This window comes from Gossypium hirsutum, chromosome D11 (assembly GCF_007990345.1).
Source record: "Gossypium hirsutum isolate 1008001.06 chromosome D11, Gossypium_hirsutum_v2.1, whole genome shotgun sequence".
Lineage (NCBI taxonomy): Eukaryota > Viridiplantae > Streptophyta > Magnoliopsida > Malvales > Malvaceae > Gossypium > Gossypium hirsutum.
In genome coordinates, this window is record NC_053447.1 from 65,220,217 (window position 1) to 65,321,571 (window position 101,355).

Genomic DNA, 101,355 nt, shown 5'->3' on the forward strand with positions numbered 1-101,355 from the left:
GAAGAAGGCATTGCTCACCAGACTCAAATCTGATACCAAATGCATCTATCAACATCTACAATCAAGACTTCTCGATGGCATACGATGCAAGTCTCATGGATTATATATAGTTGGCTCCAAGACACATCTGATGTGACTAGTGGGAGTATTTCTATCATATCCACTTGAATTGGAGGCCAAAAACAAGGCATATTATAAATATACAATGAAGAGGTTTTAACCATAGTAACGACTAAAGCTTGAAAGTTTATAATTTAAATAATAATAATAATAAAGTACACATGAATTATCATGTTGGTTATTATGTCTAAAAATTTAATATTTTGATTGATATTTTCATTAAGAATAATAATTTAACTCTTTTTAAAAGGTTGGTGATCAAATTTAATACTTTTGAAAGACTGAGTACTGAATTTAGCTTAAAAAATGATGATCAAAATATTAAAAAATATAAATGTTACAGGCTAAATTTATCATTATAAAATTTTAATTATTTAAATATCATACAACATACATATAAGTGTAACACTATGCTAGGTTGATATTTCCAAATAATACTAAAAAATGCTACACTAATTATAACATATTTAATTGTCATAATTTGAATTAAGACTGAAATTTTAAAATTTTAAAAATATATAAATTAAATATTATCAAACTGAAGAACAGGGAGAATGAGTTTTAATACTAGAATTTGATCTAGTACCGTTTGATTAAATTGACTTAAATCTCAAAATTTTAAAAAATACAAAGACTAAAATAGATTGAATTAAAAATATTGAATTTGATATCAGTTTAGAAATTTTGGTGCCCTTCAAAAACCTTAGAATATTTCTTTAAAAAAGGTTTTGTGTCTCTATAGAAAGCTGGGCATCCCTTCAAAGAATTTGGTATGAATATGCAAATTAAAATTTGATTCATACTAACAAATATTGTTATACCAAAATTTATTTTTATTTGAAGTAGTAATTATTTTGATGAAATATAATGTTATTTAATTCCTATCAAAATATATAATTTATTTTAGCATACAAAATTTCTAAAATATGATATATTTGAATAATAGAGTTCAAGTGGAGCAAGTGGTTCACGTGCATAAGGACTTGCAGTACACGAAGAAATGCAAAATATATGCAAGTGGAGCAAGTGGTGCCTCTACAAGTGTGCAAATTGGAAGAGAGTTCCAAGCGTTCCAAGCGGCTCACGTGATGAAGAAATGCAAAATATATACCGTGATTCACTCCAAGTGTTTCAAGTGCCTTGAAGAGAACCCAAAATTCTAAACTAATAGCTATGCCTTCCCATCCCATGGTTACACTTACAAACAAGGGCATAAAAAGGGATTTTCAAACCCACTTTGATCTTCTTCAATATTAGTGTAAAAGTTGTCGTTGCATTACCATAAATATGAAGTTCAATTTTTAAAAAAATGGATTTGGAATAATTTGTTTTTTTTTTTTGAAAGTCCTAACAATTGGAGGATTAAATCCACAAATTTCGCAAAATATATGGACTAGTAGCGCAATATGACCTAAATAAAATTACTCACTCTTCCTCCAACTTGGTTTCCAGTTAGATAAGACTGGCTGTTGCTACTTCTTTCCACACTTCACAATAAAGTCTTTCTTTTTTCTTTTCACGCTCGCTAGAATTGAAATTATAGAAAGATTACATTTTGAGAAATTAATTTTCAGAACAATCTATGGATTTCTCTGCTGTGTCTTATGCTCTCGAAACAATCGACAAGCTAACACAAGAAGTTACATCCTTGTGGGGCGTCGATGAACAAGTTGGGGGCTTAGCAAGTGAGCTGAGATGGATGCAAAGCTTCCTGAAAGTGGCAGACGCAAGAAAAGTTGATCATGAGGTGATACGTACCACCGTTGTTGAGATCAGAGAGTTGGCCTACGATGCTGAAGATGTGATCGAGACGTTTTCCCTCAAAGTTGCTTCCAAAAGGAAAGGTGAATTTTCAAATTGCATCAAGAGATCCGCTTGTTTCCTCAAGGAGGGATGCCTGCTCCACCAGATCAAGTCAGAGATAGAGAAAATCACAGCCAGAATCAAAGTATTGACTCGACAATTGAAGACGTATGATGTATCAAAGTTAGGTGTTGATGGAGAAGGACCAAGTTCTTCAACTGAAAGGCGGGAGGCAAGGCGACCTTATCCTCATGTTATGGATGATAACATTGTTGGATTGGGTAAGGATATTGAGAAACTGGTCTCAGTTCTTGTCGATGAGGAAAGCGAATGCAAGGTCCTCTCCATATGTGGCATGGGTGGTCTGGGGAAGACCACTCTTGCCAAGAAAATATATAGTCAAAGCCAAGTTGTTGGTCATTTCAAGCACTTGGCTTGGGCATACGTTTCTCAAAACTGTCAAAAAAGAAAAATATGGGAAGACATTTTATCTGATTTTAACCTCTTAAGTGAAGCTGACAAGAAGATGAAGGCTGAAAAATTAGCAGAGAAGTTATCTAGTTTCTTGGAGGAAAATAAATGTTTGGTGGTACTCGATGATATTTGGAACACCGAGTCTTGGGATAGCTTAAAACCAGCATTTTCAGCAAGGGAGACGAGAAGCAAGATATTACTCACCTCTCGGAACAAAGAGATAGTTTCACATGCTGACAGTAAAGGTTTCCTATATGAGTTGCAGTATCTAAACTACAAACAAAGCTGGGAATTATTTCAAAAGATTGCCTTTCCCCAACAAATTCTCCAGGTAATATGTTTATTGATTTCATAATTGCAAAATTATTCTTGTCTTAATATATATTGCAATGTTTACTCTACGTTCTATTTTTTTGTTAAAAAAATTCTATAAAGTTAGTTGATTTAATATTATAAATCAATTATAGGGAATTATTAAATTAACTTTCATTAATATCAAAGTCTTGATTCATTAAAGAATGATACGAGGAGCAAGCATAACACTTGTAGTAAAAAAAAAAAAAAGCACCAACTTTTAGATTAAATAAGTATAATTTAATTTAGAATTATTAATTAAAAATTGTACTAATTTTAAAATAAAATTATTATTTGAATAAAACTCGATTTATAAAATATTTTTATAATTTGTGTTTATAATTTGTTTATATAAAAGCTTGGATTATGATTGCTGCTCATAATATTTTTAATTTATCTACTTTCTAATTTCTCCTACTAAAATAAAGCCTTAAAACATAGTACAATAAAACTTTCTAACTATGTGTGTAAAAACATTTTATTTATTTTTAATAACTTTTCAAATTGTTAAATTGGTGATAATATTGTGGTTAATTACTAAAATGTAATGTTGTGGGTAACTTGCATTGCATCCTGCTTCACTAATTATTTGAAATTGTTTAAGATGTCAATATTATGTGGTTAATTACTAAACTGTAGTCTGATTTTGAAGTTGTCACTGATTTTTTTTGAAACTTTGTTTTGGTATTATACAGGCTATAAAATTGATGCGAAAATGAAGGAGTTGGGAGAGGAAATGGTTAAACACTGTGCAGGGCTTCCATTAGCCATCATTATATTGGGAGGAATTTTGGCTACAAAGTATCCTTCATTAATTGAATGGCTGAAGGTATCTGCAAATGTGAAATCATACTTGAACAACGATAAAGGTGAAGTCCTAAGAGATGTGTTGGCATTAAGTTATGATGATTTGCCTCCCTATTTAAGACCATGTTTTCTTTATTTAAGCCACTAGATTGATTCAATTATGGGTTGCCGAAGGTATTGTTTCATCAAAGCAAGAAGAAGGAGAGGAAGGGCAAGTAGCGGAAGATGTGGCTGAAGGTTATTTGCTGGAGCTTGCAGAAAGATGTATGATTCAAGTACGAGAAAGAGACATTGCAACCTTAAAGATAAGAAGTTTTCAGATGCATGATCTAATGAGAGATGTTTGCTTGTCCAAGGCAAAACAACAAAAATTCCTCTATATTGCAGATCAGTCAAATGCGTGCCAGTTATCCACTATTGGGAGGGTTCGCAGAGTTTCTGCTCACAAATTTATTCCCTTACAGTGCATTAAAAGTCCACGTCTTCGATCACTTTTGCTTTTCGATGAGCTTTTACCGGACGAAGAACAGGCAAATATTTTTCCATTGACAATGCAAAGCTACTTCCACAACCACGATTTTGACAATCCACTTTATTGGTTTGTGGCACCTTTAATGCTTAGCGTGGTATTTACTAAATTTAGGGGAATTTGGAAATATATGTTCAATAATTTTAATTTTCTTAGAGTGTTAGATTACGAAGGAGGAGGAGAAGCAGGATGCAAGTTACCCAATGACATTGGTAAACTCATCCATTTAAGATTCTTGAGACTAAGGGATTTGGAATTCTTGAGTTCAAAGTTGCCATCATCTCTAGGCAACTTAAGGTGCTTGCAAACATTGGATTTAAGAATAGAAGGCGGATGCTCAAACTCTATTCATGTACCTAACGTGTTATGGAGGATGCAGCAACTAAGGCATTTATATCTCCCCGAGGAATGTAATCGTAAAACAAAGTTGAAGCTGGGTACATTGAGAAACCTCCAAACACTTGTCAACTTCAACACCAAGAATTGTTATGTAAAGGATCTTATCAACATGACAAATATTAGAGAGTTGGAGATTCGAGGGCCCTTCAATATTGAAGATTGTAACACGGGGGAGTTGGACAAGAATCCACCTATCATCCACAGCAAATATCTTCATTCCCTGTCTATTATTAATGAGGAAGGAATAATCGATCCAAGACATTTGGCACACCTCCTTTTGAGTTGCGAAAACATTTCTAAGTTGAGGTTAGATGTAGAGATAAGAAGGTTACCAGAGTACCACTACTTGTCTTCAAATCTCGCTTACATAAAGTTGAGAAGGTGCAAGCTTGAGGAAGATCCAATGCCAACACTTGCGGAACTGCCTTACCTAAGTATGCTTGAATTACATGAAGAGGCTTTCATAGGAAAGGAAATGTTTTGCTCCGGGCAAGCTTTTGCTAAACTTGAGTCTCTAAGCCTTAAGGGTGTTGAGAATGGACTGCAATGCAACAGAAGGCCATGATGCAGACCAGCAGCTGCAGCAGACCAGCATTCAAGCAGGACCGGAAGCAGCTTGATTATTTTGTTTACTTTTGTTCATTTTGTAATGCCATCCAAGCTAAATGTAACTAGACTTTTAGAGTTGTTAAGATTTGAATTGATGGATGTAATAGCTAAAAATTGTTCAGCTTTCTTTTGTATTACTTTAGTTGGCAACTTGCCAAAACAGGTGGGAGCAGTTACAAGTTTAGGTAACTGACATTCTAACTTTGTAACTCTTATATTTTCAAATGAAATGAAAAGATGTAGTATCCCATTCATTTTCACATTTTTTTTTTTTGCTTTTGAGTTTTCTGTTCTGTTTCTGCTTGCTGTTCGTGAGCTTATGCTCTTAGTGTTTCATTGTTTGGTTGTTGCTGCCAGTGTTCCAACAAATGGTAATCAGAGCCTCCTATCTTTGAGGACCTCTGTTGTTTATGTTTTAGTTTTTTTGTTTTTTCAAAGTCAGTCTTGGCAGCATGAGTTTTGCTCCTCCTCCACCACCAGTTTTTGCTGGAGACAACTACCACATTTGGGTTGTCAAAATGAAGACATATCTTCAAGCACTTGACCTCTGGAGTGCAGTTGAGAGTGATGTCGAGCCAGCACCATTAAGAGCAAATCCTACCATTGCTCAGATCAGGCAACATGGTGAAGAACGAGCCAAGAAACACAAGGCTATGGCCTGTTTGCAGAATGGAATATCAGATGTTATTTTCACTCGTATCATGGCCTGTGACTCTCCCAAGCAGGCATGGGACAGGCTAAAAGAGGAATTTATGGGATCAGACAAGACCAGGCAGCAACAAGTCATCAACCTTAGAAGGGAGTTTGAAAATTTGAAGATGAAGGAGTCAGAAACTATCAAGCAATATTCTGATAGGATTATGGCTACTGTCAACAATATTAGACTCCTTGGAGAAGATTTCAGTGATAGTAGGGTTGTTGAGAAGGTTATTACCACCTTACCTGAAAGGTTTGAGTCAAAAATCTCCTCATTGGAGGACTCGAGAGATCTCACAACCATTTCTTTGTCTGAGTTGGTTAACTCACTCTATGCACTTGAACAGAGAAGAGCAAGCAGGCAGGAGGAGAATCTTGAAGGTGCTTTTCAAGCAAAGGTCAGAGAAGGCTCCAGCTCAAGCCAGAAAGCTAAGAAGCCTTGGTTTGAAAAGAAGGAAAGATCAAAGAAAGATGCCGGTAGAAGGAGGTTTCCACCATGCATTCACTGCAAGAAGACCAATCACCTGGAAAAATTTTGCTGGACCAGACCAGATATACAGTGCAAAAGCTGTATGAAGTATGGTCATCATGAGAAAATTTGTAGAAGTCATGAGAAGGCACAAGCACAACCAGTACAAGCCAAGTCTGCCGAGGATGTCCAAGCTCAGGAGGAGCATGTATTTACAGCTTCATGTTATGCAGCTAAAAGCATGAGCAGTTGGCTTGTGGATAGTGGTTGCTCACACCACATGGCTGCAGATGAGAGCCTTTTCAAGAACCTTGACAGGAGCTATGTCTCGAAGGTCAGGATAGGCAATGGGAACTTGATTGAAGCAAAAGGTAGAGGTGATGTGGTCATTCACACTGGTTCAGGTAACAAAATCATTTCTGATGTGCTCTATGTGCCAGAAATAGACCAAAATTTACTAAGTGTAGGCCAGCTAGTCAAGAAAGGCTTTTCACTAGTTTTCAAGAATGATTCTTGTGTTATAAGTGATGCTCATGGTAGGGAGATTGTCTCAGCACCTATGGGAGACAAATGTTTTATGCTGGAAGTGAGTCAGCTTGAGAAAAGTGCATATACAAGCTCAGTTGACAATACTGATCTTTGGCACAAGAGGTTTGGCCATGTTAGCCTCAAATCACTTGATTTGCTGCACAAAATGAACATGACAGAAGACATGGTGAAGGTTAGTGCAAGTGAAGGCGTTTGTGAAGTGTGTCAGCTTGGCAAACAAGCCAGATTGCCCTTTTCAGCTAACCAAGCATGGAGGGCTCGAAAGAGACTTGAGTTGGTGCACTCAGATGTCTGTGGACCAATGAAGACCCCTTCACTGAATGGCAGTAAGTATTTTATACTGTTTATTGATGATCTGACCAGATTTTGCTGGGTTTATTTCATGAAACAGAAGTCAGAAGTGTTTGAAGTTTTTAGAAAGTTCAAGGCATTGGCAGAAAATCAAACAGGCTGCAGGATTAAGGCCTTGAGGACAGACAATGGTTCTGAATACTTGTCTGAAAGATTTCAGAAGCTATGTGAGCAGGCTGGGATTCATCATCAGCTAACCACAGTGTACACTCCTCAGCAAAATGGAGTGTGTGAGAGGAAGAACAGAACAGTGATGAACATGACCAGGTGCATGTTGTTTCAAAGCAAGCTTCCAAGCATTTTTTGGGCTGAAGGTGTCAACACCTCAGTATACCTGCTCAATAGGCTGCCAACACATGCTGTGAATGATAAAACTCCTTTTGAAGTATGTTATGATCTTAAACCAACTGTTTCCCATTTAAAAGTGTTTGGCAGCAAGTGTTTTGTACTTGTCCCTGTAGAAAGAAGAACCAAGCTCGAGAAGAGGTCAGTTCCAGGTATATTTGTTGGTTACAGTAGCTGCAAGAAGGGCTACAGAATATTTGATCCTTCAACCAAGAAGATTTTGGTAAGCAGGGATGTCAAATTCGATGAAGGAAGGTTTTGGAGTCTAGATGGCTCTAACACAAGTCAGTTTGAAGAAGAGCAGATTGGCAGCAATTTGGAGTTGGCAGAAAACGAAGTCAGTAATGCCAATGTAGACGATGCTCCTGTGAGAGGGACCAGGTCTATTGCTGACATCTACCAAAGATGCAATATGGCCATTGTTGAGCCTTCAAGCTATGAAGAAGCTGCTAGAAGCAAGAGCTGGAAGAAGGCTATGGAGGCTGAAATCGACATGATCCATAAGAATGATACTTGGGATCTGGTAGACAGACCTGATCAGAAGAAGGTCATAGGTGTCAAGTGGGTTTTCAGGACCAAATTCAATGCAGATGGCTCTCTGAACAAGCACAAGGCAAGGCTTGTGGTGAAAGGGTACAATCAACAGTTTGGCATTGATTTTGAGGAGACATTTGCTCCAGTGGCAAGGCTGGATACCATAAAGCTTCTATTTGCTTTCGCTGCACAGAAACAGTGGAAGGTCCATCAGCTTGATGTCAAGTCAGCTTTCCTGAATGGCTTTCTTAAAGAGGAAATTTATGTTGAACAGCCTGATGGATTTAAAGTCCAAGGAAAGGAGGACAAGGTTTACAAGCTAAAAAAGGCACTCTATGGACTAAAACAGGCTCTTCGAGCCTGGTATGACAGGATAGATGCTTACCTGTTTAGGCTCAATTTCGAGAAAAGTTTGAGTGAGCCAACTTTGTTTATAAAGAAGTCTAAAGATGAGACTTTGCTGATTGTCTCAATATATGTGGATGATTTATTAGTGACTGGAAGCAGGGTCGATTTGATTCAGGAGTTCAAAAAGAATATGCAAAACATGTTTGACATGACAGACTTGGGAATCATGACTTACTTCCTTGGTATGGAAGTAGACCAGTCTGATCAAGGCATTTTTATCAGCCAGCATGCATTTGCCTTGAAAATTCTCACTAAGTTCCATATGGAAAACTGCAAGCCAGTGAGTACACCTCTAGTCATGGGACAGAAGTTGAGCAGCTATGGAGATGAAGAAAAGGTGGATGAAAGAGAGTATAGAAGTCTAATTGGATGTTTGCTATACTTGACAGCAACTAGACCTGATCTTATGCATTCGGTCAGTTTGCTATCTCGTTTTATGCATAGCTGCAACACATCACATTTAAAGGCTGCAAAGAGAATCCTCAGGTATGTGAAAGGATCCTTGAAGTTTGGAGTGATGTTCAAGACAGGAGGTCAGCTGAAGTTATCTGGTTACTCAGACAGTGACTGGGGAGGTTCGATTGATGATATGAGGAGTACCTCAGGCTACCTCTTTTCTCTTGGTTCAGGAGCTTTCTGTTGGAGCTCTAAAAAGCAGCAAACAGTTGCTCAATCAACTGCTGAGGCAGAGTACATAGCAGCAGCTGGAGCAGTAAGCCAAGCTATTTGGCTTAGAAAATTGTTGTGTGATTTAAATGAGGAACAATTTGAGCCTACTGAGATTATGGTTGATAATCAATCAGCAATAGCTATCTCCAAGAATGCTGTTTTTCATGGCAAAACAAAGCACTTTAAGCTCAAATTTTATTTTGTTCGAGAGGCAGTACAATCAAAGGATGTGAGTCTTGCATATTGTAGTTCACAAGATCAATTGGCTGACATTTTAACAAAGCCTCTAGGTGCTATGAGGTTTGAAATTCTTAGAGAATTGGTTGGTGTTTGTTGCCTACAGTCCAAGGAGGAGTGTTGAGAATGGACTGCAATGCAACAGAAGGCCATGATGCAGACCAGCAGCTGCAGCAGACCAGCATTCAAGCAGGACCGGAAGCAGCTTGATTATTTTGTTTACTTTTGTTCATTTTGTAATGCCATCCAAGCTAAATGTAACTAGACTTTTAGAGTTGTTAAGATTTGAATTGATGGATGTAATAGCTAAAAATTGTTCAGCTTTCTTTTGTATTACTTTAGTTGGCAACTTGCCAAAACAGGTGGGAGCAGTTACAAGTTTAGGTAACTGACATTCTAACTTTGTAACTCTTATATTTTCAAATGAAATGAAAAGATGTAGTATCCCATTCATTTTCACATTTTTTTTTTTGCTTTTGAGTTTTCTGTTCTGTTTCTGCTTGCTGTTCGTGAGCTTATGCTCTTAGTGTTTCATTGTTTGGTTGTTGCTGCCAGTGTTCCAACAAAGGGGCTGAACTTTCTGGAGGAGTGGAAGGTGAGTGAAGAAGGAGCCATGCCTTGTCTTCGGCGATTGGAGATAGAAAACTGCATACAGCTAAAAAAGCTTCCAGATGGACTGAGGTTCATTGCAACCCTCCAAGAACTGAAGATTGAATCAATGCCAACGACATTCAAGGATAAAGTGGAAGAAGGGGGAGAAGATTTCTGCAAAGTCCGACATGTTCCTTCTGTCATAGTGGAAGCCCGTTTCTCGTCGATATTATGATCAATGCCAGGTAATTCATATCTTTGTTTATATATAAAAATCCACAACTATTTGGCAAGTTTAGATTCTTTGCCAGGCAGATAATTATTTAGAGAAGATCCTAGTTTCGGTTCTTATCCTCTGTTTTTTTTTTTGACAATGTCTCATATTCCCACAAGATTTGTCATTTGAATTAAAAGAGCTAGAAAATATTTTCAATAAGGTGTTAAGGAGGTTCGTGATAATCACAGATGCAATTTTTGAACTTTTATTTCAAGATTCTACAACAGTTTTTTAACTCTTCCTCTTCAGGTGTAGAAGTTATTGCCATAATTTTTATCCTGCTGCTGCTCTTCATGGGACCAAATATATGAAAGAGTTGTAACAGTACTGTGTGGAATTGTGTAGTTGGTGATTGGAAATTGTCTTGTATTTTCTATATATGTTGTGGATTCTTTTGTTGTTTCAGGTAAGATTGTTAAAAAATAAAATGATTTTGATACATCACAAAAGATAGCATGTAAATTTCATAAATAGCCCTAAGTCTTATAATTTATATAGAATGAACTACACACGTAAAAATATTATGAACACATTTTGTTATATAAAATCTAAGATAAAATTGAAACACAATACCAAAACCAAATCATTCCTCTAAATTGTATCAATATGACAATCTTTGGAAAATAATTTAAAAATAAAACAAGCTTTGTAAAATATTGACATCAACTATAATTTAATTTGTAATTATATACATAAACTTTGATTTTGTGTAATTTTATATATATAATTTTGATTTTATCTAATTCTTGTAAATTATTAACACAATTATTGATATAATATCATTTTATGTTTATACATTTCATATATAAATAATTATATTTATCCAATATAAAAATAAATTGATTTATTTATTTCTTTAAATATTTATAACTAAATCAAAATTAAAGTTTCAAGTATACATTTGAACCACAATTATAGTTTTGCATGCATAATTGCACCAATTTAAATTTTATGCATACAATTGCACATTAAATTAAAATTCATGTATAATTTGAGACTTATCTCTTATAAAATATGACCAAATACGAAAAATATCATTAACACCACATGTGTAAAAGAATATAACAAACTATACATAAAATGATTAACTAATGTTAAGAAATTTATATTACTAACATGATGAACACAAAGAGAACATAAAATAATTAAAATACATTATATAAAAAAAAACATGGTTTTGATAAAAATATACAAATGTGTTAAAATCTACTCTATTATTTAAATGTGTGATTGAAGTAGTGTCATAAATCAATTTAATATTAATTCAATTAATAAAATTATTAAAATAACCTTACATATCTTTAAAAAATTAGGGGTAATGCATATTTGATACATGTACTTTCATAAAATGTTTAATATAATACCTAATACTATATATATATATTTTTTGAAACTCTAATTCAATTGGTTTTTTTTTTTAATTCTAGCTATTTGATTCCATTTTCCTGAATATTCTTGTTAGTGTATCTCCTTATCCGATCTTAATAGATAAAACAAAATGGTTAATGATGAAAAAAGAAAAACACTAATAATTTATATTATTAATCTTCAATATTCACTTTAAAAAGTAAACCAACTATTTTTTAAAAATTTTATTTAAACTTTATCTAACATATTTTCTATAATTTCATATAATCAAAATTGATAAATTTAAAATACGTGTTTAGATTTAGTTCAATTATAAATATTGATATAAGCAAAACAATGAACATCCATATAAACTCATTCAGCTTGAGTAGATTCATGGCTATGCTTATACCAAATTCATTGGTCAAAGTTTATTTTTTTTTCTTATATCAGTAGCCACCGTCGTCAGCGACTCCCCTTTCATCATCGCTCAGAAGAAGGCATTGTTCACCAGACTCAAATCTGATACCAAATACATCTATCAACATCTACAATCAAGGCTTCTCGATGGCATATGATGCAAGTCTCGTGGACTATAGTTGGCTCCAAGATGCATCTGATGTGACTAGTGGGAGTATTTCTATCATATCCATTTGAATTAGAGGCCAAAAAACAAGGCATATTATAAATATACAACGAAGAGGTTTTAACCACGACCAAAGCTTGAAAGTTTATAGTTTAAATAATAATAATAATAATAATAATAATAATGAATTACACATGAATTATCATGTAAGTTATTATGTCTAAAATTTAATATTTTAATTGATATTTTCATTAAAAATAATAATGCAACTCTTTTTGAAAGGTTGGTAATCAAATTTGATACTTTTTGAAAGATTGAGTACTAAATTTAACTTCAAAAAAGAATGATGACCAAAATGTCAAAAAATATAAACGTTAAAGGTTAAATTTATCATTATATATTTTTTATTGTTTAAATATCATACAACATACGTATAAGTGTAACACTATGTTAGGTTGATATTTCCAAATAATACTAAAAAAAGCTACAAAAGCAAAAACCAAGTCAGAAAAAAGAAGGAGAAACATGGGTTTAGATAAAAACAAAAAGACCAACCTGATAGTCTGAGATGGGGATGACCCAGCATGGGAGAGAATTGAGTGAGAGATAGAGATGGAAGAGAAGGGCGGGAAGGTGAGAAGAAAGAGTGAAAAGCAGAAAAAGAGGAGAGGTTATGAAGAGGATAAGAAGGGAAGGAAGGGACGGAGAGGATGGGAATGAAACATTTCCTAAGGACAAGGAGAGTAGGAGATGCAATGGGAGGGACATGCGTCGCTCTTAACATCGTCTCTCTTCTCACTCAGATCGCTTCACTCACTGGGGTGATTTACTAGGTGTCCAAAAGGAACATAAAAAAAGGGGGGTTTTGGTTTTGGGGGACAACAGCAAAAATGGGAGTTTGGATATTCCATGGGCTAACTCAGATATGGATTTCACCGAAACATCGTCTGTTTCATATTGGACTTTGATGGATCTCATGCCCACCACCTAAACACAAGACCGGGCTGGCGCTGGCCGTCTAATACGTTTAGGTTTTGGATAAAAAGCATTTAGAAAAGAGTTGGATTTTAACTCAATTATTTAAATTATACTATATTTAATTAATTAACAATTGAGTTAGGGTCCCTTTGGATGGACGGTACATTTATCTATGATTATTGTAAAAACAACGATTGCGGTAAGATTAGATATTATAGCGTGAGAAAAAAAATTAAACACACTGCACTAAAATGAATGGGGAGTATGAGATTTAATAGCAAAAGTTGATCTAACATATTTATCCAGTACCATTTGATTAAATTGACCTAAATCTCAAATTTTGAAAAATATAAAGACTAAAACAGAACAAATTAAAAAAAATTAATTTTATAGATTATATAAAATACATCAACTAATAGTAAAATAAAAAAAATAAAAAAATCAAATCCCACAATTTCTAATGAAAATCAAAATCTCTAACAAGATACTCTTACAAATTTGGGTATCTATTAATAATTTTGATAACAAATGGTCTTATAAATTTTGATATCAATTAAAAATATTGTTATTGTATTAGAAATTTTGATATTATTAAAAAAATATTGATATTGCGGTAGAAATATTGGTACTGCATTAAATTTTTTTATATCTATTAGAAATATTAATTTTGATATCAGTTTAGAAACTTTGGTGCCCTTCAAAAAACTTGAATATTATTGGCTCCCCTTTTATTCTTTGCTCAATTTTTTAGCAAGGGATGATTAAAGAAAAAAAGGATTTGATTACATCAATTTATTCTTTATTCAGAATCAGTCCCCTAAGCATTGGGTTAAGAATCCAATTTTCATTGCAAAGTACTTTGTTACATCATCAGACTCACTTCAACCTATTGTACAAGCAAGAATCTATAGTTCAAACATTGCACAATGTTATCTTTTGCCAATATATATCGTTTTTTGGTGCTTTACATAAATATGCCGCAAGGATTTGATAAACATAAACATAAAAATAAAAAAGATTGGTTTCGATAAATTTAGTTGTTCTTGTTTTAGCTTCCATTAATTATGATTCCTTGCTAAAGCAATTGGATAAGAATCTAATTTCCCTTGTGCGGTATTCTTATCCTTCCATAGGAATCACCTGAATCCGTGTCCACAAGCAAGAATTGTATGGTTTAATTTAACTTTTAACCATATAATCAATTGTACCTGAAACCAAAACTTTCAAGACATCAACTCTCTTTGCTCACAAAAAAAAAAAATTGCTCTCTCATGGATTTCTCTGCTGTTTCTTCTGCCCTCAAAGCAATCGGCGAGCTAACTCAAGAAGTCACATCCTTGTGGGGCGTCGATGAACAAGTTGAGGGCCTAGCAAGTGAGCTGAGATGGATGCAAAGCTTCTTGAAAGTGGCAGACGCAAGAAAAGTTGATCATGAGGTGATACGTACCACCGTTGTTGAGATCATAGAGTTGGCCTACGATGCTGAAGATGTGATCGAGGTGTTTGCCCTCAAAGTTGCTTCCAAAAGGAAAGGTGGATTTTCAAATTGCATCAAACGATCCGCTTGTTTCCTCAAGGAGGGATGCCTCCTCCACCAGATCAAGTCAGAGATAGAGAAAATCACAACCAGAATCGAAGTATTGACTCGACAATTGAAGACGTATGATGTATCAAAGTTAGCTGTTGATGGAGAAGGACTAAGTTCTTCAACTGAAAGGCTGGAGGCAAGGCGGCCTTATCCTCATGTTATGGATGATAATATTGTTGGATTGGATGATGGCATCAAGGACTTAGTCACAGTTCTTCTCGATGAGCAAAGTGAACGTAGGGTTGTCTCCATATGCGGAATGGGTGGTCTGGGCAAGACCACTCTTGCCAAGAAAATATATCACCACAGCCAAGTTGTTGGTCATTTCAAGCACTTGGTTTGGGTATATGTTTCTCAACACTGTCAAAAAAGAAAAGTTTGGGAAGATATTCTATCTGATCTTCTCATCTTAAGTGAAGAAGACAGGAAGGTGAATGTTGAAAAATTAGCAAAAAAGTTATCTAGTTTCTTTGAGGAAAACAAATGTTTGGTGATACTCGATGATGTTTGGAGCATCGAGGCTTGGGATAGCTTAAAACAAGCATTTTCAGCAAGAGAGACGAAAAGCAAGATCTTACTCACCTCTCGGAACAAGGATATAGTTTCACACGCCGACAGAAATGGTTACTTATATGAGTTGCAGGAACTAAACTACAATCAGAGCTGGGAACTATTTCAAAAGATTGCCTTCCCCCAAACAAATTCTCCAGGTAATATGTTTATTGATTTCATAATCGCAAAATTATTCTACCTTAATATATATTGTAACATTTGCTCTACATTCTATTTTTTTTTGTTTGGCTAAAAGAATTTTATATTTTAAAGTGGCATAATAATTTATTTGGCTCACCAATTTTATAAAAAAATTCATTTTAGTCATCGATTTTTTTTTTTACTTTTTTAGCCATCCATTTTACACATACATATGACAGTCCACATATTTCAGCAATTAATTAATTATTTTAAATTAAAAAATATTTTTATAATATTTTTATGAATTTTAAAAATAATTAATTTTAAAAAAAGTAATTTTTATAATTTATTTAAATTTTTTAAATTTTTAAAATTAATTAATTGATTACATGACACCCACGTGTGTCTCTTCAATAAAGTTAATATATGTTTAGTCATCATTCTTCTCAATTTGTTTCCGAGTTTATGTCTTGCCCCTGAAAAGCTTTCCAGAGTTTGTTAATTGATTTATTGTATGAATTTTATAATTTTTTATGATAAATTTGATCATACTTGTAGTTTATTTTGGTAAACTTATATAAAGTAGTATCTAAATATTAAATTTACGAAAAATAAATTTAAATAATAGTAGTATCTAATACAAAATGAGCAATTAATTTATTTTGATCATATTACTAAATTCACATCTAAAAAATTTGAAGTAAACTAGAAGTTAAGATAATTTATTTTACTTTAATAGGGTTATTACTTGAATGTAATTCTAAGCATAAAATATAGAAAAAAAAAGTTGTGATACTTGTAATTATTATTAGTTAAAAAATTGATGTAAAAAAGAAGTTAAGTTAATTTTATTAATAAAAAAATAGAGTTATTGCTTGATAAAATTTTAAGCATCTTAACAATCACTTAATTAATATTAGAGTTAATTATATTCATTAATTTTTATTTTGAATAATGTATCTTTGCATTAATTACATAAAATAAAACTATATTATATGTTGAATATGTTAAGAATATTTTAATTATGATTCAAAAATTTTATATTATAATATTTGAGTTAATAAGATTATATATTTTAATTATATTCAATAATTCATACAAGAAATATTATTTTATGTTAATTACCGCAACTAAAAATAAAATATTTTAAAATTTTGATTAAATAGTAAACATATAAAATCACATGCAACACATATAATAATAGAAGTTAATATAATAAAATTTGTAAACTTTTAGCATAATTATTGCATTTTCATGAAGTTGGTTAATTTTTTATTTTTTTTGTACAAATAAAAATACTATAAAACCAGGTGTTTCAATGACATAAATCAATTTTAGGGATTCACTAAATTAAATTAACTTTCATTCGTATGATTCATTAGAGAAATAAGGAGAAATCATAACACCATAACACATTTGTAGGGCTAATTTAATTTAAAATTATTAATTACAACATTATGCTAATTTTAAAATAAAATAATTACTTGAATCCGTAATTTATGCTCTTAATATTTCAGTTCATCTACTGTCTAATTTCTCACTTCACTAAAACCATTAGGCTCAAGAGATGTTGTATTAAGAATTTACATTTCATATACTAAGTGTATAAGTGAATCACATGAAAGAAATCACTTGTCAAAAACCATTTTATTTATTTTTAATAACTTCTAAAATTGTTAAATAGGTGGTAATATTGTGGTTAATTATTAAACTGTTATCACTGATTTTTTTGAAATTTTGTTCTGGTATTCTACAGGCTACAAAATTGATGCGAAACTGAAGGAGTTAGGAGAGGAAATGGTTAAACACTGTGCAGGGCTTCCATTAGCCATCATTATATTGGGAGGAATTTTGGCTACAAAGTATCCTTCATTAGCTGAATGGCTGAAGGTATCAGCAAATGTGAAACCATACTTGAACAACGATAAAGGTGAAGTACTGAGAGATGTGTTGGCATTAAGTTATGATGATTTGCCTCCCTATTTAAGACCATGTTTTCTTTATTTAAGCCACTTTCCGGAAGATTATGAGATACCTGCGAATAGATTGATTCAGTTATGGGTTGCCGAAGGTATTGTTTCATCAAAGCAAGAAGAAGGAGATGAAGGGCAAATAGCGGAAGATGTGGCTGAAGGTTATTTGCTGGAGCTTGCAGAAAGATGTACGATTCAAGTACGGGAAAGAGACATTGCAACCTTAAAGATAAGAAGTTTTCAGATGCACGATCTAATGAGAGATGTTTGCTTGTCCAAGGCAAAACAACAAAAATTCCTCTATATTGCAGATCAGTCAAATGCGTGCCAGTTATCCAGTATTGGGAGGGTTCGCAGAGTTTCTGCACACAAGTTATTTTGGATACAGTGCATTAAAAGTCCACACCTTCGACCACTTTTGTTCTTTGATACGTTTTTACCGGGCGAGGAAATGGAAAAGGAAAAGGTTTTGACAATGGCAAGGCACGATGAAAGTTTCAATCCACTGGTTTGGTTTATCGCAATTGGTGTGTTAGGTACTAAATTGAGGGGAATTTGGAAATATATGTTCAATAATTTTAATTTTCTTAGAGTGTTAGATTACGAAAGAGGAGGAGCAGCAGGATGCAAGTTACCCTATGACATTGGTAAACTCATCCATTTAAGATTCTTGAGTCTAAGGGATTTGACCTTCGGGAGTTCAAAGTTGCCATCATCTCTAGGCAACTTAAGGTGCTTGCAATCCTTAGATTTAAGAATCAAAAACACTCGTTTTAAATCTGCTCATGTACCCAACGTGTTATGGAGGATGCAGCAACTAAGGCATCTATATCTCCCCGAGGAATGTAATCGTAAAACAAAGTTGAAGCTGGGTACATTGAGAAACCTCCAAACACTTGTCAACTTCAACACCAAGAATTGTTATGTAAAGGATCTTATCAACATGACAAATATTAGAGAGTTGGAGATTCGAGGGCCCTTCAATATTGAAGATTTTAACACGAAGGAGTTGGACAAGAATCCACCTATCATCCAAAGCAAATATCTTCATTCCCTGTCTATTATAAATGAGGAAGGAAGAATAGATCCAAGACATTTGGCACACCTCCTTTTGAGTTGCGAAAACATTTCTAAGTTGAGCTTAGATGTGAAGATAAGAAGGTTACCAGAGTACCACTACTTGTCTTCAAATCTCGCTTACATAAAGTTGAGAAGGTGCGAGCTTGAGGAAGATCCAATGCCAACACTTGCGGAACTGCCTAACTTAAGGATTCTTAAATTCCATAACAATGCTTTTGAAGGAAAGGAAATGTTTTGTTCTGCACAAGGTTTTCCCAAACTCGAGTCTCTAAGCCTTGTGTTTCTTAATAGTTTGGAGGAGTGGAAGGTGAGTGAAGGAGCCATGGCTTCTCTTCAACGATTGGAGATACAAAAATGCATACGGCTAAAAGAGCTTCCAGATGGACTGAGGTTCATTGCAACCCTCCAAGAACTGAAGATTAAGTCAATGCCAGAGACATTCAAGGATAAAGTGGAAGAAGGGGGAGAAGATTTCTGCAAAGTCCGACATGTTCCTTCCATCATATTGCAAGAGTGATTATGATTAATGCCAGGTAATTCATAATCTTTGTTTTAGGGAATACTTAACCCATTGTTAAAAATGGCCAACCATGCTGCTATTATGTTTTTGTTAAAATGCATGGTACTATGATGATTCTGTAATTTAGTTTGGTTGAGAATGAACTTTGATGTTGATGTTTTGATGGGTTGGTTGAGCTTATAAGTCAGCTTATCCATGTGTACAAGCAATGTTTTTAAAGTTACTAGGCTACTTAGTGGTATTAGGTAGTAATAACTGATGTAGTTGGCTATAAATGTATTGTTTTTCTTATTGAAAAATTAAGCATATCAGTTGTAAGGCAGATTGCTTCCTTGCTGCACGTTTGTGAGCAAGTAAATTGTTTTTGTTTCTTCCTCATTTGTTCTCTGTTTTGTTCTTTTTCCAAGAGCTGCTGCCATTGTTCTTTCTTTTTCTTTTTTCTTCCTGTTAACCGAGAGCTTATGCTCTTGATGCTTTGTGTTTCTGCTTGCTGTTTGAAGAGCTTATGCTCTTAGTGTTTCATTGTTTGGTTGTTGCTGCCAGTGTTCCAACACCCATTTGTTTATATATAAAAATCCACAACTATTTTCGGTTCTTATCCTCTGTTTTTTTTTTTTTTTTTGACAATGTCTCATATTCCCACTAGATTTGTCATTTGAATTAAAAGAGCTAGAAAATATTTTCAGTAAGGTGTTAAGGACGTTCGTGATAATCAGCAGATGCAATTTTTGAACGTTTATTTCAAGATTCTTCAACTACTTCATATGAAATTGACATTTTTTTAACCCTTCCTCTGCAGGTGTAGAAGTTATTGCCATAATTTTTATCCTGCTGCTGCTCTTCATGGGACCAAATATAAAAGAGTTGTAACAGTACTGTGTGGAATTGTGTAGTTGGTGTAAAATTGGAGTTTTGAAATTGTCTTGTATTTTCTATGTATGTTATTGTGGATTCTATTGTTGTTCAGGTAAGATTGTTAAAAAATAAAATGATTTGAGACATCAGAAAAGATAGCATTCAAATGACATAAATAGCCCCAAGTGTTATAATTTATATAAAATGAAGTACACACGTAAAAACTATTACAAACACATTTTGTTATATAAAATCTAAGATAAAATTGAAATCCAAATCCAAAACCAAATCATTCCTCTAAATTGTATCAATGTGACAATCTTTGGAAAATAATTTAAAAATAAAACAAGCTACATCAACTATAATTTAATGTGTAATTATATACATGAACTTTGATTATGTGTAATTTTATATATAAAATTTTGATTTGATCTAATTCCTGTAAATTATTAACACAATTATTAATATAACATCATTTTATGTTTATACATTTCATATATAAATAATTATATTTATCCGATATAAAAATAAATTGATTGATTTATTGCTTTAAATATGTACGATTAAATCAAAATTAAAGTTTCAAGTATACATTTGAACCACAATTATAGTTTTGCATGCATAATTGCACCAATTTAAAGCTCATGTATAATATTGAGACTTATCCCTTATAAAATATGACCAAATACGAAAAATATCATTAATACAACATGTGTAAAAAAATATAACAAACTATACATAAAATGATTAACTAATGTTAAGAAATTTATATTACTAACATGATGAACACGAAGAGAACATAAAATAATTAAAATTCATTACATGAAAAAAAAACATGGTTTTGATAAAAATATACAAATGTGTTAAAATCTACTCTATTATTTAAATGTGTGATTGAATTAATGTCATAAATTAATTTGATATTAATTCAATGAATGAAATTATTAAAATAATTTTACATATCTTTAAAAAATTAGAGATAATCCATATTTGATACTTGTACTTTCATAAAATGTTCAATATAATATATATATATATATTTTTTGAATCTCTAATTCGATTGATTTTTTTTTAAATTCTAGCTATTTGATTTCATTTTCCTGAATATTCTTGTTTGTGGATCTCCTTATCCGATCATCTTCATTCACTGTAAAAGTAAACCAACTTTTTTTAAAATTTTATCTAACATATTTTCTATAATTTCATATAATCAAAATTGATAAATTTAAAATACGTATTAACGTGCAGGCTGATTTAGATTTAGTTCAATTATAAATATTGATACAAACAATACAATGAACACCCATATAAACTCATTCAGCTTAAGTAGATTCATGGCTATGCTTATGCCAAATTCATTGGTCACAATTCATTATTATTTTTCTTATATCAGTAGCCACTGTCGTCAGCAACTCACCTTTCATCATCGCTCAGAAGAAGGCATTGCTCACCAGACTCAAATCTGATACCAAATGCATCTATCAACATCTACAATCAAGACTTCTTGATGGCATATGATGCAAGTCTCATGGATTATATATAGTTGGCTCCAAGACACATCTGATGTGACTAGTGGGAGTATTTCTATCATATCCACTTGAATTGGAGGCCAAAAACAAGGCATATTATAAATATACAATGAAGAGGTTTTAACCATAGTAACGACTAAAGCTTGAAAGTTTATAATTTAAATAATAATAATAATAAAGTACACATGAATTATCATGTTGGTTATTATGTCTAAAAATTTAATATTTTGATTGATATTTTCATTAAGAATAATAATTTAACTCTTTTTAAAAGGTTGGTGATCAAATTTAATACTTTTGAAAGACTGAGTACTGAATTTAGCTTAAAAAATGATGATCAAAATATTAAAAAATATAAATGTTACAGGCTAAATTTATCATTATAAAATTTTAATTATTTAAATATCATACAACATACATATAAGTGTAACACTATGCTAGGTTGATATTTCCAAATAATACTAAAAAATGCTACACTAATTATAACATATTTAATTGTCATAATTTGAATTAAGACTGAAATTTTAAAATTTTAAAAATATATAAATTAAATATTATCAAACTGAAAAACAGGGAGAATGAGTTTTAATACTAGAATTTGATCTAGTACCGTTTGATTAAATTGACTTAAATCTCAAAATTTTAAAAAATACAAAGACTAAAATAGATTGAATTAAAAATATTGAATTTGATATCAGTTTAGAAATTTTGGTGCCCTTCAAAAACCTTAGAATATTTCTTTAAAAAAGGTTTTGTGTCTCTATAGAAAGCTGGGCATCCCTTCAAAGAATTTGGTATGAATATGCAAATTAAAATTTGATTCATACTAACAAATATTGTTATACCAAAATTTATTTTTATTTGAAGTAGTAATTATTTTGATGAAATATAATGTTATTTAATTCCTATCAAAATATATAATTTATTTTAGCATACAAAATTTCTAAAATATGATATATTTGAATAATAGAGTTCAAGTGGAGCAAGTGGTTCACGTGCATAAGGACTTGCAGTACACGAAGAAATGCAAAATATATGCAAGTGGAGCAAGTGGTGCCTCTACAAGTGTGCAAATTGGAAGAGAGTTCCAAGCGTTCCAAGCGGCTCACGTGATGAAGAAATGCAAAATATATACCGTGATTCACTCCAAGTGTTTCAAGTGCCTTGAAGAGAACCCAAAATTCTAAACTAATAGCTATGCCTTCCCATCCCATGGTTACACTTACAAACAAGGGCATAAAAAGGGATTTTCAAACCCACTTTGATCTTCTTCAATATTAGTGTAAAAGTTGTCGTTGCATTACCATAAATATGAAGTTCAATTTTTAAAAAAATGGATTTGGAATAATTTGTTTTTTTTTTTTGAAAGTCCTAACAATTGGAGGATTAAATCCACAAATTTCGCAAAATATATGGACTAGTAGCGCAATATGACCTAAATAAAATTACTCACTCTTCCTCCAACTTGGTTTCCAGTTAGATAAGACTGGCTGTTGCTACTTCTTTCCACACTTCACAATAAAGTCTTTCTTTTTTCTTTTCACGCTCGCTAGAATTGAAATTATAGAAAGATTACATTTTGAGAAATTAATTTTCAGAACAATCTATGGATTTCTCTGCTGTGTCTTATGCTCTCGAAACAATCGACAAGCTAACACAAGAAGTTACATCCTTGTGGGGCGTCGATGAACAAGTTGGGGGCTTAGCAAGTGAGCTGAGATGGATGCAAAGCTTCTTGAAAGTGGCAGACGCAAGAAAAGTTGATCATGAGGTGATACGTACCACCGTTGTTGAGATCAGAGAGTTGGCCTACGATGCTGAAGATGTGATCGAGACGTTTTCCCTCAAAGTTGCTTCCAAAAGGAAAGGTGAATTTTCAAATTGCATCAAGAGATCCGCTTGTTTCCTCAAGGAGGGATGCCTGCTCCACCAGATCAAGTCAGAGATAGAGAAAATCACAGCCAGAATCAAAGTATTGACTCGACAATTGAAGACGTATGATGTATCAAAGTTAGGTGTTGATGGAGAAGGACCAAGTTCTTCAACTGAAAGGCGGGAGGCAAGGCGACCTTATCCTCATGTTATGGATGATAACATTGTTGGATTGGGTAAGGATATTGAGAAACTGGTCTCAGTTCTTGTCGATGAGGAAAGCGAATGCAAGGTCCTCTCCATATGTGGCATGGGTGGTCTGGGGAAGACCACTCTTGCCAAGAAAATATATAGTCAAAGCCAAGTTGTTGGTCATTTCAAGCACTTGGCTTGGGCATACGTTTCTCAAAACTGTCAAAAAAGAAAAATATGGGAAGACATTTTATCTGATTTTAACCTCTTAAGTGAAGCTGACAAGAAGATGAAGGCTGAAAAATTAGCAGAGAAGTTATCTAGTTTCTTGGAGGAAAATAAATGTTTGGTGGTACTCGATGATATTTGGAACACCGAGTCTTGGGATAGCTTAAAACCAGCATTTTCAGCAAGGGAGACGAGAAGCAAGATATTACTCACCTCTCGGAACAAAGAGATAGTTTCACATGCTGACAGTAAAGGTTTCCTATATGAGTTGCAGTATCTAAACTACAAACAAAGCTGGGAATTATTTCAAAAGATTGCCTTTCCCCCAACAAATTCTCCAGGTAATATGTTTATTGATTTCATAATTGCAAAATTATTCTTGTCTTAATATATATTGCAATGTTTACTCTACGTTCTATTTTTTTGTTAAAAAAATTCTATAAAGTTAGTTGATTTAATATTATAAATCAATTATAGGGAATTATTAAATTAACTTTCATTAATATCAAAATCTTGATTCATTAAAGAATGATACGAGGAGCAAGCATAACACTTGTAGTAAAAAAAAAAAAAAGCACCAACTTTTAGATTAAATAAGTATAATTTAATTTAGAATTATTAATTAAAAAATTGTGCTAATTTTAAAATAAAATTATTATTTGAATAAAACTCTATTTATAAAATATTTTTATAATTTGTGTTTATAATTTGTTTATATAAAAGCTTGGATTATGATTGCTGCTCATAATATTTTTAATTTATCTACTTTCTAATTTCTCCTACTAAAATAAAGCCTTAAAACATAGTACAATAAAACTTTCTAACTATGTGTGTAAAAACATTTTATTTATTTTTAATAACTTTTCAAATTGTTAAATTGGTGATAATATTGTGGTTAATTACTAAAATGTAATGTTGTGGGTAACTTGCATTGCATCCTGCTTCACTAATTATTTGAAATTGTTTAAGATGTCAATATTATGTGGTTAATTACTAAACTGTAGTCTGATTTTGAAGTTATCACTGATTTTTTTTGAAACTTTGTTTTGGTATTATACAGGCTATAAAATTGATGCGAAAATGAAGGAGTTGGGAGAGGAAATGGTTAAACACTGTGCAGGGCTTCCATTAGCCATCATTATATTGGGAGGAATTTTGGCTACAAAGTATCCTTCATTAATTGAATGGCTGAAGGTATCTGCAAATGTGAAATCATACTTGAACAACGATAAAGGTGAAGTCCTAAGAGATGTGTTGGCATTAAGTTATGATGATTTGCCTCCCTATTTAAGACCATGTTTTCTTTATTTAAGCCACTTTCCGGAAGATTATGAGATAGCTGCGGATAGATTGATTCAATTATGGGTTGCCGAAGGTATTGTTTCATCAAAGCAAGAAGAAGGAGAGGAAGGGCAAGTAGCGGAAGATGTGGCTGAAGGTTATTTGCTGGAGCTTGCAGAAAGATGTATGATTCAAGTACGAGAAAGAGACATTGCAACCTTAAAGATAAGAAGTTTTCAGATGCATGATCTAATGAGAGATGTTTGCTTGTCCAAGGCAAAACAACAAAAATTCCTCTATATTGCAGATCAGTCAAATGCATGCCAGTTATCCACTATTGGGAGGGTTCGCAGAGTTTCTGCTCACAAATTTATTCCCTTACAGTGCATTAAAAGTCCACGTCTTCGATCACTTTTGCTTTTCGATGAGCTTTTACCGGACGAAGAACAGGCAAATATTTTTCCATTGACAATGCAAAGCTACTTCGAGAACCACGATTTTGCAATCCACTTTATTGGTTTGTGGCACCTTTAATGCTTAGCGTGGTATTTACTAAATTTAGGGGAATTTGGAAATATATGTTCAATAATTTTAATTTTCTTAGAGTGTTAGATTACGAAGGAGGAGGAGAAGCAGGATGCAAGTTACCCAATGACATTGGTAAACTCATCCATTTAAGATTCTTGAGACTAAGGGATTTGGAATTCTTGAGTTCAAAGTTGCCATCATCTCTAGGCAACTTAAGGTGCTTGCAAACATTGGATTTAAGAATAGAAGGCGGATGCTCAAACTCTATTCATGTACCTAACGTGTTATGGAGGATGCAGCAACTAAGGCATTTATATCTCCCCGAGGAATGTAATCGTAAAACAAAGTTGAAGCTGGGTACATTGAGAAACCTCCAAACACTTGTCAACTTCAACACCAAGAATTGTTATGTAAAGGATCTTATCAACATGACAAATATTAGAGAGTTGGAGATTCGAGGGCCCTTCAATATTGAAGATTGTAACACGGGGGAGTTGGACAAGAATCCACCTATCATCCACAGCAAATATCTTCATTCCCTGTCTATTATTAATGAGGAAGGAATAATCGATCCAAGACATTTGGCACACCTCCTTTTGAGTTGCGAAAACATTTCTAAGTTGAGGTTAGATGTAGAGATAAGAAGGTTACCAGAGTACCACTACTTGTCTTCAAATCTCGCTTACATAAAGTTGAGAAGGTGCAAGCTTGAGGAAGATCCAATGCCAACACTTGCGGAACTGCCTTACCTAAGTATGCTTGAATTACATGAAGAGGCTTTCATAGGAAAGGAAATGTTTTGCTCCGGGCAAGCTTTTGCTAAACTTGAGTCTCTAAGCCTTAAGGGGCTGAACTTTCTGGAGGAGTGGAAGGTGAGTGAAGAAGGAGCCATGCCTTGTCTTCGGCGATTGGAGATAGAAAACTGCATACAGCTAAAAAAGCTTCCAGATGGACTGAGGTTCATTGCAACCCTCCAAGAACTGAAGATTGAATCAATGCCAACGACATTCAAGGATAAAGTGGAAGAAGGGGGAGAAGATTTCTGCAAAGTCCGACATGTTCCTTCTATCATAGTGGATGCCCGTTTCTCGTCGATATTATGATCAATGCCAGGTAATTCATATCTTTGTTTATATATAAAAATCCACAACTATTTGGCAAGTTTAGATTCTTTGCCAGGCAGATAATTATTTAGAGAAGATCCTAGTTTCGGTTCTTATCCTCTGTTTTTTTTTTTTTTGACAATGTCTCATATTCCCAGAAGATTTGTCATTTGAATTAAAAGAGCTAGAAAATATTTTCAATAAGGTGTTAAGGAGGTTCGTGATAATCACAGATGCAATTTTTGAACTTTTATTTCAAGATTCTACAACAGTTTTTTAACTATTCCTCTTCAGGTGTAGAAGTTATTGCCATAATTTTTATCCTGCTGCTGCTCTTCATGGGACCAAATATATGAAAGAGTTGTAACAGTACTGTGTGGAATTGTGTAGTTGGTGATTGGAAATTGTCTTGTATTTTCTATATATGTTGTGGATTCTTTTGTTGTTTCAGGTAAGATTGTTAAAAAATAAAATGATTTTGATACATCACAAAAGATAGCATGTAAATTTCATAAATAGCCCTAAGTCTTATAATTTATATAGAATGAACTACACACGTAAAAATATTATGAACACATTTTGTTATATAAAATCTAAGATAAAATTGAAACACAATACCAAAACCAAATCATTCCTCTAAATTGTATCAATATGACAATCTTTGGAAAATAATTTAAAAATAAAACAAGCTTTGTAAAATATTGACATCAACTATAATTTAATTTGTAATTATATACATAAACTTTGATTTTGTGTAATTTATATATATAATTTTGATTTTATCTAATTCTTGTAAATTATTAACACAATTATTGATATAATATCATTTTATGTTTATACATTTCATATATAAATAATTATATTTATCCAATATAAAATAAATTGATTTATTTATTTCTTTAAATATTTATAACTAAATCAAAATTAAAGTTTCAAGTATACATTTGAACCACAATTATAGTTTTACATGCATAATTGCACCAATTTAAATTTTATGCATACAATTGCACATTAAATTAAAATTCATGTATAATTTTGAGACTTATCCCTTATAAAATATGACCAAATACGAAAAATATCATTAACACCACATGTGTAAAAGAATATAACAAACTATACATAAAATGATTAACTAATGTTAAGAAATTTATATTACTAACATGATGAACACAAAGAGAACATAAAATAATTAAAATACATTATATAAAAAAAACATGGTTTTGATAAAAATATACAAATGTGTTAAAATCTACTCTATTATTTAAATGTGTGATTGAAGTAGTGTCATAAATCAATTTAATATTAATTCAATTAATAAAATTATTAAAATAACCTTACATATCTTTAAAAAATTAGGGGTAATGCATATTTGATACATGTACTTTCATAAAATGTTTAATATAATACCTAATACTATACATATATATTTTTTGAAACTCTAATTCAATTGGTTTTTTTTTTAATTCTAGCTATTTGATTCCATTTTCCTGAATATTCTTGTTAGTGTATCTCCTTATCCGATCTTAATAGATAAAACAAAATGGTTAATGATGAAAAAAGAAAAACACTAATAATTTATATTATTAATCTTCAATATTCACTTTAAAAAGTAAACCAACTATTTTTAAAAATTTTATTTAAACTTTATCTAACATATTTTCTGTAATTTCATATAATCAAAATTGATAAATTTAAAATACGTGTTTAGATTTAGTTCAATTATAAATATTGATATAAGCAAAACAATGAACATCCATATAAACTCATTCAGCTTGAGTAGATTCATGGCTATGCTTATACCAAATTCATTGGTCAAAGTTTATTTTTTTTTCTTATATCAGTAGCCACCGTCGTCAGCGACTCCCCTTTCATCATCGCTCAGAAGAAGGCATTGTTCACCAGACTCAAATTTGATACCAAATACATCTATCAACATCTACAATCAAGGCTTCTCGATGGCATATGATGCAAGTCTCGTGGACTATAGTTGGCTCCAAGATGCATCTGATGTGACTAGTGGGAGTATTTCTATCATATCCATTTGAATTAGAGGCCAAAAAACAAGGCATATTATAAATATACAACGAAGAGGTTTTAACCACGACCAAAGCTTGAAAGTTTATAGTTTAAATAATAATAATAATAATAATAATGATGAATTACACATGAATTATCATGTAAGTTATTATGTCTAAAATTTAATATTTTAATTGATATTTTCATTAAAAATAATAATGCAACTCTTTTTGAAAGGTTGGTAATCAAATTTGATACTTTTTGAAAGATTGAGTACTAAATTTAACTTCAAAAAAAAATGATGACCAAAATGTCAAAAAATATAAACGTTAAAAGTTAAATTTATCATTATATATTTTTTATTGTTTAAATATCATACAACATACGTATAAGTGTAACACTATGTTAGGTTGATATTTCCAAATAATACTAAAAAAAGCTACAAAAGCAAAAACCAAGTCAGAAAAAAGAAGGAGAAACATGGGTTTAGATAAAAACAAAAAGACCAACCTGATAGTCTGAGATGGGGATGACCCAGCATGGGAGAGAATTGAGTGAGAGATAGAGATGGAAGAGAAGGGCGGGAAGGTGAGAAGAAAGAGTGAAAAGCAGAAAAAGAGGAGAGGTTATGAAGAGGATAAGAAGGGAAGGAAGGGACGGAGAGGATGGGAATGAAACATTTCCTAAGGACAAGGAGAGTAGGAGATGCAATGGGAGGGACATGCGTCGCTCTTAACATCGTCTCTCTTCTCACTCAGATCGCTTCACTCACTGGGGTGATTTACTAGGTGTCCAAAAGGAACATAAAAAAAGGGGGGTTTTGGTTTTGGGGGACAACAGCAAAAATGGGAGTTTGGATATTCCATGGGCTAACTCAGATATGGATTTCACCGAAACATCGTCTGTTTCATATTGGACTTTGATGGATCTCATGCCCACCACCTAAACACAAGACCGGGCTGGCGCTGGCCGTCTAATACGTTTAGGTTTTGGATAAAAAGCATTTAGAAAAGAGTTGGATTTTAACTCAATTATTTAAATTATACTATATTTAATTAATTAACAATTGAGTTAGGGTCCCTTTGGATGGACGGTACATTTATCTATGATTATTGTAAAAACAACGATTGCGGTAAAATTAGATATTATAGCGTGAGAAAAAAAATTAAACACACTGCACTAAAATGAATGGGGAGTATGAGATTTAATAGCAAAAGTTGATCTAACATATTTATCCAGTACCATTTGATTAAATTGACCTAAATCTCAAATTTTGAAAAATATAAAGACTAAAACAGAACAAATTAAAAAAAATTAATTTTATAGATTATATAAAATACATCAACTAATAGTAAAATAAAAAAAATAAAAAAATCAAATCCCACAATTTCTAATGAAAATCAAAATCTCTAACAAGATACTCTTACAAATTTGGGTATCTATTAATAATTTTGATAACAAATGGTCTTATAAATTTTGATATCAATTAAAAATATTGTTATTGTATTAGAAATTTTGATATTATTAAAAAAATATTGATATTGCGGTAGAAATATTGGTACTGCATTAAATTTTTTTATATCTATTAGAAATATTAATTTTGATATCAGTTTAGAAACTTTGGTGCCCTTCAAAAAACTTGAATATTATTGGCTCCCCTTTTATTCTTTGCTCAATTTTTTAGCAAGGGATGATTAAAGAAAAAAAGGATTTGATTACATCAATTTATTCTTTATTCAGAATCAGTCCCCTAAGCATTGGGTTAAGAATCCAATTTTCATTGCAAAGTACTTTGTTACATCATCAGACTCACTTCAACCTATTGTACAAGCAAGAATCTATAGTTCAAACATTGCACAATGTTATCTTTTGCCAATATATATCGTTTTTTGGTGCTTTACATAAATATGCCGCAAGGATTTGATAAACATAAACATAAAAATAAAAAAGATTGGTTTCGATAAATTTAGTTGTTCTTGTTTTAGCTTCCATTAATTATGATTCCTTGCTAAAGCAATTGGATAAGAATCTAATTTCCCTTGTGCGGTATTCTTATCCTTCCATAGGAATCACCTGAATCCGTGTCCACAAGCAAGAATTGTATGGTTTAATTTAACTTTTAACCATATAATCAATTGTACCTGAAACCAAAACTTTCAAGACATCAACTCTCTTTGCTCACAAAAAAAAAAAATTGCTCTCTCATGGATTTCTCTGCTGTTTCTTCTGCCCTCAAAGCAATCGGCGAGCTAACTCAAGAAGTCACATCCTTGTGGGGCGTCGATGAACAAGTTGAGGGCCTAGCAAGTGAGCTGAGATGGATGCAAAGCTTCTTGAAAGTGGCAGACGCAAGAAAAGTTGATCATGAGGTGATACGTACCACCGTTGTTGAGATCATAGAGTTGGCCTACGATGCTGAAGATGTGATCGAGGTGTTTGCCCTCAAAGTTGCTTCCAAAAGGAAAGGTGGATTTTCAAATTGCATCAAACGATCCGCTTGTTTCCTCAAGGAGGGATGCCTCCTCCACCAGATCAAGTCAGAGATAGAGAAAATCACAACCAGAATCGAAGTATTGACTCGACAATTGAAGACGTATGATGTATCAAAGTTAGCTGTTGATGGAGAAGGACTAAGTTCTTCAACTGAAAGGCTGGAGGCAAGGCGGCCTTATCCTCATGTTATGGATGATAATATTGTTGGATTGGATGATGGCATCAAGGACTTAGTCACAGTTCTTCTCGATGAGCAAAGTGAACGTAGGGTTGTCTCCATATGCGGAATGGGTGGTCTGGGCAAGACCACTCTTGCCAAGAAAATATATCACCACAGCCAAGTTGTTGGTCATTTCAAGCACTTGGTTTGGGTATATGTTTCTCAACACTGTCAAAAAAGAAAAGTTTGGGAAGATATTCTATCTGATCTTCTCATCTTAAGTGAAGAAGACAGGAAGGTGAATGTTGAAAAATTAGCAAAAAAGTTATCTAGTTTCTTTGAGGAAAACAAATGTTTGGTGATACTCGATGATGTTTGGAGCATCGAGGCTTGGGATAGCTTAAAACAAGCATTTTCAGCAAGAGAGACGAAAAGCAAGATCTTACTCACCTCTCGGAACAAGGATATAGTTTCACACGCCGACAGAAATGGTTACTTATATGAGTTGCAGGAACTAAACTACAATCAGAGCTGGGAACTATTTCAAAAGATTGCCTTCCCCCAAACAAATTCTCCAGGTAATATGTTTATTGATTTCATAATCGCAAAATTATTCTACCTTAATATATATTGTAACATTTGCTCTACATTCTATTTTTTTTTGTTTGGCTAAAAGAATTTTATATTTTAAAGTGGCATAATAATTTATTTGGCTCACCAATTTTATAAAAAAATTCATTTTAGTCATCGATTTTTTTTTTTACTTTTTTTAGCCATCCATTTTACACATACATATGACAGTCCACATATTTCAGCAATTAATTAATTATTTTAAATTAAAAAATATTTTTATAATATTTTTATGAATTTTAAAAATAATTAATTTTAAAAAAAGTAATTTTTATAATTTATTTAAATTTTTTAAATTTTTAAAATTAATTAATTGATTACATGACACCCACGTGTGTCTCTTCAATAAAGTTAATATATGTTTAGTCATCATTCTTCTCAATTTGTTTCCGAGTTTATGTCTTGCCCCTGAAAAGCTTTCCAGAGTTTGTTAATTGATTTATTGTATGAATTTTATAATTTTTTATGATAAATTTGATCATACTTGTAGTTTATTTTGGTAAACTTATATAAAGTAGTATCTAAATATTAAATTTACGAAAAATAAATTTAAATAATAGTAGTATCTAATACAAAATGAGCAATTAATTTATTTTGATCATATTACTAAATTCACATCTAAAAAATTTGAAGTAAACTAGAAGTTAAGATAATTTATTTTACTTTAATAGGGTTATTACTTGAATGTAATTCTAAGCATAAAATATAGAAAAAAAAAGTTGTGATACTTGTAATTATTATTAGTTAAAAAATTGATGTAAAAAAGAAGTTAAGTTAATTTTATTAATAAAAAAATAGAGTTATTGCTTGATAAAATTTTAAGCATCTTAACAATCACTTAATTAATATTAGAGTTAATTATATTCATTAATTTTTATTTTGAATAATGTATCTTTGCATTAATTACATAAAATAAAACTATATTATATGTTGAATATGTTAAGAATATTTTAATTATGATTCAAAAATTTTATATTATAATATTTGAGTTAATAAGATTATATATTTTAATTATATTCAATAATTCATACAAGAAATATTATTTTATGTTAATTACCGCAACTAAAAATAAAATATTTTAAAATTTTGATTAAATAGTAAACATATAAAATCACATGCAACACATATAATAATAGAAGTTAATATAATAAAATTTGTAAACTTTTAGCATAATTATTGCATTTTCATGAAGTTGGTTAATTTTTTATTTTTTTTGTACAAATAAAAATACTATAAAACCAGGTGTTTCAATGACATAAATCAATTTTAGGGATTCACTAAATTAAATTAACTTTCATTCGTATGATTCATTAGAGAAATAAGGAGAAATCATAACACCATAACACATTTGTAGGGCTAATTTAATTTAAAATTATTAATTACAACATTATGCTAATTTTAAAATAAAATAATTACTTGAATCCGTAATTTATGCTCTTAATATTTCAGTTCATCTACTGTCTAATTTCTCACTTCACTAAAACCATTAGGCTCAAGAGATGTTGTATTAAGAATTTACATTTCATATACTAAGTGTATAAGTGAATCACATGAAAGAAATCACTTGTCAAAAACCATTTTATTTATTTTTAATAACTTCTAAAATTGTTAAATAGGTGGTAATATTGTGGTTAATTATTAAACTGTTATCACTGATTTTTTTGAAATTTTGTTCTGGTATTCTACAGGCTACAAAATTGATGCGAAACTGAAGGAGTTAGGAGAGGAAATGGTTAAACACTGTGCAGGGCTTCCATTAGCCATCATTATATTGGGAGGAATTTTGGCTACAAAGTATCCTTCATTAGCTGAATGGCTGAAGGTATCAGCAAATGTGAAACCATACTTGAACAACGATAAAGGTGAAGTACTGAGAGATGTGTTGGCATTAAGTTATGATGATTTGCCTCCCTATTTAAGACCATGTTTTCTTTATTTAAGCCACTTTCCGGAAGATTATGAGATACCTGCGAATAGATTGATTCAGTTATGGGTTGCCGAAGGTATTGTTTCATCAAAGCAAGAAGAAGGAGATGAAGGGCAAATAGCGGAAGATGTGGCTGAAGGTTATTTGCTGGAGCTTGCAGAAAGATGTACGATTCAAGTACGGGAAAGAGACATTGCAACCTTAAAGATAAGAAGTTTTCAGATGCACGATCTAATGAGAGATGTTTGCTTGTCCAAGGCAAAACAACAAAAATTCCTCTATATTGCAGATCAGTCAAATGCGTGCCAGTTATCCAGTATTGGGAGGGTTCGCAGAGTTTCTGCACACAAGTTATTTTGGATACAGTGCATTAAAAGTCCACACCTTCGACCACTTTTGTTCTTTGATACGTTTTTACCGGGCGAGGAAATGGAAAAGGAAAAGGTTTTGACAATGGCAAGGCACGATGAAAGTTTCAATCCACTGGTTTGGTTTATCGCAATTGGTGTGTTAGGTACTAAATTGAGGGGAATTTGGAAATATATGTTCAATAATTTTAATTTTCTTAGAGTGTTAGATTACGAAAGAGGAGGAGCAGCAGGATGCAAGTTACCCAATGACATTGGTAAACTCATCCATTTAAGATTCTTGAGTCTAAGGGATTTGACCTTCGGGAGTTCAAAGTTGCCATCATCTCTAGGCAACTTAAGGTGCTTGCAATCCTTAGATTTAAGAATCAAAAACACTCGTTTTAAATCTGCTCATGTACCTAACGTGTTATGGAGGATGCAGCAACTAAGGCATCTATATCTCCCCGTGGAATGTAATCGTAAAACAAAGTTGAAGCTGGGTACATTGAGAAACCTCCAAACACTTGTCAACTTCAACACCAAGAATTGTTATGTAAAGGATCTTATCTACATGACAAATATTAGAGAGTTGAAGATTCGAGGGCCCTTCAATATTGAAGATTTTAACACGGAGTTGGGCAAGAATCCACCCATCGTCCAAAGTAAATATCTTCATTCCTTGTCTATCATCAATTATGAAGGAAGACTAGATCCAAGACATTTGACTCACCTCCTTTCAAGTTGTGATAGCATTTCTACGTTGAGATTAGATGCGGAGATAAGAAGGTTACCAGAGTACCACTACTCATCTTCAAATCTCGCTTACATAAAATTAAGGTGGTGCAAGCTTGAGGGAGATCCAATCCCAACACTTGAGAAAGTGCCCTGCTTAAGGATCCTTGAATTACATGAAGAGGCGTTCATAGGAAAGGAAATGTTTTGCTCCGGACAAGCTTTTGCTAAACTTGAGTCTCTAAGCCTTAAGGGACTGGATTTTCTGGAGGAGTGGAAAGTGAGTGAAGGAGCCATGCCTTGTCTTCGGCGATTGGAGATACAGGACTGCAGCCAACTAAAAGAGCTTCCAGATGGACTGAGGTTCATTGCAACCCTTCAAGAACTGAAGATTGAATCAATGCCAAAGACATTCAAAGATAAAGTGGAGGAAGGGGGAGAAGATTTCTGCAAAGTCCAACATGTTCCTTCTATCATATTCCAAAATTGCGAGGGGTAGTAATCATGATTAATGCCAGGTAATTCATAATCTCTGTTTTAGGAAATACTTAACCCATTTGTTTATACATAAAAATCCACAACTATTTTGCATGTTTATACATCATATTGATATTTTTTAATATTTCCTCTTCAGGTATTGAAGCCATTGCCATTTTTTTTATTCTGTTGCTGCTCTTCATGGGACCAAATATATGTAAAAAAGTTGTAACAAACAGTACTGTGTGAAATTGTGTACGTGGTGTGAAATTTTTTGTATCGTAAAATTAGAGATTTGAAGTTGCCTTGTATTTTGTTTTTTTTTGTTATAAATTTCAAAATTGTACCCAGTCCCCACACACTTTCCGATGACGTCCCTCCACTACCAAAGCATGGGCTGCAGCATTAAGCGAACGGTTCACAAACTGGTAAGAGACTACATCAAAACCCTGTCGCAATCTTTGAATATTATGAACAATCGGTCGAATAATCGATCTATCTTCCTCATTTTTGGTCAATTTTTTAATAACTGTCAGAGAGTCCCCTTCCACAATCAACCGTCGAAAGCCCTTTAATCTTGCAAGGATCAGCGCTCTTTCACAAGCTCGTGCTTCCGCCACAAAGGCATCATCCACGTTTTCCACCAGATAAGTGACTGCTTCTATGACTTCCCTTTTGTGATTTCTAGCTAAAATTGCGATGGCCGCAAAATTATTTCCTGGAATAAACGACGCATTAAAGTTAATTTTAACAAAACCATAGTCGGGAGGCCTCCAAACTTCATTTCTCATAAAAGCAGTAGAAGCACATAAATTCTCACGAACAAGCCCTAGATCACATTCATAGCCCCTGATACACCCCAATAGATGTGAGAGAACTTTGTCCCTTCATGAATCAACTTATTTCTGTGAAACCATAAACACCAAAGAGATAAAGCAATAAACCTTTTTTGCCGACCTTCTGCTTTGTTAATACAGAACTCCGGTAAGGAAAATCTCGAACACACGATCAGAACTTGAAAAGAAAAGAAGAAATAGGACAAGGCTCCAAGGCGTGTATCAAGCCACTATCTTTAAGGTTATATTCGCCCCCACTTATCTTCAGTGTGCAAACGAGTTCCAAGCAAATTAACCTCGAGGATACAACGAAGCCAATGACTATTTGCATTTTGCACTGACGAGAATAGTCCACTATGCACTAAGTAATGTATAGCAAAAACTCAATTTCTACAAAGGATTTCTGCAGCAATACTTTATAGAATAATCTAATAATATTAGAAAATGAAGGAAGAGAAGAAATAATATTAGAATTTGTTGATATATTTCCAAATGAAAAACCCATTCCTATTTATAGGAATTTTCTTGTCTCTTCATAGAGATATCTTTCAATAGGTGTCTTTATGAATAAATATATAATAATAATTATTCATTTAATTTGTAACTATTCAAATAATATTTTTTGAATAATTATAATTCTTTTTTAAAAAAATCAAATGATATAACTTTTGACCAATGACCAAAAGTTTTATCTTTTGATTAATTACACCCATTCATTTATAGTTATTGGGATACTATAAATATTTGAAAATGTTCCAACAATCTCCCCCCATTTTCAAAATATTTAGATTTTGATATTCTTGGAAATCAATTTGCATAAATAAAGGTGTCTTACGATTGAACCTTCACTTAGTGAAAACATGTTAAAGTTAATCGAAATTGCATGGTAGACTAAGCTTTGAACCAACTATTCCATTTGATTAACTGAACACATCTCACACAATGATTTCAACATCAGTCAATGCATAGTATCTAGGGACACTATTATAGCCATGTGTCTATGTCCTCTTTTCATGAGTGCTGTCAGAGCCAAGCCCTTAAGCTCCTAGAAGCGGCCACACTTCCACTCACATAGGTAGATCCCATCAAAAGTGTTCCCGTAATTATAACACTCTAACATATTTATGTTATGGGTCCATTAAGAGTACATTACTCATCCTTCCCTTATCATTACGGTTACCTAGCACTTTAATCTTAGGATGGATTTATTTATAGTGCTAACAGTCACATACTAATGATGTACTTTGTCTCATTGAACTCAAGACTTGACGTTATACCAAGCGTTGAGTCGAGTTTCCATCATGGGTGACTCTAATTAATAGGCTTGAGTCCCATCCCTTTTGAGGTCCTTTTTACTGCATCTCTAGCAAGACTTTTTGTCAAAGGATCTGCCAAATTTTCACTTGACCTCACATAATTAATAGTGATCACTCCATCAGAGATTAATTGTCGGACATAACTATGTCTTAATCCAATGTGTCTAGACTTTCCATTATATACTTGGCTATATGCCTTTGCTAGAGTAGCCTCACTATCACAACGGATAGAAATAGGTGAAATTGGCTTAAGCCATAAAGGTACATCATAAAGCAAATTTCTTAACCATTCTGCTTCTTTAGATGCAGCGGCTAATGCAATAAATTCTGCTGCCATGGTGGAATCAGTAATACATGTTTGTTTCTTGGAACCCCAAGAAATGACTCCTCCACCAAGAATGAAGATCCACCCACTAGTAGATGCATGATCTTCCAAACTTGTAATCCAACTAGCATCCGAATACCCTTCTAAAACTGGAGGATATCCATTATAACACAATCCATAGTTAATAGTTTTCTTTAAGTACCTAAGTACTCTATTTAAAGCTTGCCAATGCAAACTACTTGGATTACTTGTGTATCTACTCAATTTTCCAACAGCATATGCAATATCTGGTCTTGTACAAGTTATTATGTACATAAGACAACCAATTAGACTTGCATGTTTCAATTGATCAATTTTCCTACCAGCATTAGATACTAATTTTAATTGAGGATCCATGGGTGTAGATGCTGGTATACAGTTGAAAAGATCAAACTTTTTAAGCACATTTTCAATGTAATGTGATTGTGATAAAGCTATAGTGCTTTCATCTCGGGTTATTTTAATCCCAAGAATAACATCTGCTACACCCATATCCTTCATAGCAAAGTTGTTTGACAAGAATTTCTTTGTGTTTTCTATTTGTTCCAAATCCGTGCCAAAAATGAGCATGCCATCTACATATAAGCAAATTATAACACCCTTTCCATTATCAAATTTACTATATATGCACTTATCGGATTCATTTATTTTATAGCCATTAGCTAAAACAACCTTGTCAAACTTTTGGTGCCATTGTTTTGGTGCTTGTTTAAGCCCATATAAAGATTTAACAAGCTTACATACCTTATGCTCTTGTCCTGGAACAACAAATCCTTCCGGTTGCTCCATGTACACTTCCTCTTCCAATTCACCATTTAAAAATGCAGTTTTAACATCCATTTGGTGAACAACCAAATTATATATAGAGGTAAGTGATATTAATAGTCTAATTGTAGCAATTCTTGCTACTGGAGCATAGGTATCAAAGTAATCAATACCTTGTCTTTGTGTAAAACCTTTTGCTACCAACCTTACTTTAAATTTATCAATGGTTCCATTGACCTTCATTTTCTTTTTGAAGATCCATTTACAACCTATTGGTTTGGAACCTGGTGGAAGATCAACTAAGATCTAAGTTTGATTTCCCATTATTGAATCCATTTCATCATTTATTGCTTCTTTCCAAAAAGCAGAGTCTTGAGATTTCACTGCTTCTTCAAATGTAATAGGATCAGATTCGGTATTATAACAATAAGGTATCTTATTGCATATACTTTCACCTTTTCCTTCTACAAGAAACATAATGAAATCTGGTCCAAAATCTTTGACCTTTTTAATCCTCTTACTTCTTCTTAATTCTTGACAAGATTCATCATTATTATCAATTTGTTTCAATGGAATCTCATTCTCATTTGAAGAATGAATCAATTGTTGTGGTTGTAATTGTCTTGATATAGAATTAAATCTATTTTCATCAAAAATAGCATCTCTTGATTCAATAACTGTATTAATTGAAATTGAATCATTTGGTTCAATTACTATGAACCTATATGCCTTGCTATTATGTGCATAACCTATAAATATGCATTCAATTCCTCTTTCACCTAACTTTTTACGTTTAGGTGTTGGAACTTTTACAATAGCTCTACAACCCCAAACCTTTAAATAATTAAGGTTTGGTTTCCTTTTCTTCCATTGTTCATAGGGGGTTATTTTAGTTTCCTTATTAGGAACTCTATTCAATATATGACAAGCTGTTAGAACAGCTTCTCCCCAAAAACCTTGTCCAAGACCTGAATATGATAACATTGAATTTACCATTTCAGTCAAGACTCTATTTTCCTTTCAGCTACACCATTTTGTTGTGGTGTGTAAGGGGCTGAAACTTGATGGACAATTCCAGTGAGTTCAAAATAACTTGGATTATAGTATTCTCCACCTCTATCCGATCTTAAGCACTAGATAAATGATTCACACTGAAGTTCAACTTCAGATTTATAAACTTTAAATTTATCAAGCGCTTTATCTTTTGAATGCAATAAATATACATAACAATATCTAGAACAATCATCAATAAAAGTAACAAAATATTTCTTTCCACCTAATGTAGGAGTATTATGCAAGTCACATAAATCACTATGTATCAAATCAAGCAATTTTGTTTTCCTTTTAACCTTAGGGAAAGGATTTCTTGTAATTTTAGTCAACATACAGGTATTGCATTTTTCAATATTATTATTAAAAACAAGAATTAAATCTAATTTATACATGTCATTCAATTTTCTATAATTCAAATGACCTAATCTATAATGCCACAAACAAAATGATTCAACCATATAAGCAGAAATAGTATTTTTATTCTTATTAATAATATTAAGTTTGAGCATGCTTTCATACATATACCCTTTTCCCACAAAAATTCCTCCCTTAGACAAAATAAACTTCTCTGCCTCAAAAACAAGTTTGAAACCAAACTTATTCAACAGACTTCCAGACACTAAATTTTTCCTAACTTCTGGTACATAATATACATCGTTTAAGGTTAAAACCTTTCCAGAAGTGAATTGTAGTTCAACAGACCCTTTTCCTTTAATTGTTGCGGTGGAAGAATTTCCCATGTACAAGACATTGTCATTTTCACATTGTGTGAACTTTGTGAACATGCTTTTGTCTTTGCACACATGTTTGGTTGCTCCGGTATCAATCCACCATGTATTATCATCTTGTGCCATATTAATTTCAGATATCATTGCAACGAACTTTTCGTTATTATCAGCCTTAGAAGATGATTTCTTCTTTAAAAATCGACATTCATTCTTGAAATGTCCCGGCTTTCCACAATGATAGCATGAGCCCTTTTATTTCTTTTTGAACTTAGGTGCTCTATCAGTCTGATTGAACTTTCTCTTGAATGGTTTAGTAGTCTCTACTTCCTCCATAACATGTACTTTGGCATTTTCAGAATTTAGGTTCTGATCTTGTTTTCGATACTCTTCTTCAATACGAAGATGATTTGCCAAAGCCTCAAGAGATATTTCCTCTTTCTTATGTTTTAGACTTCTTTTAAAGTCTTTCCAAGATGGAGGAAGTTTGTCTATTATGGAGGATACCACAATCATTTCATCCATTTTCATATCATATTGCTTAAATTGATTCAGCATCTTTTCAATATCACGAAATTGTTCCATAACAGAACGACCATCAACCATTTGATAATTATTGAAACGACTGACAAGAAATTTCTTACTTGTAACATCTTCGGTCATGTATCTTGCCTCCAATTTGTCCCATAATTCTTTAGCGGTGACGTCGTTTTGGTAGGTGTCGAACAAACCATCAGATAAACCATTCAATATGTGGCCCATGCACATGTAATCAGCATTGTCCCATTTTTGTCTTTCTCGGGTTGCAGCAACAGATTCATTTTCATTCTCTTCAGGTCTTGGAGTATCCAAAACATAAGCAATCTTCAAAGTTGATAACAAAAAGTGCATCTTTTTCTGCCATCGTCAAAAATTGCCACCATCAAAACGATCAAGTTTAACAAAGTTGGAAGCCAACTCCCTTAGTGTTCCACTTTCATGTGTTGTGGTAGTCATCATGAAATATAACCTTAAAATTGTTAATACAGAACTCCGGTAAGGAAAATCTCGAACACACGATCAGAACTTGAAAAGAAAAGAAGAAATAGGACAAGGCTCCAAGGCGTGTATCAAGCCACTATCTTTAAGGTTATATTTGCCCCCACTTATCTTCAGTGTGCAAACGAGTTCCAAGCAAATTAACCTCGAGGATACAATGAAGCCAATGACTATTTGTGTTTTGCACTGACGAGAATAGTCCACTATGCACTAAGTAATGTATAACAAAAACTCAATTTCTATAAAGGATTTCTGCAGCAATACTTTATAGAATAATCTAATAATATTAGAAAATGAAGGAAGAGAAGAAATAATATTAGAATTTGTTGATATATTTCCAAATGAAAAACCCATTCCTATTTATAGGAATTTTCTTGTCTCTTCATAGAGACATCTTTCAATAGGTGTCTTTATGAATAAATATATAATAATAATTATTCATTTAATTTGTAACTATTCAAATAATATTTTTTGAATAATTATAATTCTTTTTTTAAAAAATCAAATGATATAACTTTTGACCAATGACCAAAAGTTTTATCTTTTGATTAATTACACCCATTCATTTATAGTTATTGGGATACTATAAATATTTGAAAATGTTCCAACATTCAATATATGTTTTAACAAACTTATCTTTATAATCCAGGGAAGCATCCAAAAGGGGGATTTGAACCTGTAACGATGTCCATATAGTTCGAAGGATCCTACAAGACCCCAACAAGTGCTCCGTAGTTTCCAGATCTTCCTTGCACATTGGGCACACCGCCTCTTCACACATCATTCGGCATGCCAAGTTCCCATAGTGAGGCACCATATTATTAAACAATCTCCAGACATGTATTTTTATTTTTTCTGCAATATGCAAAGTCCATAGATCCATGTAAAAGCTTTTGTATTCTTCGTTGGTAGAGGACATATATAAATTGCTCTGTAAATAATCTGTAATGAGAACTCGATACCCACTCCTAACTGAATACTCACCTGAGCCGTCAAACTTCCATACCAACATATCCTCTGGTCGGCTCTCAGAGATGAGAATGACAAGAATTCGATTAGCAGTATCATCATCCACTAAGTTGTGAATCAACTCACTATTCTAGGTACTATCTACTTCATTCATTAACTGATTCACTGTTGACCATGAAGGCTTAATTTCATTAACCGGGATTCTGCTGTTCTCCCTTCCAGGCAGCCAAGGATCATTCCAAATGTTGATACTTGCACCACTACCCACTCGCCACAAGATACCATCATTGATCAAGTCCCTCGCACTACAAATACTCCTCCAGGTAAATGAAGGGTAATAACCAACCTTTGCTATTAGTATAGTAGAGAAAGGGAAATAACGAGCTTTCAAAACCTTAGCTAATAAGCAATGGGGCTGAGTTAAAATACGCCACACCTGCTTCGCTAAAAGGGCCTTATTAAACATGAATAAATTTTTAAACCCCATTCCGCCAAAGCATTTTGGTTTACATAGAACATCCCACGAACTCCAATGAATCCCCTTCGATGTTTTGTTATTCGTCCACCAGAATCGATTCATTACTCCTTCCAAAGTTTTACATAATGATTTTGGCAATAAAAAACACTGCATAGCATAAATTGGCGTAGCCTGCAAAACTGATTTAATAAATACCTCTTTTCCCCCATAGAAAGATAGCGCATACTCCACCCCTCAACCCGTTTTCTGAAACGGTCCACAAAATGAGCAAAAGCCCACTTTTTCCTTCTACCCACCATCAAAGGCAAACCAAGATACTTTTCAGGATTTGAAGCGAGCCGTACCCCAAACAGATTAACAATATCCTCCTGAACACTAGAGTCGACATTAGCACCAAAATAAATGAGAGATTTCTCAAAATTCACTCTCTGTCCCGATACCATTTCATATTCATGAATAATGGCCCGAACTATTTCTGCTCCTTCACGAGAGGCATCACCAAAGAGAACACAAATCATCTGGAAAAAATAAATGATTAACCGAAAACTTCTCTCTACCTAGAGGTGCCCCCATCATCCTCCATTTAGTTTTAGCTTCCTGAATAAGCAGCGAAAAACCTTCAGCACAAATCAAGAATAAATACGGACTAAGAGGGTCTCCTTGTCTGAGTCCTCTCGATGGTGTGAACCAATCCCCGCTAGCTCCATTAAGACTGATGGAATAGCTAACAGAGCATACACAACGCATGATAAGAACGATCCAATCCTCATGAAAACCTAGATGCCTCATCATACCTGCCAAAAAATCCCATTCCACACGATCATACGCTTTACTCATATCGAACTTAAGCGCAAAATTACCTTTCTTGCCTCTCTTCTTCATTTTTAGAGAATGAAGTACCTCATAAGCAATCAGTACATTATCAGAAATAAGCCTGCCTGGATTAAAGGCCCCTTGAGCTTCATTAATACAATTCCCCAATGTCTCGCTCATCCTCAAAACCAATACCTTTACTATAATTTTGTAAATGACATTACAAAGGCTTATAGGCCGAAAAAGAGTCATATTACTCAGTTTGTCAATCTTTGGAATCAGGATAATACGCGTTCTGTTAATAGCACTTAACTCATCTTGTCCCTGTAGAACGGATAAACAAATTTGGGTAACCTCAGGTCCAACAATATTCCAATAACGCTGAAAAAAGAAGGTTGGAAACCCATCCAATCCAGGAGCTTTCAAAGGCGCCAAGGATTTAATTGCACAGGTAATGTCCTCCTCCGTGAATTGTCTTAAGAGCCTTTCATTCATACTGCAAGTAACTTTTTCTTCAACTAAGCTAAACAAATGCTCATCCGACCCTGGCTCTGAAGCAGTAAAAAGCTTACCAAAATAGTCAGAAGCAATTTGGAGAAGCTCCTCAGTGGAATTAGTACGTCTTCCAGCTCCATCTTCCAGTTCAGAAATTATACAACAAAAATGACGTTGAGCAGCAACCTTGTGAAAAAAACTGGTATTACGATCCCCATTCTTTAGCCAATTCACCCTCGCACGCTGCTCCCAGAATAATTCCTCTTTGTCAACTTCCAAATTAAGCCCCAATTGGACCTCCATAATCTCAGTTAGAACTTCATCTGACGGATCTTGATTGTAAAGATTCATTAGTCTATCTTCTAAACAGACCCAATTCCTTCGTTCCTTAACACTATTCACCTTGCTCCACTTTAGTAAATGATAACCCAATTTATCCAACTTACTCAGTACACCTCCAGATTCCTTTTCCCACCAACTCCGAATCATACCTTCAAACTCACCCTCTAAACACCACTTGGCTTCAAAACGAAAAAGCTTCTCATACTTATTCTGATAGAACTCTGCTCCCCCTTGAGTATCCAGAAGAAGAGGGCAATGGTCAGAAAATGAATGACTCAAATGCTCCAGTCGATACCCAGGAAAGGTATTCAACCAGCTCAAAGAAGTAACACCACGATCCAGACGTTCCCTTATATTAGTCTATGCAAATCGCCCTCGTTCCCATGTGAACCATCTGCCAACAAAACCTAAATCATTAATGCAACAGTCTTTAAAAACCCCACGAAATTCCCTCATCTGCCCAAATGGTCTAAGTCTACCACCCTTCTTTTCAAAAGAATCCATAATTTCGTTGAAATCCCCCATCACCACCCAAGGTAAATCCTGATCATGATGCAACTGGCGTAACAAATTCCACGAATCACTTCTACGCCTTTCATCTGGATGCCCATAGAAACCAGTGAATCTCCAAACATTTCCACATTCATTATCATGAACTTCAACATCAACGTGAAAAGAAGAGTAACTTTTAAGCTTGACCAACATATTTCCTTTCCAACCCAATGACAGACCCCCTTTCGTACCAACAGGATCAATATCAATGCCATTCTCAAAACCACACTTCAATCTTACCATCTCCATTTTCTTTGAACATAATTTTATCTCTATGAGAAACAAAATTCGGGAATTAATTGCTCTTAACTTGTTTTTGAGCCTTATAATCGTTCGTGGTCTCCCCAAACCACGAACGTTCCAACTTAGGATTTTTATCGAGCCCGGCTGCTCTGAATTTCAGAGCTAGCTGAAACATTCATAGATCCAGATCTCACATTAGAATCCAACAGAACGTGTGAACTCTCCACTATTCGCTGACGCTTTTTCCCCTCAGACAACTCTAATGGCTCATTTTCCTCCTCTAAATCCAACTCCATTTCCCCCTGAACGATCCCATTTGCAGTCAAATTATCAATACACCCATCTTGCTTCTTAACCGATCTACCACCGCCTTGAATTGAATCAGGACCTAAAGGAATTAGATTATGATTCAAATTTCTACCAAAACCCCTTTTATTGCCATACATAACACCTGCCGAATTTCCCTCACTACACGGAGATCCATCTATTGCATGCAACCACCTGCTTGCCGCCATATTCTGACGCCTGACCACTGCACGTAGCGATAAATCCCAACCAAAGACTATTTTTGACGGATCAATAGCCAGTCTGTCCCAACCAGGGACAGTAACTTTCCCCATGCCCCGGTTTACCACAAACAAAGCAAAATAAACTTAACTTCTCATATTGAAACCTAGCATACACCACCATAGATTTCCCTACCAAAACTTTTTTTTTTTTCCGCTTCAACGGGGCAGCAGCATTTAACCAGATACGAATATGCATATAATGATGAATTCCCAGAGTCAGAATAGATGTGTCATACTCAATATACTTTCCACAAAAATCACCAAACTTTTTGGCCATCGAAGCACTCATCAATCCCAGCGGTAAATCATGAATTTGGACCCAAAACTCCGTGTGATTTAAATCCATCATCGCTGGGTTCCCTTCAGCAGGTACTCTTTGCAGAATAAGTAAATGATTATTAAAAAACCATGGAGTCCCCGTAATAACCCTTTCAATATCAATCTCATGAAAAAATTGGAAAAGATACCGTTTTTCTCCTATCTCCGTTATGCAAATCCCTCCTATGGGATGCCAAAGATCTGCCAACGTGTTGCGTAATGACGGGAAATGAACAGCACTGTCTGTTAAGCATCTCCCCACCAGGCAAAGTTCATTAACACGACCCACTACTCTTTCATCCTCTTGAAAAGCATCCTCCTCGTCATCCATCAAATTCAAAATTTCCATTGCTTCTTCCATCTCACCTTTTGCACCTTCTACAGCTGAATAGAAAAACAACCTAGATCATAGAACAATCACAGATCTGTAACCCTCGAATTGAAAAGAAAATCCCAGAAATCAGAACAAAGAAAACAAAGAAACGTGCCAATACGGCAGACAGAAACCCATGCCAATACGGCAGACAATGTAGGAAATATCAAAAATTAAAGGGACAAATAATCTTCAATGAATGCAATTTATTCTATAAACATTATACCCTTTAATAATTCAATTTTTAAGTAGATGAATTTAAAGGTAACAATAATTAAAAAAAGCATGGTAAGTATGTGATTGAATTAGTGTCATTAATCAACTCGATATCAATTCAGTTAATGAATTTTCAAAAATAACCTTACATATTTTAAATAAGTTACGGGTAATGCGTATTCGGTAAATGTATTTTCATAAAATATCCAATGTGATACCTATACTTTGAAAATGTTCAATGTGGTACCTAAATTATTAATGTGTTTTATTATGGTACCTAATGTTAATTGTAGTAGTGAATTACTAAACAATATTCTATGTTTTTTAAAAAGTTATCTAAAAAAAAAGAATTTAAAAAAATTTAACGGCTTGGAAAAATTTAGAAGAAAGACACTAGAATATAAATAAAGCAATTAGGTTTTAAATAATTATTTTTTAAAATTTTTATTTGCATGTATTTTTTCTTAAAATTTTCTATTATTTTTTATTTTTTTAATTGTTTTACTAACGTGACATATGAGATAAAATAACAACACGTCAACAATTATGCACATATAGAGTGGCAAGTCAACACATGCCGTTGACTATTAGTCAACTAACGGACACATTATCAATTCTGTCAGAAAATGATCAATTTGATAAAAACAAAAAACAAAACAAAACTATGAGGATTAAAGTGCTCAAAGAAAAAAGAATAAGGGCTAATGACTAACCAGGAAAACATATTGAAATAAACATATTGAATAAGGGCTAATAACTAGTATAACTTTTAGAGTGTAATTATTGCGTTTTCATGAAGTTGATTAAATTTTGATATTTTTTGAAGAAATAAAAATATTGTAAAACTAGTTGTTTCAATTATAGAGATTTACTAATTAACTTTCATTAATATCTAAATCTTGATTCATTTAAGAAATACATAATCACTCATAACAGATTTGTAGTAAATTTTCTTTTCTCAATTTAGATTAAATGATTATAATTTAATTTAGATTTATTAATTAAAAAATTGTTAATTTTAAAATAAAGTTACCACTAAGTATAAAATATCTTTAATGTATTTATAATCTGTAACCTATCTATAGTTCATATAAAATCACGATTTATGATTGCTCCTCGTGATAGTTTTAGTTGATCTACTTTCTAATTTCTCTTATTAAAATAAATCCTTAAAATATAGTACAATTTATTTGTTTTTAATAACTTCTAAAATTGTTAAATTAGTGGTAAAATTGTAGTTAATTACTGAAATGTAATGTTGTGGGTAACTTGCATCTTGCCCCACTAATTCTTTGAAATTGTTTAGGATGTCAATGTTGCGGTTAATTACTAAACTGTAGTCTATTTTCAAGCTATCATTGAGTTTTTTGAAACCTTGTTTTGGTATTATACAGGTTATAAAATTGATGCGAAAATGAAAGATTTAGGAGAGGACATGGTTAAAAACTGTACAGGGCTTCCATTAGCCATCAATATATTGGGAGGAATTTTGGCTACAAAGTATCCTTCATTAACTGAATGGCTGAAGGTATCTGCAAATGTGAAATCATATTTGAAGAATGATCAAGGTGAAGTACTAAGAAATGTGTTGGCATTAAGTTATGATGATTTGCCTCCCTATTTAAGACCATGTTTTCTTTACTTAAGTCACTTTCCAGAAGATTATGAGATACCTGTGGATAGATTGATTCAGTTATGGGTTGCCGAAGGTATTGTTTCATGAAAGCAAGAAGAAGGAGATGACGGGCAAATAGCGGAAGATGTGGCTGAAGGTTATTTAATGGAGCTTGCAGAAAGATGTATGATTCAAGTACAAGAAAGAGACATTGCAACCTTAAAGATGAGAAGTTTTCAGATGCATGATCTAATGAGAGATGTTTGCTTGTCCAAGGCAAAACAACAAAAATCCTCTATATTGCCGATCAGTCAAATGCATGCCAGTTATCCACAATTGGGAGGGTTCGCAGAGTTTCTGTACACAAATATTTTTCGATCCAGTGCATTAAAAGTCCACGGCTTCGATCACTTTTGTTCTTTGATAAGTTTCTTCCGAACGGGGAACAAGATAAGATTTTGAAATCCATTTGTTTGGAAAGGTACTTCGACAACCACGAAGGTGAAGTTTGCAATCCACTTGTTTTGTTTGGGACACTTTTAGGTCTTAGTGTGTATGTTACTAAACTTAGGGGAATTTGGAAATATATGTTCAATAATTTTAATTTTCTTAGAGTCTTAGATTACGAAAGGGGAGGAGCTGCAGGATGCAAGTTACCCAATGACATTGGTAAACTCATCCATTTAAGATTCTTGAGATTAAGGGGTCTTGACTTCTTGAATTCATCGTTGCCATCATCTCTAAGCAACTTAAGGTGCTTGCAAACATTGGATTTAAGAATCAAAACCCTTTCGTTTTTTAAAATTATTCATGTACCTAACGTGTTATGGAGGATGCAGCAACTAAGACATCTATATCTCCCCAAGCATTGTAGTCCTAAAACAAGGTTGAAGTTGGGTACTCTAAGAAACCTCCAAACACTTGTCAACTTTAACACCAGGAGTTGTTATGTAAAAGATCTTATAAACATGGCAAATATTAGAGAGTTGGAGATTCGGGGGCCTTTCATTATTGAAGATTTTAACACGGAGGAGTTGGACAAGAATCCACCTATCATCCAAAGTAAATATCTTCATTTCCTGTCTGTCATCAATAATAAAGGAAGCATAGATCCAAGACATTTGGCGCATCTCCTTTTGAGTTGCGAAAACATTTCTAAGTTGAGCTTAGATGTGGAGATAAGAAGGTTACCAGAGTACCACTACTTGTCTTCAAATCTCGCTTACATAAAGTTGAGAAGGTGTGAGCTTGAGGAAGACCCAATGCCAACACTTGAGAAATTGCCTTACTTAAGGATGCTTGAATTACATGAAGAGGCTTTCATAGGAAAGGAAATGTTTTGTTGTGGACAAGCTTTTGCTAAACTTGAGTCTCTAAGCCTTAAGGAGCTTAACAATCTAGAGGAGTGGAAGGTGGGTGAAGGAGCCATGCCTTCTCTTCAGCGATTGGAGATACAAAAATGTAGACAGCTAAAAATGCTTCCAGATGGACTGAGGTTCATTGCAAACCTCCAAGAACTGAAGATTGAATCAATGCCAAAGACATTCAAAGATAATTGGGAGGAAGGGGGAGAAGATTTCTGCAAAGTCCGACATGTTCCTTCTATCATATTCCAAGATTGCGAGTGATAGTAATCATGATTAATGCCAGGTACTTCATAATCTTTGTTTTTGGAAATACTTAACCCTTTTGTTTATATATAAATATCCACAACCATTCTGCATGTTTAGATTCTTTCTCGAGCAGATAATAATTTTGTTGGTGTTTAAACATGAAAACTAAGGAGAATTGAAACAAAGAACGGATGCAAAGAGAATTAAACAAGAACTTGACTGAAAAAATTCATCTATCTTTCATCCATTAAGTTAAAATATAAGTTACAAGGCAGTCACCTAATATACAACTGCTCCCACTAATAACATGACTAAAACAAAGCTTGAATTACACACAAAATGTAGCTGACATATCAACTATTACATCACATTGGAAATCAAACAAATCAGCAACTAATCTTACTAACTTTAAAGACAAATTACAAATGAACTAAAGCTAGTTACATAGGAACAAAATGTTGTTCAGCTTCAATGCTGGTCTGCTGTTGCATTGCAGGCCAAAGATCATCAAATTAGACAAGATCCTAGTTTCAGTTCTCATCGTCCTCTGTTTTTGGTAATGTTTCACATTCCCACAGGATTTGTCATTTGAATTAAAAGTGGTAGAAAATGTTTTCAATAGGGTGTTAAGCACGCTCGTGATGGTCAGCAGATGCAATTCGGAAGACTGAAATTAACTGACATTGTCTTTTATTTCAAGATTCTTAAACTACTTCATATAATATTGACATTTTTTAACTTTTCCTCTTCAGGTATAGAAACCATTGCCATTTTTTCTATTCTGTTGCTGCTCGTCATGGGACCAAATATATTTAAAAAAGTTGTAACAGTACTATGTGAAATTGTGTAGGTGGTGTGAGATTTTTGTATTGTAAAACTGGAGATTTAAGATTATCTTGTATTTTCTATAGATGTTGTGGATTCTATTGTTGTTCACATGAGATTGGTTTTTTGTTATTTTTTAACTATTCTCAAATTTGTAATGTTCCAAATTATCTAAAGATTTTTAAGTAATTTTCTATTATATATAGAGCAATGATTACAAAAGAAAAGGAAATACAAAAACAACACCAATTTCATAAATATTAATGATACTGTGGGATGGTTGAAGTTAGGACAAAATTTATTCTTTGCTTAAACTTTCTGCAAGGAATGGTTGAGAACATAAAAGATTGGATCTTTATAAAATTTTAGTTGTTATTTAGCTTACGATGAATACGTGATTGAGACTTTTGTGCTCAAAATTGTTGTATGCGTCAGTGTTGCTTGTTCACTCCATCCAAGTGAAATGGTGTGTGACTCAAATATGCGCATGAGCTACATGGTGAGCGCAACTAGGGCCTTTTACCTTCTTCCGGTCCAGAAATTATATCAAATAGGTATTTTCCCTCCCGAGAGATCATGGTTGTAGTTATATTGTTATTGTTATTGAGAGTGATTGTTATGCTCTTGTGACTAGACTCAATAGTAGAACTTTGGACTTGTGTTTATATGGTTGAATCAATGAAGAGGCCCATGGACATTGCTCTTTCTTTTATTTGGTTTGTTCATAGGTCAATGGGATAGTACACAGCCTTGTGTTTTCGGTTTAAACTATCCGAATGTCATTCACCGACTTGTGTTAGATGATGCTATGAATTTTTATGTTTTGGCTTCAAAGGTCCTCTTCTTTCTTTCTTTTTCCTTTATATTTTGATTCCTCTTTCTTTGATTTTGTTACCTTTCTCTCTGTTGCAGGCTTCCACTTGGTCTTCATTTGGAGTTTTTTGTTGTTGTTCTTTTTACATTTTTGTGGTGTTGGTGGTGTGAATTTTTGGTAAATGGAGTGGTTGTGAGGGGGATTGGATTTAACAATGGTGAGAGTGGAGGGTGGACAGTGACGGTGATGTGTGCTGGTTAGTTAACTGGATAATGGTGATGGATAGTGTTGAGAGAGGTTGATGATGGTGTAGTCCAAGTGAACAACAAATTCAAAGTTCTTTTTAAAGTTTTCTGAAAAAAAGAAAGAAGAAATAAAATAAATAAATTTTTAACAGCTTGGGAAAATTTAGCTGAAAGACACTAGAATATAAATAAAACAATTAGGTTTTAAGTAATTATTTAAAAAAATTATTTGCATAGATTTTTTCTTAAAACTTTCTATTTTTTAAATTTTATTATTTCAAATTTTGAAGTAATTTTAATTGTTTTGCTGATGTGTGGCATATAAAATAAAATAACGTCACATCAACAATTATGCACATGTACAATGACATGTCAGGACTTAGAAAATGATTAATTTGATAAAAAAAATGAAACCATGGGGATTAATTCTTCTTCTTCTTCTTTTTTTAATTCAAGCGATTTGATTTTGTTTTCTTGAATATATATTGGTAAAAGTATCACAAAATTTCTTGTACTATATTTTAGATTACATTTTAGTTTCTCTATTGAAAAAACGGGCGAGCTAACCTCTATATGTTAGATAAGTGAGTAAAATAGCCCATCCGTTAAATTTTAGTTTGATATATAAGATATAATAATAAATGTAGCCCTCAATCTTTATACATTCATTCAATTTGACCCCTACTCTTTTATTGAAAGTAAATTGGAAAACTTTAAAACTAATAAGACTAAAGAGTCAAAAAGGCTTTAATAACAAATTAAAAAAATCAATTAAGCCATTTTAAAATTTAAAAATTATTAAAAAATCATAAAAATTATAAACAAAATTTATAAATAAAAGGTTTTAAAAGTTTTAAAATTATAAAATATTTATTAAAATAAGAATACCAATCCATTAAAATATAATAATTATAAGATTTTAAAAAAATTGACCCCACTCTTTTATTGGGCCAGTATTATTATTTATTAATAAAAAATATAAATTTATAATTTTTCTTATAAATTTATAATTATTTAAATAATTTTTAAATTTTAAAAGGGCTTACTTGATTTTTTTTAAAAATTTTTTTTACTAATGCCTTTTTGACCCCTTAGCTTTATTAATTTCAAAATTTTCTAATTTACTTCCAATAAAAGAGTAGGGTCAAATTGAATAAATGTATAAAGGTTGAGAGTTAAATTTATTATTATATCTTGTATATAGACTCCAAATTTTAATTTGAACTAATTTGTCTTTTTTTTAATAAAAAACTAAAATACAATTCAAAATATAGTAAAAAAAATTTGTGATACTTTTACCGGGCAATTTACACAAAAAAGCCCTTGTTTTTAAAATTACCGAAATGGGTTCAGTATTTAATTATTTACCGGAATGAGCTATTTTCTGGGAAATCGTGTCCACGTCAGCTCAATGTCAGGGTACGCGCCAGCAAGTCGCGGCCACGTCAGCGCAATTTGTTGACGTGGACGCGACTTGCCCCGCGCGTGAACCCCCCCAACAGTCAAAAAGAAAACTATAAATACCCCCGCCCCTTTTCTTTTCACAAACTAATCCTCTCTCAAATTTCCTCTCAATTTCCTCTCAATTTGCTTTCAAATTCCTTCCAAATTTCTCTCAAATCCATATTTAATTTTAATTTGCTCTCAAGTTCCTCTTAAATTTCTCTTAACTCCCCTTTTTTAAATAATTTTAAAAAATTAAATTTTTTTAAACAGTAAAAATTTGTACGATTTCAACAATGGCTGGAGAATTGACTCGTCTTGATAAGCATCACATATTGGCGGAACAAATGAAAATGATAAGTGTTAAATTTAATTTCTAAATATTATTTAAGAATTTTTTATTTATGCATTTTTAGATAATTATTAATTTATTATTTGTTATAAAAGTTTGTAGATCGGGTATTGGAATGCAATATCCGGAATATGCACGCTCCTCCATCACTGTTGGTAGAGAACTACCTGCGGGAAGTAGGTTTTTAGCACGTGGCGATGGTAGGCCGGGGATGCAAGGTGGACCCGAAACTAATCAGTGCGTTGATCGAGAGGTGGAGACCCGAGACGCACACATTCCATCTTCCATGTGGAGAGTGCACTATCACTCTAGAAGATGTCAGTCTTCAATTGGGATTGTCGGTGGACGGGTATCCAGTCACCGGGTCTGCCCAATCTAGCGATTGGGGGGGTGTGCTACGAGCTTTTGGGTGCTATTTAGGAGAAAATGGAGGGAGGTAAGATCAAGATGGGCTGGTTACGTGACACATTCCCTAATCCGAATGAAGATTCAACCGAAATTGAAAGAATCCGATATGCTCGGGCATACATTCTTCAATTAATTAGAGGTTATCTGATGCCCGACACATCACGGAGCTGTGTACATCTAAGATGGCTGCTGAAACTCGTTGATTTTAGAGCAGCCGGTGAATTGAGTTGGGGGTCTGCCGTCTTGGCAACGTTATATCGGGAGATATACGCGGCGAAGCGACCGAGGAGAGCAAACATCGGAGGTTGCCTGTCACTACTGCAGTCATGGGCACGGTTTCGCTTTCCATTTCTACGTCCTCAAGTGGACCACCCATATACATTCCCACTCATAACGAGGTAAATTTTATATTAGATTTTACAATTATTATGTAGATTTTTAAAAATAAAAGTATGCTAAAATTTTTTATGAAATTTGGTGGAACCATCAGACAAGTCATGCTCGGTTACCTACCTCTTTTGAAGATATACGGCTTCTATTAGACCAACGGTCGGAAGCATAAGTAAGTATTAAATAAAATAGATATTTCCATACATTCGCTAGTCAATTGGTATTTAGTATTTAGTATTTAGTATTATGTATATAACTAATATTTCTATCATGTTCATATAGTTTCAATGGACACCATACGAGGATCTGACAATTCGGGCAGTAATTCAGGAAGGGTTCTTACAAAATCCACTAGCTTAACACGTGAAAGTTGTGTTGATCAACTACGCAACCATGGAGCCGCACCAGTCAGACAGAGTGCTACTACAGTTTGGATGTAGACAACCGATTCCCGTGGATCCTGATATGTTTGATGATCAACACAAAGTCGACCTTCGGCAATTGAATACGGATTGGCCGAGATACTGGTCCGAGTACATGAAAATATGGGAAGATCGGTATGAATATATACCTACTCGGGAACCAATCATCGTTCCGGAGTTAGTGTGCATTCCAGAATACATGTTGTGGTTTAGAATCCATGGCAAGCCGTATTTACTGATGCCAGAGGAGAGGCAGCGACAAATACCTGTCTAAAGGGAAAGGCGCGGGCCTCTAAATCCAAGACGACAAGACGGCGAAGGCAGCCCCTCAACGAGGCCCAGACATTCACCCGGCTCATCATCAGCGGCCATGCAATCACTAGGCCCAATGAGAGCACCAACACAGTCACCCAACACAGCAGTTCAATAGATGATACCCATGCAACCGCCTTTTCAAATGATGCCAGGTGCGTTTCCTACCGCTTATATGTATCCTAACCCTTATATGTATCCTTTTTCGAGTCCTATGGCAGGTTGGAGCCAAATGCTAGGTTCAGCTCTATTTTCTGTTATGCCGAGTAGACCTCCGATATATAGGCCAGCGTCGCACGAGGGATCGCAAGAGGGGCTGTCGGGGAGCTCTCATTTTTACCAATCCTCACCAACGTATGAGTTTCAAACATCATCACCGTTCGTGATGCAAACACTTCCACATACACTATTCTTTGAAGGTGGATCATCGTCCCAAGTCCGACAACCAGATGACGTACCAGAAGAACCAGAATCCCCGCCGAAGGAACAACAATCGGCGTTGAAAGCTAGACAAAGAAGGAATCCAGCGCGTAACCGTCGACGGCCACCATGTGGCACTGAATCCCCCGGGCATAGACATTGATTTTTGTATTTAAATTTATTTGTACAAATATTTTGAATATTTTGATATTATTTGATGTAATAAAATAGAAATTTTTTTGAGTTATTTTGACATTAATCTTAGCCTCTCTAATTTGTTTCTGCTGTGACTTATGCATTCTGAGAACATTTTTTGCCTAATTTATAGCCTCAGTCCAAACATGCTACTGTAGCAAAAGCGCGTCCACGAGGGCGCGCTTTCACAAATTCTTCTGAAATAGCATACTGCTAGAAGCAATTTTATACTATTTGCTCAGAAATGTCAACTCAAAATTATTTCTTCTAGGACCTACTGTAGCAAAAGCGCGTCCATGAGGGCGCGATTTCACAAATTCTTATCAAACAGCATTCTGCTAGAAGCGATTTTATACTATTTGCTCAGAAACGTCAACTTGAAATTATTTCTTCCAAGACCTACTGTAGCAAAAGCGCGTCCACGGGGGCGTGATTTCACAAATTATTATCAAATAACATTCTGCTAGAAGAGATTTTATACTATTTGATCAAAAACGTCAACTCGAAATTATTTCTTCCAGGACTTAAAACCTTAAAAAGCCTGAACCCTAAACCTTAAAAGCCAAAAAAATTTAACGTAGGAAAAACGGCAAAATTGCGTCCCCCGAAACGCGATACGTGGCATGAAATCACATCCACGTCAGCGCGATTTGTTGACGTGGCAGCAAATCGCATCCTAGAGGGCCCGATTTGTTGTCATATCAGTAAATCGCGCTGACGTGGCCGCGACTTGTGGCTCGTACCTTGACATCACGCTTAGGTGGACGCGATTTGCCGGAAAATGGCCTATTCTAGTAAATAATTAAATACTGGGCCCATTTCGGTAATTTTAAATAAAAAGGCTTTTATTGGTAAATTGCCCACTTTTAGCTATCATATTAATAGATAAAACGAAATAATTAACAAAATCGATGAAAATTTCTAATTGAGTAAAAAAGAAGGCACTAATAATTTGTTGATTTTAATGAAGGGGGTCTCATTTATAAAAACGTGTCTTTTTCCCCTCCCCCGCTCAACATTCAATTTGACCGCACTAATTAAGTTATCCTTTCAATAATTAATTTTAACTATATTATCCTTAATCTTCACTCTACTCTTTTAAAATATATAGTGATTCTCTCTTTCAAATTCGTAATTAGTGTTTACTTCTTTAATGATCTATAAAATATGAAAGATTAGTCATTAGACTCGCTCTAATGAATACATTTGGAAAATCAAAAATAGTAAACTAAGGGTAAGTTCGAATGGGCGATGCATTTACTTGCGATTAGTGTTAAAACAATGGTGGCAGTGAGATTAAATGTTGTGACAATATTGTAACGTAAAACAAAAAGTAAGCTAAACGCACCGCATCCCACCATCTATTCAAGCCCATCCTAAATACACTTCCTCACCACCAGACTCCATCTTAATCTTTCTTTACCTTATCTAATATATATTGGAAAATTATTCCATACATTATCAATAGAAATTGTTAAATTTTACTAGTGAATTGTTAAATATTTTTAGTTTATCTGCTTTCTAGTTTCTTCTATTAAAATAAAGCCTTAAAACGTACTACAATAATTTTTTAAATTTCTATTAAAAAAACTTTCTAATTTCTCATTTTACTAAAATCATTAGCCTCATGTGACGTTGTATTAAGAATTTACATTTGATATACTATGTGTATAGGTGATTCACATGCAAGAAATCACTTGTTAAAAATCATTTTATTTGTTTTTAATAACTTTTAAAATTGTTAAATTGGCGGAACTATTGTGGTTAATTACTAACTATAGTCTGGTTTTGATATTATCACTGATTTTTTTGAAACTTTGTTTTGGTATTATACAGACTATAAAATTGATGCGAAAATGAAGAAGTTAGGAGAGGACATGGTTAAACACTGTGCAGGGCTTCCATTAGCCATCATTATATTGGGAGGGATTTTGGCTACAAAATATCCTTCATCAACTGAATGGCTGAAGGTATCTGCAAATGTGAAATCATACATGAAGAACGATAAAGGTGAAGTTCTAAGAGATGTGTTAGCATTAAGTTATGATGATCTGCCTCGCTATTTAAAATCATGTTTCCTTTATTTAAGCCAATTTCCAGAGGATTATGAGATACCTGCGGATAGATTGATTCAGTTATGGGTTGCCGAAGGTATTGTTTCATCAAAGCAAGAAGTAGGAGATCATATATAATAGGAGTAACTACATATTATTTACTATCATAATAGCTTAGCCCAAAATAAAATTGATCTAATTTGGTAATAGTTTATTGGGCTTTAATTATTAAATAAAGTATAGGTTAAATATGTGTATATACTCTAGTAACACTACACCAGAACAGGTTTTTAGCGGCATTTTTTTAGGCCTTTAGCGGCGCTTTTTAACGCCACTAAAGGCATTTGCGGCGCTTTAGGAAGCGCCACAAAAAATGCCGCTAAGGATAACGTCGCTAACTTTTTGCGGCGCTTATAGAAAAAAGCACCGCTAAAGGTCATGTTTGTTGGCGGCGCTTAGAAAAAACGCCACTAAAGATCATGTTCTTTAGCGGCGCTTAGAAAAAAACGCCGCTAAATATCATGTTCTTTAGCGGCGCTTGTGCAAAAAACGCCGCTAAAGATCATGTTCTTTAGCGGCGTTAAGAAAAAAACGCCACTAAAGATCATGTTCTTTAGCGGCGGTAAGAAAAAAACGCCACCAAAGATCGTGTTCTTTAGCGGCGCTTGGGAAAAAACGCCGCTAAAGATCATGTTCTTTAGCGGCGCTTTATCTACAAACGCCGCTAAAAGTAGTGTGCTTTAGCGGCGCTTATTTCAGAAACGCCACTATATGATATAACTTTTAGCGGCGCTTTTTAAAAAAACGCCACTAATTTTGAGATTTTTTAAAATAAAATTTTCTATTTTTTTCAGCCCTCCTGCAACAACAAATTAAAAGCAACCAGATCTAAACAAACCAAAAACAATAAATTTATATAATATTTCAAATTAAATGACTAAAATGATATTAATATCAATAAATAAAAGTGAATTCATACTTTTCTTTACAAAAACGTTAAAAGTTAGAATGATAAAAATATTTATGCAACATACATTATGTAGGCGGAAGTTGCGACTGCTGAAACATCTTCATCATAATCTGAAGTTGTTGTTGAAGTTCATCGTACTTTTTGCTCTGCTATGCTTCTCTCGATGCCGCATCTGCTTGAAGTCGTTGCTGTAGTTCTTCATATTTTTTTGAACCTCTGCTTCTCTCGCTGCTTCTCTCGCTGTGGCATCTGCTTCTCTCGTTGCAGTCTCTGCTTCCCTCGCTGCTGCCTTTGTTTTAAGTTGTTGCTGAAGTTCTTCATATTTCCTTTGAACCTCAAATGTGGTCGCTTGCATCTGAGCTATCTGGTCTTTTAACCTCTGAACTTCAGCTTGAGATTGACTCCCCGAAGCCATGTATTGGTGCGAGCTGGTTCCAAAATATTGGGTTGGGCTGATAAAAGATCCTTGAAATCGAACCCGACCATACCTTTCTGGACCGAAAACTTCAGTAATAATCCGGTTGTCAATGTCTTCAAGATGAATAGAACTATCAGTAGAAGCAATCGCTTCGTACTCCGCCTTTTTATCATTTAGTTTTTCCTAATAAATAAATCACATAGTTAGGAACACAATATATATTAAAAAACAAATGCAATATAACAATAGTCGCATTAAAAGCAATAAATTAAACCATTAGAAAAGAAACACTATAAATAACTAAAACAAGTCAAATCGTATTAAGTAAACGTACCATAATTTCAGCAGCTTCAAGAGTCATAGCAGATCCATCTTTCTTCTTATGTGTAATTTCAAAAAGTTGAAGGCGTCCAACTTTTTGACCGGACGCCCGTTCCTACAATATAGTAGTAAGAATATTATTTAATAGAAAGTTATACATATTGTAGAATATTAAAAAATTAAAAATACCTCCGCCTCAGCTACACATGCAAAACTTCTCGACCCGGCTGTATGAGTGAATTTTTGTTGCTGCCGGCTGCTTTTTCCAACTCGTTCACGATCCTACGTTATAAAATTTTTAGAACGTAAATAGTAAATAGTATAAACCAAAATAATTACAATAGTTTTGAAGTACGTCGTACCTCGCCTTTCTTCGAATGCCAAAATCTAACCGCATCTTCCCATTGGTACATCAACATACCCGGCGGGACATTTTGCAATTTCTCATCGAGGGTTGTTTTTGTCTTATAATAATTTTTCTTCAACATACTTTTATTGTCTCTCCATCTTTTTCCCAATGCCTTCTTTACATAAGCATCGGAGACCTCTAAAGCAAACATCGCCTACAAAAAACACAAGTTAATAAAGTAAATATAAATGAAACTGTTTCCCAAGCATTACAGATGACATTAACATTTTGTTACATTAATATTATCGAGGGCTTGGTTTTCGTCGCTATCGGGCATTTCACGCCATGACTCGTAGTTGATAGGCAACATATTCGCATTTCGTGCTAAAATGCCCATGTATCCTGCTAAAAGTCGAGCTTCTGATCCAACAGGCTGACCAAAACTGTTTCTGCATACCTTGACACGCTCGACTGGATCTAACTCGTACAACTCTTTAAGTAGCGTACGTCCTCGACCTCTGCGCGTCCCACCATTTTCAGCTACAAATGGTATATTATAATATAAGAATTTGAAAAATAAATCAACTATAAGTTAACAAGCATGTAAATTAAATGTAAAATTACTTTGAACTTCTGTAGGATCCTCAGCTGGAATCGGAACATTCGAAGATCCAATTGCTGTCTATTGTTCAGTACTATTTGTTTCTGTCGAGTTTGGATCATTTTGAACAATGCTTCCCCTTAGAATTTTTCTTCTAGGCATTTTATCTGCAATACACATAAAATAGTTGAAAACTTAATAACTCATTACAACAACATTGTCAAAGAACTCTAACAGCATTGTCAAAGAACTCTAACAGCATTTTATCTGCATGACCGAGGGATTTTTGCAAAAGGAAACATTCCTCCCAAGAACTCTAACAGCATTGTCAAAGAGTTCCCGGTCCACCCTCCCAAACATTTTAATTGAAAAAGACGAACACAGAAAGACATTTTTGAAAATTTGGATCCCTCATACAGTTCTTCGTTCATGTCATTAAGTAGCGCATAGAACTTCGCCGCTTCTTCATTCGGCTTTTCATGAGGTACACTACTTCTCGGTTCGGTAAAAGCATTTCTCCCAATATTACAATCATCAGAAGCCACAAAGTCTGCTGGGAACGACTAGACGCCATGATTATGCATATTAAATGCATCCCGCAACATACCTTCCATGTCATCCCCTCTATCAGACTGATGGTAAGAAGTACCAGAGTAAGATACATCCATCGTTGAAGAGGAAGTACTACGCGGGCATTCTCCATGAAATAACCATCATTTATAACCCCGAACAAACCCATCAACAATTAGATGCTCGTATACAACCTCACGATAATGCCAGTTTATGTTGACACACTTCTTACACGGGCAAAGAATCATGTTCTCTTGGCTTGCATATTGAAATGCAAAATTTAGAAAATACTGTACTCCATTTCGATAACCATTGCTAACCCTTGACAAATTCATCCAAGACCGGTCCATTTCTTAATTCTTGAATTCTGACGTTCACAATAATTTGCACGGGTAAGTTAAAACGCCAGTTATAACCATAAATGAATTTCAGAAATTTGTGATATGATATATTTTTATGTATTATGTAAGTTATGTAACTTACGTAAGTTACCAAATTAATGTATGCTATGTAAGTTGTAAGTTATTATGTATTATGTAAGTTATGTATTATGTAGGTTATGTAAGTTGTGTAAGATATTTAAGTTATGTAAGTTTTGCAGTAAGTAAGTTATGTATGCTATGTATAATGTAAGTTGTTATGTATAATGTAAGTTGTTATGTATAATGTAAGTTAATATGTAAGTAATGTATTATGTAAGTTTATATAAAAATTTTATATAAGTTATGTATTATGTAAGGTAACATATAAGTTTATGTAAGTTATGAATGTAAGTTATGTAAGTTATGAATGTAAGTTATTTAAATTATTTAAGTTGTGTATTATATAAGTCATGTTGCTATGTGTAATGTATGTAAATTATGATTTATAAACGCTTTAAAATTTTCAAATATATCAATATAGTTTTAATAAATATATTAAAACTGTATATAAATATATATATCAAAGATGTTTTAAAATATAACTTTGAATACATTTCATTTAAAATTTAATTTTGTAGCTATAATCTCCGGATAATTCAAAGATCGTTACGATATGATGTATATTTTGTAGCTTTTATTAATTCAAACAACAAATTATGTCAGTATTTATAAAAAAAACATTGACTCCGAATTACAAGATGTAATTAATTTGTTTATATTTATGAAAACAATTTTTGTTATTAAAGAAATAATACTTTGAATTGCCATTACAAAATAAATATATTTCGAAAAAGAATATTTTATTTTAATAGAAAATATAAATAAATATACAAATTTATTTGTATGTAAAAGATTATTAATCATTAACATAAAACCATTATGTAAGTTAAGATAGATAATTAATCATTAATTTGAAGTAAAATTTATAATTGCAACACATAATATCGGAAATCGATGATTTATAAACGCTAAACCGATTAAACGATTCGCCCATAATTTATTCAATTACTCAAATATATAAAGTTGTTTAAGAGTTGTATTCCGAATTTTAATAGTTTAAAACAATTGCCTTTGGCGAATATCTTGACCAGAAAATTTAAACATCAAATAATGTAATAAGCTGCAAAGTCAAATGCAAATTTAGCTAAAATGGTAATTAAAACTCCCATCTAAAAATGAAAAATAATAATTAAACTATACAACTAAAATATAACAAAAAAAAATTTAACAATTTGACTTTTTTTAATAAGAAACCTAAATAGAGAAAAATAGGAATAAATACCTTAAATTGCCTCAATTCCGAAGCAAATCTTGGAAAAAAAAGACAGAAATACATTAGTACCAAAAAAATAGAAGTAATTAAAGCCAAAAAACTAAAAAAAACAGGAGTTTATACTCACAAAGTTAGCTAAACTAAAAAAACTAAAATTAAACATATATATGAATACATATATGAATATATGTTGAAACATGACAGTGAATTAGATGATATTAGAGGTTTAAAATTGAACTTATATAACTGTTCCGAAAATAACATGTTCCCAAAATAACATTTGTCATATTTGCAAGTTATGCAAAGCTATTTATGGACAGAAACATACGCATTTTAAACATTAATAAATTTCATAGCTTTATTTTTTTATATATCTGATTGACCTCATGAACAACATGATAACAGAAATGAGTCTTATATATTTTGTAATCAATTTTTGTGCGCATTGAAGGCTAAATTGGCGAAAAATAGTGAACTTCAACTCATCTGCTTCAGCTTGTTTGATTTTCTGTTTTCATTTGCATCTTCTGTTTTCATTTGCAAATTGAATTCTCTGCAATTCTCTGCAACATTTATTCAGCAAATTGAATTTTCTGTTTTCATTTGCATCTTCTGTTTTCATTTGCATCTTCTAATTTCTAATTTCATTTATCCAAGTAGCATGATTAAAACGGTGTTTATTTCTTCTTTTCTAACAAAATCCTAACCAAATAACTGACATTTATAATAAAAATCATAACATAAATAAAATACCAATAAAACATAAAGCACAACAATGTTATTGTCAACAGAACATAACTAAAGATTTAAAGAAAAAGAATAGGGAAATAAACAAAATGAAGGGAGAAACACGCAGAAATCCCCAAACCCTAGACATGCAGAAATCCCCAAATTCCCTAAATTCCCAATCCCTAAATCAAGATAAAGTATTTCGAAAGGAAAAAACGCTTACCTTTTAACCACAAATTCCGCAGCTTTGATAGTATCCTGTGAAGATTGAATAAACCCTTGCTTCGTTTACCTTGCTTCTGAGTTCTCCTCTCAATTTTTTTTTCTTTGTATTTTTTCACGATTTCTGGGGAAAAGTTGGGGGGCCTTTTTGGGGACGAAATACATTTTTCGGCTAAGTGTTGGGATGAAATACAGAATGAACAATTGCGGCGTTTGTAATATAGCGCCACTAATACCGTTAATGTGGTAGATAAACAACAGCGTTCTTTTAAAATTGTAAAGCAAATTTGCGGCGTTTTCTCCTCGCGCCGCTAAAACATACCTTTACTAGCGCTTTTACAATTGCGCCGCAAAAGCCAGTAAATTCCCGAACAAAAACTACATCGTTTTGCCCAAACTATTCATAATTTTTTGCGGCGTTTACGAATAAAACGCCGCTAATGCCCATTTTTTTGGCGTTTTCTACAAAAACGCCGCTAGTGCCCATTTTTCTACAAAAACGCCACTAACAAATTAAATTCTTCTACTGAAACGACACCGTTTTTTAGATATTTTAAAACATTGTTTTTTTAATTCATATTTAAAAACACAATATATAATTACAAATTGTGGCATTTACGAATAAAACGCAGCTAATGCCGTTAATATGCAATAGGAAACGACAACGTTTTGATTAAAATACAGAGCAACTTTGCGGCGTTTTCTTCCTAGCGCCTCTAATACCCAACCTTAGCGGCGTTTTTGCCCTTGCGCCGCGAACGCCGTTAAATTCTCACCTAAAAACTACACCGTTTTTACCAAATTATTAATAACTTTTGCGGCATTTTTGCCCAAAACGCCGCTAAATCTCACATCTTTTACTTAGTATTATTTGTTTCTTTCTTTCTTCTATGTTTCATTAGAATTTTAATTAATTAATTATTAAAATTTTAAGTAATGTTTAAAACTATCTGATAAAATTATAAATTTTAGTTTTTTTATTTCATTTTTATATTTTTATATTTTTTCATATATTTTGATCCTATCCAAATTAAATATAAATAATTACTATATATATATAATATCGAATTGTTAATGTTAAATATTTTTAAATTTAAATTTTAGTAATTAAATGTATCATTTAACAAGTTGTCTAAAATAAACCAAAACCCTAATTAATGATCACTGAACCTCCACCAATTGTAGGATTCTTGACATGTGCTATTGGTGCCCTAGAAACATTGCCAAAATACCGAAAGGGGGCATCTGCTAGCTTCCAACCCTCCAAATCCCGTCGTTCATCAATAAATATTTTTAAAACGATCCTTTCTACTATAAATTAGAAGGCTGAACCAGATTTTGCAGAGTAGTGAAAAAGATTTGGAGAAACAAAACCAGACGGTCACTACTTAATATTAAATTTATTATTATATATTTTACAAACATATAAGAACATATTTAATATATAAATTAATAAAACTAATTAATCTAAGCAACCATGATCCCTAACTTGAGTAGTACCCTTAATTGACACCCTAAACCCTAAATCCCTAACCCTTAACCCCTAAATCTCCTAGCCCCTAAATTCCTAACCCCTAACTCCTAACCCCTAAATCCCTAACCCCTAACCCCTAAACCTTATATCCCAAACCCTAATAATCATATATACCCCTTATATATATACCTTCCAAAAATTCCCTAAATCTTTAATAATCATATATATATAGTTGAATTGGTGAAGTGATAACAAAAGGAATGATAGCGAGTTAGGACGTATATATATGCATATATTTTAATTAATTGAATGAGATCAATTCAAATTCACAATTTGATTTAAGTATTGAATTAAATGTTTGTCATGAAATATTATAATTAGTTGAGTATTACGTACTATTTCAACCTTGAATTTAAATTAAATAATATATATTATCCATCAAATTTTTAATCCTAATAAAAAACATAATTTTAAAATTTTAACCTTTTTTTGGATGTTGATCACATCCACAATATATAACCAGATCATTTGAATTAATTAACTTAATACTATATTAAATTAATAATCATATATATATATACCTTAAACCTAATTAAACCCTAAATTAACTATACTGATAATTAATTAATTCAATATTTTAAATTTAAAATCATACTATATCTGTTTTACGATTATATAAAATTTTTTTTACTATATATAATAATATAAAAAATAAGCAGTATTAATTCATGTATCCAAAAATCTTAAAAATTATTTTAAATAATAGTATTTTAATTTTTTCCATATGATTTATTTCAAATTATTTTTATGTGTTATTTTTTCTGAATATTTTAAATATTTAATTAGATTTAAGTTGAATTTTATTTAATTAATCTAAATAATAAACCAATTAAGATAAAATGTTTTTTTGCAGCGCTTCAACAAAAACGCCACAAAAACCTTAACATTAGCGGCGTTTATCATAAAAACGCCGCTAAAAATCTTAACTTTAGCGTCGCTTACATAAAAACGCCGGCTAAGACCAAATATTCGCGGCGCTTCAAAGAAATCGCCGCTAAATACCTTAACTTTAGCGGCGGTTGATTAAAAACGCCACTAAAACCCTCGACCATTAGCGGCGAGATCCTAAAAACGCCGCTGAAAGTAAAAGCATTAGCGGCGCAAATACAAAAACGCCACTAAAGCCCTCCGAAGACCACCAAACGACGTCGTTGGGATTTTTTTTGGCGGCGTTTTTGTCCTAATGCATATTTTCAGCGGCGTTTTCTTAGTAACGCCGCGAAAGCTCATTTTTTGGCGGCGTTTTCTGTCAAGTGCCGCTAATTCCTGACTTTTACCGGCGTTTTTTATCGAAACGCCACTAAAAGTGCCGCTAAAACCCTGTTTTGGTGTAGTGTAACTAATTTCTAATTGATGATGGGCTGATTAGAAATTAAGGCTAATGTGCCAAAGTTATATATATTAGGGTTATGGTCCTTCAATTATATACAATGTAACTTTTTCTAATTTCCCATCTTTAGAAAAGAGAGAGCTAACCTGTCTAGATTACTTGTGTGCTAATTTGAAAAATTAAAACCTCAAGATCTGTAAATTTCAAGAAATTGATGAATTCAAGTACGCTTCCGTATCTAGTTTTGTTCTTTATTTATTCTTAATGATTTAACATGACAAATCCTGATTTGTTTGAAGCTTTATATTAGACTTTGATTTTTCGGTTCTAACAATCTCAACATCTTAAGTGAAGCTGAAAAGAAGATGAAGGTTGAAAAATTAGCAAACAAGTTAACTAGTTTCTTGGAAGAAAACAAATGCTTGGTGATTCTCGATGATATTTGGAACACCGAGGCTTGGGAGAGCTTAAAACCAGCATTTTTAGCAAGGCGGACGAGAAGCAAGTGCCTACTTCGGGTGCTTCAAGTGCCTACTTCAACCATTTCCCTAATTAATTTCTAATTTCATCTATTTTGCTACATAATCTTCTCTAATTAAAATATTTAATATTTTATGTGGTGAGAGTTCAAGTGGAGCAAATGGTTCACGTGAATAAGGACTTGAAGTACATGAAGAAATGTAAAAAATATACCGTGATTCGCTCCATAGTACAAGTGCATGTGACAAATCGCAATAGCCAGATGGTGCCTCTACAAGTGTGCAAATTGGAAGAGAGTTCCGAGCGTTCCAAGTGGCTCACGTGATGAAGAAATGCAAAATATATACCGTGATTCACTCCGAGTGTTTCAAGTGCCTTGAAGAGAACCAAAAATTCTAAACTAATAGCTATGCCTTCCCATCCCATGGTTTCAAACAAGGGCATAAAAAGGGATTTTTAAACCCACTATGTTCTTCTTCAATATTAGTGTAAAAGTTGTCAATGCATTACCATAAATATAAAGTTCAATTTTTAAAAAAAATGGATTTGGAATAATTTTTTTTTTAAGTCCTACAATATTTGGAGGATTCCTATAAAGAATTGTCTACTTTATATATATATATATTAAGCGAATGATTTATGGAGATGGGAAATAAAAATATATGGAAGTTATACAACTTCACAATTAAAGGTCAAATTTTGCTTATAGTCTGTGTATAAATAATGCCAAAAAGGTTATGTTATTTAAGAAAATGGGTTTAACTGTTAGTTTGAATCAAGATTAAAATTTTAAAATTTAAAATTCTATGGATTGAAAAGTATTAAATTGGAGAATAAGGACTTAATTCATAACCTATGCATGGTATGAAATTAATAGAAAATTTTGATCTAACATATGTAATTAGTACCGTTTGACAAAATCGACCTAAGGTCTCAAATTTTGAAAATGTCAAATTAGAAGGATTAAGTCCACAAATTTCGCAAAATATATGGACTAGTAGCACAATATGAACTAAATAAAATTACTCACTCTTCCTCCAACTTGGTTTCCAGTTAAATAAGAGTGGCTGTTGCTACTTCTTTTTTCTTTTCACGCTCGCTAGAATTGAAATCATAGAAAGATTACATTTTGAGAAATTTATTTTCAGAACAATCTATGGATTTCTCTGCTGTGTCTTATGCTCTCGAAACAATCGACAAGCTAACACAAGAAGTTACATCCTTGTGGGGCGTCGATGAACAAGTTGAGGGCTTAGCAAGTGAGCTGAGATGGATGCAAAGCTTCTTGAAAGTGGCAGACGCAAGCAAAGTTGATCATGAGGTGATACGTACCACCGTTGTTGAGATCAGAGAGTTGGCCTACGATGCTGAAGATGTGATCGAGACGTTTTCCCTCAAAGTTGCTTCCAAAAGGAAAGGTGGATTTTCGTATTGCATCAAGAGATCCGCTTGTTTCCTCAAGGAGGGATGCCTGCTCCACCAGACCAAGTCAGAGATAGAGAAAATCACAGCCAGAATCAAAGTATTGACTCGACAATTGAAGACGTATGATGTATCAAAGTTAGGTGTTGATGGAGAAGGACCAAGTTGTTCAACTGAAAGGCGGGAGGCAAGGCGGCCTTATCCTCACGTTATGGATGATAACATTGTTGGATTGGGTAAGGATATCAAGAAACTTGTCCCAGTTCTTCTCGATGAGCAAAGTGAATGTAGGGTTGTCTCCATATGCGGAATGGGTGGTCTGGGCAAGACCACTCTTGCCAAGAAAATATATAGTCAAAGCCAAGTTGTTGGTCATTTCAAACATTTGGCTTGGGCATACGTTTCTCAAAACTGTCAAAAAAGAAAAGTATGGGAAGACATTTTATCTGATTTTAACCTCTTAAGTACTGAAGCTGACAAGGAGATGAAGGTTGAAAAATTAGCAGAGAAGTTATCTAGTTTCTTGGAGGAAAATAAATGTTTGGTGGTACTCGATGATATTTGGAACACCGAGTCTTGGGATAGCTTAAAACCAGCATTTTTAGTAAGGGAGACGAGAAGCAAGATATTGCTCACCTCTCGGAACAAAGAGATAGTTTCACATGCTGACAGTAAAGGTTTCCTACATGAGTTGCAGTATCTAAACTACAAACAAAGCTGGGTGTTATTTCAAAAGATTGCCTTTCCCCCAACAAATTCTCCACGTAATATGTTTATTGATTTCATAATTGCAAAATTATTCTTGTCTTAATATATATTGCAATGTTTACTCTACACTCTATTTTTTTTGTTAAAATTATTCTATAAAATTAGTTAATTTAATATTGTAAATCAATTATAGGGAATTATTAAATTAACTTTCATTAATATCAAAATCATGATTCATTAAAGAAAGATACGAGGAGCAATCATAACACGATTGTAGTAAAAAAAAAAACCCTACTTTTAGATTAAATAATTAAAATTTAATTTAAAATTATTAATTAAAAAATTATGCTAATTTTAAAATAAAATTATTACTTAAATAAAACTCTAACTATAAAATAACTTTACAATTTTTATTTAAAATTTGTTTATATAAAAGCTCGGATTATGATTGCTGCTCATAATATTTTTAATTTATCTACTTTCTAATTTCTCCTACTAAAATAAAGCCTTAAAACAAAGTACAATAAAACTTTCTAATTTCTCATTTTACTACAATCATTAGGCTCAAGTGGCGTTGTATTAAGAATTTAAATTTGATATACTATGTGTGTAACTGAATCACATGTTAAAAAACATTTTATTTATTTTTAATAACTTTCAAATTGTTAAATTGGTGATAATATTGTGGTTAATTACTAAAATGTAATGTTGTGGGTAACTTGCATTGCATCCTGCTCCACTAATTATTTGAAATTGTTTAAGATGTCAATGTTGTGTGGTTAATTACTAAACTGTAGTCTGGTTTTGAAGTTATCACTGATTTTTTTTCAAACTTTGTTTTGGTATTATACAGGCTATAAAATTGATGCGAAAATGAAGGAGTTGGGAGAGGACATGGTTAAACACTGTGCAGGACTTCCATTAGCCATCAGTATATTGGGAGGACTTTTGGCTACAAAGTATCCTTCATTAACTGAATGGCTGAAGATATCTGCAAATGTGAAATCATACATGAAGAACGATAAAGGTGAAGTACTAAGAGATGTGTTGGCATTAAGTTATGATGATTTGCCTCCCTATTTAAGACCATGTTTTCTTTATTTAAGCCACTTTCCGGAAGATTATGAGATACTTGCGGATAGATTGATTCAGTTATGGGTTGCCGAAGGTATTGTTTCATCAAAGCAAGAAGAAGGAGATGAAGGGCAAATAGCGGAAGATGTGGCTGAAGGTTATTTGCTGGAGCTTGCAGAAAGATGTATGATTCAAGTACGAAAAAGAGACATTGCAACCTTAAAGATAAGAAGTTTTCAGATGCATGATCTAATGAGAGACTTTTGCTTGTCCAAGGCAAAACAACAAAAATTCCTCTATATTGCAGATCAGTCAAATGCGTGCCCGCTATCCACTATTGGGAGGGTTCGCAGAGTTTCAGCACACAAATTTATTTGGATACAGTGCATTAAAAGTCCACGCCTTCGATCACTTTTGTTCTTCGATAAGTTTTTACCGGGCGAGGAAATAGAAAGTTTTATTCCATTGACAGTGAGCAACCACTTCGAGAACCACGAATATGGTTCTTACCATCCATTGGTTTTGCTTTTGTATGTTTTTGGTTTCTGTGTGATAGTTACTAAATGGAGGGGAATTTGGAAATATATGTTCAATAATTTTAATTTTCTTAGAGTTTTAGATTTCGAAAGAGGAGGAGAAGGAGGATTCAAGTTACCCAATGACATTGGTAAACTCATCCATTTAAGATTCTTGAGATTAAGGGGTCTGGAATTTTTTTGAGTTCAAAGTTGCCATCATCTCTAGGCAACTTAAGGTGCTTGCAAACATTGGATTTAAGAATAGAAAGCCAATGGTCAGACTCTATTCATGTACCTAACGTGTTATGGAGGATGCAGCAACTAAGGCATCTATATCTCCCCGAGGAATGCGATCGTAAAACAAAGTTGAAGCTGGGTACATTGAGGAACCTCCAAACACTTGTGAATTTCAACACCAAGAATTGTTATGTAAAGGATCTTATCAACATGACAAATATTAGAGAGTTGGAGATTCGAGGGCCCTTCAATATTGAAGATTTTAACACGAAGGAGTTGGACAAGAATCCACCTATCATCCAAAGCAAATATCTTCATTCCGTGTCTATTATCAATGAGGAAGAAATAGATCCAAGACATTTGGCACACCTCCTTTTGAGTTGCGAAAACATTTCTAAGTTGAGCTTAGATGTGAAGATAAGAAGGTTACCAGAGTACCACTACTTGTCTTCAAATCTCGCTTACATAAAGTTGAGAAGGTGCAAGCTAGAGGAAGATCCAATGCCAACACTTGCGGAACTGCCTAACTTAAGGATTCTTAAATTCCATAACAATGCTTTTGAAGGAAAGGAAATGTTTTGTTCTGCACAAGGTTTTCCCAAACTCGAGTCTCTAAGCCTTGTGTTTCTTAATAGTTTGGAGGAGTGGAAGGTGAGTGAAGGAGCCATGGCTTCTCTTCAAAGATTGGAGATACAAAAATGCATACGGCTAAAAGAGCTTCCAGATGGACTGAGGTTCATTGCAACCCTCCAAGAACTGAAGATTAAGTCAATGCCAAAGACATTCAAGGATAAAGTGGAACAAGGGGGAGAAGATTTCTGCAAAGTCCGACATGTTCCTTCCATCATATTGCAAGAGTGATTATGATTAATGCCAGGTAATTCATAATCTTTGTTTTAAGGAATACTTAACCCATTGTTAAAAATGGCCAACCATGCTGCTATTATGTTTTTGTTAAAATGCATGGTACTATGATGATTCTGTAATTTAGTTTGGTTGAGAATGAACTTTGATGTTGATGTTTTGATGGGTTGGTTGAGCTGATAAGTCAGCTTATCCATGTGTACAAGCAATGTTTTTAAAGTTACTAGGCTACTTAGTGGTATTAGGTAGTAATAACTGATGTAGTTGGCTATAAATGTATTGTTTTTCTTATTGAAAAATTAAGCATATCAGTTGTAAGGCAGATTGCTTCCTTGCTGCACGTTTGTGAGCAAGTAAATTGTTTTTGTTTCTTCCTCATTTGTTCTCTGTTTTGTTCTTTTTCCAAGAGCTGCTGCCATTGTTCTTTCTTTTTCTTTTTTCTGCCTGTTAACCGAGAGCTTATGCTCTTGATGCTTTGTGTTTCTGCTTGCTGTTTGAAGAGCTTATGCTCTTAGTGTTTCATTGTTTGGTTGTTGCTGCCAGTGTTCCAACACCCATTTGTTTATATATAAAAATCCACAACTATTTTCGGATCTTATCCTCTTTTTTTTTTTTTTTTGTTTTTGACAATGTCTCATATTCCCACTAGATTTGTCATTTGAATTAAAAGAGCTAGAAAATATTTTCAATAAGGTGTTAAGGAGGTTCGTGATAATCAGCAGATGCAATTTTTTAACTTTTATTTCAAGATTCTACAACTACTTCATATAATATTCACATTTTTTTTAACTCTTCCTCTTCAGGTGTAGAAGTTATTGCCATACGTTTTATCCTGCTGCTGCTCTTCATGGGACCAAATATATAAAAGAGTTGTAACAGTACTGTGTGGAATTGTGTACTTGGTGTAAAATTGGAGATTGATATTCTATTGTTGAAAATTGGACCAAACATCTCTAGTATGTTGTGGATTCTATTGTTGTTCAGGTAAGATTGTTAAAAAATAAAATGATTTGAGACATCACAAAAGATAGCATGTAAATGACATAAATAGCCCTAAGTGTTATAATTTATATAAAATGAACTAAACACGTAAAAATATTACAAACACATTTTGTTATATAAAATCTAAGATAAAATTGAAACCCAACACCAAAACCAAATTATTCCTCTAAATTGTATCAAAGTGACAATCTTTGAAAATAATTTAAAAATAAAACAAGCTTTGCTATATTTTAATGTGTAATTATATACAAGAACTTTGATTTTGTGTAATTTTATACATAAAATTTTGATTTGATCTAATTTTTTGTAAATTATTAACACAATTATTGATATAACATCATTTTATGTTTATACATTTCATATATAAATATTTATATTTATCCAATATAAAAATAAATTGATTGATTTATTTCTTTAAATATGTATGATTAAATCAAAATTAAAGTTTCAAGTATACATTTGAACCACAATTATAGTTTTGCATACATAATTGCACCAATTTAAAGTTCATGTATACAATTGCAAATTAAATTAAAATTCATTTATAATTTTTAGACTTATCCCTTATAAAATATGACCAAATACAAAAAATATCATTAACACGACATGTATAATTTATGGGCAACTTGCATTGCATCCTGCTTCACTAATTATTTGAAATTTTTGAGCATGTTAATATTGTGGTTAATTATTAAACTGTTATCACTGATTTTTATGAAATTTTATTTTGGTATTCTACAGGCTATAAAATTGATGCGAAAATAAAGGAGTTAGGAGAGGACATGGTTAAACACTGTGCAGGGCTTCCATTAGCCATCATTATATTAGGAGGAATTTTGGCTATAAAGTATCGTTCATTAACTGAACGGCTGAAAGTATCTGTAAATGTGAAATCATACTTCAAGAACAATAAAGATCAAGTACTAAAAGATGTGTTATTATTAAGATATGATGGTTTGCCTCCCTATTTAAGACTATGTTTCCTTTATTTAAGCCAATTTCCCGAGGATTATGAGATACATGTGGATAGATTGATTCAGCTATGGATTGCTGAAGGAATTGTTTCATCAAAGCAAGAAGAAGGAGATGAAGGGCTAATAGCGGAAGACGTGGCTAAAGGTTAATTAATGGAGCTTGCAGAAAGATGTATGATTCAAGTACGAGAAAGAGACATTGCAACCTTAAAGATGAAAAGTTTTCAGATGCATGACCTAATGAGAGATGTTTGCTTGTCAAAGGCAAAATAAGAAAAATTCTTCGATATTGCTGATCAGTCAAGTGCCCGCCAGTTATCCACAATGGTTCGCAGAGTTTCTGTACACAAATTTTTTTCGATACAATGCATTAAAAGTCTACGTCTTCGATCAATTTTGTTCTTCGAGGAGTTTTTACCGAAGGAGGAACAGGATAATGTTTTGCCATTGGCAATAAAATTGTAAGTGTAAAATATTTCTTTAATTTATATCTATAATCTATATAAAAAACATGATTTATTATTTCTCCTCGCAATATTTTTAGTTTATCGACTTTCTAGTTTCTTCTATTAAAATAAAGCCTTAAAACATACTATAATAATTTTTTAAGTTTCTATTAAAAAAAAACTTTCTAATTTCTCATTTTACTAAAATCATTAGCCTCATGTGACGTTGTATTAAGAATTTACATTTGATATACTATGTGTATAGGTGAATCACATGCAAGAAATCACTTGTTAAAAATCATTTTATTTGTTTTTAATAACTTTTAAAATTGTTAAATTGGTGGTACTATTGTGGTTAATTACTAAACTGTAGTCTGGTTTTGAAATTATCACTGATTTTTTTGAAACTTTGTTTTGGTATTATACAGACTATAAAATTGATGCGAAAATGAAGAAGTTAGAGGACATGGTTAAAAACTGTGCAGGGCTTCCATTAGCCATCATTATATTGGGAGGGATTTTGGCTACATAGTATCCTTCATTAACTGAATGGCTGAAGGTATTGGCAAATGTGAAATCATACATGAAAAACAATAAAGGTGAAGTTCTAAGAGATGTGTTAGCATTAAGTTATGATGATCTGCCGTCCTATTTAAAATCATGTTTCCTTTATTTAAGCCAATTTCCAGAGGATTATGAGATACCTGCGGATAGATTGATTCAGTTATGGGTTGCCGAAGGTATTGTTTCATCAAAGCAAGTAGGAGATCATATATAATAAGAGTAATTACATATTATTTACTATCATAATAGCTTAGCCCAAAATAAAATTGATCTAATTTGGTAATAGTTTATTGGGCTTTAATTATTAAATAAAGTATAGGTTAAATATGTGTATATACTCTAGTAACTAATTTCTAATTGATGATGGGATGATTAGAAATTAAGGCTAATGTGCCAAAGTTATATATATTAGGGTTATGATCCTTCAATTATATACAATGTAACTTTTTCTAATTTCTCATCTTTAGAAAAGAGAGAGCTAACCTGTCTAGATTACTTGTGTGCTAATTTGAAAAATTAAAACCTCAAGATCTATAAATTTCAAGAAATTGATGAATTCAGGTACGCTTCCGCATCTAGTTTTGTTCTTTATTTATTCTTAATGATTTAACATGACAAATCCTGATTTGTTTGAAGCTTTATATTAGAGTTTGATTATTCGGTTCTAACAATCTCAACATCTTAAGTGAAGCTGAAAAGAAGATGAAGGTTGAAAAATTAGCAAACAAATGCTAGATCAACCTCAACATACTTCTTTGGAGGTTTAATTTATCTTCTAGTTCTATTTTTGGTGATAGAGTATTGTGGTAAAGAAGCAACTCTATTCTGAATTTTTGTACTAGCTTAAGGAGTCGACTCTATTATAGATTCTGGATTAATCTGATACTCCACCTAGTTTTGATTTTCTTTATTGGAAGAGTCTTTAAGAGATAAGTTAGGTAACATAATAGTTTCATAAAAAAACAACATCTCTGCTAATCACAACTTTTCTATTTTTAGGACACCATATCTTATACCCTTTTACACTAGTTTTATAACCAAGAAAAACATATTTAATAGATCTCGATTCCAATTTTCCATTATCAACATGAGCATACGCAAAGCACTCAAAGATTTTTAAATCAGAATAGTCAGCAGGATTACCATACCATACCTCTTGTGGAGTCTTTTTTCTTAATGGCAACGGATAGAGATCGCTTGATCAAAAAAATGCAGTAGAGGCTGCTTCGGCCCAAAACGAATTTGGTAAGTTGGCATTTGGCAACATACATCGAACCTTCTCCATGATCAAAAAACTATTTTGCTGTAGAGTATGACGAACTGTTAAGTGCCTCATGATCCCTTCTGACTTGCACAATTTATTAAACTCATCAAAACATGACTCTAAGCCATTGTCTATACGGAGGTATTTTATTTGTTTTCCCTTCTATTTTTCAAACATAGTTTTCTAAGACTCAAATGCGGAAAACACATTATTTTTATGCTTCAGGAAGAATGCCTAAACTTTTCTGAAAAAATTATCAATAGAAGTTAGCATATAATTAGCTCTACCTCTCGAAGGCACTTTAGTTGGCCCCCACAAATCAAAATGGATATACTCCAATGTTCTCTTCGTGTTATGGATTCCTCTAGTGAATCAAACTCTCTTTTGTTTCTTAAAAATGCAGTGCTCAAAAAACCTTAGTTTGTAAATTCCTTACCCATCAAGAAGTTTTCTTTTGCTCAATTCTGTCATGCCATTCTCACTCATATGCCTTAGGCGCATACGCCAAAATTTAGTTATATCATTATTTGACAAGGAAGAGGAAGTGACAGCTGCATCACCAATAACAGTAGAACCCTACAAAACATATAACTTGGCAGTTTTTTCTTGCTCTTTCATCATAACGAGGAAACCTTTGGAAATCTTCAAAACCCCACTTTTAGTTGTGCATCTGTACCTTTTTAAATCAAGAGTACTCAACGAAATTAAATTTCTCTTCAATTCTGGAACATTGTGTACGTCACTAAGTGTTTTGGCAACTCTGTTAAACATCTTAACTTTAATCGTTCCAACGCCTGTAATTTTACACGAAGCATTATCTCCCATCAAAACAACTTCAGACACTGTTTCATAAGTTGTAAACCAATCTCGATTGGGACTCATATGGAAGGTGCAACTCGAATAAAGTCTTTCTTTTTTCTTTTCACGCTCGCTAGAATTGAAATTATAGAAAGATTACATTTTGAGAAATTAATTTTCAGAACAATCTATGGATTTCTCTGCTATGTCTTATGCTCTCGAAACAATCGACAAGCTAACACAAGAAGTTACATCCTTGTGGGGCGTCGATGAACAAGTTGAGGGCTTAGCAAGTGAGCTGAGATGGATGCAAAGCTTCTTGAAAGTGGCAGACGCAAGCAAAGTTGATCATGAGGTGATACGTACCACCGTTGTTGAGATCAGAGAGTTGGCCTACGATGCTGAAGATGTGATCGAGACGTTTTCCCTCAAAGTTGCTTCCAAAAGGAAAGGTGGATTTTCAAATTGCATCAAGAGATCCGCTTGTTTCCTCAAGGAGGGATGCCTGCTCCACCAGATCAAGTCAGAGATAGAGAAAATCACAGCCAGAATCAAAGTATTGACTCGACAATTGAAGACGTATGATGTATCAAAGTTAGGTGTTGATGGAGAAGGACCAAGTTGTTCAACTGAAAGGCGGGAGGCAAGGCGGCCTTATCCTCACGTTATGGATGATAACATTGTTGGATTGGGTAAGGATATCAAGAAACTTGTCCCAGTTCTTCTCGATGAGCAAAGTGAATGTAGGGTTGTCTCCATATGCGGAATGGGTGGTCTGGGCAAGACCACTCTTGCCAAGAAAATATATAGTCAAAGCCAAGTTGTTGGTCATTTCAAACATTTGGCTTGGGCATACGTTTCTCAAAACTGTCAAAAAAGAAAAGTATGGGAAGACATTTTATCTGATTTTAACCTCTTAAGTACTGAAGCTGACAAGGAGATGAAGGTTGAAAAATTAGCAGAGAAGTTATCTAGTTTCTTGGAGGAAAATAAATGTTTGGTGGTACTCGATGATATTTGGAACACCGAGTCTTGGGATAGCTTAAAACCAGCATTTTTAGTAAGGGAGACGAGAAGCAAGATATTGCTCACCTCTCGGAACAAAGAGATAGTTTCACATGCTGACAGTAAAGGTTTCCTACATGAGTTGCAGTATCTAAACTACAAACAAAGCTGGGTGTTATTTCAAAAGATTGCCTTTCCCCCAACAAATTCTCCACGTAATATGTTTATTGATTTCATAATTGCAAAATTATTCTTGTCTTAATATATATTGCAATGTTTACTCTACACTCTATTTTTTTTGTTAAAATTATTCTATAAAATTAGTTAATTTAATATTGTAAATCAATTATAGGGAATTATTAAATTAACTTTCATTAATATCAAAATCATGATTCATTAAAGAAAGATACGAGGAGCAATCATAACACGATTGTAGTAAAAAAAAAAACCCTACTTTTAGATTAAATAATTAAAATTTAATTTAAAATTATTAATTAAAAAATTATGCTAATTTTAAAATAAAATTATTACTTAAATAAAACTCTAACTATAAAATAACTTTACAATTTTTATTTAAAATTTGTTTATATAAAAGCTCGGATTATGATTGCTGCTCATAATATTTTTAATTTATCTACTTTCTAATTTCTCCTACTAAAATAAAGCCTTAAAACAAAGTACAATAAAACTTTCTAATTTCTCATTTTACTACAATCATTAGGCTCAAGTGGCGTTGTATTAAGAATTTAAATTTGATATACTATGTGTGTAACTGAATCACATGTTAAAAAACATTTTATTTATTTTTAATAACTTTCAAATTGTTAAATTGGTGATAATATTGTGGTTAATTACTAAAATGTAATGTTGTGGGTAACTTGCATTGCATCCTGCTTCACTAATTATTTGAAATTGTTTAAGATGTCAATGTTGTGTGGTTAATTACTAAACTGTAGTCTGGTTTTGAAGTTATCACTGATTTTTTTTCAAACTTTGTTTTGGTATTATACAGGCTATAAAATTGATGCGAAAATGAAGGAGTTGGGAGAGGACATGGTTAAACACTGTGCAGGACTTCCATTAGCCATCAGTATATTGGGAGGACTTTTGGCTACAAAGTATCCTTCATTAACTGAATGGCTGAAGATATCTGCAAATGTGAAATCATACATGAAGAACGATAAAGGTGAAGTACTAAGAGATGTGTTGGCATTAAGTTATGATGATTTGCCTCCCTATTTAAGACCATGTTTTCTTTATTTAAGCCACTTTCCGGAAGATTATGAGATACTTGCGGATAGATTGATTCAGTTATGGGTTGCCGAAGGTATTGTTTCATCAAAGCAAGAAGGAGATGAAGGGCAAATAGCGGAAGATGTGGCTGAAGGTTATTTGCTGGAGCTTGCAGAAAGATGTATGATTCAAGTACGAAAAAGAGACATTGCAACCTTAAAGATAAGAAGTTTTCAGATGCATGATCTAATGAGAGACTTTTGCTTGTCCAAGGCAAAACAACAAAAATTCCTCTATATTGCAGATCAGTCAAATGCGTGCCCGCTATCCACTATTGGGAGGGTTCGCAGAGTTTCAGCACACAAATTTATTTGGATACAGTGCATTAAAAGTCCACGCCTTCGATCACTTTTGTTCTTCGATAAGTTTTTACCGGGCGAGGAAATAGAAAGTTTTATTCCATTGACAGTGAGCAACCACTTCGAGAACCACGAATATGGTTCTTACCATCCATTGGTTTTGCTTTTGTATGTTTTTGGTTTCTGTGTGATAGTTACTAAATGGAGGGGAATTTGGAAATATATGTTCAATAATTTTAATTTTCTTAGAGTTTTAGATTTCGAAAGAGGAGGAGAAGGAGGATTCAAGTTACCCAATGACATTGGTAAACTCATCCATTTAAGATTCTTGAGATTAAGGGGTCTGGAATTTTTTTTGAGTTCAAAGTTGCCATCATCTCTAGGCAACTTAAGGTGCTTGCAAACATTGGATTTAAGAATAGAAAGCCAATGGTCAGACTCTATTCATGTACCTAACGTGTTATGGAGGATGCAGCAACTAAGGCATCTATATCTCCCCGAGGAATGCGATCGTAAAACAAAGTTGAAGCTGGGTTCATTGAGGAACCTCCAAACACTTGTGAATTTCAACACCAAGAATTGTTATGTAAAGGATCTTATCAACATGACAAATATTAGAGAGTTGGAGATTCGAGGGCCCTTCAATATTGAAGATTTTAACACGAAGGAGTTGGACAAGAATCCACCTATCATCCAAAGCAAATATCTTCATTCCGTGTCTATTATCAATGAGGAAGAAATAGATCCAAGACATTTGGCACACCTCCTTTTGAGTTGCGAAAACATTTCTAAGTTGAGCTTAGATGTGAAGATAAGAAGGTTACCAGAGTACCACTACTTGTCTTCAAATCTCGCTTACATAAAGTTGAGAAGGTGCAAGCTAGAGGAAGATCCAATGCCAACACTTGAGAAAGTGCCTTGCTTAAGGATCCTTCAACTACATGAAGAGGCTTTCATAGGAAAGGAAATGTTTTGCTCCGGGCAAGCTGTTGCTAAACTTAAGTCTCTAAGCCTTAAGGAGCTGAACTTTCTGGAGGAGTGGAAGGTGAGTGAAGGAGCCATGCCTTGTCTTCGGCGATTGGAGATAGAAAACTGCAGACAACTAAAAAAGCTTCCAGATGGACTGAGGTTCATTGCAACTCTCAAAGAACTGAAAATTGAAAAAATGCCAAAGACATTCAAAGATAAAGTGGAGGAAGGGGGAGAAGATTTCTGAAAAGTCCAACATGGTCCTTCTATCGTATTGCAAGACTGACTCTGGTAGTGATTATGATTAATGCCAGGTAATTCATAATCTTTGTTTTAGGGAATACTTAACCCTTCTGTTTATAAAAATCCACAACCATTTTGCATGTTTATATTGTTTCTCAGGCAGATAATTATTTAGAGAAGATCCTAGTTTCGGTTCTTATCCTCTGTTTTTTTTTTTTTTTTGACAATGTCTCATATTCCCACAAGATTTATCATTTGAATTAAAAGAGCTAGAAAATATTTTCAGTAAGGTGTTAAGGACGTTCGTGATAATCAGCAGATGCAATTTTTGAACGTTTATTTCAAGATTCTTCAACTACTTCATATGAAATTGACATTTTTTTAACCCTTCCTCTGCAGGTGTAGAAGTTATTGCCATAATTTTTATCCTGCTGCTGCTCTTCATGGGACCAAATATAAAAGAGTTGTAACAGTACTGTGTGGAATTGTGTAGTTGGTGTAAAATTGGAGTTTTGAAATTGTCTTGTATTTTCTATGTATGTTATTGTGGATTCTATTGTTGTTCAGGTAAGATTGTTAAAAAATAAAATGATTTGAGACATCAGAAAAGATAGCATTCAAATGACATAAATAGCCCCAAGTGTTATAATTTATATAAAATGAAGTACACACGTAAAAACTATTACAAACACATTTTGTTATATAAAATCTAAGATAAAATTGAAATCCAAATCCAAAACCAAATCATTCCTCTAAATTGTATCAATGTGACAATCTTTGGAAAATAATTTAAAAATAAAACAAGCTACATCAACTATAATTTAATGTGTAATTATATACATGAACTTTGATTATGTGTAATTTTATATATAAAATTTTGATTTGATCTAATTCCTGTAAATTATTAACACAATTATTAATATAACATCATTTTATGTTTATACATTTCATATATAAATAATTATATTTATCCGATATAAAAATAAATTGATTGATTTATTGCTTTAAATATGTACGATTAAATCAAAATTAAAGTTTCAAGTATACATTTGAACCACAATTATAGTTTTGCATGCATAATTGCACCAATTTAAAGCTCATGTATAATATTGAGACTTATCCCTTATAAAATATGACCAAATACGAAAAATATCATTAATACAACATGTGTAAAAAAATATAACAAACTATACATAAAATGATTAACTAATGTTAAGAAATTTATATTACTAACATGATGAACACGAAGAGAACATAAAATAATTAAAATTCATTACATGAAAAAAAAACATGGTTTTGATAAAAATATACAAATGTGTTAAAATCTACTCTATTATTTAAATGTGTGATTGAATTAATGTCATAAATTAATTTGATATTAATTCAATGAATGAAATTATTAAAATAATTTTACATATCTTTAAAAAATTAGAGATAATCCATATTTGATACTTGTACTTTCATAAAATGTTCAATATAATATATATATATATATATATTTTTTGAATCTCTAATTCGATTGATTTTTTTTTAAATTCTAGCTATTTGATTTCATTTTCCTGAATATTCTTGTTTGTGGATCTCCTTATCCGATCATCTTCATTCACTGTAAAAGTAAACCAACTTTTTTTTAAAATTTTATCTAACATATTTTCTATAATTTCATATAATCAAAATTGATAAATTTAAAATACGTATTAAGGTGCAGGCTGATTTAGATTTAGTTCAATTATAAATATTGATACAAACAATACAATGAACACCCATATAAACTCATTCAGCTTAAGTAGATTCATGGCTATGCTTATGCCAAATTCATTGGTCACAATTCATTATTATTTTTCTTATATCAGTAGCCACTGTCGTCAGCAACTCACCTTTCATCATCGCTCAGAAGAAGGCATTGCTCACCAGACTCAAATCTGATACCAAATGCATCTATCAACATCTACAATCAAGACTTCTCGATGGCATACGATGCAAGTCTCATGGATTATATATAGTTGGCTCCAAGACACATCTGATGTGACTAGTGGGAGTATTTCTATCATATCCACTTGAATTGGAGGCCAAAAACAAGGCATATTATAAATATACAATGAAGAGGTTTTAACCATAGTAACGACTAAAGCTTGAAAGTTTATAATTTAAATAATAATAATAATAAAGTACACATGAATTATCATGTTGGTTATTATGTCTAAAAATTTAATATTTTGATTGATATTTTCATTAAGAATAATAATTTAACTCTTTTTAAAAGGTTGGTGATCAAATTTAATACTTTTGAAAGACTGAGTACTGAATTTAGCTTAAAAAATGATGATCAAAATATTAAAAAATATAAATGTTACAGGCTAAATTTATCATTATAAAATTTTAATTATTTAAATATCATACAACATACATATAAGTGTAACACTATGCTAGGTTGATATTTCCAAATAATACTAAAAAATGCTACACTAATTATAACATATTTAATTGTCATAATTTGAATTAAGACTGAAATTTTAAAATTTTAAAAATATATAAATTAAATATTATCAAACTGAAGAACAGGGAGAATGAGTTTTAATACTAGAATTTGATCTAGTACCGTTTGATTAAATTGACTTAAATCTCAAAATTTTAAAAAATACAAAGACTAAAATAGATTGAATTAAAAATATTGAATTTGATATCAGTTTAGAAATTTTGGTGCCCTTCAAAAACCTTAGAATATTTCTTTAAAAAAGGTTTTGTGTCTCTATAGAAAGCTGGGCATCCCTTCAAAGAATTTGGTATGAATATGCAAATTAAAATTTGATTCATACTAACAAATATTGTTATACCAAAATTTATTTTTATTTGAAGTAGTAATTATTTTGATGAAATATAATGTTATTTAATTCCTATCAAAATATATAATTTATTTTAGCATACAAAATTTCTAAAATATGATATATTTGAATAATAGAGTTCAAGTGGAGCAAGTGGTTCACGTGCATAAGGACTTGCAGTACACGAAGAAATGCAAAATATATGCAAGTGGAGCAAGTGGTGCCTCTACAAGTGTGCAAATTGGAAGAGAGTTCCAAGCGTTCCAAGCGGCTCACGTGATGAAGAAATGCAAAATATATACCGTGATTCACTCCAAGTGTTTCAAGTGCCTTGAAGAGAACCCAAAATTCTAAACTAATAGCTATGCCTTCCCATCCCATGGTTACACTTACAAACAAGGGCATAAAAAGGGATTTTCAAACCCACTTTGATCTTCTTCAATATTAGTGTAAAAGTTGTCGTTGCATTACCATAAATATGAAGTTCAATTTTTAAAAAAATGGATTTGGAATAATTTGTTTTTTTTTTTTGAAAGTCCTAACAATTGGAGGATTAAATCCACAAATTTCGCAAAATATATGGACTAGTAGCGCAATATGACCTAAATAAAATTACTCACTCTTCCTCCAACTTGGTTTCCAGTTAGATAAGACTGGCTGTTGCTACTTCTTTCCACACTTCACAATAAAGTCTTTCTTTTTTCTTTTCACGCTCGCTAGAATTGAAATTATAGAAAGATTACATTTTGAGAAATTAATTTTCAGAACAATCTATGGATTTCTCTGCTGTGTCTTATGCTCTCGAAACAATCGACAAGCTAACACAAGAAGTTACATCCTTGTGGGGCGTCGATGAACAAGTTGGGGGCTTAGCAAGTGAGCTGAGATGGATGCAAAGCTTCTTGAAAGTGGCAGACGCAAGAAAAGTTGATCATGAGGTGATACGTACCACCGTTGTTGAGATCAGAGAGTTGGCCTACGATGCTGAAGATGTGATCGAGACGTTTTCCCTCAAAGTTGCTTCCAAAAGGAAAGGTGAATTTTCAAATTGCATCAAGAGATCCGCTTGTTTCCTCAAGGAGGGATGCCTGCTCCACCAGATCAAGTCAGAGATAGAGAAAATCACAGCCAGAATCAAAGTATTGACTCGACAATTGAAGACGTATGATGTATCAAAGTTAGGTGTTGATGGAGAAGGACCAAGTTGTTCAACTGAAAGGCGGGAGGCAAGGCGGCCTTATCCTCATGTTATGGATGATAACATTGTTGGATTGGGTAAGGATATTGAGAAACTGGTCTCAGTTCTTGTCGATGAGGAAAGCGAATGCAAGGTCCTCTCCATAAGTGGCATGGGTGGTCTGGGGAAGACCACTCTTGCCAAGAAAATATATAGTCAAAGCCATGTTGTTGGTCATTTCAAGCACTTGGCTTGGGCATACGTTTCTCAAAACTGTCAAAAAAGAAAAGTATGGGAAGACATTTTATCTGATTTTAACCTCTTAAGTGAAGCTGACAAGAAGATGAAGGTTGAAAAATTAGCAGAGAAGTTATCTAGTTTCTTGGAGGAAAATAAATGTTTGGTGGTACTCGATGATATTTGGAACACCGAGTCTTGGGATAGCTTAAAACCAGCATTTTCAGCAAGGGAGACGAGAAGCAAGATATTACTCACCTCTCGGAACAAAGAGATAGTTTCACATGCTGACAGTAAAGGTTTCCTATATGAGTTGCAGTATCTAAACTACAAACAAAGCTGGGAATTATTTCAAAAGATTGCCATTCCCCCAACAAATTCTCCAGGTAATATGTTTATTGATTTCATAATTGCAAAATTATTCTTGTCTTAATATATATTGCAATGTTTACTCTACATTCTATTTTTTTGTTAAAAAAAATTCTATAAAGTTAGTTGATTAATATTATAAATCAATTATAGGGAATTATTAAATTAACTTTCATTAATATCAAAATCTTGATTCATTAAAGAAAGATACGAGGAGCAAGCATAACACTTGTAGTAAAAAAAAAAAAAGCACCAACTTTTAGATTAAATAATTATAATTTAATTTAGAATTATTAATTAAAAAATTGAACTAATTTTAAAATAAAATTATTATTTGAATAAAACTCTAATTATAAAATATTTTTATAATTTGTGTTTATAATTTCTTTATATAAAAGCTTGTATTATGATTGCTGCTCATAATATTTTTAATTTATCTACTTTCTAATTTCTCCTACTAAAATAAAGCCTTAAAACATAGTACAATAAAAACTTTCTAACTATGTGTGTAAAAACATTTTATTTATTTTTAATAACTTTTCAAATTGTTAAATTGGTGATAATATTGTGGTTAATTACTAAAATGTAATGTTGTGGGTAACTTGCATTGCATCCTGCTTCACTAATTATTTGAAATTGTTTAAGATGTCAATATTATGTGGTTAATTACTAAACTGTAGTCTGATTTTGAAGTTATCACTGATTTTTTTTGAAACTTTGTTTTGGTATTATACAGGCTATAAAATTGATGCGAAAATGAAGGAGTTGGGAGAGGAAATGGTTAAACACTGTGCAGGGCTTCCATTAGCCATCATTATATTGGGAGGAATTTTGGCTACAAAGTATCCTTCATTAACTGAATGGCTGAAGGTATCTGCAAATGTGAAATCATACTTGAACAACGATAAAGGTGAAGTCCTAAGAGATGTGTTGGCATTAAGTTATGATGATTTGCCTCCCTATTTAAGACCATGTTTTCTTTATTTAAGCCACTTTCCGGAAGATTATGAGATACCTGCGGATAGATTGATTCAATTATGGGTTGCCGAAGGTATTGTTTCATCAAAGCAAGAAGAAGGAGAGGAAGGGCAAGTAGCGGAAGATGTGGCTGAAGGTTATTTGCTGGAGCTTGCAGAAAGATGTATGATTCAAGTACGAGAAAGAGACATTGCAACCTTAAAGATAAGAAGTTTTCAGATGCATGATCTAATGAGAGATGTTTGCTTGTCCAAGGCAAAACAACAAAAATTCCTCTATATTGCAGATCAGTCAAATGCGTGCCAGTTATCCACTATTGGGAGGGTTCGCAGAGTTTCTGCTCACAAATTTATTCCCTTACAGTGCATTAAAAGTCCACGTCTTCGATCACTTTTGCTTTTCGATGAGCTTTTACCGGACGAAGAACAGGCAAATATTTTTCCATTGACAATGCAAAGCTACTTCGAGAACCACGATTTTGACAATCCACTTTATTGGTTTGTGGCACCTTTAATGCTTAGCGTGGTATTTACTAAATTTAGGGGAATTTGGAAATATATGTTCAATAATTTTAATTTTCTTAGAGTGTTAGATTACGAAGGAGGAGGAGAAGCAGGATGCAAGTTACCCAATGACATTGGTAAACTCATCCATTTAAGATTCTTGAGACTAAGGGATTTGGAATTCTTGAGTTCAAAGTTGCCATCATCTCTAGGCAACTTAAGGTGCTTGCAAACATTGGATTTAAGAATAGAAGGCGGATGCTCAAACTCTATTCATGTACCTAACGTGTTATGGAGGATGCAGCAACCAAGGCATTTATATCTCCCCGAGGAATGTAATCGTAAAACAAAGTTGAAGCTGGGTACATTGAGAAACCTCCAAACACTTGTCCACAGCAAATATCTTCATTCCCTGTCTATTATTAATGAGGAAGGAATAATCGATCCAAGACATTTGGCACACCTCCTTTTGAGTTGCGAAAACATTTCTAAGTTGAGGTTAGATGTAGAGATAAGAAGGTTACCAGAGTACCACTACTTGTCTTCAAATCTCGCTTACATAAAGTTGAGAAGGTGCAAGCTTGAGGAAGATCCAATGCCAACACTTGCGGAACTGCCTTACCTAAGTATGCTTGAATTACATGAAGGGGCTTTCATAGGAAAGGAAATGTTTTGCTCCGGGCAAGCTTTTGCTAAACTTGAGTCTCTAAGCCTTAAGGGGCTGAACTTTCTGGAGGAGTGGAAGGTGAGTGAAGGAGCCATGCCTTGTCTTCGGCGATTGGAGATAGAGTTCTGCGGACGACTAAAAAAGAATCCAGATTTACTGAGGTTCATTGCAACCTTCCAAGAACGGAAAATTTAAAAAATGCCAAAGACATTCAAAGATAAAGTGGAGGAAGGGGGAGAAGATTTCTGCGAAGTCCGACATGTTCCTTGTATCATGTTGCAAGACTGTTTCTGGTAGTGATTATGATTAATGCCAGGTAATTCATAATGTTTGTTTTAGGGAATACTTAACCCATTTGTTTATATATAAAAATCCACAACTATTTGGCATGTTTAGATTCTTTCTCAGGCAGATAATTATTTAGAGAAGATCCTAGTTTCGGTTCTAATCCTCTGTCTCATATTCCCACAAGATTTGTCATTTGAATTAAAAGAGCTAGAAAATATTTTCAATAAGGTGTTAAGGATGTTCGTGATAATCAGCAGATGCAATTTTTGAACTTTTATGTCAAGATTCTACAACTACTTCATATGATATTGACTTTTTTTAACTCTTCCTCTTCAGGTGTAGAAGTTATTGCCATATTATTTATCCTGCTGCTGCTCTTCATGGGACCAAATATATGAAAGAGTTGTAACAGTACTGTGTGGAAGTGTGTAGTTGGTGATTCGAAATTGTCTTGTATTTTCTATTCTATTGTTAAAAAACAAAATGATTTGAGACATCACAAAAGATAGCATGTAAATGACATAAATAGCCCTTAGTGTTATAATTTATATAACTATTACAAACACATTTTGTTGTATAAAATCTAAGATAAAATTGAAACCCAATACCAATACCAATACCAAATTATTCCTCTAAATTGTATAAAAGTGACTGTACAACCCATTTTTCCCGGCCCAGTATACAAATAAAACTAAATCTACCCAAAACCCAATTACAACCCGGGTCCTAAACCAAAAGACTAAGCCCAAATAACCCCAAGACCCAGCAAGGAGTCAAACTAGGGTTTCAGGGACTGAAACCCTAGTGCCACCGCCACTGTCCCATCCTCTGCCACCCACCGCCTCTCCACTTGCACCGCCCATCAAGTGCCTGCAAAATTAAAAGAGAAGAAATGATAGCAAACGAATGGAGGGGATGTTAAAAAAAATGGCTATAAAAGAGCCCTTGAAACTGATTGTAAAGCTCTGCTTTTTTTTTTTTGATATACGAACAGCTACAAAGAAAATACAAAAAAAGAAACAGATAAAAAAAACAATCTAACATTCCAAGGTGATTTTTTTCATTTGTATTTCTTTTCTTTTTATATTAGTTTATTTTTTTTTAAAAGAACAGTTTATATTTGTGCTAAAATTATTAAGAGAAACATATAATTTTTTTTTTACCTTTTTTAAATTTTCCGGCTACCGTGTGCGGAGAGAAAACTCCCCCTCCGTTTTCTTTTTTTCTTTCTCAATGCCCAAATGATTTTTTTTTCAAAATAGTGGCTTTTATACCCTTGTAAAACGACGCCGTTTTGTCCAGCATCCTTAAGCCCCAAAACGATATCGTTTTGAATTGGATCGGACCGACCCGACTCGAATCGGCTAGGATCCGCATGTTTTTGGACAAAGGGGTTATTCGGGCCTTTAGTCCTTCCACTTTTGAGGCTGGTTACAATTGGGTCTAATCCCTTATTTGTTTTTTTTAAATTTCGCCACAGATTTTCATTTTTTTAATTTGGTCCATAGACCTTGTGCACAAACCATGCTAGAACGGCGCCGTTTAATCAGCGTGGGAATATTTCCCTTTTGGTCCTTTTGTTCACACGCATTACGATTTAATCCCTTTTGGTGTTTGTATTTCTATTCCCAATCCCGAAATTTAATTTAGTTTTTAATTTAATCCTATTTTCGTTATTTAGGTTATTTATTAGAAAATTAATCACTTTTATATCATTAATATTATTATATAATATTATTACTACAGCATTATTGTCATTATTATAATCATACATTTATACATTACACATACACATATTTGCCATGTTTTATAACCTTAAAATATATACATACATATATTCCTCTTATTTTATAATTTTACACATACTTATATATATTTTGTAATCTATATACATATTTAGGTATCTTTACATACATATTTTAATACGTATATATATTTTATAATACATATATACACATTCATCTTTTTATTATTTTATAACTTACATACATATCTACACATTTATATACATTTTTTAATTTTCATATCTATATACTTTATATCTTATTTATCTATATATCTTTATATACATATTTTTAATTTTCATATATATATACATGCTTGCATATTCCTTATTATATCTTATACTTTATATACATATACCCTTTTGCATTTTTATAATTATATTTACTTATTTATTTGTTTATTCACGCTTTCATTATTATATTAAAAAATGTTTCACACTTATCTGCTTATATATTCGTTATTCAGCATGCTATTGATTCGTCTTTTTTATTTTTGTCACTATCGTTCGTATTATGTTACGCTATCCTATTTATTATTGTTTCGTATGCATATCCACAATGTAATTTGTTTTTTGGATTTTTTACGACATTGTGTTTTACTTTATGTTGACGCCATTTTTTTGATTGAAAAACGGGGTCAACTTGGGTTTTGAAAAATGAAACGGGAGTCGCCAACAATCCTTTTTTATGAGGTGTGATTGGATCACCTCGAAAAGTGGTTGTTTTTAATAAACGATTTGATTTTATTAAAACAACAAGTTTGGTCCACGAAATTTAAAAACGGGTTCGGGAGTCAGTTACGTACGAGGAAGGATTAGCACCCTCGTAACGCCCAAAATTGGTACCTAGTTGATTAGTTAATGTCTTAATGTCGAAGGTTGAAAACTTTGAAGAATTTTAAAAATACGATCCTTGTATTAAAACGTTGAAAATTTTCCAAGAAAAGGAGGGTACTTCACGTTATTCGAAAAAGAGAATCATATCTAGTAAGGAGGACACAATGTCTCGAATTCCCGATACGCGTATGAAAAGTGCTTATTTAGAAGATATTTTATTATCTCAGGTTTAGGAAAGGGATCGTGCCCAGTAAGTTAGGACACGATCTTTTCTTAATTCCGGAGATCATTTAAAAACTTGAGTTTGAAAAGATTCGTATATTTAGATTTATTGTGAAAATCGAAACCCAGTAAGTTAGGGTACGATATTCTCGAATCTAAACACGAAATATTATTAATTCAAAACGAACTTGTTATATCAAATAAAATGAAATACGAAAATCGTAGGAAAAATACGAAAGCCAATAAAATCATAATGCACGCAAAACTGTAAGAATAATATGAACAATAGGAACAATATAATAAAAATCATACTTACAATCAAAAAAACAATACATATAAAAATAAATTAAAATATTTATTCGAAATAATAAAGAAAATTAAATAAATAAGCAATAAATACAAAATAAAATAATAGTAAGGAATAGAAATATAATACCCATATATATACGTATGTTGAAATTATAAAGTATAAAAATATATATAAGCAGGTATTAATGTGTTTACGAAAATGAAAATATGGATATATACATATATATACAATTTAAAAAATAGAAAAATATATAAGTACATATAAGTTGTAAAAATAGGTACGTACGTATATATATAGATTATAAAAGGTGGGTATATATATAGGTATGTATTTAAGTTAATATATATATATATAACATAAGTATGTATGTATACACACAAATATAAAAAATTACGGGAATATATATGTACATAAAAATTATAAAATATAAAAAAATATATATAAGTGTGTATATATTCGTGAAAGTAGAAAGATGTATATAGACAAAAATATATGAGTACGTATGTATATATATATATGAAAATAAAAAAAGGTATATAGATTATAGAATATAAAGAATATATGTATGAGTATATATACATATAAATTGGGAAAAATATGTACGTGTATTACAAAAATGCATGCATGTATTTATATTGACTTAAATCAAGTAATACAAACGATAAGAAAAATATTAGGTAAATAAAAAATACACATATATAACTTAAAATAAATAATAAAGGAACTCCCCTTTTCTTTAAAAAAATAAATTAAATGAACTAAAGGATGAAATTAAAATCAAACCAAAATCCGGGGGTCCAAACTGTAAATAAAAGCTCAGGGACTGAACTTGAATACGCCTAAACGCTGGAGGACTGATCAAGCAATATGCCCCAATCCTAGAGTGCAGCGTTTCAATGCAAATGACCGCACATGGTCAAAGGACCAGACTGAAGCAGAAACAAATTTCGCGGTCCAAATCAAAAAACAAAGGTCAGATTGCGCTTCAAGCGCAAGATGGAAGGACCAAATGCGCAAATTACCCATTAGGGCAAAACATGCGCAGATCTCCATCAAACGGCGCCGTTTAAATGTTTTTATTACTTACAAAAAAAATTGAAACCCTCATTTGCAGCCTGTTACAAAAAGAAAAAAAATGGGATCCTCTCAGCCCCCTCCCATTATACGGCCATGGTCATTGCCAACGAATGGCCTCGCCGCCGCCGAAGCCAAAGGCCGGCGACGAGAAGATGGCCTTTATTTGCCCTCACTTCGCGGCGTATTCAAGGGTTGAGTTTTCTTGACCCGAGGGTCCGAAAGAAAATGGTTCAGTCCCCCTCCTTTGAACGCGAATCCGACGACGGTGAAGGACCACCGACGGCGGGGCTTCAAATCTTTTTCTTTTTGATTTCTGAAAGTCTTTAAAAGAGGGGAAAACTCCCTTAAAATACACTCAGTTTTTTTTCTCAAATACAATTGGTTTCCCCCCTTACAAACTGATCTCCTTTAGGCTTTATAGCCGATTACAATATTAAGAAAATGTGGCTACTGTTGCTTGCTGCCTTGCTCTGCTCTGTTCTTTTTCTTTTGATTGCAGGTGCCAGAGGAGTTGGTGGTGGCGTGTAGGCAACGTTTGCAAGGCGGTGGAGCAGGTGGGTGGCGATGGGACAAAGCGATGGCAGAGGGATGGGCACGGCGCTAGGCTTGGCTAGGGTTTCCGCCCTAGTCTGACTGGGTTTGGGGCCGGTTGGGCTTATTGGGCCGTTTGGGCTCTGCCAATTGGGCTGATTGGGTTAGGCTAGTTGGGCCTGGGTAGTTTTTAGGTTAAAATTTGTTATTGGGCCCTGGGTCAAAAATTGGGCTTGTACAGCTGCCCCTCTTTGCTCGTTGTCGTGTAACGATAACAGAGCAAAGACTAAGAAAGACCAATTTTTGTCCAGTCTTTGCCGAGTATTGACTTCTCTTGACGCTTCTTTTCAAGTAACTTTATTCTAGTCCACTGTGTCTTGTTGCGTCGACTCACTCCACAGTAACTTCCAAAAGACAAAACTTGTAGCTTCAATCCACTCTATTGTAGCTTCAGGGAGTAAGGTCCATCATTTTGACCCGCTCCACTGCAACTTCAGGGGGATAAGATTCGTGACTTCAACCTGCTTTACTACAACTTCAGAGAGACAAGGTTTGTGACTTCACTTCCATCTATTCTACTACAACTTTAGGGGAATAAGATTAGACATGATAAGAATCACTATCTTCTGTCCGCTCCGCTACAACTTTAGGGAGACACGCCTTATTGTTTTCAGTCTGTTCCACTGCATCTTCAGGGAAATAAGACTTGATGCGATCTACTCTGCTGTAACCTCAGAGAGATAAGATCCTTTAATCCGCTCCACTGTAACTTCGGGGAGATAGGATAGTGTCTTCGATCTGCTCCGCTGTAATCTCAGGGAGATAAGATCTCTTATTTTAATCCGCTCCACTGTAACTTCAGGGAGATAGGATAGTGTCTTCGATCTGCTCCGCTGTAATCTCAGGGAGATAAGATCTCTGGCTTCAATCTGCTCCACTGTAACCTCAGGGAGATAAGATCTGAAATTCTTTGGTCTGTTCCACTGTAATCTCAGGGAGATAAGACCTGATGTGATCTTCTCTACTGTAACTTCAGAGAGATAAGATCCTTTAATCCGCTCCATTGTAATCTCAAGGAGATAGGATTACTATCCTTGATCTGCTCCGCTGTAATCTCAGGGAGATAAGATCTGAAATTCTTTGGTCTGTTCCACTGTAATCTCAGGGAGATAAGACCTGTATAATAAACCTAATTATGCCTAATGATTAGGATGACATGATCAAAATGAAACAAATGCTCCTAACTAGACATATGTGAATGGTGTTTGCATGAATGCAGAATTTTATTTTTCCGAGAATGATCTCGCTTAGGTTATCACTACTCGAAGTTTATCAAGGTTTTGTGACTGATGTGCTACAACGCCTTCTCGCTTGACTGATTTTTCTGAAGAAACATTTAGCCAGACTGTCCCCATTGTAAACCTCAAAGTTATATCCACTGGGACGCCAAAATTTGTACCATCATTCTCTCACAGTAATCTAAGGGTAGAAATATGTGGCTTTTCCTCTGTCCTCTTTTATCACAATTCGGGATATAGGATCTGAACCGTTTTGGTTTCCTACACCATTCTCAAGGTGTCGTACCAAAGCCTTATGCGCAAGTGAAGGCTCTCTTCTCCGAGGTAACCTCTTCCTATTGCCTGATGATCATTGCTTGCTTGTTCATTTAAGCTTTGTAATTAACACGACAGCTTGTCATTTTGTTCAATCAATGTTTAGACAACAAAATCTGAAAGGATAGTCTTTAACTTAGACTCTTCCTTCTTAGATTTCCAACCTTTAAAATTGGCGTGTTCTAAACATTAGTCCTGTTTCAGGTTCCTATATTATTTAGAACTTTTCAGAGTAATATGCAAAACTTCTTTCCTGAAAGTTTTATTAGTTCGTTAATCAATATTCCTATGCAACATGTTTGCAAAAAGATCATAACAATGGATAAGAATAAAGCTAGTTTCTGATCATAACTCAAATAAAACATCAAAGATGACGAAAGAAAGGTAACAAAGAAGTGGATTGAGAATGTGCGTTTTCACAAAAGGAAAGGAAGAAAGAAAGAAAATAAAAGAATGTATTTTCAAGAATACACATAAGAACTAGGTGCCCCAGTTATCGCAGCTTGAGTTTCTCTGTACAAACTTTCCGAAGACCCTTCTGAGTTTGACATGTGTTCAGGAGATCTGCAATATTCTGTCAATGTTCCAAGACGTTGCATACCCTTCCTTATTGGTAAAGCAAGATCATCATATGCCCCTGATCAAAATTTGATCCGCTCAAGTCCTGATGTTCCAATCCTGCCCAATACTTGAGTCACCCTTTTCGGGTTTTCGACTCAAGCCCTCTTTGGTCTCAAAGTGCCCTTTACGGGTTTTCACCTTAGCCTCTCCAAAGTCTCCTTTTTTTTTTTTAGGAAGCAAAGCGCCCTTTACGGGTTTTCACTTTGGTTCCCCTTTCTTTCAAGTGAAGTATTTCTTGACGAAGTCTGCGTTTACAGGATTTGGTAAACTTTTGCCATCCATCTCGCATAGGATCAAAGCTCCACCGGAAAAGGCCTTCTTTACAACATAAGGGCCTTCCCAATTTGGCATCCATTTTCCTCTAAAATCTTTTTGCATAGGAAGAATCTTTTTTAGTACCAAGTCCCCTTCACGAAATTCTCGGGGGCGAACCTTTTTATTGTAGGCTCGCATCATTCGTTTCTGGTACATTTGCCCATGGTGAATAGCTCTTAGCCTCTTTTCTTCTATTAGGTTCAACTGATCGTACCGAGATTGGATCCAATCGGCTTCATCCAACTGTAGCTCAGATAACACCCGTAGAGAAGGGATTTCAATTTCAATGGGTAATACTGCCTCCATTCCATAAACCAGAGAAAAAGGCGTTGCCCCAGTAGAAGTTCTAACAGATGTTCGATAAGCAAGGAGAGCAAATGATAATTTCTCATGCCAATCCTTGTAGGTTTCAGTCATTTTCCCCACAATCCTTTTAATGTTTTATTGGCTGCCTCCACTGCACCATTCATTTTGGGACGATACGGCGATGAGTTATGATGCTTAATTTTAAATTTGCTACAAACTTCAGCTATTGTGCTATTATTCAAGTTCATCGCATTGTCGGATATGATCCTCTCAGGCATCCCATATCGACAAATGATCTCCTTCTTCAAGAATTTGCTGACTACTGCTTTTGTGACATTTGCATATGAAGCAGCCTCCACCCACTTGGTAAAGTAATCAATTACTACGAAGATGAAGCGATGCCCATTAGAAGCCTTTGGTGATATTGGCCCAATAACATCCATACCCCACATGGAAAACGGCCAAGGAGAGGTCATGACGTGAAGAGGTGAAGGAGGCGCGTGTATTTTGTCTCCGTAAATTTGGCATTTGTGACACTTCCTGGCATGATCAATACAATCTCCTTCCATGGTGGGCCAATAGTACCCAAATCTCATGATCTGTCTGGCCATCGTGAAACCACTGGCGTGCGTCCCACAAATACCCTCATAGACTTCTTCCAAAATTTTCTTGGCTTCCACAGCATCCACACATCTTAACAGTACTTGATCCTTCCTTCTTTTATATAACACTTCTCCATCTACGACATATTCAATGGCTATCTTTCTCAGAGTTCTTTTGTCATTCTATGTCGCTTGATCAGGGTATTCCCGATTCTTCACATATTGTAGGATACTCTAATACCAAGGACAATCATCTTTTCCCTCCTCCTCAATATTGCAGCAATTGGCCGGGGTCTCAGAGATACTCATCTGAACAGGCCTCATTGCCTCAAGTCTATTCACCTGAATCATCGAAGCTAGAGTAGCTAATGCATCAGCCATTTGGTTTTCCTCCCGTGGGAGGTAATAGAAGGTGATATCGTCAAACTCCTCAGCCAATTCAAGAACTAGTTTTCTATAACCGATTAGCTTAGGATCTCTAGTCTCCCACTCCCCTTTGAGTTGGTATATCACCAACGCTGAATCCCCGTATACTCTCAGTACTTTGATGTTCCGTTCAATGGCTGCACGAATGCCCATAATACATGCTTCATATTCTGCCATGTTATTTGTACAATCGAAGTCCAACTTGCTAGCAACAGGATAATGATCTCCACTTGGGGATACCAAGACTGCCCCAACTCCATTACCCGTAGCATTTGAAGCTCCATCAAAATTTAACTTCCATACGTGATCTATTTGAGGATTTTCTTCAGTATTCGCCACATACATCAAGTCCTCGTTTGGAAAATCGAAATTCAAAGATTCATAGTCCTCCAAGGCTCTACTAGCTAGGAAATCGGCTATTGCACTTCCCTTTATGGCCTTCTGACTGACATATACTATATCAAATTCTGAGAGCAAGATCTGCCATCTAGCCATTCTCCCATTCAAAGCAGTCGATTCCATCATATACTTTAAAGGATCTAACTTTGAAATCAGCCAAGTCGTGTGATACAACATATACTGCCTCAGTCTTCGGGTTGCCCAGATTAGAGCACAACACAACTTCTCAATTGATGAGTACCTCATTTCGCAATCGGTAAATTTCTTACTGAGGTAGTATATTACCCTTTCTTTCTTTCCCGTCTCATCATGTTGGCCCAATACGCATCCCATGGAATTCTCCAACACTGTTAGATACAATATCAATGGCCTATCTGGACTTGGAGGTGATAAGACTGGAGTATTAGCCAAGTACTGCTTTATCTTATCGAAAGCCCTCTGACACTCTTCATCCCATTCGCCCGGATTATGTTTCTTTAAGAGCCGGAATACTGGATCACATTTCTCTGTCAGTTGTGAGATAAACCGAGCAATGTAATTCAGCCTCCCTAGGAAACCTCGAACCTCCTTCTGAGTGCGCGGGGGAGGTAAATCTCGTATTGCCTTTACTTTGTCTGGGTCAACCTCGATCCCCTTTTTGCTAACTATGAAGCCTAATAACTTTCATGATCTGGCTCCAAACGTGCATTTGGCCGGGTTAAGCTTGAGCTGAAATTTCTTTAATCTCAAAAATAACCTTTTCAAGACCTGAACATGCTCTTCTTCCGTTCTAGACTTCGCGATCATATCGTCAACATAGACTTCAATCTCTTTGTGCATCATGTCGTGAAACAAAGTCACCATAGCTCTTTGATATGTTGCTCCCGCATTCTTCAATCCGAAGGGCATTACCTTGTAACAGAATGTTCCCCATAAGGTAATGAATGTGGTTTTCTCATGTCTCCAGGATGCATCTTTATTTGTTTGTATCCAGAGAAACCGTCCATGAAAGAAAACAATGAATAGCCCGCCGTGTTATCTACCAAAGTATCAATGTAAGGCAGTGGAAAGTTGTCCTTTGGACTAGCCTTGTTTAAATCCCTATAATCCACACACATTCGTACCTTTCATCTTTTTTGGGAACCGGGACGATGTTGGCTACCCAATCCGAATACTTGACCTCTTGTAAGAAACCAGCGTCGAATTGTCTTTTGACTTCTTCTCTTATTTTCAACACAATGTCAGGTCTCATTCTCCTAAGCTTCTGTTGAACGGGTTTACAATCCTCCTTTATGGGCAGACGATGCACCACAATGTTAGTACTTAGCCCAGGCATATCTTGGTACGACCACGCGAAAACATCCTTGAACTCTCGGAGCAAATTAATAAGGTCTTGCCTTGTCTTTGCGGTGATTTCAGTTCCAATTTTCACCTCCTTTCCATCCTCTAGGCTCACTATTTCTAACGATTCCCTATGAGGTAGGATATGCTTATCCTCTTGTTCCATCATTCTTAACAAGTCCGGAGATGCATCATAATCTTCGTCATTTCAAAGTCGTGGGATCCCTCTGAACACACTTCTTGCTCAAAAGTAGGCTCCGTGTTTGAGGCAGTGCCACTCATGTCATTGATATCTGAAGACCTATGAGGGCGCATCAAAGAATATACCAAGAATATAAATTTATGAATATGTTTGTGCAAAAGAATTACAAATGAAAGAATTATTTGTAAGACAATCAACCAAATGAAAAATATAAAAAGAAAAAATGACTGATCAAGATGAACGTTGACACGTATTTCATTAAAATAATGATATTTAGGCCCCATGCCTATTTCACAAAAAATTTCATATTGTTTCTAGGCCAACAAACAACAGGAATGTTTTGAGCATTACTCTGAATAAGCCCTAAAGACTACAGGGATTTCTTCAGCAGTCCAATTGTTTAGCTCGCTTCCAGGCTCATAAGGGCAGATCTCCAACAAAGCCCTCCTTTCCGTTGCTTCTATGGCGTTGGTATAAACATTTTCCATCATTCCTCCCTTGCCGCTACCGGATACTCCACATTCAGAATGAATAAATCCTCCCGACACAAAAGATGTAGATATGTGGGGAAAGGTTAAAGGCTCACTCTTAGCTTCATGTCCATTCAAACGCGCCCTTCTTCTCTCTTGTCTCTTCTCTACTTCTTTCTTCTTCTGCTTCATGTCTGGTTTGTACCCTAAACCAAATCTATCAAACTTTTCCTTCGGTATTGGTGCATCGATCCTTCCCTGAAGATATTTTCCCAATCCTTTCCCGGGTAAGGCTCCTCTTCCTACCATCAATCGCAATCCCATCTCAGTGGTCCTGGATATTTTCGGTACTGGAATTCTATTTCCCTCCGTAATAAACATCGCGTTCACAAATTCTAACGACCGAAAAGAACATTCTAGTGCCTCATCGTTGATGTCCACATAAGGTGTATCGCTAGTCATCATTGCGATAATATCCTCCTCTGCATCTATTGTTACCAACCGATCCTCCGATACCAACTTCACCTTTGATGTAATGATGAAGGTACTGCCCCTGCTGAGTGTATCCACGGTCTCCCCAATAGACAGTTGTAGGAGGGTTTAATATCCATTACCAAGAAATCCACCTCATAAGTGACTGGGCCAATCCTTAATGGTACCTCAATTCTCCCCATAACCTCCTTTTTGTTCCATCAAAAGCCCTTACTATGTTCTGGCATGCTTTCATGTGCGAACTGTCTATTGGTAATCGACTAAGAGTGGACAAAGGCAATAATTTAGTGCAGATCCATTATCAACCAAGGCCCCCGGGAGTGTGTACCCTTTGCATCGGACAGTAACATGCAGGGCTTTAGTAGAACCTCTTCCTCCGGATGGTATTTCATCATCACTAAGAAGATAAATTGTCAGCACCAATATGTTGATCAGCCGATCCAGCTTGTTTACCGAAATATCGTCAGCCACATATGTTTCGTTTAGCACCTTTAATAGTGCATTCCGATGTACTTCCGAGTTTAAGAGTAAAGCTAATACAGAAATGCGGGCTGGCTTTTGTGTAGTTGCTCCACAACACTGTATTCACTGTGTTTCAAAAACTTCAGAAACTCCTTTGCCTCCTCTTCTTTTATTGGTTCATTTACCAATGGTTCAACTTCTACTGCTTTCCCTTTCCTCTGTCTTTCTTCCAATTCTCTTCCCTGGACGACTCTGCTTGAGCGTCATATCTTTTTCCATGCCGTGTAGAACTATTTCCTGATTTCTTTCTGCTTCTTTCCCAAAATGGTCACATTACACCCGTAATTCCACGCACCATTTTGTTATCCCTATAAGAGAAATTTGATGGTTTCTGGATTACAATTTTCGGTGTTACCTGAGCCCTAACCTCATTCCCTTAGGCGTGAGATAATGACCACAGGATGATTTGGAGCCTTTGTTCCCAACTCTGTCGCGCATATGCCCTCATTTCTTTCGCATCTTCGTAAAATCTCATCTTCTTGTTATCCATCATGCTTTGAACCAAAGCCTTAAATCCTTCACATTCTTGGATTTCGTGCCCTGTTTTATGGTGAAATTCACAATAATTTCCCATCTCATGCCCTTCCTCAGAATCTGAAATAACAAACCTCTTTTCGCCATTTCTTTCCAGACCCGTTTCAATGGAGTTTTTACTTCAGCAATGTCAGTCTTGGCTTCTTCTCCCGTACCTCGCTAACCATATTCACCCCTTATCTGTGTGATTAGGTAACGATTCTTTGCGTTAGGTGAGTCGTCAAGTTTGACGACACCCAAATTGATAAGTCCTTCTACTACCTTCTTGAAGGCAGTACAATTTTCTATCGAGTGCCCAGAAATTCCCGCATGATAATCACATTGCGCATTCATATCATACCATTTTGGATACGGGGGTTGTAGAGGACTCAAGTAACGAGGAGCAACAACATGTGCATCGAATAAAGTCTGATACAACTCCTTGTATGACATCGGGATTGGCGTGAATTGGGGCTTTTCAGTAGTTTGCCTAGCTCCCGACTCTTGTCTTGATGATCCCTGTTGATTAGCAACCACTTTCTTTGGTTGATTCACGGTAATTGACCTACCATAAGCATTCACATTATTCACTTCATTTTCTCTTTTCCTCGGGGTGCCCTCCTATTATTTTCTCCTCCATCTATTTTTCCACTTTTAATGGCATGCTCAATCATTTCACCATTCATGATTATATCCGAGAAATTTTTTGAAGCGCTTCCCAACATGTGAGTGATGAACGGGGCTTTCAAAGTATTAATAAAAAGCGTCGTCATCTCTTTTTCCAAAAGCGGTGGTTGCACCTGAACCGCCACCTCTCGCCACCTCTGCGCATATTGTCTGAAGCTTTCGTTCGATTTCTTCTCTAAATTTTGCAGAGTTTATCCTGTCAGGCATCATTTCTGAGACATGATTGTATTGTCTC

The 101,355-nt window shown here is 33.7% G+C and overlaps 6 protein-coding genes and 3 pseudogenes across 6 annotated transcripts; 8 read left to right on the top strand and 1 right to left on the bottom strand.

Annotated features, from left to right (window-relative positions):
• The first annotated feature begins 1,311 nt into the window (after positions 1-1,311).
• LOC121223438 (probable disease resistance protein RF45) lies at positions 1,312-10,670 on the top strand (annotated as a pseudogene).
• Positions 10,671-14,345: 3,675 nt separating this feature from the next.
• On the top strand, positions 14,346-19,995 carry LOC107935628 (putative disease resistance protein At1g50180). Its single transcript, XM_041104870.1, has 3 exons — positions 14,346-15,430; positions 17,170-18,999; positions 19,786-19,995. Exons 1-2 carry the CDS (start codon positions 14,404-14,406, stop codon positions 18,981-18,983), a joined length of 2,841 nt encoding a protein of 946 aa, XP_040960804.1. The 5' UTR covers positions 14,346-14,403; the 3' UTR covers positions 18,984-18,999; positions 19,786-19,995.
• Positions 19,996-22,590: 2,595 nt separating this feature from the next.
• Positions 22,591-27,068, top strand: LOC121223439 (probable disease resistance protein RF45; annotated as a pseudogene).
• Positions 27,069-30,754: 3,686 nt separating this feature from the next.
• On the top strand, positions 30,755-35,663 carry LOC121223440 (probable disease resistance protein At1g58602). The gene is made up of 3 exons (XM_041104871.1): positions 30,755-31,821; positions 33,562-35,400; positions 35,517-35,663. The coding sequence occupies exons 1-2, from the start codon at positions 30,795-30,797 to the stop codon at positions 35,379-35,381; spliced, it is 2,847 nt and encodes a 948-aa protein (XP_040960805.1). The 5' UTR covers positions 30,755-30,794; the 3' UTR covers positions 35,382-35,400; positions 35,517-35,663.
• A 6,892-nt stretch (positions 35,664-42,555) lies between these two features.
• On the bottom strand, positions 42,556-45,354 carry LOC121223247 (uncharacterized). Its single transcript, XM_041104380.1, has 4 exons — positions 44,992-45,354; positions 43,461-44,913; positions 43,099-43,384; positions 42,556-42,730 (listed from the first exon to the last, which is right to left on the bottom strand). Exons 1-4 carry the CDS (start codon positions 45,352-45,354, stop codon positions 42,556-42,558), a joined length of 2,277 nt encoding a protein of 758 aa, XP_040960314.1.
• Positions 45,355-48,238: 2,884 nt separating this feature from the next.
• Positions 48,239-58,070, top strand: LOC121223248 (disease resistance RPP8-like protein 3). Its single transcript, XM_041104381.1, has 5 exons — positions 48,239-48,533; positions 48,716-50,063; positions 50,549-50,608; positions 51,790-51,947; positions 57,715-58,070. The coding sequence occupies exons 1-5, from the start codon at positions 48,239-48,241 to the stop codon at positions 58,068-58,070; spliced, it is 2,217 nt and encodes a 738-aa protein (XP_040960315.1).
• Positions 58,071-68,226: 10,156 nt separating this feature from the next.
• Positions 68,227-72,992, top strand: LOC121223441 (probable disease resistance protein At1g58602; annotated as a pseudogene).
• Positions 72,993-76,437: 3,445 nt separating this feature from the next.
• LOC121203349 (probable disease resistance protein At1g58602) lies at positions 76,438-81,440 on the top strand. Its single transcript, XM_041104872.1, has 3 exons — positions 76,438-78,242; positions 79,040-80,902; positions 81,231-81,440. The coding sequence occupies exons 1-2, from the start codon at positions 77,213-77,215 to the stop codon at positions 80,833-80,835; spliced, it is 2,826 nt and encodes a 941-aa protein (XP_040960806.1). The 5' UTR covers positions 76,438-77,212; the 3' UTR covers positions 80,836-80,902; positions 81,231-81,440.
• A 2,595-nt stretch (positions 81,441-84,035) lies between these two features.
• On the top strand, positions 84,036-88,437 carry LOC107935661 (probable disease resistance protein RF9). The gene is made up of 3 exons (XM_041104873.1): positions 84,036-85,453; positions 86,173-87,900; positions 88,209-88,437. The coding sequence occupies exons 1-2, from the start codon at positions 84,427-84,429 to the stop codon at positions 87,777-87,779; spliced, it is 2,634 nt and encodes an 877-aa protein (XP_040960807.1). The 5' UTR covers positions 84,036-84,426; the 3' UTR covers positions 87,780-87,900; positions 88,209-88,437.
• Positions 88,438-101,355: the final 12,918 nt, after the last annotated feature.

Coding starts and splice junctions, on each gene's coding strand:
- LOC107935628 (XM_041104870.1), top strand. CDS start 14,404: ATGGATTTCTCTGCTGTTTCTTCTGCCCTCAAAGCAATCGGCGAGCTA. Junction 15,431..17,169: donor CCCCCAAACAAATTCTCCAG/GTAATATGTTTA, acceptor GGTATTCTACAG/GCTACAAAATTGATGCGAAA.
- LOC121223440 (XM_041104871.1), top strand. CDS start 30,795: ATGGATTTCTCTGCTGTTTCTTCTGCCCTCAAAGCAATCGGCGAGCTA. Junction 31,822..33,561: donor CCCCCAAACAAATTCTCCAG/GTAATATGTTTA, acceptor GGTATTCTACAG/GCTACAAAATTGATGCGAAA.
- LOC121223247 (XM_041104380.1), bottom strand. CDS start 45,354: ATGGAGATGGTAAGATTGAAGTGTGGTTTTGAGAATGGCATTGATATT. Junction 44,914..44,991: donor AGATGAGGGAATTTCGTGGG/GTTTTTAAAGAC, acceptor CGATTTGCATAG/ACTAATATAAGGGAACGTCT. Junction 42,731..43,098: donor CTTTCTATGGGGGAAAAGAG/GTATTTATTAAA, acceptor GAGTATTTGTAG/TGCGAGGGACTTGATCAATG.
- LOC121223248 (XM_041104381.1), top strand. CDS start 48,239: ATGAAAGATTTAGGAGAGGACATGGTTAAAAACTGTACAGGGCTTCCA. Junction 48,534..48,715: donor TCAGTTATGGGTTGCCGAAG/GTATTGTTTCAT, acceptor TGCTTGTCCAAG/GCAAAACAACAAAAATCCTC. Junction 50,609..51,789: donor CTCATCGTCCTCTGTTTTTG/GTAATGTTTCAC, acceptor TCTCTGTTGCAG/GCTTCCACTTGGTCTTCATT.
- LOC121203349 (XM_041104872.1), top strand. CDS start 77,213: ATGGATTTCTCTGCTATGTCTTATGCTCTCGAAACAATCGACAAGCTA. Junction 78,243..79,039: donor TCCCCCAACAAATTCTCCAC/GTAATATGTTTA, acceptor GGTATTATACAG/GCTATAAAATTGATGCGAAA.
- LOC107935661 (XM_041104873.1), top strand. CDS start 84,427: ATGGATTTCTCTGCTGTGTCTTATGCTCTCGAAACAATCGACAAGCTA. Junction 85,454..86,172: donor TCCCCCAACAAATTCTCCAG/GTAATATGTTTA, acceptor GGTATTATACAG/GCTATAAAATTGATGCGAAA.